The sequence below is a fragment of the Neopsephotus bourkii genome, unplaced genomic scaffold, assembly GCF_033783945.1.
Source record: "Neopsephotus bourkii isolate Nb327-2 ecotype Australia unplaced genomic scaffold, CSIRO-AGI_Nbou_v1 NB_10, whole genome shotgun sequence".
Classification (NCBI taxonomy): Eukaryota; Metazoa; Chordata; class Aves; order Psittaciformes; family Psittacidae; genus Neopsephotus; species Neopsephotus bourkii.
In genome coordinates this window covers 49,256-150,536 of record NW_026900527.1, presented here as the reverse complement: position 1 = coordinate 150,536, position 101,281 = coordinate 49,256, and the positions used below count along the sequence as shown (strand labels likewise).

Here is a 101,281-nt window from a genome sequence, read left to right as displayed (position 1 = left end):
GGCAGGATGGATGAGGGTGGGATGAACCGGGCAGGATGGATCAGGATGGGATGAACCGGGCAGGATGGATCAGGATGGGATGAACCGGGCAGGATGGATCAGGATGGGATGAACCAGGCAGGATGGATCAGGATGGGATGAACCGGGCAGGATGGATCAGGATGGGATGAACCGGGCAGGATGGGATGAACCGGGCAGGATGGATCAGGATGGGATGAACCGGGCAGGATGGATCAGGGTGGGATGAACCGGGCAGGATGGATCAGGATGGGATGAACCGGGCAGGATGGATCAGGATGGGATGAACCGGGCAGGATGGATCAGGATGGGATGAACCGGGCAGGATGGATCAGGGTGGGATGAACCGGGCAGGATGGATCAGGGTGGGATGAACCGGGCAGGATGGATCAGGGTGGGATGAACCAGGCAGGATGGATCAGGGTGGGATGAACCGGGCAGGATGGATCAGGATGGGATGAACCGGGCAGGATGGATCAGGATGGGTTGAACCGGGCAGGATGGATCAGGATGGGATGAACCGGGCAGGATGGATCAGGATGGGATGAACCGGGCAGGATGGATCAGGATGGGATGAACCGGGCAGGATGGATCAGGATGGGATGAACCGGGCAGGATGGATCAGGATGGGATGAACCGGGCAGGATGGATCAGGATGGGATGAACCGGGCAGGATGGATCAGGATGGGATGAACCGGGCAGGATGGATCAGGATGGGATGAACCGGGCAGGATGGATCAGGATGGGATGAACCGGGCAGGATGCACCGGGAGGGAAGGCACCAGGTTGGGATGAACCAGGCAGGATGGATCAGGATGGGATGAACCGGGCAGGATGGATCAGGATGGGATGAACCGGGCAGGATGGATCAGGATGGGATGAACCGGGCAGGATAAACCGGGAAGGGGGGAACAGGGCACAGACACCCCGGGAAGGGATAAACCCGGCAGGGATGGACTAGGATGGAATGTGCTGGAACAGGATGCACCGGGCAGGATGCAGGGAACAGGGATGCACCGGGATGGGACAAACTGGGACGGGATGAAACAGGCAGGACACAGTGGGAAGGGATGAATCGGACAAGGATTAACTGGGATGGGATACACCAGGATGGGATCACCCAGACAGGGGTGAACTGGGCAGGACACACTGGGAAGGGGTGAAACATGCAGGAATGCACTGGAACAGAGCGCACCGGACGGGACACACCGGGAGGGGATGAACCAGGCAGGGATCAATCGGGACGGGATGAACAGGGCGGGATGCACGGGAATGAGATGGACCGGGAAGGGATGAGCGAGGACGGGATGCACCGGGCAGGGATGAGCCAGGATGGGATAAACGGGGACGCTGTGAACCGGGCAGGGATGCACCGGGCAGGGATGCACTGGGACGGGATGCACTGGGCAGGGATGAGCCAGGATGGGATAAACGGGGATGGTGTGAACCGGGAAGGGATGCACCAGGCAGGGATGCACCGGGACGGGATGCACCGGGCAGGGATGCACCGGGCAGGGATGCACCGGGACGGGATGCACCAGGCAGGGATGCACCGGGCAGGGATGCACCGGGCAGGGATGCACCGGGCAGGGATGGACCAGGCAGGGATGCACCGGGCAGGGATGCACCGGGACGGGATGCACCGGGCAGGGATGGACCGGGACGGGATGCACCAGGCAGGGATGCACCGGGCAGGGATGCACCGGGCAGGGATGCACCGGGCAGGGATGACCGGGGGCAGGGATGCACCGGGCAGGGATGCACCAGGAAGGGATGCACCGGGACGGGATGCACCGGGCAGGGATGCACCGGGCAGGGATGCACCGGGCCGGGATGCACCGGGCAGGGATGCACCGGGCAGGGATGCACCGGGCAGGGATGCACCGGGCAGGGATGCACCGGGTCGGGATGCACCGGGCAGGGATGCACCAGGGAGGGATGCACCGGGACGGGATGCACCGGGACGGGATGCACCGGGCAGGGATGCACCGGGCAGGGATGCACCGGGCAGGGATGCACCGGGACGGGATGCACCGGGCAGGGATGCACCGGGACGGGATGGACCGGGCAGGGATGCACCGGGACGGGATGGACCGGGCAGGGATGCACCGGGACGGGATGCACCGGGCAGGGATGCACCGGGCCGGGATGGACCGGGCAGGGATGCACCGGGACGGGATGCACCGGGCAGGGATGCACCGGGCAGGGATGCACCGGGACGGGATGCACCGGGTCGGGATGCACCGGGTCGGGTTGCACCGCGCAGGGCAGCGGCGGGGCTCGCTCCCTCCCGGCTCCCCCCGGTCCCAGGTCCCCGGGTCCAGGTTCGTTGCCGCCGCCGCCGCCGCCTCCTCTGCGGGACGCGGGGCCCCCGGCTCGGTGCGGGGCAGGGACCGGATCCGGGGCTGGGGCCGAGGGACGCGGCCGGTCCCGTCCCGCGGCTCCTTCGTTATCGGCGCATCCGCGGGCAGCGTCTGCGGCGGCAACGAACGCGGAGCGGGGAGGGGGGGGCGGCGGCGGAGACCCCCCCGGAACCGTTCCCCAACCGCAGCCGCTACCGGGACCCCCGGCCCCGCGCTGTGGGACAGGGCCGGGACCGGGGGCTGCGGAGAACCCGCTCCGGGAACCGGGAACGGCCGCTGCCGGGATGGATGGCACCGGGAAACGGGGGTTACCGGTGGCATCAAGCCCTGACAGTGCCGGAACCGGCGGGACCAGGAACCGACGGTACCGGACACCGGAGGCAGCGTGCACAGAAAGTACCGGGTACCGACGGCACTGGGGACCCACAGTATCGGCACCGACGGCATCGAGCACAGACAGTACCGGGCACCGACGGCTCCGGTAACCAGCGGCACCAGGCACCGACGGCACCGGGAACCGGTAGCACCGATTTCTGACAGTACCGGGAACCGGCGGTACCGGCACCGACAGCATCGAGCTCCGCCTGAGCCGGCACCGGCGGCCCCGGGAGCCGACAATACCGGTGGCATCGAGCATCGATCGTGCCGGGTACCAACGGCTCTGGGAACCGGCAGCACCGGGTACCGGTGGCATCGAGCATCGATCGTGCCGGGTACCAACGGCTCCGGGAACCGGCAGCACCGGGCACGGACAGCAAAGTGAAGCGATGGCATCGAGCATCAGCGGCTCTGGGAACAGGCGGTACCGGGTACCGGTGGCATCGCGCATCGATCGTGTCGGGTACCAACGGCTCTGGGAACCGGCAGTACCGGGTACCGGCGGCATCGAGCTTCGCCAGTGCCGGGCACCGGCGGTACCGGGAACCGGTGGCTCCGCTCCCTGATAGTGCCGGAAACCGACTGCATCGAGTACGAGCAGCCCCGGGAACCTGCAGCACCGGCGGCACCGAGCACGGACGGTACCGGGCATCATCGGCTCCGGGCACCAACGACACCGGGTCCTGGCAGCACCGATTGCATCGAGCACGGGCAGTACCGGGCACCAACAGCTCCGGGAACCGATGGTACCGGCACCGGCGGCATCGAGCAGCGGCAGTAACGGGTACCAACGGCTCCGGAGACCGGCGGTACCTGGCATTGACGGCATCGAGCACCGGTGGCCCCGGAACGGCAGCTCCTGGCACCGGCCGTGTTTGGCACCGACAGCATCGAGCTCTGCCTGTACTAGCACCGGCGGCTCCGGGAACCGACAGCACCGACATGGACGGCATCGAGCACGGACAGTACCGGGCACCAACGGCTCCAGGAACCGATGGCACCGAGTCCTGACGGCATCGAGAGCCAAAGGCATCGAGCACCGGGAGCCGGCAGTGCCGAGCACGAGCAGCCCCCGGAAACCGACGGTACCGGTACCGACAGCATCGAGCTCTGCCAGTACCGGTACCGGCGGCTCCGGGCACCGGGAGCACCGGGCACTGACGGCTCCGGGCACCGGCGGCATCGAACTCCGCTTGTACCGGTACCGGCAGCTCCGGGAACCGACAGCGCCGAGCGGAGGGAACCGGGAGCACCGGGCACTGACGGCTCCGGGCACCGGCGGCATCGAACTCCGCTTGTACCGGTACCGGCGGCTCCGGACACCGGCAGCACCGGGCACTGACGGCTCCGGGCACCGGCGGCATCGAACTCCGCTTGTACCGGTACCGGCAGCTCCAGGCACCGGCAGCACCGGGCACTGAGGGCTCCGGGCACCGGCGGCATCGAACTCCGCTTGTACCGGTACCGGCAGCTCCGGGCACCGCCAGCACCGTCCCCGACGGCCCCGAGCACGGACGGAACCGGGCACCAGTGGCCCCGGGAAGCGCCGTTAAGGATGGAACCGGCCCGTGGGGGGTCCCTCAGCCCCGCGCCCGATGCCCCCGTGCCCCGGTGCCCGTTACCTGCGGGGTAGGGCGCGGGTTGCGGGTCCCGCAGCGCTCCCAGCGCGCAGCTCCCGGGGCCGAGCGGGGCGCAGGCGGCGGCGGGGCCGAAGCCTCCTCGGACGGGTCCGTACTGGAAGGAGCCGGCCTGGCTGCAGGGGCTGAACTCGTAGGCGGACGCCTCCATCGCGGCCACGCAGGAATCGTAGGAGTTGAGGTAGGAGTAGTCCATGGCGAGCACGGAGCGGGCTCGGCTCCCGGCCGCCCGTCACCGCCGCCTCCGGCCCGCCGGCCCCCGGCCCGCCCCCTCCATCGGCCGCCCCGGCCCGCCCCGGTCCGCCTCGGCCCGTAGATATAGCGGCGGCGGCGGGGGGGGGGGCAGCGCACAAAGCGGCGCTCGCCGCTCGCCCCGGTTTTGCATGACAATATCTCCCGGGGCCGGCGGCAGCGGCGGGAGGAGCCGCCCCCCCTCCGCCCCGTCCCGGGGTTAACCCTTGGTGGGGACCCGGCACCCCCCGGTGGGAGCTGGACCCGTTCCCCCCCTCTGCACCCCCCGCCCCCCTCGGGGGCGTCGCATCCGAATCCAGCCTCGGCACCATCCTCGTCCTCATTCGCATCCTCATCCCATCCCTATCCCCGTCCCCGTTCCGTCTTCGTCTTCCCCATCTCTATCCCCATCCTTATCCTCAGGACCATCCGATTTCCATCCCTGTCACCAGCCTCATCCTAACCGTTACCTTCATCCCCATTTCCGTTCCATCCTAATCTTCCTCCCCATCCCTATCACTGTTTCCATTCTTACCCACATCTTCATCCCCATCCTCGTCCCATGCTCACCTTTATCCCCATTCCCATCCTCATCTCATTCCCACCCTCATCCTCATCAACACCATCCCATTTTCATCCCCATTCTCATCCCATCGCTGTCCCCATCCTCACCCTCACCATCGCCTCCACCCCATCCCCTTCCCCATGTTACCACATCCCACCCCATCCCCATCCCATTCCCAATCCCCCTGGATGAATCCCAGAGCTCTCCCCCATCCTAGAGGCCCAGGCCTTTGCCAGGCCCCTCCAGCAGCACCGCAGGGGGGGGATTGAGTTGGATTTGGTGGGATTTGGGGCCATTCTCCAGACAAACACTTGCACTAAAGAGGCTCCAAAGGGCCAATTCCCCCCTGGAGCCCTGGGGGGGGGTCGGGAAAGGGGGATTGATGCCCCTGCTCCTGCAGGATCAGCTCCCAACTCTCCTGCTCCAGCTCCTGCCCCGCACCCGATCCCACCTCCTGCCCTGCATCCACCCCTGTGTCCTGCCCCATCTCCCACCTGCATCTCCTCCATCCCCTACCCCTGCCTCATCCCTCCCGCTCCCCCCAGACCCTGGTCGGGGCCAGCTCCGGGGCTGGGTGCAGGCAGGGGCCGGGCTCTGCGGGGCCGTTGCTATCGCAGTTAATTCAATGGGCGCCGGCCCCGCCGCCGGCTGCTGCTGCTGCTCCGCTTAATGCAATTAACGGCGCTAAACTCATTAGGCTGCAGCAACCTGCGGCAGCGGCTGCGCCCGGCGGGGGTGGAGCGGGTGAGGGGGGAGCTGGGGCAGGCCCGGGGCTTGTGGGGCCAGCGCCGACCTGTCCTGGACCAGCTCCTGTATCCGTGTCCTGCATCCATCCCGTGTCCTGGACCAGCTCCTGTATCCGTGTCCTGCATCCACCCCTGTGTCCTGGTGTCCTGCTCCGCATCCATCCCCGTGTCCTGGACCAGCTCCTGTATCCGTGTCCTGCATCCATCCCCGTGTCCTGCTCTGCATCCATCCCGTGTCCTGGACCAGCTCCTGTATCCGTGTCCTGCATCCATCCCCGTGTCCTGCTCTGCATCCATCCCGTGTCCTGGACCAGCTCCTGTATCCGTGTCCTGCATCCATCTCCGTGTCCTGCTCTGCATCCATCCCCGTGTCCTGGACCAGCTCCTGTATCCGTGTCCTGCATCCATCCCCGTGTCCTGCTCTGCATCCATCCCCGTGCCCTGCTCCGCATCCATCCCCGTGTCCTGGACCAGCTCCTGTATCCGTGTCCTGCATCCATCCCCGTGTCCTGCTCCACATCCGTCCCCGTGTCCTGCTCCGCATCGATCCCCGTGTCCTGCCCCATCTCCTGCATCCATCCCCGTGTCCTGGACCAGCTCCTGTATCTGCGTCCTGCCCCATCTCCTGCATCCATCCCCGTGTCCTGCCCCATCTCCTGCATCCATCCCCGTGTCCTGGACCAGCTCCTGTATCTGCGTCCTGCCCCATCTCCTGCATCCATCCCCGTGTCCTGCCCCATCTCCTGCATCCATCCCCGTGTCCTGGACCAGCTCCTGTATCTGCGTCCTGCCCCATCTCCTGCATCCATCCCCGTGTCCTGCCCCATCTCCTGCATCCATCCCCGTGTCCTGCCCCATCTCCTGCATCCATCCCCGTGTCCTGGACCAGCTCCTGTATCCGTGTCCTGCATCCACCCCGTGTCCTGCCCCATCTCCTGCATCCATCCCCGTGTCCTGCCCCATCTCCTGCATCCATCCCCGTGTCCTGGACCTGCTCCTGTATCCGCGTTCTTCATCCATCCCCGTGCCCTGCTCCGCATCCATCCCCGTGCCCTGCCCCATTTCCTGCATCCACTCCGTGTCCTGCTCTGCATCCACCCCCATGCCCTGCTCCGCATCCATCCCCGTGTCCTGCTCTGCATCCATCCCCGTGTCCTGCTTCATCTCCTGCATCCATTCCCGTCCTGCTCTGCATCCATCCCTGTGTCCTGCCCTGCATCCATCCCCGTGCCCTGCTCTGCATCCATCCCCGTGTCCTGCCCCGCATCCATCCCCGTGTCCTGCCCCATCTCCTGCATCCATCCCTGTGTCCTGCCCCATCTCCTGCATCCATCCCTGTGTCCTGCCCCATCTCCTGCATCCATCCCTGTGTCCTGCCCCGCATCCATCCCTGTGTCCTGCCCCATCTCCTGCATCCATCCCCGTGTCCTGTATCCAGCCATGTTCTGTCCTGACCCATCCCTGTGTTCTGTCCCATGGCCTGAAGGCACCTCCTGCCCCGCATCCATCCCTGCATCCATCCCTGTGTCCATCCCTGTGTCCATCCCTGTGTCCATCCCTGTGTCCCGCCCCAGCATCCCCACCACACACTGGGATGTCGGTGCCACTCCGTTCGCTCTGGATGAAGCCGGGTGCTGGCAGAGGGACACCCCAATGTCCCCAGTGCCACCCATGGGGGTGCAGGGTGACCCCAGAATGGGTGCCCAGGATGGAATCCAGGCACAGGCTCTGAGATGCCAGGATGGGCTCCCGGGCCCATGGGCGGCTGGTGGGGGGGGACCCAGCACCGCTGCACCCAAAGAGACCCAAAGAGAGACCCAAAGAGACCCAAAGAGACCCAAATACACCGAAAAAAACCCAAAGAGACCCAAAGAGACCCAAAGACACCCAAAGAGACCCAAATACACCCAAAGACACCCAAAGAGACCCAAAGACACCCAAAGAGACCCAAAGACACACAAATACACCCAAAGACACCCAAAGAAATACACCCAAAGAGACCCAAAGAGACCCAAAGAGACCCAAAGAGACCCAAAGACACCCAAAGACACCCAAATACAACCAAAGACACCCAAAGAGACCCAAAGACACCCAAAACACCCAAATAATCAAAGACACAAAACACCCAAAATACACCAAAGACCCAAAAGACCCAAAACACCCAAAAGACCCAAAAGACCCAAACCAAAACACCCAAATAGACCCAAAAGACACCCAGATAGACCCAAATACACCCAAAGACACCCAAATACACCCAAATACACCCAAATACACCCAAATACACCCAAATAAATACACCCAAAGACACCCAAATAAATACACCCCAGAACACCCAAATATACCCAAATACACCCAAATAAATACACCCAAATATACCCAAGGAGACCCAAATACACCCAAAGAAGCCCAAAGAAATACATCCAAAGAAATACACCCTAATACACCCAAAGAGACCCAAATACACCCAAATTCACCCAAAGAGACCCAAATACACCCAGATGCACCCAAAGAGACCCAAATACACCCAGATGCACCCAAAGAGACCCAAATACACCCAGATGCACCCAAATACACCCAAATATATGCACCCAAAAACCCAAACCCAAAAAATACACCAAAATACACCAAACACCCAAAAACACAAATAACCCAAAACCAAAAACCCAAAAGCCAAAAAATAGACCCAAATAGACCCAAAATAGACCCAAATAGACCCAAATGCACCCAAAGAGCCCCATTGAGGAGGGACCTGATGGGGGCCATAGGGGCTACAGTGCCCTGGGGGCTGGCACAGTCTGGTCCGGCACCAGAGCATGGTGCAGCCCCAGTGCCCCCAGTGCTGGGGTTGGGTGCTGGTGCCCCGGCACATGGGATATGGGGGGGGGATCCTGCCTGGTTCCCTGGGATCAACCTTCACAATGCACCCCAATCCCATACGGACACCCTGGTGCACGGCCATGAGCGCTCCTATGCATCCCATGCACTGCCATGTGTGTTCCTATGCACCCCATGCACTGCCATGTGTGCTCCTATGCATCCCATGCACTGCCATGTGTGCTCCTATGCATCCCATGCACTGCCATGTGTGCTCCTATGCATCCCATGCACTGCCATGTGCGCTCCTATGCATCCCATGCACTGCCATGTGCGCTCCTATGCATCCCATGCACTGCCATGTGTGCTCCTATGCATCCCATGCACTGCCATGTGTGCTCCTATGCATCCCATGCACTGCCATGTGCGCTCCTATGCATCCCATGCACTGCCATGTGCGCTCCTATGCATCCCATGCACTGCCATGTGCACTCCTATGCATCCCATGCACTGCCATGTGCGCTCCTATGCATCCCATGCACTGCCATGTGCGCTCCTATGCATCCCATGCACTGCCATGTGCACTCCTATGCATCCCATGCACTGCCATGTGCGCTCCTATGCATCCCATGCACTGCCATGTGCACTCCTATGCATCCCATGCACTGCCATGTGCACTCCTATGCATCCCATGCACTGCCATGTGCGCTCCTATGCATCCCATGCACTGCCATGTGCGCTCCTATGCATCCCATGCACTGCCATGTGCACTCCTATGCATCCCATGCACTGCCATGTGCGCTCCTATGCATCCCATGCACTGCCATGTGCACTCCTATGCATCCCATGCACTGCCATGTGCACTCCTATGCATCCCATGCACTGCCATGTGCGCTCCTATGCATCCCATGCACTGCCATGTGCGCTCCTATGCATCCCATGCACTGCCATGTGCACTCCTATGCATCCCATGCACTGCCATGTGCGCTCCTATGCATCCCATGCACTGCCATGTGCGCTCCTATGCATCCCATGCACTGCCATGTGCGCTCCTATGCATCCCATGCACTGCCATGTGCGCTCCTATGCATCCCATGCACTGCCATGTGCGCTCCTATGCATCCCATGCACTGCCATGTGTGCTCCTATGCATCCCATGCACTGCCATGTGCGCTCCTATGCATCCCATGCACTGCCATGTGTGCTCCTATGCATCCCATGCACTGCCATGTGTGCTCCTGTGCATCCCATGCACTGCCATGTGTGCTCCTATGCATCCCATGCACTGCCATGAGTGCTCCTGTGCATCCCATGCACTGCCACGTGCGCTCCTATGCATCCTATGCACTGCCATGTGCGCTCCTATGCATCCCATGCACTCCCATGCACACGTGTGAGACCATGACTGCTCTCCGTGCACACTGGTGCATTACTGGTGCACACTGGTGCACACTGGTGCATTACTGATGCACACTGGTACACACTGGTGCATTACTGGTGCACACTGGTGCATTACTGGTGCACAGTGGTGCATACTGGTGCATTACTGGTGCACACTGGTGCATTACTGGTGCACACTGGTACACACTGGTGCATTACTGGTGCACACTGGTGCACACTGGTACACACTGGTGCATTACTGGTGCACACTGGTGCACACTGGTGCACACTGGTACACACTGGTGCATTACTGGTGCACACTGGTGTATACTGGTACACACTGGTGCATACCAGTGCAGGCCCTGCTGAGCTCCCATCGCCCCCCCAGCTCTGCCCCCCCTTTCCCTCCAGTCCCGGCTCCTGCTGCAGGGACCCAAGCCCACCCCATGTCCCTGCGGGGGGGACGGGGCCTTTGGGGCTCCCAACCCCAGCCCAGGGCCAGGTCCTCCCATGGAGCCAGTGTGGGATTGAGGACCATGGAATGCATTGGGGTGGGAGGGACCTCAAAACCCATCCACAGCCATGGGCAGGGAGCAGCTTGCTCCAAGCCCCTGTGTCCAACCTGGCCTTGAGCACTGCCAGGGATGGGGCAGCCACAGCTTCTCTGGGCACCCTGTGCCGGAAACACCTCGGATCCCATTGGGATGCGTTGCTGGGATCAGGTTCTCCTGGTCCCCCTGCAGCAGGGCAGGAGCTGAGCAGCCCCCCCCCAGTCCCACTGCAGCCCTTCGAGCCCATGCCCCTTCCTTGTCCCACGTCACCGCTCCAGGACACAAGCACAGGGAGCAGGGAGCTGGTGTGCATGGGTTCTGCTGGGCCCTGGGGTCCCTTCCAGCCCTTCTCCTGGAGGAAGGCCACAAGAGATGGGATCAGAGAGGGGTTTGCACTGGGAGGCCACTGGTTTGCACTGGGAGGTCACTGGTTTGCACTGGGAAGTCACTGGTTTGCACTGGAAGTTACTGGTTTGCACTGGGAAGTCACTGGTTTGCACTGGGAAGTCACTGGTTTGCACTGGGAAGTCACTGGTTTGCACTGGAAGTCACTGGTTTGCACTGGGAGGTAACTGGTTTGCACTGGGAGGTCACTGGTTTGCACTGGGAAGTCACTGGTTTGCCCTAGGAAGTCACTGGTTTGCCCTGGAAGTCACTGGTTTGCACTGGGAAGCCACTGGTTTGCACTGGGAAGTCACTGGTTAGCACTGGAAGTCACTGGTTTGCACTGGGAGGTCACTGGTTTGCACTGGGAAGTCACTGGGAGATGTGCTGGTTTGCACTGGAAGTCACTGGTTTGCACTGGCAGATCACTGGTTTGCACTGGGAGGTCACTGGGTTGCACTGGGAAGTCACTGGTTTGCACTGGGAAGTCACTGGTTTGCACTGGGAGATGTGCTGGTTTGCACTGGGAGATGTGCTGGTTTGCACTGGAAGTCACTGGTTTACACTGGAAGCCACTGGTTTGCACTGGGAGGCCACTGGTTTATTATTGCAGTAAAGAACCAGGCAGACCCACACCGTGCGCTGCTCCCCCATGCGAGCCCCGCCGCATCCCTCCCCTGCCTGCCCCTTCCCCACCTCCATCCCATCCCTCCCTATGGACCAGCCTTCCCAAGCGCCCCCCCTCACCTTCTGCGTGCCCTCCCCTCCTCCAGAGGCTCCATCACCCCCTCCAGTGCCCCAAGACCTCCCTGCTGCATCCCCAGTGCCCACCTCCTGCTGGTCCTCACCCCCCGGGGCTGATGCAGTCAGAGGATGCTTTACTGCCCTGATGCAGTCAGAGGATGCTTTACTGCCCCGGTGCAGTCAGAGGATGCTTTACTGCCCCGATCCAGTCAGAGGATGCTTCACTGCCCCGGTGCAGTCAGAGGATGCTTCACTGCCCCGATGCAGTCAGAGGATGCTTTACTGCCCCGGTGCAGTCAGAGGATGCTTTACTGCCCTGGTGCAGTCAGAGGATGCTTTACTGCCCCGGTGCAGTCAGAGGATGCTTCACTGCCCCGATGCAGTCAGAGGATGCTTTACTGCCCCGGTGCAGTCAGAGGATGCTTTGCTGCCCCGATGCAGTCAGAGGATGCTTTACTGCCCCGGTGCAGTCAGAGGATGCTTCACTGCCCCGATGCAGTCAGAGGATGCTTTACTGCCCCGGTGCAGTCAGAGGATGCTTTACTGCCCCGATGCAGTCAGAGGATGCTTTACTGCCCCGATGCAGTCAGAGGATGCTTTACTGCCCCGGTGCAGTCAGAGGATGCTTTACTGCCCCGGTGCAGTCAGAGGATGCTTTACTGCCCCAGTGCAGTCAGAGGATGCTTCACTGCTGCAGTGCAGTCAGAGGATGCTTTGCTGCCCCGGTGCAGTCAGAGGATGCTTTACTGCCCCGATGCAGTCAGAGGATGCTTTATTGCCCCGATGCAGTCAGAGGATGCTTTACTGCCCCGGTGCAGTCAGAGGATGCTTTACTGCCCCGATGCAGTCAGAGGATCAGAGGATGCTTTCTGCCCGGTGCAGTCAGAGGATGCTTTCTGCCCCGTGCAGTCAGAGGATGCTTTACTGCCCCGGTGCAGTCAGAGGATGCTTCACTGCTGCAGTGCAGTCAGAGGATGCTTTACTGCCCCGGTGCAGTCAGAGGATGCTTTACTGCCCCGGTGCAGTCAGAGGATGCTTCACTGCCCCGATGCAGTCAGAGGATGCTTTACTGCCCCGGTGCAGTCAGAGGATGCTTTACTGCCCCGATGCAGTCAGAGGATGCTTTACTGCCCCGGTGCAGTCAGAGGATGCTTTACTGCCCCGGTGCAGTCAGAGGATGCTTTACTGCCCCGGTGCAGTCAGAGGATGCTTTACTGCCCCGGTGCAGTCAGAGGATGCTTTACTGCCCCGGTGCAGTCAGAGGATGCTTTACTGCCCCGGTGCAGTCAGAGGATGCTTTACTGCCCCGATGCAGTCAGAGGATGCTTCACTGCCCCGGTGCAGTCAGAGGATGCTTCACTGCCCCGATGCAGTCAGAGGATGCTTTACTGCCCCGATGCAGTCAGAGGATGCTTCACTGCCCCGGTGCAGTCAGAGGATGCTTCACTGCCCCGGTGCAGTCAGAGGATGCTTCACTGCCCCGATGCAGTCAGAGGATGCTTTACTGCCCCGGTGCAGTCAGAGGATGCTTTACTGCCCCGGTGCAGTCAGAGGATGCTTCACTGCCCCGGTGCAGTCAGAGGATGCTTCACTGCCCCGATGCAGTCAGAGGATGCTTTACTGCCCCGATGCAGTCAAGGATGCTCTGCCCCGGTGCAGTCAGAGGATGCTTCACTGCCCCGATGCAGTCAGAGGATGCTTTACTGCCCCGATGCAGTCAGAGGATGCTTTACTGCCCCGGTGCAGTCAGAGGATGCTTTACTGCCCCGGTGCAATCAGAGGATGCTTCACTGCTGCAGTGCAGTCAGAGGATGCTTCACTGCCCCGGTGCCTATAGGAAGTAGGTGATGTTCTCGGGGCTGAGGGGCGCCTGGATGTCGAGCCTGCGGGCCCTGCTGCCCTGCTCCACGATCTCCAGTCGCAGCGTGGGGGCTTTCCCTGCTCCAGCACCCTCTGAGGAGCTCTCATGGCCCTTGAGGAGCTGCTTGTCCGAGCCCTCCACAGCGATGCGCAGGGTGCAGCCGCGGGGCAGCAGGTCCTGCTCGTAGGCAGCAGCCAGCTGGTTCACCACGCGCCGCTCCACCTGCGGGTACCACGGAGCTGTCAGCTCGAAATGCAACCCTCGAGCATCACCGGGATGGCAGCACCGTGGAATGGGGTGGGATGAAGGGAGCTGAAAGCTCCTGTATTCCCAACCCATTCCACTGGAGCAGCTTGCTCCAACCCATTCCTTCACCCTCCCCTCTCCAAGCTGGGGCGATGCCACCGAGCTCCATCCCTGCCTTTACCTCGTGCTTGATGGAGCGGGCTCCACCTGCGGGTACCACGGAGCTGTCAGCTCGAAATGCAACCCTCAGGCATCACTGGGATGGCAGCACCGTGGAATGGGGTGGGATGAAGGGAGCTGAAAGCTCCTCCGGTCCCAACCCCTTCCACTGGAGCAGCTTGCTCCAAGCCATTCCTTCACCCTCCCCTCTCCAAGCTGGGGCGATGCCACCGAGCTCCATCCCTGCCTTTACCTCGTGCTTGATGGAGCGGGCTCCACCTGCGGGTACCACGGAGCTGTCAGCTCGAAATGCAACCCTCGGGCATCACCGGGATGGCAGCACCGTGGAATGGGGTGGGATGAAGGGAGCTGAAAGCTCCTCCGGTCCCAACCCCTTCCACTGGAGCAGCTTGCTCCAACCATTCCTTCACCCTCCCCTCTCCAAGCTGGGGCGATGCCACCGAGCTCCATCCCTGCCTTTACCTCGTGCTTGATGGAGCGGGCTCCACCTGCGGGTACCATGGAGCTGTCAGCTTGAAATGCAACCCTCGGGCATCACCGGGATGGCAGCACCGTGGAATGGGGTGGGATGAAGGGAGCTGAAAGCTCCTCCGTTCCCAACCCCTTCCACTGGAGCAGCTTGCTCCAACCCATTCCTTCACCCTCCCCTCTCCAAGCTGGGGCGATGCCACCGAGCTCCATCCCTGCCTTTACCTCGTGCTTGATGGAGCGGGCTCCACCTGCGGGTACCACGGAGCTGTCAGCTCGAAATGCAACCCTCGGGCATCACCGGGATGGCAGCACCGTGGAATGGGGTGGGATGAAGGGAGCTGAAAGCTCCTCCGTTCCCAACCCCTTCCACTGGAGCAGCTTGCTCCAACCCATTCCTTCACCCTCCCCTCTCCAAGCTGGGGCGATGCCACCGAGCTCCATCCCTGCCTTTACCTCGTGCTTGATGGAGCGGGCTCCACCTGCGGGTACCACGGAGCTGTCAGCTCGAAATGCAACCCTCGGGCATCACCGGGATGGCAGCACCGTGGAATGGGGTGGGATGAAGGGAGCTGAAAGCTCCTCCGGTCCCAACCCCTTCCACTGGAGCAGCTTGCTCCAAGCCATTCCTTCACCCTCCCCTCTCCAAGCTGGGGCGATGCCACCGAGCTCCATCCCTGCCTTTACCTCGTGCTTGATGGAGCGGGCTCCGTAGTGCAGGTTGTAGCCATCAGCCAACACATCCATGACCTCCCTGTCCCACAGCAGGGTGATGTTGTGCCTTGCCTTGGCCTATTGGGTGAGGAAGAGGAGGAAGAGGCTGCAGTGCCTTCACCCCATCCCCTCTGAGAAGGCAGCTGGAGGCCAGGGATGGTTCTTACCTTCTTGGCCCAGAAGTTCAGCTCCTTGTTGACCAACTGGATGAGCTCTGCATGGCAGAAGGGCAGGAAATAGACAATCTCATTGATCCTGCCCAGGAACTCATCACGTTTGAAGTGAGCCTGCAATGGGTCAAATGGGATCAATGGGATGGGAAGGATGGGGTCACAGGGACATGGAGCGGTTTGGGATGACCTTAAAGCCCATCCAGCCCCAATACCTGCCATGGGCAGGGACCCCTTCCATAGAGCAGCTTGCTCCAAGCCTGTGTCCAACCTGGCCTTGAGCACCGCCAGGGAACTGGCTCAGTGTTAAGGTCCCTTCATCCCAAACCATTCCATGATTCCATGCCTCCATCAAAGGACTCAGAGCCCCAAGCTGAGGCCTCCTGAACCTCATCCATACCTTCAGGATGGGCCGAATGACCTTCTCCTTGAACTGCTTGGAGATGGTGATCTGGTCGCTCACCTGCACATCATCTGCAAGGCAAGGAGGACAAGGGTTGGTGCAGGGTGGGACATGGGCTCCTTCCCATCTGCCACCTCCGGGAGCTGCGATCCACGCAGGACTTTGGGGCCTCCACGTGTGCCACCAACCCCGAGTGGCTTGGAAAGGGGGTGCCCCTGTGCTTGGCACCCTGGTGCAGGGCTGGGTGCCCCACGGCTGCCCCTGCACACGTTGGGTGCTCGAGGACAGCACCTCCATGAGGTGGCCCATAGTGAAAGGGGCCCTGCTCTGCCTCTGCTCCCTGCCCTCCACCCTGGAGACCTTAAAGCAGCTCCAGTGCCTAAAGGGGCTGCAGGGAACCTGCAGAGGGGCTTGGGACAAGGGCCTGTAGGGCCAGGCCAAGGGGAATGGCTTGAACCTGCCCCAGGGGAGCCTGAGCTGAGCTCTTAGGCAGAAGCTCTTCCCTGTGAGGGTGCTGAGGCGCTGGCACAGGGTGCCCAGAGAAGCTGTGGCTGCCCCATCCCTGGCAGTGCTCAAGGCCAGGTTGGACACAGGGGCTTGGAGCAAGCTGCTCCAGTGGAAGGGGTCCCTGCAATGAGCAGGGGTTGGGACTGGAGGAGCTTTAGGATCCCTTCATCCCAACCCAAGCCATGATGCGGGGGCAGCCCCTGCTCACGCTGTGCAGCTCTGGCCGGAGTCCACTTCCCTCTGCTGACTGCAGATGGAGCCAGGGTCTGGCTGGTCCCGAATCCCTGCTCTCAACCACAGCCACCAGCCCGGGTGCTGCTTTCCCTCCCTGCCACCCAAAGCCTCTCTGGTTTCCCCACCTCACCCCCCCCCTGCACCCTCATAGAACCATAGAATAGTTTGGGTTGGAAAGGACCTTAACATCACCCAGTTCCAACCCCTGCCATGGGCAGGGACACCTCACACTAAACCACAGCACCCAAGGCTCTGTCCAACCTGGCCTTGAACACTGCCAGGGATGGAGCATTCACAACCTCCCTGGGCACCCATTCCAGTGCCTCAGCACCCTCACAGGGAAGAATTCCCTCCTTAGATCCAATCTAAACTTCCCCTGTTTCAGTCTGAACCCATCACCCCTTGTCCTATCACTGCAGTCCCTAATGAAGAGCCCATCCCCAGCATCCCTATAGGCCCCCTTCAGCACCAAACTCCACATCCTGTGTAACACAAGGATGCTTGCGGGGAGATCGCTGCATCCCAGGTGCTCCATATGGGATCCCAGCATGCAGGGTGCTGGAGAAGGACCCATGCTGGGTGCTGGGTGCCCTTCCCACCTTTGCAGCCCTGATGAGCATCGCTGCATCCCCGGCAGTAGCAGAAAGGGGCTCATGGGCTCTACCAACTCCACACTGGTGCCATCACCCCTCATGGTGACAGCAGCACCCCAGGGTGCACCCCAGGGTGCGGTTTGGACATTGCAGTCCATTGAAAGAGAGCAGAGGGCCTTGGTTATGGGGATTTATCCCATTTCCCTTCTCTAATAGACACCAATGGGGGGGGTTCAATAAGCAATGGGAATGTGGCACAGCATTCCCAATGAGAGCTGGAGGAGGCAGAGGACATGGAGCTGCTCCCAGTATCCACGTTTGCCACCCATAACACCCACTGGCAGCGATGGAGATGCTGCAGCAGCTCCTTCCCTTTATCTCCCCATGTATCTGCCCCCCCAGGCACTGAGCCCATGGCTCTGGAGCATCTCCATCGATGGGAAGGAGCCCTGGGGAACGTGATGAGGGCAGGACTGGGGCTGGGATGCGCTCCCTCACTGCAGGTGGGCTCTGCCTGCTGCTGGCAATGGAAATCTGATGTATTCCTCATTGAGCAGCAGTGCTCGTGGCCAGCTCCAACACCCAGCACTCAGAGCAAACAGGGAGAGACAGGGAGAAAGCAGCTGGGAAATGGAAGGGATGCCCCAAAGCAACGTTGTTCTCCTGCTGCCACGGAGCTGGGGCAGATGCTGCAGGTCCCAGGTACATCCCAGCACTTACTGGTGAGGAGGGCTCTGGAGATGGAGCTTTGGGGAATGTGGTGTAGCCCTGATGGCACAGGGAATGGGTTGGGATGAAGGGAGCTTAAAGCTCCTCCAGTCCCAACCCCTGCCACGGTCAGGGACCCCTTCCATAGAGCAGCTTGCTCCAAGCCCCTGTGTCCAACCTGGCCTTGAGCACTGCCAGGGATGGGGCAGCCACAGCTTCTCTGGGCACCCTGTGCCAGCGCCTCAGCACCCTCACAGGGAAGAGCTTCTGCCTAAGAGCTCAGCTCAGTCTCCCCTCGGGCAGGTTCAAGCCATTCCCCTTGGCCTGGCCCTACAGGCCCTTGTCCCAAGCCCCTCTCCAGGTTCCCTGCAGCCCCTTTAGGCACTGGAGCTGCTCTAAGGTCTCCCCTTCAGGAGCCTTCTCTGCACATGGCTGGGTCATGGGGAGCTTCTCATCGTCCATCACACTCCTAGCTGCCCTGCTGAAGATGTGTCCACACATACAGGTCCATAATAGGATCTTAACAGGTCTGTGCTCACACACTGCTGTGCAATTTAGAGCCAAAGGGGACAGCCCTTGGTGCAGCATCACTACACACCCTTGCATCCATCCACCCCTGGCACAGCAGAGACCAACCAGGCCCCGGGGCCCTCCTGGTGCTGCTGGAGGGATGCAGATGAATTTGGGCTCTGCTGCTGCAGTGGAGGTGCTCAGTTCACATCAGAGGCTGCTCTTACCCTACTCAATTCTCCTTTAGCTGAGCTAAGGGCGAGGAGCTGAGGGTGAGGAGCTGAAGGTGAGGAGCTGAAGGGTGAGGAGCTGAAGGTGAGGAGCTGAGGGTGAGGAGCTGAGGGTGAGGAGCTGAAGGTGAGGAGCTGAGGGTGAGGAGCTGAGGGTGAGGAGCTGAAGGTGAGGAGCTGAGGGTGAGGAGCTGAGGGTGAGGAGCTGAAGGTGAGGAGCTGAGGGTGAGGAGCTGAAGGTGAGGAGCTGAGGGTGAGGAGCTGAGGGTGAGGAGCTGAGGGTGAGGAGCTGAGGGCGAGGAGCTGAGGGTGAGGAGCTGAAGGGTGAGGAGCTGAAGGTGAGGAGCTGAGGGTGAGGAGCTGAAGGGTGAGGAGCTGAAGGTGAGGAGCTGAGGGTGAGGAGCTGAAGGGTGAGGAGCTGAGGGTGAGGAGCTGAGGGTGAGGAGCTGAAGGTGAGGAGCTGAGGGTGAGGAGCTGAGGGTGAGGAGCTGAAGGTGAGGAGCTGAGGGTGAGGAGCTGAAGGTGAGGAGCTGAAGGGTGAGGAGCTGAGGGTGAGGAGCTGGAGGTGAGGAGCTGAAGGTGAGGAGCTGAGGGTGAGGAGCTGAAGGGTGAGGAGCTGAGGGCGAGGAGCTGAAGGGTGAGGAGCTGAGGGTGAGGAGCTGGAGGTGAGGAGCTGAAGGTGAGGAGCTGAGGGTGAGGAGCTGAAGGGTGAGAAGCTGAAGGTGAGGAGCTGAGGGTGAGGAGCTGAGGGTGGATGGTTTGTGGGTCTCAGCCCCATTGGTAGACCCCGTACCTAGGTTTTCTGCTAGCCTCTTCTTGCCCATCTCCAGGGCCTCCTGGCGCAGCTGCAGCGCGTGCTGGGCGATCTCCTCGCTGGCCACGTTGGAGGTCATGATGAAGATGGCATCTTTGCAGTCAATGGTCTTGCCCTTCCCATCCGTGAGCCTGCCCTGTAACAGCACCAGGACACAGCTCAGCGTGAGCAGGAGCCATGGGATGCAGCCAAACCATGAGGAGGACACGGGTGCCATGTTTCCCCAGAGTGGATTGATTTACATCATGGGATGGGGTGGGATGAAGGGAGCTGAAAGCCCATCTAAAACCACGGGCAGGGACCCCTTCCACTGGAGCAGCTTGCTCCAAGCCCCTGTGTCCAACCTGGCCTTGAGCACTGCCAGGGATGGGGCAGCCACAGCTTCTCTGGGCACCCTGTGCCAGCGCCTCAGCACCCTCCCAGGGAAGAGCTTCTGCCTAAGAGCTCAGCTCAGTCTCCCCTCGGGCAGGTTCAAGCCATTCCCCTTGGCCTGGCCCTACAGGCCCTTGTCTCAAGCCCCTCTCCAGCTTTCCTGCAGCCCCTTTAGGCACTGGAGCTGCTCTGAGGTCTCATTTCCAATGGATGCCCATGGATTCAAGCAGGAGGGCAGCAGTGATTTGCCCTCTCCATGGTCCCAGCCATCCCCACCCAGCACATCCTTAATGGAAGCTCTGGGAAGCGCCTCACTGGGTGAGTGTGCTCAAGGGCACCCCTAACTCAGCCTCCTGGAGCAACAGAGCCCTGATGCTCACCCTGAGTCCCAAGCTCCCCATGGGGCTGCCTGGGCGTGCTTGTGGGGCAGGAGCTTTGTGTGGGGCTGAAAGCACCACGATGAACCCCAGGGGACTTGCAAGCTCCCCCTGCCCTGCACCCTGTGCTCAGGCTCTGCCTGTTGCACTGCAGCTTCATTGCCAAGGCACTGCTGATGGTGCTGCGAGGCAGGGATGCTCCCCAGCATCACAGTGCCAGGGCTTTACAGGGCTTTTGTGCTCCTGTGAAGGATTAATAACTCCATTTTTCCTTGCATAGATCACGGAGCAGCAGCTCAATGGGAAATCAATTCCTGCAGCACGCACTTGACAGGGCAATAACCCAAATGTTAATCTCAAGCACCCAACAAGGATTTGTGTTGTCGGGCTGGAGATCAGCTGAAAGGAAGCAAAACTGCCTGGGGAGCTCCTGACTTCCCAAGCCTGCTCCTGCTCGCTCTGTTCCATGCTATGGGATAAGAGACCCAGGCCCCTTGCAGCCCTGCTCCTGCTCTCTCTGTTCCATGCTATGGGATAAGAGACCCAGGCCCCTTGCAGCCCTGCTCCTGCTCTCTCTGTTCCATGCTATGGGATAAGAGACCCAGGCCCCTTGCAGCCCTGCTCCTGCTCTGTTCCATGCTATGGGATAAGAGACCCAGGCCCCTTGCAGCCCTGCTCCTGCTCTCTCTGTTCCATGCTATGGGATAAGAGACCCAGGCCCCTTGCAGCCCTGCTCCTGCTCTGTTCCATGCTATGGGATAAGAGACCCAGGCCCCTTGCAGCCCTGCTCCTGCTCTCTCTGTTCCATGCTATGGGATAAGAGACCCAGGCCCCTTGCAGCCCTGCTCCTGCTCTCTCTGTTCCATGCTATGGGATAAGAGACCCAGGCCCCTTGCAGCCCTGCTCCTGCTCTCTCTGTTCCATGCTATGGGATAGAGACCCAGCCCCTTGCACCCTGCTCCTGCTCTCTCTGTTCCATGCTATGGGATAAGGACCCAGGCCCCTTGCAGCCCTGCTCCTGCTCTCTCTGTTCCATGCTATGGGATAGAGACCCAGGCCCCTTGCAGCCCTGCTCCTGCTCTCTCTGTTCCATGCTATGGGATAAGAGACCCAGGCCCCTTGCAGCCCTGCTCCTGCTCTCTCTGTTCCATGCTATGGGATAAGAGACCCAGGCCCCTTGCAGCCCTGCTCCTGCTCTCTCTGTTCCATGCTATGGGATAAGAGACCCAGGCCCCTTGCAGCCCTGCTCCTGCTCTGTTCCATGCTATGGGATAAGAGACCCAGGCCCCTTGCAGCCCTGCTCCTGCTCTCTCTGTTCCATGCTATGGGATAAGAGACCCAGGCCCTTGCAGCCCTGCTCCTGCTCTCTCTGTCCATCTGGGATAGAGCGCTCCTGCTCTCTCTGTTCCATGCTATGGGATAAGAGACCCAGGCCCCTTGCAGCCCTGCTCCTGCTCTGTTCCATGCTATGGGATAAGAGACCCAGGCCCCTTGCAGCCCTGCTCCTGCTCTCTCTGTTCCATGCTATGGGATAAGAGACCCAGGCCCCTTGCAGCCCTGCTCCTGCTCTGTTCCATGCTATGGGATAAGAGACCCAGGCCCCTTGCAGCCCTGCTCCTGCTCTCTCTGTTCCATGCTATGGGATAAGAGACCCAGGCCCCTTGCAGCCCTGCTCCTGCTCTGTTCCATGCTATGGGATAAGAGACCCAGGCCCCTTGCAGCCCTGCTCCTGCTCTCTCTGTTCCATGCTATGGGATAAGAGACCCAGGCCCCTTGAACCCTGCTCCTGCTCTCTCTGTTCCATGCTATGGGATAAGAGACCCAGGCCCCTTGCAGCCCTGCTCCTGCTCTGTTCCATGCTATGGGATAAGAGACCCAGGCCCCTTGCAGCCCTGCTCCTGCTCTCTCTGTTCCATGCTATGGGATAGAGACCCAGGCCCCTTGCAGCCCTGCTCCTGCTCTCTCTGTTCCATGCTATGGGATAAGAGCCCAGGCCCCTTGCAGCCCTGCTCCTGCTCTCTCTGTTCCATGCTATGGGATAAGAACAGGCCCCTTGCACCCTGCTCCTGCTCTCTCTGTTCCATGCTATGGGATAAGAGACCCAGGCCCCTTGCAGCCCTGCTCCTGCTCTCTCTGTTCCATGCTATGGGATAAGAGACCCAGGCCCCTTGCAGCCCTGCTCCTGCTCTCTCTGTTCCATGCTATGGGATAAGAGACCCAGGCCCCTTGCAGCCCTGCTCCTGCTCTCTCTGTTCCATGCTATGGGATAAGAGACCCAGGCCCCTTGCAGCCCTGCTCCTGCTCTCTCTGTTCCATGCTATGGGATAAGAGACCCAGGCCCCTTGCAGCCCTGCTCCTGCTCTCTCTGTTCCATGCTATGGGATAAGAGACCCAGGCCCCTTGCAGCCCTGCTCCTGCTCTCTCTGTTCCATGCTATGGGATAAGGACCCAGCCCCTTGCAGCCCTGCTCCTGCTCTCTCTGTTCCATGCTATGGGATAGAGACCCAGGCCCCTTGCAGCCCTGCTCCTGCTCTGTTCCATGCTATGGGATAGAGACCCAGGCCCCTTGCAGCCCTGCTCCTGCTCTCTCTGTTCCATGCTATGGGATAAGAGACCCAGGCCCCTTGCAGCCCTGCTCCTGCTCTCTCTGTTCCATGCTATGGGATAGAGACCCAGGCCCCTTGCAGCCCTGCTCCTGCTCTCTTGTTCCATGCTATGGGATAAGAGACCCAGGCCCCTTGCAGCCCTGCTCCTGCTCTCTCTGTTCCATGCTATGGGATAAGGACCCAGGCCCCTTGCAGCCCTGCTCCTGCTCTCTCTGTTCCATGCTATGGGATAAGAGACCCAGGCCCCTTGCAGCCCTGCTCCTGCTCTCTCTGTTCCATGCTATGGGATAGAGACCCAGGCCCCTTGCAGCCCTGCTCCTGCTCTCTCTGTTCCATGCTATGGGATAAGAGACCCAGGCCCCTTGCAGCCCTGCTCCTGCTCTCTCTGTTCCATGCTATGGGATAAGAGACCCAGGCCCCTTGCAGCCCTGCTCCTGCTCTCTCTGTTCCATGCTATGGATAGAGCCCAGCCTGCAGCCCTGCTCCTGCTCTCTCTGTTCCATGCTATGGGATAGAGACCCAGGCCCCTTGCAGCCCTGCTCCTGCTCTCTCTGTTCCATGCTATGGGATAAGAGACCCAGGCCCCTTGCAGCCCTGCTCCTGCTCTCTCTGTTCCATGCTATGGGATAAGAGACCCAGGCCCCTTGCAGCCCTGCTCCTGCTCTCTCTGTTCCATGCTATGGGATAAGAGACCCAGGCCCCTTGCAGCCCTGCTCCTGCTCTGTTCCATGCTATGGGATAAGAGACCCAGGCCCCTTGCAGCCCTGCTCCTGCTCTCTCTGTTCCATGCTATGGGATAAGAGACCCAGGCCCCTTGCAGCCCTGCTCCTGCTCTCTCTGTTCCATGCTATGGGATAAGAGACCCAGGCCCCTTGCAGCCCTGCTCCTGCTCTGTTCCATGCTATGGGATAAGAGACCCAGGCCCCTTGCAGCCCTGCTCCTGCTCTCTCTGTTCCATGCTATGGGATAAGAGACCCAGGCCCCTTGCAGCCCTGCTCCTGCTCTCTCTGTTCCATGCTATGGGATAAGAGACCCAGGCCCCTTGCAGCCCTGCTCCTGCTCTGTTCCATGCTATGGGATAAGAGACCCAGGCCCCTTGCAGCCCTGCTCCTGCTCTGTTCCATGCTATGGGATAAGAGACCCAGGCCCCTTGCAGCCCTGCTCCTGCTCTCTCTGTTCCATGCTATGGGATAAGAGACCCAGGCCCCTTGCAGCCCTGCTCCTGCTCTCTCTGTTCCACGCTATGGGATAAGAGACCCAGGCCCCTTGCAGGGAGGAGGAGGAGGGCTGGGGCCACCCCAGTGGGATGCTGTGCGTGTCATCACCACCACAGGGCTCGCTTTGGGGGTGATCCCATGGGATGCTCCCGAAGTTCACTGTGTTATAACCATGTCCCAGTTATCCTGCAGGGTTACTTGGGTTGATCTCATTGGAGTTCAGCCCCTGCTTCAAGGCTTGGATGGGGCTTGGAGCAAGCTGCTCTAGTGGAAAGGGGCCCTGCCTATGGGGTTGACTGAGCTTTAAGGTCCCTCCAACCCAACCCATTCTATGAATCGACATCAATCCAACCCCAAGGCTCCATCCCCACTTTCCAACCCTCCCAGTGGCTTTTCCTTTGCTTGAAGATGACACTGAATCAGGAGACCCCCACCCCAGCCTGTTCCCTGGTTGGGTGACATCAGAAGGTACCACTGATGTGGAGCATCCCAGCGCATCCCCTGCATCCCTCCTCCCTTCCCTACGGGCTGTACCTCATCGAAGAGCTGCAGCATGATGGTGAGGACATCTGGGTGGGCTTTGTCAACCTCATCGAAGAGCACCACGGCGTTGGGGCACTGCCTCAGCCTCTTGGTGAGCTGCCCCCCTTCCTCATGGCCCACGTAGCCCGGTGGGGAGCCGATGAACTTGGCAACCTGGGAGGCAGGAACAGGCCATATGGAGCTCATCCATGGCACTGAAGCCCCCTTGCATTCCCAAACCATCGCATGGCTCTCTGGGGAAGCCTCATCTCAGCAAGGAGCTCAAATCCAAAGGGATTTGTCCCCCCCTCCCTTCTGGGGTGACCCTGGTGAGATCCCCCCTCTCCTGCAGCACCAGCATGGGGTGGAGATGGGACAGGAGGGGTGCGCTCTGCACCGCTCTCTGCTGGATTCTCCCATTCCCTTCCCAGATGCTGCTCCCCAAAGCTCCCCACTGCACAGACATAGGGGGGTTAAAGCTCCCCTTGCTCCTTGCTCGCTGCTCCCAGTTTCCTGCTGTTTCCCATACTGGGAATGCAGAAGCTGGAGCAAAGCTGCTGCTCTGTTGTGCTGCCCAAAGCACTCATCTCCTGGAGAGCATGGAAGCAATATGGGAACGTCCTGGTTGGCATGGCCAGGGGGCTGGTGGTACCCAGGGAGCAGAGGGAAGCCCTCCACTGACCTCGTGCCTCTCCTGGAACTCCGACATGTCCAGCCTGATGAAGCCCTGCAAGAGAAAGGAAGGGCTCCAAAGCCATCACATTTACAAGAGGAAGGGGGAGCCTGAGCTGAGCTCTTAGGCAGGAGCTCTTCCCTGGGAGGGTGCTGAGGCGCTGGCACAGGGTGCCCAGAGAAGCTGTGGCTCCAGTGCTCAAGGCCAGGTTGGAGCAAGCTGCTCTATGGAAGGGATCCCTGCCCATGGCACGGGTTGGGGATGGATGAGCTTTAAGCTCCCTTCATCCCAACCCATCCCATGGCTCCATGTTCCGCGCTAACACAACCCTCAGCATTGAACCGATCCGTCCACGTGCTCTTTGCCCAGGCACTGAGCAGTTCCAGGAGCTGGGAATGAAGGTGCCTGAAGCCCAGGAGCTGGGATTTGCTGCTTTAGGAAGGCCTTTAGGGGAGGACGAGGAACAGAAAGGAGAACAGGAGCATTGGCAGCGTTGTTTCCATCTGCTCTCTGCTGCTCCCATCCCATCCCGTGGCCATTCCCTGATGGAGGATGCTGGGGACAGGTTCTGGGGGGCTTTTCCCTGCTCCAACGTTCCCCAAGGGAATCTGGGCACTTCCCATAGCCTAAACCTCAAGCCTTAAACATGGAACACCCAGCTTGAAACGCATGGTGCCTTCAAACCTCACATCCCTGGGCTACCCCTTATGAAGCCACACCACCAGGGAGGATGGAACTAGATGAGCTTTAGGATCCCTTCCAACCATTCCACGATGATTCCATGAATCAGAGGAGGGAAGAGCGTTACCTTTTTGACATCCTTATGGATGTACTTGGCTGTCTGCTTGGCCAGCTCCGTTTTACCTGTTCCAGAGAGGAAAAGGCTCGTGTTAGACCAGGTCTGTCCATCCTCCTGTGCCAACAGCAGGGCTGGCAGCACCATCACCCATACAAGCGTTGTCTCCATGCAAACGCACTCAAGATGTTGTGAGATCAGATCCCAGCCTCCCAATGTGTCCATTGAACACATAGGTTCTGTTGGAAAAACCCCAGGGACCCCTTCCTGCTGCCATTGGGTTTTATTGTGTCCAGCTCCAGGGCCTAAAGGGGCTGCAGGAAAGCTGGAGAGGGGCTTGGGACAAGGGCCTGTAGGGCCAAGCCAAGGGGAATGGAGGAGCTTTAAGGTCCCTTCATCCCAAACCCTTCCCTGGTTCCCAGATCCAGTGCTGCATCACACATCCCTGCAGCTCTGCCGGTGGTGATGCCTTTGGTGGCTGGATCTGAGGACCACAGAATGAGCTCAGCACAGGAGTGATGCAAACATGGGAACGGAGCCAGAACTCAGCATCCTGGGGCGGTTCAACCCCTGTTCACTTTGGGTGTTGCTGGGTTGTGGGTCCAGACGTGCTCTCACACACAGGGTATGAATAGAAGTGAATCAGGATGGATCCTTAACCTATAACCACGGAAGGGTTTGGGTTGGAAGGGACCTTAAAGCCCATCCAGCTCCGATCCCTTCCACTGGAGCAGCTTGCTCCAAGCCCCTGTGTCCAACCTGGCCTTGAGCACTGCCAGGGATGGGGCAGCCCCAGCTTCTTGGTGCTTTCCCGTTTCAACATTGCTTTCTATGGGAGTCAAAGCAGTGGGAAACCCCTCCATGGACACACAGAGGAGTTGAAGAGCTGTGATTCACACCATTGAGCCTCTACAAGGAGGGCAGTGCAGTCCCAAACCCGTTCCTTACTGGTTTTACAGGGCTTTATACAGCTCCTCTTGTGTTAACCCCCAGCTCCTGGGCAGGCACTGGTCCATGGATCCCAGTGTGTCCCTGCCCTGACCCCTGCAGCCCCAGCCCCTTCCTGAGGCTGAGGGATGCAGCGGATGCAGGAGGAGCACTGGGGTTGTTGCAGATGTGCTTTGGACACGTGAAAGCTGCTTTGTTCCTCTTGGCCATTGATGAAGGGATCAAGTGTTTTGTGCTTGAGGACAAATATGGGAGTCAGTAAAATCCCATCATTCCAAAGCACCCCGTGGCCATAGGAGTGAGACAGCAGAGGCCGGAGCTGCCTGTAGGAGCCTCCTGCTTTCACCTCTCCCATGGAGGCATAAAGCAACCCTTTGCCTGGGAAAACTGCCCCTTTTGGGATGGGATAACTGAGGGTGAAGCTGCCTGGGACCTGCTGGGGTGATCCTGGACCGGCTGGAGGGATGCAACACTTAAACTGGTGTTTTATGGGAGCTCCGCGTGAAGCAAAGGGAGAAGGGGCTGCGCTGGGCCTGAGGAGCAGCCCCAGCCCCTCCATCCCTCTGGCACAGCCCAATCCTTACCTATCCCAGAGGATCCCAGGAACAGAAAGACGAGCGGGTGCTCCTCGTCGTACCAGCCGTTCTCCTTCCTCCGAATGGCTGCGTTTCAAGACAATGGGAACAACAAAAAGGAGGAAGGGGAGGGAGGGAAGGGGGGAAAAGGCAAATAAATCAATGCCACAGAAGCAGGGATAATTATCACTAAGTACACACTCTGTTTTCCTGCTCTCTCCCCACTCAAAGTCCTCGCTGCCATTAGTGCCATCTAATTCGATTAGGCAGGCACGGCCCCAGAGACACCTAATCAGGTTAGCATGGATTGGGAAAGCTGCCCAGAGCACATCACGGATAAAGTTTTCCAGGATGTGCACTCAGCGTTGCCAGGGAGACGGGAGGGAGGGGGGACCGGCAGGGATGCAGGGATGGAGGGAGGGATGCAGCGGTACCGGTGCGGTGATGCTGCACCAGGCCAGCAGGTCCGAGGTTTGTGTGTTATTCCTTGAGTGGGAATGGGAAGAGGGAGGGGATTGAAGGAGTGGGGTAAGGCTGGAAGGGCTGGGAATGAGTTTCCATGTCTCTGGATGGCAATATCCAATGGGAGCCAGCTCTGCTCTGGAGCCAGGCTGAGAGAGCTGGGCTGGGGCAGCCTGGAGAAGAGAAGGCTCCTGAAGGGGAGACCTGAGAGCAGCTCCAGTGCCTAAAGGGGCTGCAGGGAAGCTGGAGAGGGGCTTGGGACAAGGGATGCAGGGATGGGATGAGGAGGAATGGCTTCAACCTGGAAGAGGGAAGAGTTAGATGGGACACTGGGGTGAAGCTCTTCCCTGTGAGGGTGCTGAGGCGCTGGCACAGGGTGCCCAGAGGAGCTGTGGCTGCCCCATCCCTGGCAGTGCTCAAGGCCAGGTTGGACACAGGGGCTTGGAGCAAGCTGGGGATGTGAAGAGGAAATCCATGTCCGGAGGTCACCAGGGGATTTGCCTGGACCACAGGCACGAAGCATCACCACAAAAGCTCATCCAGGAGCCCCAGGAACCTGCTCCAGGGGCTGGATGAGAGGATTCAACGTGGGAAGGAGGCAGGATGGGTTTTGTACTGAGGGTGAGTCAGCACTGCAGCAGCGATGCGATGCGGCTGGATCCCCAATCCTTGTGGAGGAGGTGGGAAGAACCCTGCAAGGAGGTGGTGGCTCAGCCTGGGGGTGAAGTCTGCATCACTGTGATGCGGGAGTCAGCCTAAAGAGCCCCAAAAGCCCAGTTTAACCCTAAAATCCCAGGCACATCCACCTGATGGAAGGGGATGGAGCGCAGGGAGCTGAATCCCAGCACAATGAGGACGTGACAGGTTGGGTCTGGCCACCATCAAGATGCATCACCCATCCCTTGGCTGCCCTAACACGTCCTGACTCCTGTCAAGGCTTAATGAGACCAGGCTCAGAGCCAGGCTCTGCTTTACCCTACCCAGTGTGGGGTAGGGGGGGGCAGCTCAGCCCCATGGACCAGCTCCAGCAGCGGGCAGGGATTTGTCCTCTTGGCCATGGGGGTTGATGTGGTGGTGAACATCTCCTCTGCAAACCGGGACCAGGGGCACCAATGGGGACCACGGGGATCCACATCGGGCCCAGAGCTGCTCAGTGCCTTCATAAGTGATGTGGATGATGGGATCGATGATGGGATCGATGATGGGATCGATGATGGGATCAATGATGGGATCAATGATGGGATCAAGTGTTCCCGGATGACACCAAAGTGAGTGGGGAAGGGAGAGCTGGAGAAGAGAAGGTGCAGGGAGACCTGATCCATGTGCCAGAGGTAAAGGGGGATGCAGGGAAGATGGAGACTCCCTTTGGACAAGGAGTCCCATGGGGAAGCCCAGGGGTGATGGGCACAAGTTACTGCTGGGAGATTCCCAATGGACACAAGAGGAGAATCATCCCAGTGAGAACAAGCAGCCACTGGAATAATCTCCCCAGGGCAGTGGGGACTCCCCAGTGCTGGACACTGTTAAGATGGGGCTGCACAGGGTGCTGGGCATCCAGTCTGGGTCAGGCTGTGCATGGAGAGGCTGGAGCAGAGGATCCCTGAGGATTCCATTGGGATTGCAGGATTCCATGAAATCACAGGCAGCATCCACATCACCCCCACTGAAGAGCCAGCCCAGGAGCAAGAGGAGATGCCCATGGCATGGAGCTGCACTGCGGGTCCTGTGTGATCCCCTGCACACCTCCCAGAGCATCCCACCGTGGCTTGTGCTCCATCCCTGCCCTTTATGGCAGCAAAGCTGAGGTCAGCCACGCGGGGGGATATATTTCCTGCAGGATTGATGGGGAATAACGGGACCACTGACAGTGTCTGCAGCATCTCAGCTAATAAAGGTAATAAAGCTCTGCTCCAGGGCATGGAGTGACCACGGGCAGGGTCAGCACGTTCAATGGTCTGCAGGCAGCCAGGTTAAGTGTTAAGTGTTGTCTCTTTTCACTCCCCTCTCCAGCAGCATCCCGGGTTTTATGGCTAAACACTCATCTTGCTCATCACAACTCCAGGGATATAAAGCATCCCATAAAACACAAGCACCATGGAGCTAGGGCTGTGATCCTGGCTGCAAGGGGATGGGCAGTACTTAGAGCCATCAGTGGTGCGATGAGATGGAAAACCTCTGCTGCAAGGAGCCTTAAAGTGATGATTCCAGCCCCAAATGCTCTGGAGGTCCTGGTTGCCATCAGAAAGGGGTCACCAAGCCCCCTGCTCCAGCACCTCCAGCATGGGAGGCTCTTGAGGCTTGGTTACCAGCATCATCATGAGGAGGAGCAGAGCTGCTGCCCTAAGGATGGAGGAGGCCATTGTGTGGATGGGAAGGGGTGAACCTCATCTTGGGGAGCCTGTGGGCAGGCTCCATCCGTGCTGGTGATGGCCACGCTGTGCCTCTTGGAAAGCCATCCCCTTCCCAATGGGATCATGGAGAGGGGCAGGAAGGGCTCCAGGTCACTGCTGGGGTCCCATGGAGGCAGCTGAGCATCCACATGCATGCAAGGAGGAGGATGGTGATGCTGGGGCCTTCTTGTCCAGAGCCATTTCCAGGTTGCTGTGGTGCTCTCGCTTGATTTTGGCCATCAGTAACGGCGCGAGCGCGGCGCGGGGTCTCCGAGAGGCCCTTCAGCTCTCTATTGAACTGATAAATTCACTGTATTACTTTACACAAATCAATAGCCTCGCAGTTCTCAGCCCTTTGAGGTGACCAAAATTGGTTCCAGCCAATTTGTGAGGGTAATAAATGTCCATTCATCAAATCAATTCATTCAGGGGAGCGGCTCCGACCGCCCCGCTCGGGGTACGTGGGGTGAGGGATCCGGGTCTGCACCCGCTGTGGGGTCGCTCGTCTGCATCCGGGATTGGTCCAGGGGTGAGCACATCCCAAAGGAACTGATGCAGCCTCGCTGCTGGTGGCATTGGGATGCGGGAGGTGAACCCCAAACTATCCCAAAGCTGCTCCTAAGCAGAGCCAGACCTGACCAGGCTGCCCCATCCCTGGCAGTGCTCAAGGCCAGGTTGGACACAGGGGCTTGGAGCAAGCTGCTCTATGGAAGGGGTTGGGGTTGGAACTGAATCAGCTTTAAGGTCCCTTCATCCCAAACCATTGTGACTCTATGATCCTAGGAGGATGATTCCCAGTGCCCCGTTCCCTGCAGCTCTGGAGCTCGGGCTCATTCCAACATTCCCCCTGCTCAATGCACTCAGAATTCACCATCCAGAACCAGACGCAGATTCCCTGCTCCCCCTTTTCCAACCCCTCTGCACCCCAAACCAAGCCACCCTTTCCCTTCCCTGCTCCTCCTCATCCAGCTGCAGGAAGAGCTGGAGCAGCTTCATTCCAGCCCCAAGCTCTGGAACAGCAGCACCGGGCAGGGCTGGTGCTGGAGCCAACCTCTCCGTGCCCATGGGCTGGCAAACGCTGTGCATCCCATAGAGGAGGGGATGGAGCCATGAGAGAGGTTTATGGGGATTCCATCAGAGGTGTTTGTGCTCTGGGGGGGGATTTAGGGGATGGGATAACAAACCTTATGGGTAGAGTCATGGGATGGGGTGGGATGAAGGGGCCTTGAAGCTCCTCCAGCCCGTGTGGATTCCAGTCAGGAACCATCATTCACCTCCCCATTGAGCCCTATGCTGCTTCCTGCAGCTGCAAAGAGAGCAGCAGAGCTCATCTCTATCCCATGGGATGGGTTTCCACCCCTTTGTGGTAGCGATGCCAAGCACCAGCTCCGTGTGAGCATTCCCAATGGCCCGGCCCTCCATACAGACCCCAGAGCACGCGTTGCCTTTGTATTCCCATCTGAGCCCCTCTGGAGAGTGTTTGGATCATGCAGCGGGTGATGGATTAAATCAGATGATTCAATTAAGGGCCGGGTGATGCATTAACCAGCCCAGCAGGCTCCGCTAATCCCGGGATGTGGGGTTTGGGAAGCATCCTAGGGACAACGTGGGCAGCAGGAGGCCACCAAGCGGGAGCAAATCCAGATGGGAATGAGTGCGATCACCCCAAAGGCAGAGGGGCAAGGGCCTGATGGCACTGGGTGAGTGCAGTCACCCCAAAGGCAGAGGGGCAAGGGCCTGATGGCACTGGGTGAGTGCAGTCACCCCAAAGGCAGAGGGGCAAGGGCCTGATGGCACTGGGTGAGTGCAGTCACGGCAGAGGGGCAAGGGCCTGATGGCACTGGGTGAGTGCAGTCACCCCAACAGAGGGGCAAGGGGCTGATGGCACTGGGTGAGTGCAGTCACCCCAAAGGCAGAGGGGCAAGGGGCTGATGGCACTGGGTGAGTGCAGTCACCCCAAAGGCAGAGGGGCAAGGGCCTGATGGCACTGGGTGAGTGCAGTCACCCCAAAGGCAGAGGGGCAAGGGCCTGATGGCACTGGGTGAGTGCGATCACCCCAAAGGCAGAGGGGCAAGGGCCTGATGGCACTGGGTGAGTGCGATCACCCCAAAGGCAGAGGGGCAAGGGCCTGATGGCACTGGGTGAGTGCAGTCACCCCAAAGGCAGAGGGGCAAGGGGCTGATGGCACTGGGTGAGTGCAGTCACCCCAAAGGCAGAGGGGCAAGGGCCTGATGGCACTGGGTGAGTGCGATCACCCCAAAGGCAGAGGGGCAAGGGCCTGATGGCACTGGGTGAGTGCGATCACCCCAAAGGCAGAGGGGCAAGGGGCTGATGGCACTGGGTGAGTGCAGTCACCCCAAAGGCAGAGGGGCAAGGGCCTGATGGCACTGGGTGAGTGCGATCACCCCGGGGCAAGGGGTTGATGGCACTGGGTGAGTGCAGTCACCCCAAAGGCAGAGGGGCAAGGGCCTGATGGCACTGGGTGAGTGCAGTCACCCCAAAGGCAGAGGGGCAAGGGCCTGATGGCACTGGGTGAGTGCAGTCACCCCAAAGGCAGAGGGGCAAGGGCCTGATGGCACTGGGTGAGTGCAGTCACCCAAAGGCAGAGGGGCAAGGGCCTGATGGCACTGGGTGAGTGCAGTCACCCCAAAGGCAGAGGGGCAAGGGCCTGATGGCACTGGGTGGTGCAGCCCAAAGGCAGAGGGGCAAGGGCCTGATGGCACTGGGTGAGTGCAGTCACCCCAAAGGCAGAGGGGCAAGGGGCTGATGGCACTGGGTGAGTGCAGTCACCCCAAAGGCAGAGGGGCAAGGGCCTGATGGCACTGGGTGAGTGCAGTCACCCCAAAGGCAGAGGGGAAAGGGGATGGGAGGAAAAACCCGGTCTCCAAATCCCCTCTTCCATAGGGAAAGCAGCAGGAATGGGGCAGAAGGGAGAGGGGAGGAGGGGCTGGAGCCTCTCCCCCTACCTTTGCCTCTGATATCCCGAGGCTGCGGGGGGGTGGATCCAGCACATTCCCTCTAATTCAATAAGAGAAACCTCCATAAAGGCAGCTGCTCTAATGGGCAGCAGCACCACCTGTGTCAGGAGCAGCAGCACCATCAATCACAGCGCTGGGCTGGCCCCGCTCCTGCCCCCAGGCACTGCAGCAGCACCGGGGCTGCGCTGCTCCTGCCTGGCTCTCAGCACCCCCGGCTCCTCTTTGTTACCTCCTGCAGCACAGGGCTGCCCTGCTCCATCCCATCCCATCCCATCCCATCCCATCCATCCCATCCCATCCCATCCCATCCATCCCATCCCATCCCATCCATCCCATCCCATCCCATCCCATCCCATCCCATTCCATCCATCCCATCCCATCCCATCCCATCCCATCCCATCCCATCCATCCCATCCCATCCCATCCCATCCCATCCCATCCCATCCCATCCCATCCCATCCCATCCCATCCATCCCATCCTCACTGCTCCTGCTGCCAGGCGCTGCTGGGACCGGCCAAGGAGGTACAGCAGCATCCAGAGGCTTTCAGACCGACCCCAGCCGTGCTGGAGCCCTGATTCCATAGAGCCATGGAATGGGTGGAAGGGGGCTTAAAGCTCATCCAGGACCCCTTCCACTGGAGCAGCTTGCTCCAAGCCCCTGTGTCCAACCTGGCCTTGAGCACTGCCAGGGATGGGGCAGCCACAGCTTCTCTGGGCACCCTGTGCCAGCGCCTCAGCACCCTCACAGGGAAGAGCTTCTGCCTAAGAGCTCAGCTCAGTCTCCCCTCGGGCAGGTTCAAGCCATTCCCCTTGCTCTATGCTGGGCTCTGAGAGGCTGCCCCATGGCAAAGCACCTGCAGTGCACAGCCAGGACCCATCTCCTCCTTTCTCCTCCCTGCTGGGGCCGTGTGCTCCATGATGGATGTAGCCTGCAGTGGGACACAGAGCTGAGGGCTCCCAGCTCCCTGCCCTGGCTCACCCCATGCAGGGGATGTGCTGCCACAGCCATGGGGTAGGGTTGCAGTGGGGAGGTAAGAGCATGGCCTGGGTTATGGGAGTCAGCCCCCATCCTGCTCTGCTCTGCAGATGCCCAGCACCCTTTTGTCTCAGTGATTACCATAATGAAGTTATGCTCCGAGCAACTGTCAGTGCTCATCTGATGTCTGAGGCTTCTGGTGGGGCCCACGTGCCTGAAAGCTGCTCTGGGTTTAACCCCAGCTCCAGCACTCACTGATGGAAGCATCCTCAAACCCTGCTGCACACCACAAGAGCCCAACTCGCTCCAGGGAAGCTGGAGAGGGGCTTGGGACAAGGGCCTGTAGGGCCAGGCCAAGGGGAACGGCTTGAACCTGCCCAAGGGGAGACTGAGCTGCAGGATGCTGGTGTGGGCTGTGCTCCGGAGCAGGGGATGCACACAACTGCTGCCCTGCCATGGGAGTGCCTCTATCCCATGGGATTGGCCTGCTCCTGGCACATGGAGCTGAAGGGTCCCAGTCTGGGTGCGCTGCTCACTGGTGGTGATGTGGGCTGGGGAGCAAGGATGCTCTTATGGAAGGATCTGATCCTTTCTGCTCTGAGCACACCTGAGGTACCAGGCATGGAGAGCGCTCCCAGTGCAGTGTGGACCATGCAGTTATGGAGTGCTTGGGGTTGGAGCTCATCCAGCTCAGCCTGGACAGGAGAAGGCTCCTGAAGGGGAGACCTGAGAGCAGCCCCAGTGCCTAAAGGGGCTGCAGGAAAGCTGGAGAGGGGCTTGGGACAAGGGATGCAGGGATGGGAGGAGGAGGAATGGCTTCAATCTGGAAGAGGGAAGAGTTAGATGGGACATTGGGGTGAAGCTCTTCCCTGTGAGGGTGCTGAGGCGCTGGCACAGGGTGCCCAGAGAAGCTGTGGCTGCCCCATCCCTGGCAGTGCTCAAGGCCAGGTTGGACACAGGGGCTTGGAGCAAGCTGCTCCAGTGGAAGGGGTCCCTGCCTGTGGGTTTAGATGGGCTTTAAGCCCCCTTCATACCACCCCATCCCATGGTTCTATAAAGGGCTCTCTCCCCCAGCCAGGATATCCCTGCTGGACCTCATCACTGGTCCCCCCTCCATCAATGACTCAGATGCAGCCTCATGTCCCATCCCAAGGGACCACCGTTCCCTCCCTATGGAGCAAGGCCTGAGGGATGGATGAGCAGGGCCCTACCTGCTCCCACCGTGGCAATGGCGCTCTCCTGGCCGATGATGTGCTCCTTGAGGCGCTGCTCCAGCGGGAACCTGCGGCGTTCCTCCACCTCCCTCCTGCGCTGCTCCTCCTGGAACTGGGGCACGGGGGAAAAGCTTGGGATCAGAGGCTTTCCCAAGCAACACCACGAGCATCAGGGGGGGTATGGGGCTTTCCCCCCCCTAGGACAGGCTCAATTCCACTGCAGGCACTGGGAAGCAGGCACAGCTCATCCTAAGGAGCTCTCATCCTGGGAGAAGCTCACATAGGAAAAGCCTTGCCTATTCCACTTGGGTTTGCTTCCCCACCCTCCCCATGTCCCTCATGCAGCCAAGCTGTTCCCACAGGGCTGTGTCCTGGTGGGGATGCTGGGGAGCACACATGCTGCTTTGCACAGAGACCCTCTGCAGCATGGAGGAAACAGTGGGAAACGCTCTGTTTTGGGACATTGGCTTCCCTGTGCTCCAGAGGAACAGGGATTCACACACTGCTCCCACCCAGACCCTTTCCCAGTGGGATGGGCTATGTTTGCCACACCATAGTGGGCCAAGGGAGAACATAATCATGGAACCCTGCAATCCCAATGGAATCCTCAGGGATCCCCTGCTCTCCAGGCACAGCCTGACCCAGACTGGATGCCCAGCACCCTGTGCAGCCCCATCTTAACAGTGTCCAGCACTGGGGAGTCCCCACTGCCCTGGGGAGATTATTCCAGTGGCTGCTTGTTCTCACTGGGATGATTCTCCTCTTGTGTCCATTGGGAATCTCCCAGCAGTAACTTGTGCCCATCACCCCTGGGCTTCCCCATGGGACTCCTTGTCCAAAGGGAGTCTCCATCTTCCCTGCATCCCCCTTTACCCCTGGCACATGGATCAGGTCTCCCTGCGCCTTCTCTTCTCCAGCTGCACAGTCCCAGCTCTCTCAGCCTTTCCTCACTGCTGCCCAGCCCCATGTGTATGAGATGCCACCAGCCTTTGTATGGGGCAGTAACGTCCCTGTGGATCCCAATGGAGCAGCTCCATGGGATGAAGGGAGCTTAAAGCTGCCACAGGCAGGGACCCCTTCCACTGGAGCAGCTTGCTCCAAGCCCCTGTGTCCAACCTGGCCTTGAGCACTGCCAGGGATGGGGCAGCCACAGCTTCTCTGGGCACCCTGTGCCAGCGCCTCAGCACCCTCACAGGGAAGAGCTTCTGCCTAAGAGCTCAGCTCAGTCTCCCCTCGGGCAGGTTCAAGCCATTCCCCTTGGCCTGGCCCTACAGGCCCTTGTCCCAAGCCCCTCTCCAGGTTCCCTGCAGCCCCTTTAGGCACTGGAGCTGCTCTCAGGCCCTGTTTGCTCTATAAAGGCCATATCAGAGAGTTGGGGATGAGGCAGCAGACCCAAGCTCCAGGTCTGCAGGTCCTCGCTGCTGCCTGCAGGGAGAGAGCAGTGAGAAGGGGAACTGGGGCTCATCCTGCCTGAAAGACTCCTTCCAGTCCTGCTGGAGATGGGAAAGATGGATCTGACCCGGCCTGGTGCACACAAGGAGTTCAATGGCAAAGCCAGGCTTGTAAGAGCCAAGGAGCCTCCATCAGGGAGTGCAGTGATAGGACAAGGGGTGATGGGTTCAAACTGCAACAGGGGAAGCTTACATTGGATCTAAGGAAGAAGTTCTTTAATGAGAGGGTGCTGAGGCACTGGAATGGGTTGCTCAGGGAGGCTGTGAATGCTCCATCCCTGTCAGTGCTCAAGGCCAGGTTGGATGCATCCCTGCATGACCTGGTTCAGTGCGAGGTGCCCATGGCACACATTCGGAACTGGATGATGTTAAGGTCCTTTCCACTCCTATTCCATGATCCTGTGACTCTGAGACTGCTGGGACCACATCCTCCTGCTTGCATAGAGAAGACACAAGGTTTGGGAGCTACTTTTAGCCGTGGTCACTTCAGCTTGACCAGGGTGTCCTGCTGCCTGTACCAGCTCCAAGCCTCAGGACCGGGCGCATGGAGCACATGGAGCATCCCTGCTCATGCAGGCAGAAGGGGTGATCCAAATACATTAAGCACACAGATGAAACCTCCTTGTTATTGTGGCAGCGGGGTATGTAAATCACAGCTAGGGGATGGGCCCAGCCCCTAACACCGCTGCCAATTCATTCTCCTGCAGTGATTAAAATGAGCAATTCCTCCTCAAAGACTCTCTGTGGAGCACGGAGACCGCAGCGGCTGCAGCCCCCCGAGCACCACGTCCCCCCCAGCTCCATATCCATCACCCAGCCTGCTCCCACTCCCTGTTTATAGGCAGGAGCTCTCGTCTCCAGCAGGAACATCCCATAGATCTATGTCCTCGATCCGTGCAGCATTAAACCCAGTGCTGCTTCGTGCTGTTATGGGCAGGCTCCTTCCGCAGGGAGCGCTCAGCCAGCGCACGATTCCCTCCTCATCCTCCTTGGGATGCTCTGAGTAGTTCATTCCCAACTTTTGGGGCTGGAGGGAAGGGATGGGATCCACATAGGATCATGGAATGGGTTGGGTTGGAAAGGACCTTAAGATCATCCAGATCCAACCCCTGCCATGGGCAGGGACACCTCGCTCTAAACCACAGCACCCAAGGCTCTGTCCAACCTGGCCTTGAACACTGCCAGGGATGGAGCATTCACAACCTCCCTGGGCACCCATTCCAGTGCCTCAGCACCCTCACACTAAAGAACTTCCTCCTTAGATCCAATCTAAACTCCCCCTGTTTCAGTCTGAACCCATCACCCCTTGTCCTATCACTGCAGTCCCTAATGAAGAGTCCCTCCCCAGCATCCCTATAGGCCCCCTTCACACACTGGAAGCTGCTCTGAGGTCTCCACGCAGCTTCTCTTCTCCAGGCTCAACAGCCCCAATGTTCTCAGCCTGGCTCCATACAGGAGCTGCTCCAGCCCCTGAGCATCCTCGTGGCCTCCTCTGGACTCGCTCCAACAGCTCCATCCCCTCCTTATGTTGAGGACAAGGACAGCCTGAGAGTTGGGACCATAGAACCTAATGAAGTTAAAGCAGGCCAAGGGCAAGGTCCTGTGCATGGACCAGGGCAATCCCAGCACAAACAGAGGCTGGGGGAGATGGGCTGGAGCCTGAGGAGAAGGATTTGGGGTGCTGGGTGAGGAGGTGCTCCCCATGATCCCATCCCTGGCAGTGCTCAAGGCCAGGTTGGACACAGGGGCTTGGAGCAAGCTGCTCTATGGAAGGGGTCCCTGTCTGTGGCAGGGGTTGGAGCTGGAGGAGCTTTAGGATCCCTTCATCCCACCCCATTCCATGGCTCCATGACCCTACATCATGGTGTGTTCCATGACTCAAGGACACTGGATCCTCAGACCTGTTCTGTTTCACCATGAATTACAGACCTAAAGCAACCCCTGATTTCCTCTGGGTTTGCCATGGGGCCCCAGAACAGCTCTTCTGCCCCTCTGCACCCACCTTCCATGGTGCAGAAGACCATGAATATGGGAATGGAGGATGCGCATCCCGGTACCCGGAACACTGCAGGAATGCAGTTCTCCCCTTATGCATCCTGGTTTGGATGTGATGGGGTGTTTGAGGTCACCCTAACCTGGAAGCTGGGAGTGGGGAGGGAACCGGGGCTCACCTTTGTCTCTGCTGCTTTCAGGAGGTCCTTGATGTCCCCATCCCGAGCGTAGTCCAGCGGGGTATGGCCCATCTCGTTCTTCTGCAGGGGGTTAGCACCTGAGGGGAGCAAGAAATGGGATTGGAGCCGAGTCCTGCGGCACAAGGAGCACTGGGCATCCCTGTGTCCTTCCTGAGCTGTGCTCCCAAGGGAATGTGCATCAGAGAGGGGTAATGCCCAACCAGTGGGTATGCACATGGGTGTGCAGGGAATGGGGATGGGGATTGTCCCTGCTAACACACGCCTTGGCAGGGAAGGGATGCTGTGGTCCCCAGTGCTTCACAAAGGCTCCCATGGGATCAATCCAGCCTCAAGTGGAGATGCTGCCCATCCCCTGGGAGAGCAACAGGAGCCTGTAGGGACAGGCCAAGGGGAATGGCTTGGAGCAAGCTGCTCCAGTGGATGGTGGCCCTGCCTGAGGCATTGGGTTGGAGCTGGAGGAGCTTCAAGGTCCCTTCATCCCACCCCATCCCATGATTCTATCCATGAGGTTTGTTATCCCATCTCCTAAATCCCCCCCCAGAGCACAAACATCTCTGATGGAATCCCATAAACCTCTCTCATGGCTCCATCCCCTCCTCTATGGGATGCACAGCGTTTGCCAGCCCATGGGCATGGAGAGGTTGGCTCCAGCACCAGCCCTGCCCGGTGCTGCTGTTCCAGAGCTTGGGGCTGGAATGAAGCTGCTCCAGCTCTTCCTGCAGCTGGATGAGGAGGAGCAGGGAAGGGAAAGGGTGGCTTGGTTTGGGGTGCAGAGGGGTTGGAAAAGGGGGAGCAGGGAATCTGTGTCTGGTTCTGGATGGTGAATTCGGAGTGCATTGAGCAGGGAGAATGTTGGAATGAGCCCGAGCTGCAGAGCTGCAGGGGAACGGGGCACTGGGAATCATCCTCCTGCCCTGGGGTGAAGGGAATGGTCCCACTTGCAGCAATGGGAATCACAGATCAAGCAATGTGGGGTGAGGAGGGATGGGAATGGGGGAAGAGCCAATGATGCCAGGGAGGGCTCAGGACATTGGCATCTCAGGAGATACCTGGGGAAGGTGCAGGGAGACCTGATCCATGTGCCAGGGGTAAAGGGGGATGCAGAGATGGAGACTCCCTTTGGACAAGGACCTCATGGAAAGCCCAGGGGTGATGGGCACAAGTTACTGCTGGGGGATTCCCAATGGACACAAGAGGAGAATCATCCCAGTGAGAACAAGCAGCCACTGGAATAATCTCCCCAGGGCAGTGGGGACTCCCCAGTGCTGGACACTGTTAAGATGGGGCTGCACAGGGTGCTGGGCATCCAGTCTGGATCCGGTCACTCCCACTGGGATTCCATGGTTCCATAACTATGATCCCATCCCACCCTTAGCCCAGCCTGCAGAGGGCTCAGCAAACATCTCCCATCCCATTGGGAATGACCTGGCCACATCCGCAGCACCTGAAGCAAGCTCCATCCCCTGCTCCTGGAGGCCGGGGAGCCCCATCCTGATGGATGGAAGGAGCAGGGGACCCCGAGGAGCCGAGTGCTGGATTGGGATCTGCTTCCAGGTGAAGAATGGGCTCCACAAGGAAGGGGTGCAGGGGAGTTCCCATGGCAAGGCTTGGCATTCCCAATGAAGAATGGGATCCCTTGGCATTCCCAATGAAGAATGGGATCCCTTGGCATTCCCAATGAAGAATGGGATCCCTTGTCATTCCAGATGAAGAATGGGATCCCTTGTCATCCCAGATGAAGAATGGGATCCCTTGTCATTCCAGATGAAGAATGGGATCCCTTGTCATTCCAGATGAAGAATGGGATCCCTTGTCATTCCAGATGAAGAATGGGATCCCTTGTCATCCCAGATGAAGAATGGGATCCCTTGTCATTCCAGATGAAGAATGGGATCCCTTGTCATTCCAGATGAAGAATGGGATCCCTTGTCATTCCAGATGAAGAATGGGATCCCTTGTCATTCCAGATGAAGAATGGGATCCCTTGTCATTCCAGATGAAGAATGGGATCCCTTGTCATTCCAGATGAAGAATGGGATCCCTTGTCATTCCAGATGAAGAATGGGATCCCTTGTCATTCCAGATGAAGAATGGGATCCCTTGTCATTCCAGATGAAGAATGGGATCCCTTGTCATTCCAGATGAAGAATGGGATCCCTTGTCATTCCAGATGAAGAATGGGATCCCTTGTCATTCCAGATGAAGAATGGGATCCCTTGTCATTCCAGATGAAGAATGGGATCCCTTGTCATTCCAGATGAAGAATGGGATCCCTTGTCATTCCAGATGAAGAATGGGATCCCTTGTCATTCCAGATGAAGAATGGGATCCCTTGTCATTCCAGATGAAGAATGGGATCCCTTGTCATTCCAGATGAAGAATGGGATCCCTTGTCATTCCAGATGAAGAATGGGATCCCTTGTCATTCCAGATGAAGAATGGGATCCCTTGTCATTCCAGATGAAGAATGGGATCCCTTGTCATTCCAGATGAAGAATGGGATCCCTTGTCATTCCAGATGAAGGCCAGGATCCCTTGTCATTCCAGGTGAAGAATGGGATCCCTTGTCATTCCAGATGAAGAATGGGATCCCTTGTCATTCCCAGTGAAGAATGGGATCCCTTGTCATTCCAGATGAAGAATGGGATCCCTTGTCATTCCAGATGAAGAATGGGATCCCTTGTCATTCCAGATGAAGAATGGGATCCCTTGTCATTCCAGATGAAGAATGGGATCCCTTGTCATTCCAGATGAAGAATGGGATCCCTTGTCATTCCAGATGCAGAATGGGATCCCTTGTCATTCCAGATGAAGAATGGGATCCCTTGTCATTCCAGATGAAGAATGGGATCCCTTGTCATTCCGAATGAAGAATGGGATCCCTTGTCATTCCGAATGAAGAATGGGATCCCTTGTCATTCCAGATGAAGAATGGGATCCCTTGTCATTCCCAATGAAGAATGGGATCCCTTGTCATCCCAGATGAAGAATGGGATCCCTTGTCATTCCAGATGAAGAATGGGATCCCTTGTCATTCCAGATGAAGAATGGGATCCCTTGTCATTCCAGATGAAGAATGGGATCCCTTGTCATTCCGAATGAAGAATGGGATCCCTTGTCATTCCAGATGAAGAATGGGATCCCTTGTCATTCCAGATGAAGAATGGGATCCCTTGTCGTTCCAGACGAAGAATGGGATCCCTTGTCATCCCGAATGAAGAATGGGATCCCTTGTCATCCCAGATGAAGAATGGGATCCCTTGTCATTCCAGATGAAGAATGGGATCCCTTGTCATCCCGAATGAAGAATGGGATCCCTTGTCATTCCAGATGAAGAATGGGATCCCTTGTCATCCCAGATGAAGAATGGGATCCCTTGTCATCCCGAATGAAGAATGGGATCCCTTGTCATCCCAGATGAAGAATGGGATCCCTTGTCATCCCAGATGAAGAATGGGATCCCTTGTCATCCCAGATGAAGAATGGGATCCCTTGTCATTCCAGATGAAGAATGGGATCCCTTGTCATTCCAGATGAAGAATGGGATCCCTTGTCATTCCAGAGAAAGGCTGGGATCCAGACAGGCCACTTACTTACTGCAGAGCATGGCCACTCAATATCTCCCTATTAGAGACCCCGTTCCCCCCCTTCCCTTGTCCGACCCCATCGGGCCCGGAGCGGGGAACCCTGTGCCTCCTCCACCTGCTGACATCCCCCAGGCCAGGGCTCAGTTCCCTTCCTCTGGAATTCTCCCTCCAATATTGGCCTAATCCCCTGTTAATGGCTTTGACGACTTGACTAATTGCTGCAATCATTGACAGGACCGACGGGTCGATTCCACGCTCGGCGAGGAAATATTGCACCCTCATCCATAACAGTGGCAGCCCCTGCTTAATGGAAGGCAGGCGGGAGCCCTGACCCCTCTCCCCTATGGCCACGCTGCTTGGAGCACTGGGGCTGCCATAGGAGGCAATTTATCAGCTCCCCCTTGGTTGTGTGGGGCCGGGGCTGGACCACCTGGGTAGCACCGCGGGCTCTGCCTCCTCCTGCACCTCCCTGCTTGGGATGAGGAGGCTCGGGCTGATCCTCTTTGATAAATGGGCCTCGGGTGCGGCGCCGGCGCCGGGTCCCTCATTGGGGAAATATGTTCCTGTCACAGCAGTGGCAGCACGGAGCCCAGTGACAGGCAGAGATTTTTCATATTTTATTAACTCCCTCCTCCTCCCAATTTGTCTTGAATTCCTTCGCATCCGGGAGCTGTCAATAGAGCCCGGGCTGCGCTGCGGATGATGGGAGGCGCTGGGGAGATGGGGTGCAGAGAGGAGGGGAGATGCTGAGAGGAGGGTGCACAGGGGTTGGGGGAGTGGTGTGGCATGGGCAGCGCAGTGTCACCCACAGTGTCACCCACAGTGTCACCCATAGTGCCAACCGTAGTATCACCCATGGTGCTACCCATAGCATCACACATAGTGCCACCCAGAGCATCACACATAGTGCCAACTGTAGTGTCACCCATAGCATCACCCATAGTGCCACCCATAGCATCACACATAGTGCTACCCATAGTGTCACCCACAGTGTCACCCACAGTGTCACCCATAGTGCCAACTGTAGTATCACCCATGGTGCTACCCATAGCATCACACATAGTGCCACCCATAGCATCACCCATAGTGCCACCCATAGCATCACACATAGTGCCACCCATAGTGTCACCCATAGTGCCATCCATAGTATCACCCACAGTGTCACCCATAGTGCCACCCATAGTATCACCCATTGTGCCATCCATAGTATCACCCATAGCATCACCCATAGTGTCACCCATAGTGTCATCAATAGTGCCATCCATAGTATCACCCATAGTGTCACCCACAGTGTCACTCATAGTGTCATCCATAGTGTCACCCATAGCATCACGCATAGTATCACCCATAGCATAACCCACAGCATCACCCATAGTGTCTCCTATAGTGCCATCCACAGTATCACCCATAGTGTCCCCCATAGCGTCACCCATAGCATCACCTGCAGCATCACCCATAGTGTCCCCAATAGTGTTACCCATAGCATCACCCACAGTATCACCCATAGTGTCACCCACAGTATCAACCATAGTGTCCCCCATAGTGTCACCCACAGTATCACCCATAGTGTCCCCCATAGCATCACCCCTAGCATCACCCCAAGTATCACCCACAGTGTGCTGCTTATCTCCATCCTCTGCCACAGTCAGTGCCAGAAGGGCACGGAGTGGAGACTGGGCTGAGGGCACGTAGCCAAAGATGCTCCATGATTCCACTCCTGTCATGGGATCATGGAATGGGACGGGATGAAGGGACCTTAAAGCTCCTCTATGGGCAGGGACCCCTTCCACTGTCTGACACCCTCCATGGTCCAACCCCAGCCCAGGATTCACCGGGATCCATCCCTCCCTCCATCCATCCATCCATCCATCCCTCCATCCATCCATCATCCATCCATCCATCCATCATCCATCCATCCCTCCATCCATCCATCCATCCATCCATCCATCCATCCATCATCCATCCATCCATCCATCCATCCATCCATCCCTCCATCCATCCATCCACCCAGCTGCCTGCTGCGGATGTCACCGCTGCCATCAGCCATCAGCGTTGACAAGGACCGACATTCTGATTGCTCCACACGCCTGGTTAAGGTAATACAAGAGGACTCCTGTCCTCCTGAGCCTCGGGGCATGGGATCAGCACCTCACCCCTTAGCCAGGAGCACAGACCTGCTCGTAGATCAATGAGAGGCATCATTCACAAGCAGCTTTTAACACGCATCACAAAGAGGGATGCAGGCACTGATGCTTGAGCACTGCCAGGGATGGGGCAGCCACAGCTTCTCTGGGCACCCTGTGCCAGCGCCTCAGCACCCTCACAGGGAAGAGCTTCTGCCTAAGAGCTCAGCTCAGTCTCCCCTTGGGCAGGTTCAAGCCATTCCCCTTGGCCTGGCCCTACAGGCCCTTGTCCCAAGCCCCTCTCCCCATGTTTCCTGCAGCCCCATTGTGAGCAGCAGCCCCGCTGTGACCATAAAGGTGCCCAGAGGCACATCACCATGAGAGGGAAGGAGCACGGAGCTGCTGCTTGGCATCGCGACCACAGAGGGGATAAACCCTTCCCATAGGATACAGGTGACCCCACTGCTCTCTTTCCAGCTCCAGCAAGTGGGAAGGAGGGAAGTGGGAAGGTGGGTGCTCATTTGGACTGGAACCCAAGGGGCAGGAGCAGCTTGGCCATGGTGTGGCCATGCCCTGAGCTCTGTGGGTGCGGAGGGTCCATTGGTCCAGGGTACCAGCATCCAAGCCAAGTATCCCTGGCAGTGCTCAAGGCCAGGTTGGACACAGGGGCTTGGAGCAAGCTGCTCTATGGAAGGGGTCCATGCCCATGGCAGGGGTTGGGAATGGAGGAGCTTTAAGCTCCCTTCATCCCACCCCATTCCATGATCCCAAGCAGTGCTGGGGATGGTGTTTCTGGGGACTCACACTCATGGCCCCTGCCCCATGGATGCTTGCTCCAGGTCTGTCTCCTGCTGTCACACATCCATCCCTGGCTGCTGTACCTGAACCCCCCCCCGTCCCTCTCCATGCTCACATTTATATGGGAATGTGATAAATTCCCTATTGATCCCTTCAGCTGCACCGTACCTTGTGCCAAAGATGATTAAACAGCTCAATAGAGCCCGTGAGCTCCATGGCTCAATATGCTCCGTGCCTGCGTATCGACCCTCCAGCCCTGCCACACCAGGAGTGAAACCCTGGGACACTGGGATGTGGGATCCAATCTGAACCCAGAGCATCCCACATCCCACTGGGATGGGAGCAGCGAGTGCAAGTGGAGCTAAGTCCACCTGGGAGTGCTGAGAACGGCTTCCCCTTAGGGATCGCATCCCTCTTGGCAGGGTCTGTGGGTACCAAAGCTCCACAGGGACAGGAGTGGAGCGGCTCCACTCATGCGGATGCAGGGAGGTGATGAGGCTTCAGTTCCCTTCCTTGCAGAGGGCAGGGTGGGTTCTGTTCACAGCCATCCAGAGGCACAAACCAGCCTGCACCAGCACTGCAGTGAGGCACCACTGACAGGCACTGGGAGGTCCCCTTGGTTCAAAGGGGAAGGCGAAGAACAAAGGGTTTCTGAGCCCAAAATACAGCTCCCAAACAGCCCGAGTATTTAGGGGATCACGGAGCTTCTGCCTCAGAGCTCAGCTCAGTCTCCCCTTGAGCAGGTTCAAGCCATTCCCCTTGGCCTGGCCCTGCATCCCATATCCAAAGCCCCACTCCAGCTTTCCTGCAGCCCCCATCTCCCACAGACCAGCTCACGTTGGAGCATTTCTAGCAGCCCATCTATGACCTGGGCCCTGTTCCATGCAGGATGCGGGACACAAACCCCATTACAATCCCAACCTGGTTATTCCAGAGCCTCCCAGCAGCACTGACTGATGCAAACCTCTGTAACCCACTCACTCCCATCCACCCTCCCCACAGCATCTGCAGTGAGCCAGGAGCAGGGAGGGGAGCGTGGAGCATTCCCAACACATGGATGCGCTGCATTTCCTGGCCAACTTTGGGACTCTTCATCAGGGACTGCAGGGATAGGACAAGGGGTGATGGGTTCAGACTGAAACAGGGGGAGTTTAGATTGGAGATAAGGAGGGAATTCTTTACTGTGAGGGTGCTGAGGCACTGGAATGGGTGCCCAGGGAGGTTGTGAATGCTCCATCCCTGGCAGTGTTCAAGGCCAGGTTGGACAGAGCCTTGGGTACCATGGTTTAGTGTGAGCTGTCCCTGCCCATGGCAGGGGTTGGAACTGGATGATCTTAAGGTCCTTTCCAACCCAACCCATTCCATGATCCTATGAAACAGAATCCAGACATTGGGTTCCTGCACCTTCATCTAAAACATGCTCAGAGATGGATGCTCTTTGCTGCTTCTCTGCCTCTACTTGGAGCTGTGAGCACCGAGCTCACATCTACAGGAGGGATGAGGCACGTAGGCTTGAGCATCCCAACGCTCACTCCCAGAGCCATGGAGCCATGGGATGGCTTGGGATGGAAGGGACCTCAAAGCTCATCTAAAGCCATGGGCAGGGAGCAGCTTGCTCCAAGCCCCTGTGTCCAACCTGGCCTTGGGCACTGCCAGCGATGGGGCAGCCCCAGCTTCTCTGGGTACCCAGGCATCAGCATCCTCACAGGGAAGAGCTTCTGCCCCAGAGCTCCTCTTTATGCAGCGCATTCAAACCCCGGGATAATGAAAGCTCCCTTCCCACCGTGGATATTTCCATGGGGAACCCGTGCCCCACACAAAGCCCTGCGCATCGATCCTGCCGCCAGCAGCAATGGGGCAGCCCCACGGCTGCAGGATCCCCCCTACGCCCACGGTGTCAGCCCAGGTCAGGGGCTGTGAACCGGCCCCACCACCAGCGTGACCGGACAAGCTCTGCTGGGCACACACATGCTGGCCACAGGCCACAAGGTCCACAGGGGTCAAGGCAGGCCCTGAATGGCCACAAAGGCTCAGGGCTATGGGGTGAGGAAGGGGGGGGGCCCATAGGAAACCCCCAGCACTGTAGGATGGGGGGGTGGCCGGAGCAGTGTTAATGCCTGCGGGGCCGAGGGCAGGGCAGGGAGCAGAGGAAGTGTAAAGGCAGAGGAAGGGGATGCCTGGTAAAAGGCAGGTGTAGGGATGGGTAAAGGAGGGAGCGTGGGGAGCCTGTTCCATGTCAGCAAGCAGGAGCATCCCACTGCGCCCAATGGGAGAGCATGGGGACATTGTGCTCATAAAGGGCCCCAGGCAGGGCCGCTGCTGGAGGTGCTCGACCTCCTCCTCCGGACCTTCAGCCCTGTATTCAGCACACAGGGTCCTGACACAGGGATCCGGCTTTGTTATCCCATAGGAGCACATTACCCCAACAGGGACACACGGATCCGGCTTTGTTATCCCATAGGAGCACATTACCCCAACATGGACACAGGGATCTGGCTTTGTTATCCCATAGGAGCACATTACCCCAACAGGGACACACGGATCCGGCTTTGTTATCCCATAGGAGCACATTACCCCAACATGGACACAGGGATCTGGCTTTGTTATCCCATAGGAGCACATTACCCCAACAGGGACACACGGATCCGGCTTTGTTATCCCATAGGAGCACATTACCCCAACATGGACACAGGGATCTGGCTTTGTTATCCCATAGGAGCACATTACCCCAACAGGGACACACGGATCCGGCTTTGTTATCCCATAGGAGCACATTACCCCAACATGGACACAGGGATCTGGCTTTGTTATCCCATAGGAGCACATTACCCCAACAGGGACACACGGATCCGGCTTTGTTATCCCATAGGAGCACATTACCCCAACATGGACACAGGGATCCGGCTTTGTTATCCATAGGAGCACATTACCCCAACATGGACACAGGGATCCGGCTTTGTTATCCATAGGAGCACATTACCCCAACATGGACACAGGGATCCGGCTTTGTTATCCCATAGGAGCACATTACCCCAACATGGACACAGGGATCTGGCTTTGTTATCCCATAGGAGCACATTACCCCAACATGGACACAGGGATCCGGCTTTGTTATCCCATAGGAGCACATTACCCCAACATGGACACAGGGATCCGGCTTTGTTATCCCATAGGAGCACATTACCCCAACATGGACACAGGGATCTGGCTTTGTTATCCCATAGGAGCACATTACCCCAACATGGACACAGGGATCTGGCTTTGTTATCCCATAGGAGCACATTACCCCAACATGGACACAGGGATCCGGCTTTGTTATCCCATAGGAGCACATTACCCCAACATGGACACAGGGATCTGGCTTTGTTATCCCATAGGAGCACATTACCCCAACATGGACACAGGGATCTGGCTTTGTTATCCCATAGGAGCACATTACCCCAACATGGACACACGGATCTGGGTTTGTTATCCCATAGGAGCACATTACCCCAACATGGACACACGGATCTGGGTTTGTTATCCCATAGGAGCACATTACCCCAACATGGACACAGGGATCTGGCTTTGTTATCCCATAGGAGCACATTACCCCAACATGGACACAGGGATCTGGCTTTGTTATCCCATAGGAGGACATTACCCCAACATGGACACACGGATCTGGGTTTGTTATCCCATAGGAGCACATTACCCCAACATGGACACAGGGATCTGGCTTTGTTATCCCACAGGAGCACATTACCCCAACATGGACACACGGATCTGGGTTTGTTATCCCACAGGAGCACATTACCCCAACATGGACACAGGGATCCGGCTTTGTTATCCCATAGGAGCACATTACCCCAACATGGACACAGGGATCCGGCTTTGTTATCCCATAGGAGCACATTACCCCAACATGGACACAGGGATCTGGCTTTGTTATCCCATAGGAGCACATTACCCCAACATGGACACAGGGATCTGGCTTTGCTATCCCACAGGAGCACATTACCCCAACATGGACACACGGATCTGGGTTTGTTATCCCACAGGAGCACATTACCCCAACATGGACACACGGATCTGGGTTTGTTATCCCATAGGAGCACATTACCCCAACATGGACACAGGGATCCGGCTTTGTTATCCCATAGGAGCACATTACCCCAACATGGACACAGGGATCCGGCTTTGTTATCCCACAGGAGCACATTACCCCAACATGGACACAGGGATCTGGCTTTGTTATCCCACAGGAGCACATTACCCCAACATGGACACAGGGATCTGGCTTTGTTATCCCATAGGAGCACATTACCCCAACATGGACACAGGGATCCGGCTTTGTTATCCCACAGGAGCACATTACCCCAGCATGGACTGGGAGCTGCTCCAAGGTCTCCCCTTCACACAGCAGAAGGAAATCCCTCAGCCCATAAAGCACAGAGGGTACCCTAGGGATGTATTTCCCAGTGGAAATCAGCATCCTGCATCACCAGGAGCGTGCCCCAGTGCTCAGAGCTGGGGATTCCACCCATGTCTGCAACTCGGTGTGAATGATCATACTGGAGTGCTTGTGGGATCCATTGTAATCCAAAGGAGGGCATGGAGATGCTGCGAGGGCTGGAGCAGCTCTGCTCTGGAGCCAGGCTGAGAGAGCTGGGCTGGGGCAGCCTGGAGAAGAGAAGGCTCCTGAAGGGGAGACCTGAGAGCAGCTCCAGTGCCTAAAGGGGCTGCAGGAAAGCTGGAGAGGGGCTTGGGACAAGGGCCTGTAGGGACAGGACAGGGTGGCCAGAGAAGCTGTGGCTGCCCCATCCCTGGCAGTGCTCAAGGCCAGGCTGGACACAGGGGCTTGGAGCAAGCTGCTCCAGTGGAAGGGGTCCCTGCCCATGACAGGGGTTGGAGCTGGATGGGCTTCAAGCTCCCTTCATCCCAACCCATTCCATGATTCCATGGTCTCCCCATTCAGGCCCATGCTGCACAGGGCAGGAGGCTGCTGGAGGCTGGCAAAGCAGACCCAGGTCACTGCTAATGGAGGAGACCCAGGGGGGACCCTCAGGGAGGAGCTCCTGCAGCAGGAGGGAGGCAGGGACTGGGACCAAGGTTGAGGGGAGCTGCCCTGGCCTCGGCTCTGCAGAACAAGGGGCACCATGGGCAGACGATGGAACAGCACCCACAGACCTGGACCCGCATTGAGCAGAGCCTGCTCCTTCCTGGCCAAGAGCAAAGCGCAGCCACCAAGGTCACGGTGCTGAGGAGCTGTTGTCATGGCAGCGCATCCCTGGCAGCGCAGAGCTGCTCCCTCTCCTCCTCCAGTGCTGATGGGGTTGTGCTCACTGGCAGCCCAGTGCTGCTGCAGGATGCCTGCAGCCACCATGGACCACCTGGAGTCACCATGGACCACCTTGAGCCACCTCCAGACCCTGCTGCTGGAGCCCTGAGTAACCTGGTCTGGCCTCAGCTCTGACCCTGCCCTAAGCAGGGGGTTGGACACGGAGACCTCCTCAAGCCTCTTCCAACCCCAGGGATGCTGGGAGATGATGAATGCTGTAAGAACAGGACCCACAGGGAGTGCTCACAGCCAGAACCCCCCCCTGTGTGCTGGGGGCACCCCCAGAGCGTGAGCAGCAGCGCAGGGAGGGGATCCTGCCCCTCTGCTGTGTGAAGGGGAGACCTTAGAGCAGCTCCAGTGCCTAAAGGGGCTGCAGGAAAGCTGGAGAGGGGCTTGGGACAAGGGCCTGTAGGGCCAGGCCAAGGGGAATGGCTTGAACCTGCCCGAGGGGAGACTGAGCTGAGCTCTTAGGCAGAAGCTCTTCCCTGTGATGATGCTGAGCACATGGGAATCAGGGCATGGTTTGGGTCCAGAGGGACCTTACCCATTGCCAGTGAAGCTGGATCCATGAGGGCTCTGTGACACAGCTGGGAGGAGCAACGACTGCACCATCTCATTCCCACCAGCTCACCCCAGAGCTGTGTGGCCAAGGTACCAACAGCACCTGAGCCTCAACCAGCTCACGGGGACCAGCACCCAACCAGTGCCTTGGGCAGAGCACATCCACTCCCAGCATCGTGGAGCTCTGATTCCCTGCCACCGTGTCCATAAGGGAGGTGACATGAGCAGAGCCCATACTGTGGGAGGGAAACGGCAGAGATGCAGCTAGACCATGGGGTGCATCCATAGGGAGAAAGAGAAACTCACTGGAGGGGAATGGGAACGGGGGAACCACAAAGGGATTAGAGCAAGGAGTAAAGCCCAGCTCACCATGGTAGGGAGTGAGCGTGGTGCTGGCCCCAGCCCCATGGGGTCAGGGCTGTGCCCCATAGCCCCATGGCCCCATGGCTGGCACTCACCTGCCTCCAGCAGCAGTGTGACAGTGGGGCGGTCATCGGCCAGCACAGCGTAGTGCAGGGCTGTGCAGCCCCTGAAGTTGGCCCTGATGTTGAGGCGGTTGCTGAAGTCATCCTCCCGGGTCACCAGCACTGTGGGGAGAGCAAAGGATGCTCAGCACAAGGGGGGTGAAGGGGAGAGCACCCCCAGAGCCCCAGCGCTGTGGGCTCAGCAGCACCCAGCGGGGTTGCTCTTGGCCATCAGGACCCCACTGGGTTTCACTGGAGGGTTTTGTCCCCACTGCATTGAGCAGCAGCAGCAGAGCTGCAGGCAGGATGGGATCCCCCATCCAGGCAGGGGAGGAGGTGGAGGGAGAGAGAGCTCTGAGCGCAGCCCCAACCACAGCCTCTGCCACCTTCAGCATCACACTGGGATCCAGCACAAGTAATTGAGGAGACTACTTTGTCTGTCCCCTTTTCATGGGAACCATGGGATGGATTGGGATGAAGGGAGCTTAAAGCTCATCTAAAGCCATAGGCAGGGACCCCTTCCACTGGAGCAGCTTGCTCCAAGCCCCTGTGTCCAACCTGGCCTTGAGCACTGCCAGGGATGGGGCAGCCACAGCTTCTCTGGGCACCCTGTGCCAGCGCCTCAGCACCCTCACAGGGAAGAGCTTCATCCCAGTGTCCCATCTAACTCTTCCCTCTTCCAGGTTGAAGCCATTCCTCCTCATCCCATCCCTGCATCCCTTGTCCCAAGCCCCTCTCCCAGTTCCCTGCAGCCCCTTTAGGCACTGGAGCTGCTCTCAGGTCTCCCCATAGCCCAGCAGAGGGGCAGGATCCCCTCCCTGAGCTGCTGCTCACGCTCTGGGGGATGCACCCAGCACAGGGGGGGCTCTGGCTCTGAGTTCATGGGCAGATTCAGAAGCTGCACCACGTTGAGAAGAGAACCCCCCATACCAGGAGTACCTGCTGCTGCCCTGCCCGATGAACCAATTCCCTGGCTCCTTCCCTTTCCTGCCTGTGCTCCCCCAGCACGGATGGATGGATGATGGATGGATGGAGGGAGGGATGGATGGATGGAGGGATGGATGGATGGATGGATGGATGGAGGGATGGATGGATGGAGGGATGCATGGATGGATGGATGGATGGATGGAGGGATGGATGGATGGAGGGATGCATGGATGGATGGATGGATGGAGGGATGGATGGATGGAGGGATGCACGAATGGATGGATGGATGGATGGAGGGATGGATGGATGGATGGAGGGATGCATGGATGGATGGATGGATGGATGGATGGACGGATGCACGGATGGATGGATGGATGGATGGATGGAGGGAGGGATGCATGGATGGAGGGATGCACGGATGGATGGATGGATGGATGGACGGATGCACGGATGGATGGATGGATGGATGGAGGGATGCACGAATGGATGGATGGATGGATGGATGGATGGATGCATGGATGGATGGATGGATGGTTGGAGGGAGGGATGCATGGATGGATGGATGGATGGATGGAGGGATGGATGGATGCATGGAGGGATGGATGGATGGATGGAGGGATGCACGGATGGATGGATGGAGGGAGGGATGCATGGATGGAGGGATGCATGGATGGATGGATGGAGGGAGGGATGCACGGATGGATGGATGGATGGATAGAGGGATGGATGGAGCTGGAGGGGGGGGGGGGGAAGGATGTCTATTTATTTATTTGTCGTCATTTCCTACCCAGGGAGGAGCAGGATAATGAACTCCGTGCGTCAGGGAAGATGAATCTCAGCTACTAGGGAGCAGTGCAGTAAAGAGATTAAAGCGTTATTATTGTGGGGTTCGTTTCCCCCCATGGTCCTGGTGACAGCCCAGCCTCAGCTGTAAAAAATGTCTGGCAGGGAGATAATCATCAGCAACTCAATAAGGCGTCAGGGGGAGGCTCCGGCGCCATCCATCACCCCGAGCCTGGCAACCTCCCTTCCTGCCAGCCATATAAATGTCTCTAATATATTTGGGGAGAGCTTTGCAAGAGGAAATATTTATCCAGCAAAATATGTAAATGTGGGAATGGAAGCAAAAAAAAAAGCAGGGGGAAAAGAGCCCAGCGCCAGGGCTGGGTGGGGGCTCCTTAAAGATGCAACTGAATTTATTCTTTTTAATAAAAGATGTCAAGGCGAGGATTAATGCAGCGCCTGCCTGAGTGGCCTCATCTTTCCTTCAGCCCCAAATATATAACGTGGAGAGAGGGAGGAAGGCAGGAACAATTCACTTTATGGGTGGATATCCCTGGTCTTAAATAAAGGCTGTGCCCGTTATGGATTGGCATCCCATTGTTCGGGTTTTAATGTTGCTTCATGCATCTTGGATGCGGCACATGGAGGTGATGGATGCGTGGTCCAGCCCCACACGGAGCACATCGGATGGGTCATGGGGAGGGAGGAGAGCCCAGGGCTCCTATAGAGCAAACAACACCGTGTCCAAGTGATCCCAAGGGATTCATCCTCCAAACTCGCCCTGTGCTGGGAATGTCATGCCAATGGGGAATGGCATTCCGCCAGTGATGCCAATGGGGAATGGCACCGTGTGGTCACGGTGAGGGTGCTGAGGCGCTGGCACAGGGTGCCCAGAGAAGCTGTGGCTGCCCCATCCCTGGCAGTGCTCAAGGCCAGGTTGGACACAGGGGCTTGGAGCAAGCTGCTCCAGTGGAAGGGGTCCCTGCCCGTGGGTTTAGATGAGCTTCAAGCTCCCTTCATCCCAACCCATCCCATGATCCCATCGTGATTCTATGACTTGACCCCACTCAGGTGTCCCCAGCTCTTGCCTTCTCCTCCCAGGACCCATCTGAGCATCGCTCAGCCACTGCCAGGCCTCCTGCTCCCATCTCCACTGCCTCCACAGGGAGCACATCTGCATGTGCTGACCTCCTGCCTTGCACTGTGAAGCCCCCCATTGGCCAGCAGCTCTCAGGGGTTTGCAGAGGCACCATCATCGAATCATGGATTCCCAGTCTGGGTTGGGATGAAGGGAGCTTAAAGCCCATCTAAAACCACAGGCAGGGACCCCTTCCATAGAGCAGCTTGCTCCAAGCCCCTGTGTCCAACCTGGCCTTGAGCACTGCCAGGGATGGGGCAGCCACAGCTTCTCTGGGCACCCTGTGCCAGCGCCTCAGCACCCTCACAGGGAAGAGCTTCTGCCTAAGAGCTCAGCTCAGGCTCCCCTCGGGCAGGTTCAAGCCATTGGGTCCCTGCCAGGCCAGGAGCTGGGCGCCAGCAGCATCCCTGAAGGCCGCAGCTGGTGCTGTTCCAGACGTTCCCCCCCAGATTCCATCAATAACCAGTACACCAGTAAATGTAACCCATTTATCACACTGGCAAGGGGGAAAGTCTGGGAAATCTCAAGTGCCCTGAAGAAAAGAGCAGGGCTCTGAGCAAGCTGCTCTGGTGGATGGTGTCCCTGCACTCACAGCCCTTCAACCCAAACCCTTCCATGACCCCAAGTGTGCATCAGTACCCCAGCAATGGGTAACGTTGGGATGAGACTGGCACTGGAGCCATCAGCCAAGAGAAATGGCACTGCAGGGAACTTCCTTGTCCTCATGGGAAGCCTCCCAGGGCTGGAAGGCATCACTGGTGCATGCCCAAGGCAGCAGCACTGATGAAACCATCCATCTTCAGCCCAACTGGGCAGGGCTGGAGTGCCTTAGTTATAAGAGGCTGGGGTGGGATACCTGCTCTGGAGCCTCCTCCAGCAAGTGCCTGCATGCGGTCAATGGGATGATCCCTATCTACAACCAGATGGGATGCTCTGGCTGGAGGGAAGCAGGTTATCCCCAGGATTGCTTCTCATACACATCTACCCCATGTTTCCTTTCCCCTTCACACACTCACCCCCATGCCATCAGGTCCTCTGCTTTTCAATAGCAGCCGAGGCTCTGAACCCACCCCATCCAGGTCAAATCCCCACTTTAAAGGCAGGAAATGCAGGGGCTGCACCCATCCAACGTTACCTTCCAACGAGTGGAGCCCTTTCTCCTTGGCAGTCTCATAGACGCTGCTGAAGTCATCTCCAAGGTTTGGATCTGCATTGGCTGCCAGCAGGAGCTTCACCACGCTGTTGGGAATGAGAGAAAGGATGGGTAGAGCAGGAGCAGGGAGGCAGAGCTCAGCAACCCCACCTCAGCCATTCCCAGCTTGGGAAGAGGAGCCAGAAACCACGATGGAACCCTGCAATACAACCAGAGCAGTGCATCCTGAATGGCAGCGGATGTGGGGCAGGCACTGGGGGGCTCACAGCCCTCCCCAGGAGCCATCCAGAGCATGCCCTTGGTGGGAATCACATCCCCAGCCCACCATGGGCATCCGTTCTCATCCCATAGGGCTGGAGCAGCGGTGGAAGCTGTCCCCAGTGGCAAGAACAGCACAGATGGGGCAGGGTCGTGGCTCCAAGCGCATCCCTGTGCCTGCAGGATGGAAGATGCTTGCAACACTCTTCAGTGAAGGGAAGCAAAGCCACCTCCTGCTGCTTCTGGGGCAGCACCAGTTCAGCACCTGAGGACAGGAGCCGTTCCATCAAGGCAATAGGACTTCAATAGGGCTTTGGGATGAAGCCCAACCAGAGGCAGGGGGTGGGAGGGACCTATTTGCTCCTGAGGTTTCCATCCCTCTGTTTACAGCATTCAGTCCTTTTACAGAGAATCCCAGAATGGGTTGGGATGAAGGGAGCTTAAAGCTCATCTAAAGCCACAGGCAGGGACCCCTTCCATAGAGCATCTTGCTCCAAGCCCCTGTGTCCAACCTGGCCTTGAGCACTGCCAGGGATGGGGCACCCTCAGCACCCTCCCCTCACAAGCAATCCCAAGGGCCCTCATCCATGGGGTTGTGCCTTTGAGGGCTGCAGGGGCTCCAGGCAAATCCCCGCTGTGGGATGCAGGCAATCCGAACACCATCACCCCTGAGCCATCCCAATCCCCTGCAGGCAGCAGCACCCAGAGCTGCCAAAGGACATTTACCAACCCCATGCAGAGCACGGCCCCATCAGTTTCCTACAAGGCAGGGATGGAGGCACCATCCCTATGGGTGTTATCACCCCATAGAGCCGAGGCCTCAGTGCCATGGGGCAATGGTTGCACTGGATGCTCCTGGAGCTCTTCCCCATCAGGCTGCATCAGGATGGGCAGGTTTGGGGATGGATTCTCCCCCCTCCATTGCCAGCCCAAGCACTCATCAGGTGTCTCAGCACTTGGGGATGATGCTCGAGGCCACCTGAACTCTTCATTCCTCCCCATGGCAACCAGACAGTGAGGGGCTGGGGAGCATCCATCAGGGGTGACAGGGCTCAAGGCCTGACAGCCACTGATGGACACGGCTCTGCAGGCTCTGTCCTGTCAGCTCCCATTACAACAGCACTGCAGCTCCTCTCCCCTCGGTCCCTAAGTGCATCACTGCAATCAATGGGGCCTGGGGTGAATAAGGCACAAAGAACCCAACAGGTTCCTGTTATCCACAGGGATGAAGGTGCCCTTGTGGCAGCTGGGCGCTGGGCAGGGCACCCCTGGAATATGGGGTCAGGTTGGGTCCTGCTGCACAGCAAAGCTGTGGCCGGGCTGGATTGGGACCAGAGAAGGGCCTCAAGGATGCTCCAAGGGCTGGGCAGCAGTGAGGAAAGGCTGAGAGAGCTGGGACTGTGCAGCTGGAGAAGAGAAGGCGCAGGGAGACCTGATCCATGTGCCAGAGGTAAAGGGGGATGCAGGGAAGATGGAGACTCCCTTTGGACAAGGAGTCCCATGGGGAAGCCCAGGGGTGATGGGCACAAGTTACTGCTGGGAGATTCCCAATGGACACAAGAGGAGAATCATCCCAGTGAGAACAAGCAGCCACTGGAATAATGTCCCCAGGGCAGTGGGGACTCCCCAGTGCTGGACACTGTTAAGATGGGGCTGCACAGGGTGCTGGGCATCCAGTCTGGGTCAGGCTGTGCATGGAGAGGTTGGAGCAGAGGATCCCTGAGGATTCCATTGGGAGTGCAGGGTTCAGAGCCACGATGGATGGGGTCAGAGCTGCCCCAGCTCTCAGGACCAAGCACAGACCTCAGCTCTGTTCCAAGAGCCCTGCTCCAGGCTGGGATCCAGCCCTAGGCCCAGGGAGCACTCAGGGCTCTCAGCCAGGGTCTGTCTCCAACCACCCCTCAATCCCATCAGCTCAGGGCCCTGCTGTCCCCCCAGGCACTCCTCCATCCCACCCAGCAACGTGCAGGTAATGGGACATGGAAGCAAACTGGTCTGTAGGAAAGGCAGCAGCAGATCCAGACAGAGCGACCGAGCACTGGGAGAGGTGGGAATGTCACTGGGGGGGAGGCTGAGCTGAGCTCTTGGGCAGAAGAGCACCCCTGGGAGGATGCTGAGGCGCTGGGATGGGGTGGAATGATGAGACCCAGCCTTGGTCCCTTCATCCCAAGGGATTCCATGACCCTATGGAGATACCCCCCTCAGCTCCTTGGCAGGTAACACCACGGTCCCTATGGGCATCCAGGTGTTGCTCCAGCTCAAGTGAAAGGGGTGAGGAAGCCCATAGGGCACTGATGCGTGCTCCTAACAGAGGAGCTGGGACTGCACCAGTTATCATGGCATTGCCCAGAGATAGAAACCAGCCCCACACCGGCCACCCTTCACTGGGAGGCCCAGGACATGCACTGGACCATCTCCATCACTGCTGTTATTGACACAAGCCATTGACGCAGCACCTTCAAAGGTGGGCACCAAGCATGGAGGTGGGCACCAAGCATGGAGGTGGGCACCAAGCATCGAGGTGGGCACCAAGCACGGAGGTGGGCACCAAGCATGGAGGTGGGCACCAAGCATGGAGGTGGGCACCAAGCATTGAGGTGGGCACCAAGCATCGATGTAGGCACCAAGCATCGAGGTGGGCACCAAGCATTGAGGTGGGCACCAAGCATCGAGGTGGCCATGGTGGGGGCGCAGGTCCCAGGCATCCACACTGAGCTGCTCCCTAAGCTCTTCCCTGTGAGAGTGCTGAGGCGCTGGCACAGGGTGCCCAGAGAAGCTGTGGCTGCCCCATCCCTGGCAGTGCTCAAGGCCAGGTTGGACACAGGGGCTTGGAGCAAGCTGCTCCAGTGGAAGGGGTCCCTGCCCCTGGCAATGGCTGGGAATGGATGGGCTTTCAGCTCCCTCCATCCCAACCCGCTCTGGGGTGTGTGGTTAATGCCTCACCGTGTTTGGGTGCAGGACTTGACAAGAGGAAGGGAATGATCTTTGTTTCGGTGTAAAAGGCAGTGACAGATCCCAAGTGCCCCGGGGCGCAGGGGACTTCATCCTGCAGCTGATGGCGAGTGACAGCAGCCGTTCATGCAGGGCCTCCACAATTGAATTAAACATATGGACTGGAGCTGCCTAATGGGGAGAGTGAGAGCTGGGCACATGGACAAGCATCAGGGAGCTGAAGGCCAGGCCCAGACACCTGCAGGGGCACTGCAGACACTGGGAGCACGGTTTGCACTGAGAACAGCATGGGAAGGGCAGCACTTCGGGGGGATCACAGCATCACAGCATCACAGTATGGTAGAGATGGGAAGGGACCCCAAAAGCTCATCCAGTCCAATCCCCCTGCAGAGCAGGAACACCCAGATAAGGTTACACAGGAACGGGTTTTGAATGGCTCCAGAGAAGGAGACTCCACAACCTCCCTGGGCAGCCTGGTCCAGTGTTCTGTCACCTCACTGAGAAGGAGTTTAAGTGGAACCTCTTGTGTTCCAGTTTGTACCCATTGCCCCTTGTCCTATCATTGTTTGCCACTGAGAAGAGCCTGGCTCCATCCTCGGGACACTCCCCCTTTATATATTTATATACACTAATAAGGTCACCCCTCAGTCTCCTCTTCTCCAAACTATAGAGACCCAGCTCCCTCAGTCTCTCCTCATAAGGGAGATGCTCCACTCCCTTCATCATCTCAGTTGCCCTGCGCTGGACTCTCTCCAGCAGGTCCCTGTCCTTCTTGAACTGAGGGGCCCAGAACTGGACCCAATATTCCAGATGGGGTCTCACCAGGGCAGAGTAGAGGGGAAGGAGGACCTCTCTCGACCTACTGACCACCCCCCTTCTAATACACCCCAGGATGCCATTGGCCTTCTTGGCCACAAGGGCATAGTGTCGGCTCATGGTCATCACTAGGACCCCCAAGTCCCTCTCCCCTACACTGCTCTCTAACAGGTTGTTCCCCAGCCTATACTGGGATTCTTCCTTTTCCTCATGGGTTTGAGGTTTAGAACCCTCATTGCTGCCTCTGGTGCCCCTGATGGAGGCTGGGATCTCAGCTGGGTACCACAACTTAACACCAGTGTGGGCACAGAGCGGTGGGACCAATGCCATGGTGCTGCTGCCCGAGGCTATCCCAAGTGTGGGTGCTCCCTCCCTGTGCCCATCTCCTGTCACCTCTCCTCTGCTCTGGAGCTGAGGATTCCCAGCTCACCTTCCCTGGAGGTTAACACCTTACAGTGCACTGAAGGAGCTGCGGGGGGAGAACCCCCTGCGAGAGCATCACTGGGTGCAGAGGGACCGCATCCCCAAGGGAAAACACCCCTGCACTGCCTGCAAAGCACAGCAAGTCCCATTTAAAGCAGCTCCTCCCCAGTGCGTGCACAAAGGTTGCAGAGATCCAGCGAAGCAGCAGGGGTTTGCAAGGGAAAGGGGTCAAACATCCCCACTCCAGCTCTGTGGGATCAGGGCAAGGTCTCCTTGGGGCTACACCCAGGAGTAGACTGTTTGTAGGGAGCTTCAGAGCATGGAATAGGATCATGGAATGGGTTGGGTTGGAAAGGACGTTAAGATCATCCAGTTCCAACCCCTGCCATGGGCAAGGACACCTCACACTAAACCATGGCACCCAAGGCTCTGTCCAACCTGGCCTTGAACACTGCCAGGGATGGAGCATTCACAACCTCCCTGGGCACCCATTCCAGTGCCTCAGCACCCTCACAGGGACGAATTTCCTCCTTAGATCCAATCTAAACTTCCCCTGTTTCAGTCTGAACCCATCACCCCTTGTCCTATCACTGCAGTCCCTGATGAAGAGTCCCTCCCCAGCATCCCTATAGGCCCCCTTCAGACACTGGAAGCTGCTCTGAGGTCTCCACGCAGCTTCTCTTCTCCAGGCTCAACAGCCCCAATGTTCTCAGCCTGGCTCCATACAGGAGCTGCTCCAGCCCCTGAGCATCCTCGTGGCCTCCTCTGGACTTGTTCCAACAGCTCCATGTCCTTCTGATGTTGAGGACACCAGAACTGCACACAGTGCTCCACGTGAGGTCTCACCAGAGCAGTATAAAGGGACAGGATCCCCTCCTTCACCCTGCTGGTCACGCTCCTTTGGATGCAGCCCAGGATACAGTCCCATTCTGGGCTAAGGGTTCCTCCACAGGGTGTGCTCCAGCTCAACCCATTCCCAGCCAACAGTGAGGCCCTATTGGAGACATCCCAAAGCTAGGAATGGTCTGCAGGGACAAACCCACCCATCAGCAGAGCGGTTACACCAGGGGTGAGCCTTGCACTGAGGTTTGCCTCCATCAAGTCTCCACTCTCCCACTGCATCACTGGATAGAGCAGGAGATCCACTGCATCCTACCAAGCTTCAGGTTGTGATCCACAGGGACCTGGACAGGCTGAGAGAGCTGGGCTGGGGCAGCCTGGGGAAGAGAAGGCTCCTGAAGGGGAGACCTTAGAGCAGCTCCAGTGCCTAAAGGGGCTGCAGGGAACCTGGAGAGGGGCTTGGGACAAGGGATGCAGGGATGGGATGAGGAGGAATGGCTTCAACCTGGAAGAGGGAAGAGTTAGATGGGACATTGGGATGAAGCTCTTCCCTGTGAGGGTGCTGAGGCGCTGGCACAGGGTGCCCAGAGAAGCTGTGGCTGCCCCATCCCTGGCAGTGCTCAAGGACACAGGGGCTTGGAGCAAGCTGCTCCAGTGGAAGGGGTCCCTGCCCATGGCAGGGGTTGGAGCTGGAGGAGCTTTCAGCTCCCTTCATCCCTTTTATTCCCTTTTAGCTCCCAATTCAAGTCAGGATTCATCCAAAATGTGGCAAAACTCAGCACCATTTCCCCAACCCAGCCAAAACCTGCGTTTTCCTTCCCACCTAAGCCCCAGCATCGCTCCCACTCTGCCCATCCACATCAAGGGCCCACCCTGGCTGTGCCTCTCGGAGCCGCGGTGCTCCCAGCAGCATCCATACCTGCTCCAAGCCTGCCTTTAGCTCCTCATCACCCCGAGCATCCTCTCCCTGCCTCCCTCAGGCCCGTTCTGCTCCGCTGCCCGCTCGGAATGGGCCGCAGCCGTCACACCCCAGTGCTGGGCATTGTGCAGAGGCCGAGGTGGGAGGCTCCGGAGCCCGGCCTGTGATGGGCGAGCAAACAACGGGGCCCGGTGCTGCTGGGACATCAAAGTTAACACAAGAACCCCGAGCCCCCCTCCTTTGCACCCGCCTTAAGGAGCTCCCCGAGGGGGTCAGGACTTGGGGCTTGTCACTGGAACCATCAAAGCCAGCACCACACACGAACTGGGCGCATGGATCCGAGCGGCGTCGGCCGAGAGCGGATATCCCGCCTTTGTGGCCCGCTTTAATCCCGTGTTTTCCCAAGTCATTTGGGTTTCTTCTTGCTTATGAACTTGTGACTAAGTAAAGCAGCCCCGAGAGGGTGGCACATCAAAGCTCAGCCCCCGCCCGGGCCACAATGCCACAATTGGATTTGGTTTTCACCGCTCGGTTTGTTTGCTGCCCCTTTAAACACAAGCGGTCTCTAATTGAATTTAGTTGGGGGCTGAATGCATTGCCCAGTGCCCCATAGAGGCACCAGCATGGGAACGCAGCAGGCAGGGGACAGGCCTAGGAGCATGGAGGGATGCGGTGGCAGCTCCTATGGGAGCTTCCCGAGGCTCAGGGATCACGGCATCACAGCATCACAGCATCACAGTATGTTAGACATGGGAAGGGACCCCAAAAGCTCATCCAGTCCAATCCCCCTGCAGAGCAGGAACACCCAGATAAGGTTACACAGGAACGGGTTTTGAATGGCTCCAGAGAAGGAGACTCCACAACCTCCCTGGGCAGCCTGGTCCAGTGTTCTGTCACCTCACTGAGAAGGAGTTTAAGTGGAACCTCTTGTGTTCCAGTTTGTACCCATTGCCCCTTGTCCTATCATTGTTTGCCACTGAGAAGAGCCTGGCTCCATCCTCGGGACACTCCCCCTTTATATATTTATATACACTAATAAGGTCACCCCTCAGTCTCCTCTTCTCCAAACTATAGAGACCCAGCTCCCTCAGTCTCTCCTCATAAGGGAGATGCTCCACTCCCTTCATCATCTCAGTTGCCCTGCGCTGGACTCTCTCCAGCAGGTCCCTGTCCTTCTTGAACTGAGGGGCACAGAACCGGACCCAGTATTCCAGATGGGGTCTCACCAGGGCAGAGTAGAGGGGAAGGAGAACCTCTCTCGACCTACTGACCACCCCCTTCTAATACACCCCAGGATGCCATTGGCCTCCTTGGCCACAAGGGCACAGCGTCGGCTCATGGTCACGCTGTCCATGGATGCTGCTATGGGACAGCCCTGCCTGCTCAGCACTCACCTGCCTCCATGTCCAATGCCCCAGGTTCAGCCCAACACCACATCCCAGCTGGATGTCCCACCCCATGGGCAGCTGGAGCAGCCTACAGGGACCCCCCCCCAGTGATGGGGATGCTGAGGGAAGGTGGAACCTACCTGGAGTTCCTGCTGATGGCTGCCACCATGAGCGCCGTCCAGCCCAGCCTGTGCCTTGCGTTCACGTCCACGCCGTCCACCAGGAGCCTGGGTGGAAGAGGGACAGGGTCAGGAGAGGACACAGAGAAACCAGGCCAAGGTTATGGGGGGAATCGGCTCCTTTATAGGAACCTGCTCCAGGGCAGCTGAGAAAACCAATGGGGGAACTGGATTGAACCCCTCCTCCTCATCACATCACCAGGGAATGGGTTGGGGTGAAGGGACCTTGAAGCACCTCCAGCTCCAACCCCTGCCATGGGCAGGGACCCCTTCCACTGGAGCAGCTTGCTCCAAGCCCCTGTGTCCAACCTGGCCTTGAGCACTGCCAGGGATGGAGCATTCACAACCTCCTTGGGCACCCATTCCAGTGCCTCAGCACCCTCACAGGGAAGAACTTCTTCCTTATTTCCAACCTAAACTTCCCCTGTTTCAGTCTGAACCCATCACCCCTTGTCCTATCACTGCAGTCCCTAATGAAGAGTCCATCCCCAGCATCCCTATAGGCCCCCTTCAGACACTGGAAGCTGCTCTGAGGTCTCCACGCAGCTTCTCTTCTCCAGCCTCAACAGCCCCAATGTCCTCTGTCCTCATTCCCAACCTTTGCATCCATTCCCTAACCCCGTCCTGCTCCCCTGAGCAGACTCGAGCTGGATGGATGAAGCTCCCTTCATCCCAAACCATTCTCTGACCTCCCTCTATGATCTCCAGCACCACCACAAGGTTTAAGCTCTATCCACCAGGGTTACAGTTCAAAGTGTAAGGAGAATGAAGTGTTTGACAGGGAATCAGAGCTCCTGTGTCCTGGCTCCAGAGGAGTCTCATCCCCCATGGCAGCAGAACAGGCTCCCCTGCAGGATGCTTACACCCATCTGCACACCACCAGCTCCATCCTGCTGCTGTCTCCTTGTCCCACCTGCACGCAGATGCCCAAGAGCACAGCAGCATCTCCATGTGCAGCCCGGAAGCATCCCCATCCCCATGAGCACGGGATACGGCTGGATGCCCCGGTGATGGCAGATCGCTATCTGCATGGATCAGCTCCCATTGCAGCGCTGCAGACGGGGCCTGTTTGCACTCACAACAGCGAGGGGACAGGGCTGGGCCTCGGCTCCATGGCCACAGGTCAGAGCCATCACCTCCTGCTGCACCCAGGGCCGCAGGGGGAAATCCACACCAGGCTCCATCTGTGCACCAGGTGCTGCCTGGAAGGATGCTCCTTGGGCTGGGAAAGGAGGCACTGATGGGGTAAGAGGCAGCCCTGGATCCCCCAGACCAGTGAGCCCAGCAAGGGATGGGGACCATCCCCTTGCCCTTGTGCCAAGCCCCTCTCCTGCAGCACTGGACCTGCTCAGGAGCCTTCTCTTATCCAGGCTGAACTGGATGAGCTTTAGGGTCCCTTGAGCCCAAACCATTCTGATACCCTGCTGCTGCAGGCCTCAATCACAGATACTCCCATTCACCCCATAGCTTGCCATTGAGGACTCTCCATCATTACAAGCACCATGAACACCACAGGATGCAGTGCAGGAGTCCCCCGTATCACATCACCAGCATCCCCACACTGGTGCTGCTGGTGAAGGATGCTCAGCAGCTCTACAGCATCTCTGGGCAAGGGAACTGCTGTTACCATTGAGCTCCTGCTTTACTGCTATGGCACCCTCACAACCAGCAGTAGGGTTGGGTGCAGTGATGCAGGAGCAGGGGTGATGCAGTGGAACAGCCACAATGGACCCAAATACAGGGCACCCACTCTGGGCTATGTGTTCACCCAGTGATCCCATCACTCCCACAGCCCCATCACCCCGCTCAGAGCACCACCCCCTGCTCGCAGCACCCAGCTCTCTGTGGGCCGCTCCCTCTGGGAGCCCTTTGATCCCGGGGCCGGCGGGGCTGGCAGATGGATGGCCCCATTGCCCTCCATGGGCAGGTTCTGGGTGAGCGCCCCTGACACGGGGCCCAGGGCCATGTTTGACTTTGTGCTCAGCGCCTCCCTCCTGCCAGCTGCAGGACCCGGGGCTGCACACTTGAACTTAGCCCCCCCCCACCCCAACAATGGGTGCTGTGGGTGAGGGTAGGGAAAGGGGGGGGGGACCCCTTGGGATGGGCCCTTTGCACCAGCGGGAGGGTGAAAGCATCCCAAGGCAACAACGGCTGCGGGCATGGAAGCACAGGGACAGGGGAAGGAGCACAGGGAGAAGGTGGAGCTGGTGCAAGGGGGGGCTGGATGTGATCATAGAACCATAGAATGGGTTGGGTTGGAAAGGACCTTAACATCACCCAGTTCCAACCCCCTGCCATGGGCAGGGACACCTCACACTAACCCATGGCACCCAAGGCTCTGTCCAACCTGGCCTTGAACACTGCCAGGGATGGAGCATTCACAACCTCCCTGGGCACCCATTCCAGTGCCTCAGCACCCTCACATTAAAGAACTTCTTCCTTAGATCCAATCTAAACTCCCCCTGTTTCAGTCTGAACCCATCACCCCTTGTCCTATCACTGCAGTCCCTAATGAAGAGTCCCTCCCCAGCATCCTTATAGCCCCCTTCACACACTGGAAGCTGCTCTGATGCGGGTGCTGGCTCCCATCTGCTCCTCAAGCACCCATGGTCACCCCTGGGGGAACACACACGACCCCACACTCAAGGGGTGGAAGGGACAAAGCAGAGGAGCAGCATCAGGCCCATGGCTCCCAATGCATCCCTAAAGCACACAGGACCAACAGGGGCACGAGGAGAGGTGATGGCCAAGGGCAAGGGTGGAAGGGGATGTCCAGAAGGGAAGCCCTCAGAAGGGCAGGATTCAGGAAGGAGACAGCTCCTGGATGGGAGCAGGGGGGAGCACAGGGAGGGAGGACCCACATGATGGGGACACAGAGATGCAGGCATGGGGGACACCAAACTCCAGCCCACATCCACACTGGGAGATGCCTCAGCTCTAGGAGAAGGCTTTGCTCTTGCAAACAGGATGAAGGAACCGGATCAAGGAATCCTGGCATGGGTTGGGATGAAGGGAGCTTAAAGCCCATCTAAACCCACAGCAGGGACCCCTTCCACTGGAGCAGCTTGCTCCAAGCCCCTGTGTCCTTGAGCACTGCCAGGGATGGGGCAGCCACAGCTTCTCTGGGCACCCTGTGCCAGCGCCTCAGCACCCTCACAGGGAAGAGCTTCATCCCAATGTCCCATCGAACTCTTCCCTCTTCCAGGTTGAAGCCATTCCTCCTCCTCCCATCCCTGCATCCCTTGTCCCAAGCCCCTCTCCAGGTTTCCTGCAGCCCCTTTAGGCACTGGGGCTGCTCTCAGGTCTCCCCTTAGGAGCCTTCTCCTGTCCAGGCTGAGCTGGATGAGCTCCAACCCCAAGCACTCCATAACTGCATGGTCCACACTGCACTGGGAGCGCTCTCCATGCCTGGTACCTCAGGTGTGCTCAGAGCAGAAGGGATCAGCCCCTTCCACAAGAGCATCCTTGCTCCCCAGCCCACAACACCACCAGTGAGCAGCGCACCCAGACTGGGACCCTTCAGCTCCATGTGCCAGGAGCAGGCCAATCCCATGGGATAGAGGCACTCCCATGGCAGGGCAGCAGTTGTGTGCATCCCCTGCTCCGGAGCACAGCCCACACCAGCATCCTGCAGCTGATCCCAATGGGAACGCTGCAGGGGGGGGAACACACCAATGGGAGATGGCATCTCCCAGTGGACTGAGGCAGGGGGCTGTGGGGGTCCAGCTCACGCTGCTCCTCACTGGGAAGCACAGCCTGATCGGACTTGGGCTGGTGCCTGCTGCTGGGAATGGGGCCACAGGCTCTGTGTTTCCATGAGTCACTGCTCCATCAGCCTCATGCAGGAGGATGCTCTGCTCTGAGCCTGCTCTTTGGTGGGTGCTTGGGAAGGAACCAGGCTGGAACAGGGAGAATCACTGTTATAGGAACACAGGGGGATGGAGGCAGTTGTTCTCCCTGGCTCTGCTTCTTCCTTCGCTTCCAAACACTTGGAATCACTGAGGTTGAGGGGAATTGAAGTATTGATGCTCATTCAGTGTTCCCATCTGTACATGGGTGGGAAGGGCTGGTTTGCTCCAAAGGCAATGGTCACACAAGTTCATAGAATCCCAGACTGGTTTGGGATGAAGGGATCTTAAAGCACCTCCATTCCCAACCCCTTCCACTGGAGCAGCTTGCTCCAAGCCCCTGTGTCCAACCTGGCCTTGAGCACTGCCAGGGATGGGAACCCCCAATTCCTTCTCCTCAGGCTCCATCCCATCGTCCCCAGCCTGGGTTTGTGCTGGGATTGCCCCAACCCAAGGACAGGACCTTGCCCTTGGCCTGGTTGAGCTCCATGAGGCTCCCATGGGCATCCTAGGGGTGATTCCTAGAACCCCATCATCCCACAGGGGATCTTTAGGGGATCTCATCTCTTCCAATAGAGAGAACACAGCTCTGTGGGATGAGGGCCACAGTCCTCAAAGCTCTTCCATTCCCTGCTTCCTGGAGCCTCTCTCTGCTCTCTTCTCCCTCCTCAGTTAAGGCCATTTATGACTTAAGGGATGGCCTGGAAATGGGGGTACCTCACAGCATCCTCTCCCATGTGTTTCCTCCTCACTGCTATAATGCACAAAGGGGCCATAGGGAGGTGCCACCTGAACGGGGTCCCTGATGCAGTGCTGCAGCAGGCAAGGCAAGTACCCCAGCATCAGACAGCAGAGCGAGGCAGCAGGGTCTGGCAATGACAACCATGAGGGGGCTGCTTCCCATCACCTCTGATGTGAGAGGATGCAGGAGTGAACAGCATCAACAAGCACTGAGAGCACTGAGAGCACCAGCATGGCCCTGCTGGCCTGGCCTGAGGCCACGGGTGCTGGCAGCATGCAGTGAGCATCCCCATCACGCTGTGAGGCCTGAGTGCATGGGAGCTCGGCCCTGCAGCCTCTGTGTTACCTTATCAGAGCTGCAATGAGCCTAAACCCACAGAGAGCATCACTGGGGCAGCCTCCCCTTTCCCTTGGGCACAGGGTTCAGGAGCAGGGATGCAGCAGGGAGAGGTGGGATGCAGCAGGGAGAAGTGGGATGCAGCAGGGAGAGGCAGGATGCAGCAGGGAGAGGCGGGATGCAGCAGGGAGAGGTGGGATGCAGCAGGGAGAGGTGAGATGCAGCAGGGAGAGGTGGGATGCAGCAGGGAGAGGTGGGATGCAGCAGGGAGAGGTGGGATGCAGCAGGGAGAGGCGGGATGCAGCAGGGAGAGGGGGGATGCAGCAGGGAGAGGGTCAGCAGGGAGAGGTGGGATGCAGCAGGGAGAGGCGGATGCAGCAGGGAGGGATGCAGCAGGGAGAGGTGGGATGCAGCAGGGAGAGGTGGGATGCAGCAGGGAGAGGTGGGATGCAGCAGGGAGAGGCGGGATGCAGCAGGGAGAGGTGGGATGCAGCAGGGAGAGGTGGGATGCAGCAGGGAGAGGTGGGATGCAGCGGGGAGAGGTGGGATGCAGCAGGGAGAGGTGGGATGCAGCAGGGAGAGGCGGGATGCAGCAGGGAGAGGTGGGATGCAGCAGGGAGAGGCGGGATGCAGCAGGGAGAGGTGGGATGCAGCAGGGAGAGGTGGGATGCAGCAGGGAGAGGTGGGATGCAGCAGGGAGAGGTGGGATGCAGCAGGGAGAGGTGGGATGCAGCAGGGAGAGGTGGGATGCAGCAGGGAGAGGTGGGATGCAGCAGGGAGAGGTGGGATGCAGCAGGAGAGGCGGGATGCAGCAGGGGGAGGTGGGATGCAGCAGGGGAGGTGGGATGCAGCAGGGAGGGCGGGAGCAGCGGGAGAGGGGATGCAGGGAAGGGAGCAGGGAGAGGCGGGATGCAGCAGGGAGAGGAGGGATGCAGCAGGGAGAGGCGGGATGCAGCGGGGAGAGGTGGGATGCAGCGGGGAGAGGTGGGATGCAGCGGGGAGAGGTGGGATGCAGCAGGGAGAGGCGGGATGCAGCAGGGAGAGGTGGGATGCAGCAGGGAGAGGTGGGATGCAGCAGGGGGAGGTGGGATGCAGCAGGGAGAGGTGGGATGCAGCAGGGAGAGGCGGGATGCAGCAGGGAGAGGCGGCAGCACAGGCACAGGGGTGCTGCATGGAGGCAGCTCCCCATGGAGCACAACTGGGAGGGAGTCATGGGATGGGTTGGGATGAAGGGAGCTTAAAGCTCATCTAAAGCCACAGGCAGGGACCCCTTCCACTGGAGCAGCTTGCTCCAAGCCCCTGTGTCCAACCTGGCCTTGAGCACTGCCAGGGATGGGGCAGCCACAGCTCCTCTGGGCACCCTGCACCGTGCTCTCATCCCTCTGACCCATGGGGATCCAAGCTGGGGAGCTGAGTGCTCCAAGGGCTGCAGGAGCAGCATCCCTTGGGATACCTGCCCAGACACTGCCACATGTGAGCCACAGCAGGCACAAAGGACAAGGCCACCCTTGCCAAGGGCTGACAGAGCTCGGTGGCCTCCCCAGCCCCTGGGTGGCAGCAGCAGCATCACAGCATCACAGTATGGTAGAGATGGGAAGGGACCTCAAAAGCTCATCCAGTGCAATCCCCCTGCGGAGCAGGAACACCCAGATAAGGTTACACAGCATCCCAGCAGCCCTGCTCACCTGCTGACCTCCGGAACATCATTGATCCTCACAGCTTCCAGCAGAGCATCCTCTGCAAAGGGAGAAAGAATGGGAATGAGTTCACAGGGAGCAGCCCCACAGCCCCAGAGAAGCTGTGGCTGCCCCATCCCTGGCAGTGCTCAAGGCCAGGTTGGACACAGGGGCTTGGAGCAAGCTGCTCCAGTGGAAGGGGTCCCTGTCCATGGTTTTAGATGAGCTTTAAGCTCCCTTCATCCCAACCCATCCCGGGATTCCGTGCTCAGCAGCTCCCTGCCTGCTGCATCCTAACAGCAGAGATGCCCCGGGAGCACCTCCATGGCCATAGGGGTGTGAACGGCTCCATCCTGGCCTCTCCCGTATCCCCAGGGAACCCCTCCTCACCCACTGGGGGTGCTGCCGGTCCCTGCCTCTGCAGCCACCATGGGATGGGGCTGGGAATGACTGGAGCAGAGGGGGGAAGGTCCTGCAGGGCCACACAGGGATGAGGCAGGAGAGGCTCCAGCAAGGCCCCAAGTGACTCCCAACGGGAGGACCCGAGCAAGCCCAGCACCCCCATGGAGCTGCAGCGACACCTCCTGGCTGCTGAGGGTACGGGCAGCCCCCGAGGGGGCTCCCCAGCGCTGGGACCGGCACAGCCCTGCAGGGGCATGGGGCTGCGGGGACATCCCCCCAGGGACCCCAGCCCTGCGCTGCTTCCGGCTCTTGCCCCTTGTCCTGCCCTTTCCCAGCCTCTGCTTTGTGTCTTTAACGGGATCTCCTCAGAGCAGGCAAACACTGCACTGAGCATCGCTCTCTTGGGGCACCAGCACCCAAAGCCATAGGGGTCTGAAGGGACCTTAAAGCTCATCTAAAACCACGGGCAGGGACCCCTTCCACTGGAGCAGCTTGCTCCAAGCCCCTGTGTCCAACCTGGCCTTGAGCACTGCCAGGGATGGGGCAGCCACAGCTTCTCTGGGCACCCTGTGCCAGCGCCTCAGCACCCTCACAGGGAAGAGCTTCTGCCTAAGAGCTCAGCTCAGTCTCCCCTCGGGCAGGTTCAAGCCATTCCCCTTGGCCTGTCCCTACAGGCCCTTGTCCCAAGCCCCTCTCCAGCTTTCCTGCAGCCCCTTTAGGCACTGGAGCTGCTCTCAGGTCTCCCCTTCAGGAGCCTTCTCTTCTCCAGGCTGCCCCAGCCCAGCTCTCTCAGCCTGGCTCCAGAGCAGAGCTGCTCCAGCCCTCGCAGCAGCTCCGTGCCCTCCTCCGGCCTCGCTCCCTTCCCTCCTCCAGAACCTCCCCATTGCCCCCCGCTATCCCACACCCCGTCCCCGCCGGGCCGAGCAGCGATAGTCACCCTTGGACCGCCGGTCCCGCAGGTAGCAGAGGGCCAGGGCCGCGGCCAGGCCGGGCAGCAGCGCTCCGCGGCGGCGCCCCTCGGGCTCCCCTCCATGGGGCCGCCGGCGCTGCACACCCACAGCCCAGGGTGGCGGCGCTCCACGGGGCACGGCGGGCACCGGGCCGGGCTGCGGGGGGGGCGGCCCCGGGAGCTGCTGCTCAGCCATGGGGGTCCCCATGGGGCCTGGCCCCACTGCTAAAGGGGACCCCTTGGGGCCTGGCCCCACTGACAGGGGGCGCCCCCCGGGGCCTTGCCCCCGCCATGACACCCCCAGACTCTGTGGCGCGGAGCGCTGGCGCCCCCTGGCGGCCCAGTCCTCCAGCAGCCGCGGCCCGGCGCCCCCTGCCCCCTCAGCCACCGCGGCCGGCTCAGCCCCGGGGGCCGCCAGCGACGGCGCCAGCCCCGGCCGCGCCCGCAGGAGCCGCGCCAGCCCCGGTGGCGGCGGGCGGGCCGCGAGGGAGGTCAGCATCGTCCCGGTGTGCGCCGCCGGTGCCTCCGGAACCCCGCTCCGAGCAGCTGGAGGCCGGTGAAGCAAGATGGCGGCAGCCGGCAAGCCGGCGCAACAAGAGCGGCAGCTGCGCAAAGCCTGCTGGGAGTTGTAGTCCCCCGCCGCAGCCCCCGTTGTGTTAATGGCGCCGATGCAGACTACAACACCCAGGGGGTGCCGGGGCACCGCCCCGCTTCCGGGGCATGCCGGGAAAAGGAAGGGGTGGAGCCGCGGGTTCGAGACCCGCCTGGGCCTGCTGGCGCAGCCACTAGCGGACACACACGTGTGTACGTAAACACACATGTGCACGTACACACGTGTGCACATGCACACACGTGCGCATACACGTATGTACATACACATGTGCTCATACACACGTGTGCACATGCACACACATGTGCTCATACACACGTGTGCACATACACACAGGTGGTCATACACGTATGTACATACACATGTGCTCATACACGTGTGTACATACACAGACATACACATGCACACGTGTGTACATACATATGTGCTTATACACGTGTACCTGCACATGTGCTCATACACATGTGTGCACATGCACACGCATGTGCTCATACACACGTGCACGTACACACATGCACACAGGCAATCCCGCGCATAGGATTGCGCCTGCATACATGCACATGCAGAGGAGTGCACGTATGTAAGCACTCACACACATGTATGCGTGCATAGGGGAGCATACATATGCATGTACACATGTACTCACACATGGGGCATGCACACACACACGCATGCACTCACGCATGAGCATACAGTCATGGACATGCATGGGCACAGAGGATGCACATACACGCACATACATGTGCAGTCACGTGAACATGCATGTACAGGCACAAACAGCTGCATACACATCTGTTCACGCATGTACATGCACACACATGGGCACGTGCATGCAGCGGCACAGGTGCACATGTGAACTCACACACATGTGCACCCACACACGTGTGCACAAGCACTGCAGGCTCAGCCTGAGCCCTTGGCTCACCCATGCAGGGCATGCACAAGTGCAGGTGCTCCCTGTGTGCGCACGTGTGTGTGAGTGTGTGAGTGCATCCATGTGTGCACATGTCAGTGCATGTATGTGAATGCATGTGTCTGCACATGCATATGAGTGTGAATGCACATGTATGTATGTGTGTGAATCCTGTGTGCACATGTGCATACGTGCCTGTGTGTGAGTGCCTGTGTGCATGAGTGCACGTGTGTGTGCATGGATGTGCATGAATAAATGTGTGTGTGCATGTCTGTGAATCATGTGTGTGCATGCACACACATGCCAGGGTGTGTGCATGTCTGTGTGTATGAGTGCCCATATGTGTACATGCACATACATGCCTGAATGTGCACACATTCATGTGCATATGAGTGCATGTGTGTGCATGCATGTACAAGACACTGCACATGCATGTAAGTACATGTGTGTGTGCACATCTGTGAATCACTTGTGTGCATGCCTGTATTAGTGCACATGTGTGTGTATGCATGTACATACCTGTGTGTGCATGCCTGTATTAGTGCACATGTGTGTGCATGCATGTACATACCTGTGTGTGCATGCCTGTATTAGTGCACATGTGTGTGCATGCATGTACATGCCTGTGTGTGCATGCCTGTATTAGTGCACATGTGTGCATGCATGTACATACCTGTGTGTGCATGCAGGTATTAGTGCACATGTGTGTGCATGCATGTACATGCCTGTGTGTGCATGCAGGTATTAGTGCACATGTGTGTGCATGCCTGTATTAGTGCACATGTGTGTGCATGCATGTACATACCTATGTGTGCATGCAGATATTAGTGCACATGTATGTGCATGCCTGTATTAGTGCACATGTGTGTGCATGCATGTACATACCTGTGTGTGCATGCAGATATTAGTGCACATGTATGTGCATGCCTGTATTAGTGCACATGTGTGTGCATGCACATGTATGTATGTATGCACATACGCGTGCATCCGTGTCCGCGCCTGTGCGCACACCCGTGCGCACGCCCCCATGTGTCAGCGCACTCACGCATGTGCCGCTGCGCACGCGTGTCCCTGCGCGCATCCCTGCGGTGATGCCCGTGAAGGCCACGCGTGCGCCCCCGTACGTTCATGTCTGTACACGCGCGTTCGCGTGCGCAGTGCGGGTGCCCGCGCAACGGCTGCGCGCATCTCTGCGCGCGCCCCGGTGCACCCCCCTCCGGTCCTGATCCCGCCCCGCCCCGCCCCGCCCCGCGCTCCCGGTCCCGCCCCTGCCCATCGCGCACCGCGCACCGGGGATGCCGCCGCCGCCGCCGCTGTAGTTGGGGGGGGGGCGGCGGGACCGGATCGGATCGGATCGGATCGGAACGGATCGGAACGGATCGGATCGGAGCGGACCGGAAGGGATCGGAGCGGACCGGACCATGTCGGGTCGCGACAGCGTCCACATCCCCGACGATCGCGACTTCGGCGCGTTCCGAGCGCAGTGCGAGTCCGAGAGCGGCTGGAGCCTCACCTACAGCAAGGGGGGGGTGGCGGTGTGGGTGCAGCTCCGCGAACCCGAGCGCGACCTCCATAAGATCAAGGTGAGAGATCGGGATCGGGATCGGGATCGGGATCGGGAATGGGAACGGGAACGGGAATGGGAATGGGAACGGGAATGGGAACGGGATCGGGAATGGGAACGGGAACCGGCAGCGGGGGTAGCGGGGGGGGGGGGGGATGCCTCTGGGGCTGGAGGGAAGTGGGGACCCTTGTGGGGTGATGCTGCACCTAGGGGTAAGGGGGGACCCCGCAGTGAATGGGACTTGGAGGGTGATGGAGCACCCTGGGGTGAGGGGGGACCCCACAGCGAGTGGGGAGCCTCAAGGGATCCAGTGTCCAGAAGCAAGGGGGGACCCCACATAAGGTGGGACTTGGGGGTGATGCAGTGACCTGAAGGAAGGGGGGACCCCAAAGTGAGTGGGGTCCCTAAAGGGATCCAGTATCCAGAAGCAAGGGGGGACCCCACATAAGGTGGGACTTGGGGGTGATGCAGCGACCTGAAGGAAGGGGGGACCCCAAAGTGAGTGGGGGTTAGGGGGTGATGGAGCCCCCTGGGGTGAGCAGGGACGCCACAGCAAGTGGGGACCCTACAGCAGGGTCCCTACAGCGAGTGGGTCCCTCAAGCGATGCAGCACCGTGGGGCAAGGGGGGACCCCAAAGTAAGTGTGGACCATGGGGGTGAGCAGGAGCGGGGTGCAAGCAGGGACCCTGTGGCAAGGGGGGACCCCAGGGGTTAGTGGGGACCCTGGGGCAAGTTGGGGACCCTCAAGTGATGCAGCCCCCCCCGGGGGCGAGCAGGGACCTGGCTGAGCCGTTCCCCATTGCAAACAGGGACCCCAGTGACAAGGGGGGACTGGGGAGTTGCAGGGGGGTGATGGGGTCCCCCCCATAGGGCTCACTGCATGGGGGAGCTGTGGGGTCCTTGTGGTCCCTATGGTGCTGGCCCTTGCCCTGTGCCATGGGGTGGCATCGGTTCCGCAGGCACCGAACACTGGGGTGGTGGCACCGGTTGGTCCCGGTTCCCATTGGGAATCCCACTGGGAATCGCCTCTGTTGGCTCCCAGCGCTGCTGTGGCAGAGCCTGGAGGGGTGCTTGGGGACAAGGGGTGTCAATGGCCATCGGTGCTGTCACAGTGAGCCCCAACGAGGAGGTTTTGGGGGCACCGAGCGCCCATCACCGTGGTGTCACCATGGGCAGGTTGTGCTGGGCCTGGCTCTGTGGGGCAGCACATCCCGCTCCCCACACTGAGCCCCCCCCCCCAAACTCTGCTGATGGCTTTTGGGGTGTTCCTGCATCCCAAAGCGGCTCCGGTGGGATTGGGGCGCTGCTGTGTGGGCAGGGGGGGACTGGGGGTGTCCTCCCTGTTCCCTGCCTGTCCCCTGCCTGTTCCCTGCCTGTCCCCTGCTTGTTCCCTGCCTGTTCCCTGCCTGTCCCCTGCCTGTTCCCTGCCTGTTCCCTGCTTGTTCCCTGCCTGTTCCCTGCCTGTTCCCTGCCTGTCCCCTGCTTGTTCCCTGCCTGTCCCCTGCCTGTTCCCTTCCTGTTCCCTGCCCATTCCCTGCCCATTCCCTGCCCATCCCGACAATCCGGTTGTGCCACGTCCTCCGCCGTGCCTGGGAACCATCCCAAGGTGTGCACCAGGATGTCCTGGTCCAGCGCGTTCCCACCAGGGGCAGTTTGTACCCGGCACCATCCCTCACCCATCCCATCCCCATGCCCTTCCCTGCCTGTCCCGGTACCCCCAGCCCCTTCCTGCCTGCATCCTGCTTGGGAAGATCCTGATGGATGATCCCATATGGATGCTCTCTGTGTGTGTGTGTGTGTGCAGTGGCACTGGGCAGCATCAGGGTCCAGGGGGCACAGCCAGGCTCCAGGATGGGATGCTCCGGTTGGGTTTCATGGATGGCCATGGGGTTCACCCCAAAGCTCCCACCCCTCTTTGGCATCTCCTCTTTTCCCATCAGGAATGTGGCTCTGGTCTAACCTGTTTGCCAGCAGGCTGGGAACAAAAAGGTTGTGATTCATCCTTGGGACATGGGATGGGGCATTCAGTGATCCCAAAGATGGGGGACACCATTTGGGATCCCCCCCCTTCTCCATCCCATCCTGGTGGATGCAGGGAGATGCTGCCCTAGGGAAGGGCCCATCCCATGGGATGGGGTTGGAGCTGTTCCCACAGGTCCCTGCTTGTTCCTTATGACCCTTGTGATGGTCGCTAATGAACGGGGCTCTGTAATGAGCTTAATGACCCCCGTGGATGCACCCATGGCCATGGGTCCTGCTCCGGGCATGGGGGGGGCATCATGGGGAGGCTGTGGGCACCTCTTGCCTGGGGCAGAGCCAATGGCACCGGGTGGCTCCTTCCTCCTCCTCCTCACCCCATAGAGTCAATATTGACCCAAGGCTGTGGCCCGGCCCCTCTCCCATTCACATTCCAGGTCCCCAGGGACCGCATCCAGCCCGGCCCATGCGGGTGGGAGATGGGGGTCACGGATGTGAGGGGCTGAGACTGGACCAGATGGTGGCTGATGGGGGGGGGTGACTGAGGAGCAGATGGGAAAGGTGGGGTGGGATATGGGCTCCATGGGGTTGGAAATGGGCTCCATGGGGTCAGAGAGGGGCTCTATGGGGTTGTAGATGGGGTCTATGGGGTTGGAGATGGGCTCTATGGGGTTGGAGGTGGGGTCTATGGGGTCGGAGATGGGCTTCATGGGGTTGGAGATGGGGTCTATGGGGTTGGAGATGGGCTCTATGGGGTTGGAGATGGGCTCCATGGGGTTGGAGATGGGGTCTGTGGGGTTGGAGATGGGCTCCATGGGGTTGGAGATGGGCTCTATGGGGTTGGAAATGGGGTCTATGGGGTCAGAGGTGGGCTCCATGGGGTTGGAGATGGGCTCCATGGGGTGGAAATGGGCTCCATGGGGTTGGAGATGAGCTCCATGGGGTTGGAGATGGGCTCTAGGGGTCGGAGATGGGCTCCATGGGGTCGGAGATGGGCTCCATAGGGTGGGAGAGGGGCTCTATGGGGTTGGAGAGGGGCTCCATGGGGTTGGAGATGGGCTCCATGGGGTTGGAGATGGGCTCTATGGGGTTGGAGATGGGCTCCATGGGGTTGGAGATGGGCTGTATGGGGTTGGAGATGGGCTGTATGTGGTTGGATATGGGTTCTATGGGGTTGGAGATGGGCTCCATGGGGTTGAAGATGGGCTGTATGGGGTTGGAGATGGGTTCTATGGGGTTGGAGAGGGGCTCCATGGGGTTGGAGATGGGCTCCATGGGGTTGGAGATGGGGTCTATGGGGTTGGAGATGGGCTCTATGGGGTTGGAGATGGGCTCTATGGGGTTGGAGAGGGGCTCCATGGGGTCGGAAATGGGCTCTATGGGGTTGGAGATGGGCTCCATGGGGTTGGAGATGGGCTCCATGGGGTTGGAGATGGTCTCCATGGGGTCAGAGATGGTCTCCATGGGGTTGGAGATGGGCTCCATGGGGTTGGAGATGGGCACCATAGGGTGGGAGATGGTCTCCATGGGGTCAGAGATGGTCTCCATAGGGTTGGAGATGGGCTCCATGGGGTCGGATATGGGCTCTATGGGGTCGGAAATGGGCTCCAAGGGGTTGGAGAGGCGCTCCATGGGGTTGGGGCCAGGCTCCAGCTCCTTCACCCTAATCCAGCCCCAGCTCTGGGGCCCAGGAGTGTCCGGGGCCACCATTGGGATGAGCTGGACCTGGAGGCCTTTGGTGGGGCTGACCCCGGGTCCCAGCTTGGGCACAGCCGGGTGCAGGAGGATGGGGCCGTGGCTCCCCCTTTCTTCCCCTCATGTTCCCAAGCTGTCCCCCCATGACCGGTGCCATGCACCAGCCGTGGCCCCAGTGCCAAACTGGGCCTGACTGGGCTGAGCTGCTGGTTGGGATCCAGCCCCATTGGGTGTGAGAAGCATGAGAAGGACCCTCATGGGTGGTCCATGGTCCCCTCCTCACTCGGGGGCTCCCATGGCCCCCTCCTTCTTAGGGGTCTCCATGGCCATCTGGGTACCCCCATGGATGCCCAGTGTTAATGATGGGATCAGTGCAGTGGGATGGATGGATGCGGGTGTCTCCAGTGTTGCTGATGGGATCAGTGCAGTGGGATGGATGGATGCGGGTGTCTCCAGTGCTGATGATGGGATCAGTGCAGTGGGATGGATGGAGCTGGGTGTCTCCAGAGTTGCTGATGGGATCAGTGCAGTGGGATGGATGGATGCGGGTGTCTCCAGTGTTAATGATGGGATCAGTGCAGTGGGATGGATGGATGCGGGTGTCTCCAGTGTTGCTGATGGGATCAGTGCAGTGGGATGGATGGATGCGGGTGTCTCCAGTGTTAATGATGGGATCAGTGCAGTGGGATGGATGGATGCGGGTGTCTCCAGTGTTGATGATGGGATCAGTGCAGTGGGATGGATGGATGCGGGTGTCTCCAGTGTTAATGATGGGATCAGTGCAGTGGGATGGATGGATGCGGGTGTCTCCAGTGTTGATGATGGGATCAGTGCAGTGGGATGGATGGATGCGGGTGTCTCCAGTGTTGATGATGGGATCAGTGCAGTGGGATGGATGGATGCGGGTGTCTCCAGTGTTAATGATGGGATCAGTGCAGTGGGATGGATGGATGCGGGTGTCTCCAGTGTTGATGATGGGATCAGTGCAGTGGGATGGATGGATGCGGGTGTCTCCAGTGTTGATGATGGGATCAGTGCAGTGGGATGGATGGATGCGGGTGTCTCCAGTGTTAATGATGGGATCAGTGCAGTGGGATGGATGGATGCGGGTGTCTCCAGTGTTGATGATGGGATCAGTGCAGTGGGATGGATGGATGCGGGTGTCTCCAGTGTTGATGATGGGATCAGTGCAGTGGGATGGATGCGGGTGTCTCCAGTGTTGATGATGGGATCAGTGCAGTGGGATGGATGGATGCGGGTGTCTCCAGTGTTAATGATGGGATCAGTGCAGTGGGATGGATGGATGCGGGTGTCTCCAGTGTTGATGATGGGATCAGTGCAGTGGGATGGATGGATGCGGGTGTCTCCAGTGTTAATGATGGGATCAGTGCAGTGGGATGGATGGATGCGGGTGTCTCCAGTGTTGATGATGGGATCAGTGCAGTGGGATGGATGGATGCGGGTGTCTCCAGTGTTGATGATGGGATCAGTGCAGTGGGATGGATGCGGGTGTCTCCAGTGTTGCTGATGGGATCAGTGCAGTGGGATGGATGGATGCGGGTGTCTCCAGTGTTAATGATGGGATCAGTGCAGTGGGATGGATGGATGCGGGTGTCTCCAGTGTTGATGATGGGATCAGTGCAGTGGGATGGATGGATGCGGGTGTCTCCAGTGTTAATGATGGGATCAGTGCAGTGGGATGGATGGATGCGGGTGTCTCCAGTGTTTGATGGGATAGTGCAGTGGGTGGTGGATGCGGGTGTCTCCAGTGTTGTGATGGGATCAGTGCTGTGGGATGGATGGATGCGGGTGTCTCCAGTGTTGATGATGGGATCAGTGCAGTGGGATGGATGGATGCGGGTGTCTCCAGTGTTAATGATGGGATCAGTGCAGTGGGATGGATGGATGCGGGTGTCTCCAGTGTTGATGATGGGATCAGTGCAGTGGGATGGATGGATGCGGGTGTCTCCAGTGTTGCTGATGGGATCAGTGCAGTGGGATGGATGGATGCGGGTGTCTCCAGTGTGATGATGGGATCAGCATGGTGGGATGGATGGATGCGGGTGTCTCCAGTGTTAATGATGGGATCAGTGCAGTGGGATGGATGGATGCGGGTGTCTCCAGTGTTGATGATGGGATCAGTGCAGTGGGATGGATGGATGCGGGTGTCTCCAGTGTTGATGATGGGATCAGTGCAGTGGGATGGATGGATGCGGGTGTCTCCAGTGTTAATGATGGGATCAGTGCAGTGGGATGGATGGATGCGGGTGTCTCCAGTGATGATGATGGGATCAGTGCAGTGGGATGGATGGATGCGGGTGTCTCCAGTGTTAATGATGGGATCAGTGCAGTGGGATGGATGGATGCGGGTGTCTCCAGTGTTAAGATGGGATCAGTGCAGTGGGATGGATGGATGCGGGTGTCTCCAGTGTTAATGATGGGATCAGTGCAGTGGGATGGATGGATGCGGGTGTCTCCAGTGTTAATGATGGGATCAGTGCAGTGGGATGGATGGATGCGGGTGTCTCCAGTGTTAATGATGGGATCAGTGCAGTGGGATGGATGGATGTGGGTGTCTCCAGTGTTACTATGGGATCACTGTGGCGTGCTGCAGTGCAGGATGGAGTGCCGGGACGTGCCGGCAGAGACGCTCTATGACGTGCTGCACGACATCGAGTACCGCAAGAAGTGGGACACCAACGTCATCGAGACCTTCGACATCGGGAAGCTCACCGTCAACTCCGACGTGGGCTACTACGCCTGTGAGCAGGGCCATGGGTCCCATGGTGATGGAGGCACCGTCAGCCATGGGGCTGGTGGTGCCCATGGTGCCCGGGGGGACCTGGCACCATTCAGGGTGGGATATGGGGTGGGATCTTTGCTTATGCTTGGAGGGGTCTCTCCCCATTGCTGTCCATAGGGAAGTGCCCCAAGCCCCTCAAGAACCGGGATGTCATCACGCTGCGCTCCTGGCTGCCCATGGGCAACGACTACATCATCATGAACTACTCCGTCAAGCACCCTGTGAGTGCGCTGAGGGGGTCCCATGGGTGCTGCCTGCACTGGGGTGGGTGGATGGGGGGTGTCTGAGCGCACCCCATGTCCCCCTGCAGAAGTACCCCCCGCGGAAGGACATGGTCCGGGCCGTCTCCATCCAGACCGGGTACCTGATCGAGGGGACGGGGGCCAAGAGCTGCACCATCACCTACCTGGCGCAGGTGGACCCCAAAGGTAATGGGGGGACCCCTATCCCCTGCCCAGCACCCTGCAGGGCTCAGGCCACGCTTGGGGACAGACACCCTCTGGTTAGGGGTGCTCCTGAGGGATCAGCTGAGGTGGATCACAGACCATGGGATCAGTGCAATGGGATGGATGGAGCTGGGTGTTTCCAGTGATGATGGGATCAGTGCAGTGGGTGGGTGTGGGTGGTGGTGGTGTTTATGATGGGATCACAGTGGGATGGATGGATGCGGGTGTCTCCAGTGTTAATGATGGGATCAGTGCAGTGGGATGGATGGATGCGGGTGTCTCCAGTGTTAATGATGGGATCAGTGCAGTGGGATGGATGGATGCGGGTGTCTCCAGTGTTGTGATGGGATCGTGCAGTGGGATGGATGGATGCGGGTGTCTCCAGTGTTGATGATGGGATCAGTGCAGTGGGATGGATGGATGCGGGTGTCTCCAGTGTTGTGATGGGATCTGCAGTGGGATGGATGGTGCGGGTGTCTCCAGTGTTGATGATGGGATCAGTGCAGTGGGATGGATGGATGCGGGTGTCTCCAGTGTTATGATGGGATCGTGTGGGTGGGTGGGTGGTGTGGGGTGTTGTGTTTGTGGGTGTGGTGGGTGGTGGTGGGGTGTTAGTGTTAATGATGGGATCAGTGCAGTGGGATGGATGGATGCGGGTGTCTCCAGTGTTGATGATGGGATCAGTGCAGTGGGATGGATGGATGCGGGTGTCTCCAGTGATGGTGATGGGATCAACACAGTGGGATGGATGCGGGTGTTTCCAAGGTTGATGATGGGATCAGTGCAGTGGGATGGATGGATGCGGGTGTCTCCAGTGTTAATGATGGGATCGGTGCAGTGGGATGGATGGAGCTGGGTGTTTCCAGGGTTGATGATGGGATCAACACGGTGGGATGGATGGATGTGGGTGTTTCCGGGGTGATGATGGGATCAGTGCAGTGGGATGGATGATCTGGTTGTTTCCAGGGGTGATGATGGGATCAGTGCAGTGGGATGGATGATCTGGTTGTTTCCAGGGGTGATGATGGGATCAGTGCAGTGGGATGGATGGATCTGGTTGTTTCCAAGGTTGATGATGGGATCAGCACAGTGGGATGGATGGATCTGGCTGTTTCCAAGGTTGATGATGGGATCAGCACAGTGGGATGGATGGATGCGGGTGTTTCCCAGAGCTGGGAGGGTGGGTGGGCTTCAGGTGTGCTCCAATAGGCAGCAGTGGGATCATCTCAGGATACAACCGGAGCACTGGCACCAGGAGGGAACATTTTGGGCCCATTCTCTTGAAATGTCCATTTTTGGGGTGGCCAAGATGCTGAAATGGCTTTTTTGGGAAGTAGCCGGAAGCTACAATGGGAATTTGGGTTGAATCCTGCTTCTCCTGGCTGAGCATCCCTGGATCACCCAGGCCCCTCACCACAGGATGTCCCCAGGCAGGGACCAGCCCCAATGTGTCTCCTCTTCCCCCAGGTTCCCTTCCCAAGTGGGTGGTGAACAAATCCTCACAGTTCCTGGCTCCCAAGGTGAGTGTGGGAGGCCTTTGGGATGGGGACTGGGATAGGATGGGGATTGGGACAGGATGGGATGGAGATGGGGATGGGATGGGGATGAGGATGGGGATGGGATTGGGATGAGAGATGGGAATGGTGTGGGGGATGGTATGAAGATGGGGATAGGATAGGGATGGAGATTGGGGTGGAGATGGGATGGGATAGGGATGGGGATGGGATGGGGCTGGGATGGGAATAGGATGGAGATGGGGATGGATTGGGGATGGGATGGAGATGGGGAGGGGGAACAGATGGGGATGGGGAAGGGATGGGGATAGGATTGGAATGGGGATCGGGATGGATTGGGAATGGGATGGGGATGGAGACAGGGACGGGATGGGGATGGGAGGGAGATGGGGATTGGATGAGGATGGAGATGGGGATGGGATGGGGATGGGATGGGATGGGGATGGGGATGGATGGAATGGATGGGGATGGGATGGGGAGGGATGGGATGGGGATGGGATGGGGATGGGGATGGAGATGGGATGGATGGAGGGGATGGGATGGGGATGGGATGGGGATGGGGAGGGATGGGGATGGGATGGGGATGGGGATGGGGATGGGGATGGGGGATGGGGATGGAGGGATGGGGATGGATGGAGATGGGATGGATGGAGATGGATGGATGGAGATGGGATGGATGGGGATTGGATGGATGGGGTGGGGTGGATGGGGATTGGATGGATGGAGATGGGGTGGATGGGGATTGGATGGATGGAGATGGATGGATGGGGATTGGATGGATGGGGATGGGATGGATGGAGATGGGGATGGGGATGGGATGGGATTGGGATGGGATGGGGATGGGGATGGGGATGGGATGGGATGGGGATGGGATGGGGATGGGGATGGGATGGGGATGGGAAAGGGATGGGATGGGGATGGGGATGGGATGGGATGGGAAAGGGATGGGGTGGGGACGGGGATGGGAATGGGGATGGGATGGGATGGGATGGGATAGGGGATGTGGATGCAGTCCCTCCCGCTCCCGCAGGCCATGCGGAAGATGTACAAGGCGTGCCTGAAGTACCCCGAGTGGAAGCAGCGGCACGAGCCCCACTTCAAGCCCTGGCTCTTCCCGGAGCAGAGCCGGCTCCCGGCGCTGGCGCTGGCCGAGCTCTCGCTCCAGCACGCGGACTCCCTGGAGAACATCGACGAGAGCTCCCTCCAGGAGAGCAGGGAGGAGCGCGGCGAGGCCAGCGACGAGGACAGCCTCAACTGAGCCCCACGCATCCCTATGGGGGCTCTAGGGTCCATGTGTCCCCATCACTTCATGGGGGTCTATGGTCCATGTGTCCCCATCACCTTATTGGGGGTCTATGGTCCATATGCCTCCATCATCTCATGGGGGTCTATGGTCCATGTGTCCCCATCACCTCATGGGGGTCTATGGTCCATGTGTCCCCATCATCTCATGGGGGTCTATGGTCCATGTGTCCCCATCACTTCATGGGGCTCTATGGTCCATGTGTCCCCATCACCTCATGGGGCTCTATGGTCCATGTGTCCCCATCATCTCATGGGGGTCTATGGTCCATGTGTCCCCATCACTTCATGGGGGTCTATGGTCCATGTGTCCCCATCACCTTATTGGGGGTCTATGGTCCATATGCCTCCATCATCTCATGGGGGTCTATGGTCCATGTGTCCCCATCATCTCATGGGGGTCTATGGTCCATGTGCCTCCATCATCTCATGGGGATCTATGGTCCATGTGTCCCCCACCATAGGGGATCTATGGTCCATGTGCCCCCATCATCTCATGGGGGTCTATGGTCCATGTGTCCCCATCATCTCGTGGGGCTCTATGGTCCATGTGTCCCCATCACCTCATGGGGGTCTATGGTCCATGTGTCCCCATCATCTCATGGGGCTCTATGGTCCATGTGTCCCCATCATCTCATGGGGGTCTATGGTCCATGTGTCCCCATTATCTCATGGGGGTCTATGGTCCATGTGTCCCCATCACCTCATGGGGGTCTATGGTCCATGTGTCCCCATCATCTCATGGGGGTCTATGGTCCATGTGTCCCCATCACTTCATGGGGGGTCTGTGGTCCATGTGTCCCCATCACCTTATTGGGGGTCTATGGTCCATGTGCCTCCATCATCTCATGGGGGTCTATGGTCCATGTGTCCCCATCACCTTATGGGGGTCTATGGTCCATGTGTCCCCCACCATGGGGCTCTATGGTCCATGTGCCCCCCATCCATCACAGCTCGTGTCCCTCATGCACATCATGAACATGACCCAATGCTTTGGGGGGGGACCCCTAAGTGCCACCCCACTGCTTGGGGACCATAGGGCCATGGTGGGTGCCCCCCACATTGGGTGTGGGAGTTGGGGGGTATCCGGTCCATTCACATCCATCATCCTCATCCCCATCACTGCCCAACCCAAAGTGCTCTTCAGCTCGTGCCCTTGGGGGGGTGGGAAGTGGAAAAGGGGGGGTCCTGCCATTGCTCCCCAGCCTGTGGGGCACCCCCAGCCCCTTTCCCTCTGCTCTCCTGCCCCTTCTCCCCATGGGACCCCCCAAGTGGACCCCCAGTGTTTGGGAGGGGTTTCGGGGGGAGAGGAACTTGGGGGGCTCCTTGTCCAAGAATGTAGGGGGGGGGCTTGTGGTGATCCCAGCACCTCCAGTTTGGTGGTGGGGGGTTCTTACAGCACATCCATGCAGGTAAAGGGGGGTCTTGGGGGGCTCCTGGTACCCCCGGATGTGCTGGGGGGGTTCTTGGGGCACCTCCATGCATGATGCCAGGACCTGGGGGACTCTGAGCAGCTCCCTAATGGGGGGCCTGGGGGGGGTCCCAGTATCTTCAGGTGTGTTTGGGGGGGGGTCTGGGGGGATCCCCAGTGTCTTCAGGTATGGGGGGGGCTGCACCCCAGATGTGGGGGGGGCTCCAGCATCTCCAGATGTTCTGGGGGGGGTCTTGGGGCACCTCCATTCACGTTGTCAGGACTTGGGGGCCTCTCAGCACCTCCCTGTTGGGGGTCCCGGCATCTTCAGGTGTGTTTGGGGGGGCTCCTGGCACCCCCAGATGTGCTGGGGGGGGGGCTCCACCCGCTCCAGATGTGCTGGGGAGGTCCTGGTGCCTCTAAACCTATTGGAGGGACTTGAGAGGGGGCTCTGCTGCCACCTCCAGATGTTGGGGGGGTCCATGCCCCCCCACCTCCAGATGTTGGGGGGGGGGGGCACTTCCAGCACTGGGAATCGCGGCCTGGGCTCGGGAATTTTTGGGATGTCGGAGATTTTGTACCTTGATCCGGAGCCGATTATTTAGGAATAAACCAAATGGATCTGGGATGAGGACAAGGGATAAAGGGGGGGGGGGTCTGTATCATGGGGGTCCAGGGGAGGGGGGGGTTGATCCCCCCCAGAGCCACCATTGGACCCATGGTAGTGGTGATGCCACCATTACGAGCCCAGTCACCCCCCAGCGCTAACTGGGACTGCACCAGTAGTGCCCATGGAACACCCTAACTGGGGTACAGCCCCCCCCAGATGGGATGCTGAGATGGGGCTATCAATGGCTCCAGTGTCCAATGGGAAGATGGGATGGATCCGAAGCCTTCATCCCGCTCCCCAAGATCTTCATCATCAACCTCTATATGGGCAATAGTTGCCAGTACCCCCCCCCCCCAAACCAGTGTCCCCCAAGCAGGGACCCCCAGATCCATGGGGATGAGCAGGGCAATGGGATACAGGGGGGATGCAATGGGATACAGGGGGGATGCAATGGGGAGCGATGAAGATAAGGATGAGGATGGTGGGGAGGGCACCCCAAGAAGGCTTTGCAAGGGCCACCATTTGAAGGGGGGGGGATCCCCCCAATTGTGGGATGTCCCCATTGTGGGCAGCTCAGGGGGGACCAGGGATGGATCTGTCACATTGGGGTGATGGGTTTGGGGTGCAAAGGAGGGGTTTGGGGTCTGCGAGGTATTGGGGTACCCAATGTGAGAGCCTGGGCGTTGAGTTGGTCTCAACTACTGCTGAGGCTGAGATTGGGGTGTGCTGGGTGCAGGGGTGCTGCAATGGGGTGCTGCAATGGGGTGCAGGGGTGCTGCAATGGGGTGCTGGGTGCAGGGGTGCTGCAATGGGGTGCAGGGGTGCTGCAATGGGGCGCTGGGTGCTGCAATGGGGTGCTGGGTGCAGGGGTGCTGCAATGGGGTGCTGGGTGCAGGGGTGCTGAGTGCTGCAATGGGGTGCAGGGTGATGCAATGGGGTGCTGGGTGCAGGGGTGCTGCAATGGGGTGCTGGGTGCTGCAATGGGGTGCTGCAATGGGGTGCTGGGTGCAGGGGTGCTGAGTGCTGCAATGGGGTGCAGGGTGATGCAATGGGGTGCTGGGTGCAGGGGTGCTGCAATGGGGTGCTGGGTGCTGCAATGGGGTGCTGGGTGCTGCAATGGGGTGCTGGGTGCAGGGTTGCTGCAATGGGGTGCTGGGTGCTGCAATGGGGTGCCCATGGTGTCCGTGCCCCCCATCCTGCCTTGTGGGCTGCAGGGACCATGGTCCAGCTGCATCCATCCCCTGCTCCCTGCTGTCCCTGCAGCAGGGCGGGATGCGGGGAGCCCTTCCCCCCCCCCCCAAACCATCCCCCTGCGTTATCCCAAAGCCAAGGAGCCGGGAATGGGGGATGGGGAATGGGGGATGGGCTGGGGGGAGGGAACCCCCCCGAGGCTCCCAACAATGGGGTTTTTGTGTGGAGTCACTGGGAAAGTCCCGCGGGAATTCCCCTGCTCCCGTTGCCAGGAGCGGGACCAATCCCTATGGAAGCGGCTTGGAGCAGGGGCTCCGCTGGGGCTGGGGGGCAATGGCGGCTCTGGGGGTGCAAATACACCCGGGGGGGGGCTCTGGACCCTCTTTCTATGGCATGATTCAGGCCAGTGCTGCCCAGCTCAACACCAGTATGCCCCAGCTCAGTCCCAGTATGCCCCAGCTCAACACCAGTATGCCCCAGCTCAGTCCCAGTATGCCCCAGCTCAACACCAGTATGCCCCAGCTCAGTCCCAGTATGCCCCAGCTCAACACCAGTATGCCCCAGCTCAGTCCCAGTATGCCCCAGCTCAACACCAGTATGCCCCAGCTTCCTCCAGCAAACCCCAGTTCACCCCAACCACATCCCAGCTCCCCCAGTATAACCCAGCTCAACCCCAGCACTTCCCATCTCTCCCAGTATAACCCAGCTCAATTCCAGTATAACCCAGTTCAATCCCAGCACTCCCCATCTCTCCCCCAGCTGACCCCAGCACGTCCCATCTCAATCTGAGCACTCCCCACCTCATTCCCAGTATATCCCGCTTCACTCCCAGATCATTCCCAGCAGACCCCACCTCACTCCCAGTACTTTCCAGCTCATTCCCAGTGCACTTAAGCTCATTCCCAGTACGCCCCTGCTCCCCTCAGCATTCCCAATCTCACCCAGCACTCCCCACCTTAATTGCAGCGCTCCCCAGCTCATTCCCAGCACTTCCCAGCTCATTCCCAGCACTCCCCAGCTCATTCCCAGCACTCCCCAGCCCCATTCCCAGCGCTCCCCAGCTCACTCCCAGCACTCCCCAGCTCATTCCCAGCGCTCCCCAGATCATTCCCAGCAGACCCCACCTCACTCCCAGCACTTTCCAGTTCATTCCCAGTGCACTCAAGCTCATTCCCAGTACGCCCCTGCTCCCCTCAGCATTCCCAATCTCACCCAGCACTCCCCACCTTAATTGCAGCGCTCCCCAGCTCATTCCCAGCACTTTCCAGTTCCTTCCCAGCTCATTCCCAGCACTCCCCAGCCCATTCCCAGCACTTCCCACCTCATTCCCAGCTTCCCCAGCTCACTCCCAGCACTCCCCAGCTCACTTCCAGCACTCCCCAGCCCATTCCCAGCACTTCCCAGCTCATTCCCAGCTCCCCCATCCCCGCTCCGATCCCTGCCGCATCCCGTCCCCATCCCGTATCCCTGCGCTCACCGGAGCTCCATCACCCGGGGGGGGGGGGGGGTTAGGGCCAACCCCGGGTATCCGGTGCCGGGATAAATCCCGGGGGAGCAGCGCCCGGAGGCCCTGGCACGGGGTTGGTTTCCCATTGGGAAACCCGGCTCCGCACGGCCCCGGGAGCGGGCAGATCCCTGCCAGCGGCACCCATAGCACCCAATAGCACCCAATAGCACCCAATAGCACCCAATAGCACCCAGCGGCACCCAATAGCACCCAGCGGCACCCAATAGCACCCATTAGCACCCAGCGGCACCCATAGCACCCAGCGGCACCCAATAGCACCCAGCGGCACCCATAGCACCCAATAGCACCCAGCGCCTTCCTCCTCCTCCTCCTCCTCCCCCTCCAGGCCTCAGGAATTCCTCCGGCGTCACGGCTGCAGCGGGACAGCGGCCGCTTTGTCCTCCGGGAATGCCGAGGTTGGCTCCGTGTCGCTCCCCGGGGCCATAGGGGGGGATCCGGGGTGGGATCTGGGGTGGGGGGGGTCCCCATCGCTTTGGGGGGGCTGCAGTGGGTGCAATGGGAGCTGAGGCGCTCACCCAGGCTGGGCATGCGGGGTGGGGGGGGGGGGGGAACTGTGATCCCATTGGGATACCCGGGATGCCGGTGCTGGGATCCGGTTGTTTTCCATCATCCGTGGCCGGGACATCGAGGGGGGGATATTCATAATCCCATTGGATTTCGGCACATCCCACGTCGTTCCCCCCCCATCACATCCATCCAGCCCTCGGGAATGTTGCTCCGTCACCGCGCACCAGGGGCCACCGGACACCCCGAACCTGCTGCTGATAGGGGGGGGCTTCACCCATGGAGCTGGGGCACCCATGGGTGCTAACGCACCCCGAGGAGGAGGTTTGGGGGGCAGAGGGGATGGAACCCCCCCCCCCCCGGCATTGGGGGACCCCGGAGGTTGGGTTCAACCCCAAACGCTGGCACGGGGGGGGCCGGGGACCCCTTCCTGACCTATTTTCCTTGCAGGAAGTGTGTCAGGAGCCGCGGGGCTCCGGTTGGGTGCAGCAGCTCCGGCTCTGGCCCCGTTTTTGTTGAATTTGCCCGTTTCTGGCCAGTTTCGCCCCGTTTCTGGTGGTGATGCCCCAGGAGGGGGCGCCGGGAGCTGCGGTTCGCGCTGCAGCCCAGGGACCGCTTCACCTCCCTGGGTTTGACTTGCAGGGGGAGAAGGGGAGCACGGGGAGGACCCTGGAGGAATGGGGAACCCCCTGTTTGCTGCCCTGTGACCTTAGAGCAGCTCCAGTGCCTAAAGGAGCTGCAGGGAACCTGGAGAGGGGCTTGGGACAAGGGATGCAGGGACAGGCCAAGGGGAATGGCTTGGAGCAAGCTGCTGCAGTGGAAGGCATCCGTGCCCATGGCAGGGGTTGGGAACGGATGAGCTTTGAGGTCCCTTCATCCCAAACCATGACCCTATGGAGCACCCCATGGCCGGGACAGGGGATAGAGCTCCCTCACCTCCCATTGCTCTCCCCTGCTGCCTTCCCTCCATGCGCATCCACCCCCAGGCAATCCCCACCGCGGCCCCATGGCTGGAGCAGGGTGTGGGAGCAGCAGAACAGCCCCAGCAACCCTTGGCCCCCGTTGTGACTGCTTAAACACGAAGCCCTTTGAGATTGGGATCCCTGGCAATGGGAGCAGGCTCTGGAGCTGCTTTCCCACCCTGCATCCCGATGGCTTTGCAGGATGGGACTTGCTCCCTGGGTGCTGCAGGGGGTGTTGGGGGTTATTTGCATCGTGCCTTCGCTGTGAGAACTTGAAAGCGAAACGGGTTCGTCTTCCCAAGGCGAGCACTGCGGCGCGCAGGGGCTGGCTCGTTGCGGTGGGAGGCGTTTGGGTGCGATCCCGGGGCCCTGCTTCTGCTTTTGGGTGTTTTCTGTTTCACCGGGAGGATGCGGAGGCTCCGGTTCATGGTGCTGGATGCGGCAGCGCAAGGGAGGTGGGTGATGGGGTCCTGGGGCAGGGTGGGGTTGGGATGGGGTGGGATGAAGGGAGATTAAAGCTCATTGAGTTCCAACACAGGGACCCCTTCCACTGGAGCAGCTTGCTCCAAGCCCCTGTGTCCAACCTGGCCTTGAGCACTGCCAGGGATGGGGCAGCCACAGCTTCTCTGGGCACCCTGTGCCAGCGCCTCAGCACCCTCACAGGGAAGAGCTTCTGCCTAAGAGCTCAGCTCAGTCTCCCCTCGGGCAGGTCCAAGCCCTTCCCATTGTCCTGCCCCTGCATCCCGTATCCCAAGCCCCTCTCCATCATCCCGCCGCCGCACTGGGAGCACCGATCCCGCTGCCCGCTCCCCCCCTCGGGGACCCCATCCCCGTCCCCTCGTTCCCCTCTTGCCGCAGCCCTGCCCCATGGCTCGGCCCCGGCTCCCTCGGGCCCCGCGGCTTGCAGCGGTTGTTGCAACACTGCCCCACTGCAGCCTTCCGGCAGCTTCCATTGCCTGGGGGGGGGCGATGGGGAGGTCCTCGGATGGGGACAGGTCCCTCTGGAAGCATCCCTGAGCCCCGGCATCATCCCCTTGCTCCTCTCCACTGGGAAAGGGGAATTCGGGGGTGGGCAGCGTTTGCCAGCGCTGGAGGAGGAATGAGGGTGGGGATTGGGGCCATGGGGCGGTTGTGGAGCCCCTGCTGGGTTCCTGTGCTGGTTTCCCTCCATCAGCGTTGGGTTTCCTTGGAGGGATGAGCAGGGAAGGGCTCAGTTTGGCGCTGCCCTGAGACTGGGGGCCTCCAGAGCCACCCGTTGCTGCTCTGCCACTGATGCTCCAACCCATAGCACCCGGTCCCATGGTGCGGTGTTGGTGCCAGGTGGGTACCAGGGCTGGTTCTTCACCCTGGTGGTGCCGGGCACAGGTCCGGCATGGGCTGGGGTTGATGCTGAGGTGGCTGTGGAGGGTAGGATGCGGCTGTGTTCCCGTTGAAATCCACCTTGGAAAGGGGGCCTGGGTGCAGGGTGCCCCTCGGTCCCACCTATGGGGACAATAGGGACCATCCCCATCTCCTCCATCCCCAGCATGGGGACACTGAGATGAGCATTGGGATGGGGGGGTCCGGCCCTGTCTGTTGTCACCCCAAGGTGTGTTTTGGCTCCCCGAGATCCACCCATCCCTGCCCCTCCTCACACCACTCTTACAGCCCTTAAGGCTCTTACAGAGCAACCCTGGCGGCATTCCCTAAGCCAGGAATGTGATGGATAAGCACAAGGGGATTTGAGAGCTGAAAGGTGCGGCTGGGGGGCCAGGGCTGGGGTGACTCCCCCATTCCCATCAGCCAACTGGGATAGGGCGTTTCTCCAGGTGGATTTTGCTCCTGGAATTTCCTCCTCTCTTGGATAGAGGTTAAATGATAAATGATGGGAGCTGGGAAGAGGGCAGGATCCCGTTGGAGCATTCCTGAGGGTGAAGAGCTTGGCAGAACCCTGGGATTGCCACCACTGGGGGCAATGGGGATGCTCCATGGCTCTTCCCCAGAGGGGATACATGTGGGATCCCATATCCATAGGATATGGCTCCAGGGTGACAGCCCTGGATGTCCTGTGACACTGATGTCACCAGTGCTGTCATCGCCTGGGTCGATGATGCACGAGTTGGGTTTGGAGGTGGAATGTGGCTGCATCCCTGGGTCTGTGATGCTTCAAGGGACCTGGGCTCCTCATTGGGGCTGATGGGACCAGTGGGGACGTGGGATGGGGCTGGTGCTGCTCAGCTCAGGGTCCCTCCTTGGGACACATTGAGTGGGATGAGCCCCGGTACCTCGGGAAGAGCATGCGCCATTGGCTGGGGCAACCGAAACCGCAAGTGAGGGAAGTGCCTGAGTCAGAGGCAGCGTGACCGGCACGGGCAATGGCAGGGGCAGCACCAGGAAATGCTCTGGAACAGCCAAAATCAGCGCTGGGAGGGGAGGTTTCAGCTCCACTGAGGACCAGAGTGGGCTTGTGCTGCTCTACTGGAGCTTGGGAGATACGTTGTGACCCATGGGTTTGATGGGGCTGGGGACAGCATCCCATTGCCATGGTGACTCCTCTCAGCATCCCATTGCCATGGTGACTCCTCTCAGCATCCCATTGCCCCGGTGCCTCCTCTCAGCATCCCATTGCCCCGGTGGCTCCTCTCAGCATCCCATTGCCCCGGTGCCTCCTCTCAGCATCCCATTGGCCCGGTGCCTCCTCTCAGCATCCCATTGCCCCGGTGCCTCCTCTCAGCATCCCATTGCCCCGGTGCCTCCTCTCAGCATCCCATTGCCACAGTGCCTCCTCTCAGCATCCCATTGTGCCTCCTCTCAGCATCCCATTGTCCCGGTGCCTCCTCTCAGCATCCCATTGCCCCGGTGCCTCCTCTCAGCATCCCATTGTCCCGGTGCCTGCTTTCAGCATCCCATTGCCTTGGTGCCTCCTCTCAGCATCCCATTGCCACGGTGCCTCCTCTCAGCATCCCATTGCCACGGTGCCTCCTCTCAGCATCCCATTGCCACGGTGCCTCCTCTCAGCATCCCATTGCCCCGGTGCCTCCTCTCAGCATCCCATTGCCACGGTGCCTCCTCTCAGCATCCCATTGCCACCGTGCCTCCTCTCAGCATCCCATTGCCACGGTGCCTCCTCTCAGCATCCCATTGCCCTCCGGTGCCTCCCGGAGCAGGGAGAGCAGGAGCTCTGCAGTTCCTGATGCATCATCTCCACTCCCTATCGGTTATCCCTTAACTCCCCAAGCATCCTTTGGGACACCACGGTTCCCAGTGGATTCCATTGGCTGCTTCTTACCATGGGGTCTGGTTGTGAGGGTTTGCATCCCCATTGCATGTGGTGGGACACCCCATGGCTTTGGGGGGCTCTATGGTCACCCCACACCAACCCAGCCATTGCACATGGTGGGATGTTGAGGCCGGGGTGCACTGGGACCTCATAGTGCTGATGCTGGTGGTGGTCTGTTGAGCCTCAGTGGGGTGACACTGACATTGAGACCCAGGATCTTCCAGCGTTCCCAGAGCCCTGCATCCCCCTCGGTCCCCCCCCAAACCCAGGGTACCGTTAGCTCAGGACCGATCCTCACCCCTGTTGTCTCCATCCCTAGATCCTGATGCACCCTGAGCCTCGCCGCCCGCAGGGGGATGCTCTGAGCACCGCAGGGGCTCTGCCGCCGGCCCCCACCATGGAGGAGGAAGAGGAGGGGTCCCTGCCCATGGCCGCCTGGTTGGGTGCCCTGCACCTGGAGCAGTACGCGGGCTGCTTCCAGCGGAGGGAGCTGCGCACGGTGCGGGACTGCCGGGCGCTGACGGAGCAGAGCCTGACCCAGCTCGGGGTGCGCCTGCCCGGCCACCGCCGCCGCATCCTGCTGGGGCTGCAGAAAGCCTTTGCTCAGGGGAGCCCCCCCGTGGACCCTGTCCCGAAGCCGGTGCCCATGAAGAGGCACGTTTTCCGCATGAGCACTGCGGTGGCGCCTGAGCACCCGGAGCATCCCCAGGAGCATCCCCAAAGGCATTCCCAGGAGCATCCCCAGAGGCATCCCCAGGAGCATCCTCAGGGGCATCCCCAGAGGCATCCCCAGGAGCATCCTCAGGGGCATCCCCAGGAGCATCCCCAGGAGCATCCCAAGGAGCATCCCCAGGAGCATCCTCAGGGGCATCCCCAAAGGCATCCCCAGGGGCATCCTCAGGAGCATCCCCAGGAGCATCCCAAGAAGCATCCCCAGGGGCATCCTACAGAGCGTCCCCAGGAGCATCCTCAGGAGCGTCCCCAGGAGCATCCTCAGGAGCGTCCCCAGGAGCATCCCAAGGAGCATCCCCAGAGGCATCCCCAGGGGCATCCCCAGGAGCATCCCAAGGAGCATCCCCAGGAGCATTCCCAGGAGCATTCTAAGGAGCATCCCAAGGAGCATCCCCAGAGGCAACCCCAGGAGCATCCTCAGGGGCATCCCAAGGAGCATCCTCAGGAGCATCCCAAGGAGCATCCTCAGGAGCACCCTCAGGGGCATCCCCAGAGGCATCCCCAGGAGCATCCTCAGGGGCATCCCCAAAGGCATCCCCAGGGGCATCCTCAGGAGCATCCCCAGGAGCATCCCAAGAAGCATCCCCAGGGGCATCCTATGGAGCGTCCCCAGGAGCATCCTCAGGAGCGTCCCCAGGAGCATCCCAAGGAGCATCCCCAGAGGCATCCCCAGAGGCATCCCCAGGAGCATCCCAAGGAGCATCCTCAGGAGCATCCCAAGGAGCATCCCCAGAAGCATCCCCAGGAGCATCCCCAGGAGTATCCCGATCCCCGCTGCCCACTGATGGCGCTGGACCAGGGCACCAGCCTCACCCATCACCCCCCACCCATCCCGCCCAGGGTTGGCTGCCGCCCCCCAGTCAAGTTCTCGGCATCGCTAAAGGGGGGCAGCCCCGACCCCCCTCCCAGCGCCCCCCCAGCGCCCACAGGGGCCTCCCCGCCCCCCGGCACCACGACCCCCCCACTGAGACCCCCCCTGCCGCCGCTGCCGGCCAAGCGCCACCAGCTGGAAGCCAAGGGCCAGGCCCCCCCGGAGCTGCCCCCCAGGGCCGCGTCCCATAGGAGGTAAAGGGGGTGAGGGGGAGGTGACACACAGGGGGTGTGGGGAGCCGTGGGGGGGGGGGCTGCTGTGGTGGTGGGGGGACCATTGGGTGCGGGCAGGGGGTGATGGTGGGGGTTGGCCGGGGGGAGGCACCCTCCCTAACCCCACCACATCCCCCTCGGGTACCCCCCAACAGATCCCTGGGGTACCCCCATCACTTATCCCTGGGGTACCACCAAACCCCAGCCACTATTCCAGGGGTACCTCCAGCTCCAGCACATATCCCTGGGGTACCCCCCAGCACATCCCATTGGGGATACCCACATCTCCCCTCATCCTAGTACAACTTCTGGGGCACCCACACCCCCAGATCCCAACACATACCCCTGGGGTACCCCCAGCCACAACACATATCCTTGGGTACCCCCCAGCACACCTCCTGGGGTACCCCCCCGCAGACCCCATCACATCCCGTGGGGTACCCCAAGCCCTAGCACATGTGGGGTACCCCCCTGCGCATCCCTTTGGGGTACCTGCCAGCACATTTGGGGCACCCAAGCAGCAGTGACTTCTCTTGCCCAGCGATGCCCTCTAGTGTCGCACTGTCCCTGTTTGTGTGCGGGGGTCACCCCACCTTTGCCCCATCCCCTCATGGGGGACCCCAGCATGGGATGGGGGTTCCTGTCCCCCATTTATCTCACACCTTGCACCCCAAAACCCTGCCCTGCGGAGCTGGGTCTGATTATGGGGAGGGGAGAGGACCCTTTGGGTGCGAGCATCCCCCTGTGTGAGGTGCGATGCGATGCGGTGGGAGGGACCCCATCGGGATGTGCAGCTTGGGGTGTGTATGGGGGGGTCCCATAGCGGGGGGATGGCACCCATGGGGGAGCACACGCACATCCCCACATCCCGTCCGCATCCCTTCTGCACCGCGGTGGTACCCAAGCCCCCCCCCTGGCCCTGGCCGTGCCCCGGCGGTACCGGTGTCACCAATGGGCACCAATGGGTACCAATGGGTACCAATGGGTACCAATGGGCACCGTTGGCCGCAGCGGGTCCGTCCCGGCGCTGCCCGCGGCCGGTGCAGGAAGTTTCGGTGGCGCAGGAAGTGCCGGGGGGTGACGAGAGCTCCGGTCCCGCCGCAGCCCCGGCCCGAGCCGCATCCGGTACCGGGCCCCGCGGCCCCGCGGTGGGTGCGGGATGCACGGGGGGGAGCGCACCCCCAAAGCTGCCCTCGTATGGGGTGGGAGGGGGGAGCCGCGGCTCGGGGGATGTGGGGGGGGGTGCGGGGGGAGGTCCGGGGGTGCCGCCCGCCCATCGGGGGGTGCAGGCAGTGGTTGGATGGGGCCGGGGCATCCTCTGCAGCCGCGGGGATGGCTCCGTCCTGCTCCCGTCCATAGCCGCGGGTGGGCGCTGAGGGCGCGGTGCTGGGCGGCGCTTGCCCATGCTGGGGTGATGGTTGCCCATGATAGAGGTGGTGGTTGCCTGTGTTGGGGTGATGCTTGCCCATGTGGGGGTGATGGCGATGGTTGCCCCTGGTGGAGGTGATGGTTGCCCCTTTTGGTGTGATGCTTGCCCATGCTGGGGTGATTGTTGCCTATGTTGGAGTGATGCTTGCCCCTTTTGGGGTGATGGTTGCCCCTGTTGGAGGTGATGGTTGCCCCTGTTGGGGTGATGCTTGCCCATGCTGGGGTGATTGTTGCCTATGTTGGGGTGATGCTTGCCCCTTTTGGGGTGATGGTTGCCCCTGTTGGGGTGATGCTTGCCCATGCTGGGGTGATAGTTGCCTGTGTTGGGGTGATGGTTGCCCATGTTGGAGGTGATGGTTGCCCCTGTTGGGGTGATGGTTGCCCATGTTGGAGGTGATGGTTGCCCCTGTTGGGGTGATGGTGATGGTTGCCCATGCTGGCATGATGCTTGCCCCTGTTGGGGTGATGCTTGCCCATGTTGGAGGTGATGGTGATGGTTGCCCCTGTTGGGGTGATGCTTGCCCATGTTGGGGTGATGGTTGCCCATGTTGGAGGTGATGGTGATGCTTGCCCATGTGGGGGTGATGGTTGCCCATGCTGGGGTGGTGGTTGCCCCTCTTGGGGTGATGGTTGCCCCTGTTGGAGGTGATGTTTGCCCATGTTGGTGTGGTAGTTGCCCATGTTGGGGTGATGCTTGCTCCTGTTGGGGTGATGCTTGCCCCTGTTGGAGGTGGTGGTTGCCCCTGTTGGGGTGATGGCTGCCCCTGGTGGAGGTGATGCTTGCCCATGTGGGGGTGATGCTTGCCCCTGTTGGAGGTAATGCTTGCCCATGCTGGCGTGACGCTTGCCCCTGCTGGGGTCACGCTTGCTCCTGTTGGGGTGATGGTTGCCCGTGTTGGAGGTGATGGTGATGCTTGCCCTAAAACCAGCTCCATAAATCCCCTGCTTTCTGTTCATGGTTGGGATGCAGGAAGCGAATGGAGAGCAGGAGGCTCATGGGCACTGGGGTCCCTCTGGCCAAGTTCTGGGGTTCTCAACCCAGGAGAGCCCCAAGGCTCCATCTCCAAGGGCTGATCCTTGGCACCAAGCTCCCAGCTCCTTGATCCCATCTTCTTACTGGGATCCCTGGTTCCCAGCCCACTGTAGGGCCCTGGGTAGGCAGGGAGCCCCCCGGTCCCCCCCATCCTGCTTGGGGCACCCCAGATCCAGCTGGGGAAGCACCAGGAGAGCATCGAGTGGCCTTCGGTGCCATAGGCGGCTTCTGGTGTCCTTGTGGGGCAGATGAGGCACCGGATCCACAGTGCTGGTGATGGGGAAGTGAGGCTGGGGGGCAGGAAGCTATTCCCAGGCTGGAAAAGCACTGGGATAACCGGAGGAAGGGGGAGTTTTCCATGGGAGGTCAATGGGGCCCAGTCCATGGGTTTGGATGTGGTGGGGTTTGGGATGCTGGATGCAGTGGGGTCTTCTCGCCCCATCTCGGGATGCACCAATGTTGGGAAGGGGAGGTTTGGGCTGCTCTGAGCAGCGTTTGCTCCTCTCTCCATAGCATCCCTACCAAGGAGGGGGTCCCCCCGTGCCCCCCATCCCCACCATTGCTCCTGCCCCGCTCCAAGCCCCCGGTGCCACCCCCCAAGGCCACCGTCCCCTTGGCACCCCAGTTTGGTGAGTACAGGGGGACCCTCGGCCCTTCCCTGCCCCAGGGATCCCTTGGGATGAACCCATCCAGCCCCACACATCCCATGGGTGCCGTGCTCCTGCTTGGGGGGTCCTTCCCTCCTGCATCCCCTCTGGGATGGGGGCTCCCCAGGGATGCGGGATCTGGGATGGGGTTTGGATGCGGCATCTCCCGGAGGAGAGCAAGGGGATCTGGGGGTCCCCATGTTTGAACAGCCCTGGTTTAACTGGGGGGATGCTGGGAGGGCAGGGACCAAAGCCCCATCCCATTGGTGCCATGGGGATTGTGCCATTGCCACCAGCGGGACTTTGCCCTTCTCCAGGCTCCGGATCAAACCCCCATTGTTGCCCTGGGGCCGGGGTTTGCCAAGGGCAGTGATGGGGAAGTGGCAGCATCCAGCGCTGGGGCAGCCCCATGCAGGATGGGGGGGGCAAGGGGGTGCAGGAGCCCTCGCCCCATCCCAGCATCTTCCCTCTGCTCCCGCAGATGACTCAGACTGTGAGGACTCGGCCTCGGAGGAGGAATTAACGGGAGCTGTGGGGGAGATGGCGGAGAAGGTTGGTACTGGGGGCATGGGATGGGGTGGGATGAAGGGGGCGTAAAGCCCATCTAAAGCCACAGGCAGGGACCCCTTCCACTGGAGCAGCTTGCTCCAAGCCCCTGTGTCCAACCTGGCCTTGAGCACTGCCAGGGATGGGGCAGCCACAGCTTCTCTGGGCACCCTGTGCCAGCGCCTCAGCACCCTCACAGGGAAGAGCTTCTGCCTAAGAGCTCAGCTCAGTCTCCCCTCGGGCAGGTTCAAGCCATTCCCCTTGGCCTGGCCCTACAGGCCCTTGTCCCAGGCCCCTCTCCAGGTTCCCTGCAGCCCCTTTAGGCACTGGGGAGCCGGTGCCAGCCCAGAGCATCCCTGGTGCTGCCTGCATCCCCCCCCTGCAGCCTCGCACCCCACTGAGCCCCGCAGCAGGGCCTGGGCTGGGGCTATGGGGGTGCTCCCATGTGTGTCCCCGCAGGAGGATGCTGAGCCCGGGGCAGCGCGGTCCCTGCGCACCAGCAGCATCTGCAGTGAGGATGAGCTCAGTGAGGAGAGGGGAGAGGATGCGCTGGGCAGGTAGGGCCGGGCTGGGACACGCGTGTGTGTGTGTGTGTGTGTGTGTGCACGTGTGTGCACGTGTGTGTGTGTGTGTGTGTGCACACGTGTGTGTGTGTGTGTGTATGCATGTGTGTGTGTGTGTATCACGTGTGTGTGTGTGTGTGTGCAGGATGGGGACACATGTATGTGTATGCACATGTGTGTGTGTGTGTGTGTGCACGCACATGTGTGTGTGTGTGTGTGCAGGATGGGAACACATGTATGTGTATGCACATGTGTGTGTGTGTGTGCAGGATGGGGACACATGTATGTGTATGCACACGTGTGTGTGTGTGCAGGATGGGGACACATGTATGTGTATGCACACGTGTGTGTGTTTGCAGGATGGGGACACATGTATGTGTGCAGGATGGGGACACATGTATGTGTGCAGGATGGGAACACATGTATGTGTATGCACATGTGTGTGTGTGCAGGATGGGGACACATGTATGTGTGCAGGATGGGGGCACATGTATGTGTATGCACGTGTGTGTGTATGCATGTGTGTGTGTGTGTATGCACGTGTGTGTGTGTATGCACATGTGTGTGTGTGTGCAGGATGGGGGCACATGTATGTGTATGCACACGTGTGTGTGTGTGTGCAGGATGGGGACATGTATGTGTGCAGGATGGGGACACATGCATGTGTGCAGGATGGGAACACATGTATGTGTGCAGGATGGGAACACATGTATGTGTGCAGGATGGGGGCACATGTATGTGTATGCACATGTGTGTGTGTATGCATGTGTGTGTGTGTGTGTATGCATGTGTGTGTGTATGCACGTGTGTGTGTGTCTGTGTGCAGGATGGGGACACATGTATGTGTATGCACACGTGTGTGTGTGTATGCACATGTGTGTGTGTGTATGCATGTGTGTGTGTGTGTATGCATGTGTGTGTGTATGCACATGTGTGTGTGTGTGCAGGATGGGGACACATGTATGTGTATGCACACGTGTGTGTGTGTGTATGCGTGTGTGTGTGTATGCACATGTGTGTGTGTGTGTATGCATGTGTGTGTGTGTGTATGCACATGTGTGTGTGTGTGTATGCACGTGTGTGTGTGTATGCATGTGTGTGTGTGTGTGTATGCACATGTGTGTGTGTGTGTGTATGCACGTGTGTGTGTGTATGCATGTGTGTGTGTGTGTGTATGCA

The 101,281-nt window shown here is 59.4% G+C and overlaps 2 protein-coding genes across 2 annotated transcripts; one reads left to right on the top strand and one right to left on the bottom strand.

Moving 5' to 3' along the window:
- Positions 1-13,639: 13,639 nt before the first annotated feature.
- Positions 13,640-74,727, bottom strand: CLPB (ClpB family mitochondrial disaggregase). The gene is made up of 17 exons (XM_061368244.1): positions 74,588-74,727; positions 71,770-72,566; positions 70,440-70,491; positions 63,790-63,876; positions 56,036-56,139; positions 52,047-52,175; positions 39,179-39,276; positions 35,554-35,668; positions 27,545-27,622; positions 26,025-26,080; positions 25,226-25,270; positions 24,556-24,717; positions 19,429-19,585; positions 15,851-15,924; positions 15,448-15,567; positions 15,254-15,358; positions 13,640-13,894 (listed from the first exon to the last, which is right to left on the bottom strand). The coding sequence occupies exons 1-17, from the start codon at positions 74,725-74,727 to the stop codon at positions 13,643-13,645; spliced, it is 2,571 nt and encodes an 856-aa protein (XP_061224228.1). The 3' UTR covers positions 13,640-13,642.
- On the top strand, positions 74,697-84,575 carry STARD10 (StAR related lipid transfer domain containing 10). Its single transcript, XM_061368137.1, has 6 exons — positions 74,697-74,887; positions 81,155-81,302; positions 81,461-81,564; positions 81,654-81,771; positions 83,257-83,309; positions 84,334-84,575. The coding sequence occupies exons 1-6, from the start codon at positions 74,726-74,728 to the stop codon at positions 84,559-84,561; spliced, it is 813 nt and encodes a 270-aa protein (XP_061224121.1). The 5' UTR covers positions 74,697-74,725; the 3' UTR covers positions 84,562-84,575.
- Positions 84,576-101,281: the final 16,706 nt, after the last annotated feature.

Coding starts and splice junctions, on each gene's coding strand:
- STARD10 (XM_061368137.1), top strand. CDS start 74,726: ATGTCGGGTCGCGACAGCGTCCACATCCCCGACGATCGCGACTTCGGC. Junction 81,772..83,256: donor GGCGCAGGTGGACCCCAAAG/GTAATGGGGGGA, acceptor CTCTTCCCCCAG/GTTCCCTTCCCAAGTGGGTG. Junction 83,310..84,333: donor CACAGTTCCTGGCTCCCAAG/GTGAGTGTGGGA, acceptor CCGCTCCCGCAG/GCCATGCGGAAGATGTACAA.
- CLPB (XM_061368244.1), bottom strand. CDS start 74,727: ATGGTCCGGTCCGCTCCGATCCCTTCCGGTCCGCTCCGATCCGATCCG. Junction 52,176..56,035: donor AGGGCTCCACTCGTTGGAAG/GTAACGTTGGAT, acceptor CTCTCCCCACAG/TGCTGGTGACCCGGGAGGAT. Junction 27,623..35,553: donor CATTGCCACGGTGGGAGCAG/GTAGGGCCCTGC, acceptor CTTGAAACGCAG/CCATTCGGAGGAAGGAGAAC.